Consider the following 144,179-nt stretch of genomic DNA (forward strand, 5'->3'; position numbering starts at 1 on the left):
ACCACTTTTCCAAGGGGCATTAAAACCGTCTTGTTAAGCTACTGAGCCCTCCATCACTTTTCCAAGGTGCATTAAAACCGTCTTGCTAAACTACTGCGACCTCCACCACTTTTCCAAGGGTCATTAAAACCGTATTGTTAAGCTACTGCGACTTCCACGTCTCTTCCGAGGGACATTAAAACCATCTTGTTAAGCTACCGGGACCTCCACCTCTTTTCGGAGGGGCATTAAAACCGTCTTGTTAAGCTACTGCGACCTCCACCAGTTTTCCAAGGGGCATTAAAACCATCTTTCTAAGCTACTGCGACCTCCACGTCTCTTCAGAGGGGCATTAAAACTGTCTTGTTAAGCTACTGTGACCTCCACCACTTTTCCAAGGGGAATTAAAACCGTCTTGTTAAGCTACTGCGACCTCCACCATTTTTCCAAGGGGCATTAAAACAGTCTTGATAAGCTACTGCGACCTCCACCTCTCTACCGAGGGGCATTAAAACCGTCTTGATAAGCTAATGCGACCTCTACGTCTCTTCCGAGGGCCATTAATACCGTCTTGTTAAGCTACTGTGACCTCCACCACTTTTCCAAGGGGCATTAAAACTGTCTTGTTAAGCTACTGTGACCCCCATTACTTTTCCAAGGGGCATTAAAACTGTCTTGTTAAGCTACTGCGACCTCTACCACTTTTCCAAGGGGCATTAAAACCTTCATGTTAAGCTACTGCGACCTCCACGTCTGTTCCGAGGAGCATTAAAACCATCTTTTTAAGCTACTAGGACGTCCTCGTCTCTTCCGAGGGGCATTAAAACCGTCTTCCTAAGCTACTGTGACCTCTACGTCTTTTCCGAGGGCCATTAAAACCGTCTTGTTAAGCTACTGTGACCTCCACCACTTTTCCAAGGGGCATTAAAACCGTCTTGTTAAGCTACTGTGACCTCCACCACTTTTCCAAGGGGTATTAAAACCATCTTGTTAAGCTACTGTGACCTCCACCACTTTTCCAAGGGGCATTAAAATCGTCTTGTTAAGCTACTGAGACCTCCATCACTTTTCCAAGGGGCATTAAAACCGTCTTGTTAAACTACTGCGACCTCCACCACTTTTCCAAGGGGCATTAAAACCGTCTTGTTAAGCTACTGCGACATCCACGTCTCTTCCGAGGGGCATTAAAACCATCTTGTTAAGCTACCGGCACCTCCACGTCTCTTTGGAGGGGCATTAAAACCGTCTTGTTAAGCTACTGTGACCTCCACCAGTTTTCCAAGGGGCATTAAAACCATTTTGTTAAGCTACTGCGACCTCCACATCTCTTCCGAGAGGCATTAAAACCGTCTTGTTAAGCTACTGTGACCTCCACCACTTTTCCAAGGGGAATTAATACCATCTTGTTAAGCTACTGCGACCTCCACCATTTTTCCAAGGGGTATTAAAACAGTCTTGATAAGCTACTGCGACCTCCACGTCTCTTCCGAGGGGCATGAAAACCGTCTTGTTAAGCTACTGTGACCTCCACCTCTTTTCCAAGGGGCATAAAAACTGTCCTGTTAAGCTACTTCGACCTCCACCACTTTTCCAAGGGGCATTAAAACTGTCTTGTTAACCTACTGTGACCTCCACCACTCTTCCAAGGGGCATAAAAACCATCATATTAAGCTTCTGCGACCTCCACGTCTCTTCCAAGGGGCATTAAAACCGTCTTGCTAAGCTACTGTGACCTCCACCACTTTTCCAAGGGGCATTAAAACCGTCTTGTTAAGCTACTGTGACCTCCATCATTTTTCCAAGGGGCATTAAAACCGTCTTGCTAAGCTACTGTTACCTCCACCACTTTTCCAAGGGGCATTAAAACCGTCTTGTTAAGCTACTGTGACCTCCACCACTTTTCCAAAGGGCATTAAAACTGTCTTGTTAAACTACTGCGACCTCCACCACTTTTCCAAGGGGCATTAAAACCTTCTTGTTAAGCTAATGCGACTTCCACGTCTCTTCCGAGGGGCATTAAAACCATCTTGTTAAGCTACCGGCACATCCACGTCTCTTCGGAGGGGTCATTAAAATCGTCTTGTTAAGCTACTGCGACCTTCACCAATTTTCCAAGCGGCATTAAAACCATTTTGTTAAGCTACTGCGACCTCCACGTCTCTTCTGAGAGGCATTAAAACCGTCTTGGTAAGCTACTGTGACCTCCACCACTTTTCCAAGGGGAATTAATACCGTCTTGTTAAGCTACTGCGACCTCCACCATTTTTCCAAGGGGCAATAAAACAGTCTTGATAAGCTACTGCCACCTCCACGTCTCTTCCGAGGGGCATTAAAACCATCTTGTTAAGCTACTGGGACCTCCACGTCTATTCCGAGGGGCATTAAAACCGTCTTGTTAAGCTACTGCGACCTCCACCACTTTACCAAGGGGCATTAAAAATGTCTTGTTAAGCAACTGCCACCTCCACATCTCTTCCGAGAGGCATTAAAACCGTCTTGTTAAGCTACTGTGACCTCCACCTCTTTTCCAAGGGGCATTAAAACCGTCTTGTTAAACTACTGCGACTTGCACGTCTCTTCTGAGGGGCAAAAAAACCAGTCTTGTTAAGCTACTGGGACCTCCACGTCTCTTCCAAGGGGCATTAAAACCATCTTGTTAAGCTACTGCGACCTCCACCACTTTTCCAAAGGGCATTAAAACCGTCTTGTTAAACTATTGCGACCTCCACCACTTTTCCAAGGGGCATTAAAACCTTCTTGTTAAGCTAATGCGACTTCCACGTCTATTCCGAGTGGCATTAAAACCATCTTGTTAAGCTACCGGCACATCCACGTCTCTTCGGAGGGGTCATTAAAATCGTCTTCTTAAGCTACTGTGACCTCCACCACTTTTCCAAGGGGCATTAAAACCATCTTGTTAAGCTACTGCGACCTCCACCTCTCTACCGAGGGGCATTAAAACCGTCTTGATAAGCTACTGCGACCTCTACGTCTCTTCCGAGGGCCATTAATACCGTCTTGTTAAGCTACTGTGACCTCCACCACTTTTCCAAGGGGCATTAAAACCGTCTTGTTAAGCTACTGTGACCCCCATTACTTTTCCAAGGGGCATTAAAACTGTCTTGTTAAGCTACTGCGACCTCTACCACTTTTCCAAGGGGCATTAAAACCTTCATGTTAAGCTACTGCGACCTCCACGTCTCTTCCGAGGAGCATTAAAACCATCTTTTTAAGCTACTAGGACATCCTCATCTCTTCCGAGGGGCATTAAAACCGTCTTCCTAAGCTACTGCGACCTCTACGTCTTTTCCGAGGGCCATTTAAACCGTCTTGTTAAGCTACTGTGACCTCCACCACTTTTCCAAGGGGCATTAAAACTGTCTTGTTAAGCTACTGTGACCTCCACCACTTTTCCAAGGGGCATTAAAACCGTCTTGTTAAGCTACTGAGCCCTCCATCACTTTTCCAAGGGGCATTAAATCCGTCTTGATAAATTACTGCGACCTCCACCACTTTTCCAAGGGGCATTAAAACTGTATTGTTAAGCTACTGCGACTTCCACGTCTCTTCCGAGGGACATTAAAACCATCTTGTTAAGCTACCGGGACCTCCACCTCTTTTCGGAGGGGCATTAAAACCGTCTTGTTAAGCTACTGCGACCTCCACCTGTTTTCCAAGGGGCAATAAAACCATCTTTCTAAGCTACCGCGACCTCCACGTCTCTTCAGAGGGGCATTAAAACCATCTTGTTAAGCTACTGTGACCTCCACCACTTTTCCAAGGGGAATTAAAACCGTCTTGTTAAGCTACTGCGACCTCCACCATTTTTCCAAGGGGCATTAAAACAGTCTTGATAAGCTACTGCGACCTCCACCTCTCTACCGAGGGGCATTAAAACCGTCTTGATATGCTACTGCGACCTCTACGTCTCTTCCGAGGGCCATTAATACCGTCTTGTTAAGCTACTGTGACCTCCACCACTTTTCCAAGGGGCATTAAAACCGTCTTGTTAAGCTACTGTGACCCCCATTACTTTTCCAAGGGGCATTAAAACTTTTTTGTTAAGCTACTGCGACCTCTACCACTTTTCCAAGGGGCATTAAAACCTTTATGTTAAGCTACTGCGACCTCCACGTCTCTCCCGAGGAGCATTAAAACCATCTTTTTAAGCTACTAGGACGTCCTCGTCTCTTCCGAGGGGCATTAAAACCGTATTCCTAAGCTACTGCGACCTCTACGTCTTTTCCGAGGGCCATTAAAACCGTCTTGTTAAGCTACTGTGACCTCCACCACTTTTAAAAGGGGCATTAAAACCGTCTTGTTAAGCTACTGTGACCTCCACCACTTTTCCAAGGGATATTAAAACCATCTTGTTAAGCTACTGTGACCTCCACCACTTTTCCAAGGGGCATTAAATCCGTCTTGTTAAGCTACTGAGACCTCCATCGCTTTTCCAAGGGGCATTAAAACCGTCTTGTTAAACTAATGCGACCTCCACCACTTTTCCACGGGGCATTAAAACCGTCTTGTTAAGCTACTGAGACCTCCACCACTTTTCCAAGGGGCATTAAAACCGTCTTGTTAAGCTACTGAGCCCTCCATCACTTTTCCAAGGGGCATTAAAACCGTCTTGTTAAACTACTGCGACCTACACCACTTTTTCAAGGGGCATTAAAACCGTATTGTTAAGCTACTGCGACTTCCACGTCTCTTCCGAGGGACATTAAAACCATCTTGTTAAGCTACCGGGACCTCCACCTCTTTTCGGAGGGGCATTAAAACCGTCTTGTTAAGCTACTGCGACCTCCACCAGTTTTCCAAGGGGCATTAAAACCATATTTCTAAGCTACTGCGACCTCCACGTCTCTTCAGAGGGGCATTAAAACCGTCTAGTTAAGCTACTGTTGTTAGAACCTTGCTGTTAGTTTTTTTTTCCTTTGCTGGTCACATGACCTTGTTGGCCTATTTAATCCTGCTCCGCCCTTCTGGCTTTGCTGGACTTCATTGTATATCTACTTTCTAGCTAGCCTGTGCTCTGTATCTAACTCTGTTAGTTTGCTTGGTCTACGGACCTCTAGGTTCTATCTATTTTGTTTGTTCGTCTGTCTGCTGCTATTTCTGTTAGGAGGTGTCCCATATTCCTCCCAGTCCTTAGTACTTGTAGGGATTCCCTCCCCAAATCTATAGGTCTCCGTACAGACTAGATTAGGACTTTAGCAGGTCTGATCGCAGGATCAGGTTCCCTGTTACATCGTAGGGATTCAGCTGAGTCTTATAGTAGGGACAGATCTCCTCTCTTTCCTTAGCTTTGGTAGCAGAACATAACAGTAAGTCCAGCCTGTAAATTCTCTAAGGAAAGATTTTTTTTTGTTCCATCATGGTGTCGGTTCAGGATTTGGCTAAACACCTGCAGGGACTCTCTCTGGAAGTGGCCGAGCTCCGTCAGCACGTGAGTAACTGTCCTGGAGCATATTTCTTGGAGCCTAAGGTATGTTTGCCGGATTTATTTTTTGGTGAACATCGAGAATTTTTTTCATTTAAAAATGCTTGCTTATTGTATTTTCGTTTGAGACCCAAGTCCTCTGGGGATGAATCCCAGCGCGTAGGGTTCATAATGTCACTTTTGCGCAAAGAGCCTCAGGAGTGGGCCTTTTCTTTGCAACCTAGTGATACATGCTTCAGATCAGTGGATAGTTTTTTTTTCTGCTTTAGGACTATTATATGATGATCCTGACCGTGTGGCATCAGCTGAGACTGAGTTGAGACGTTTAAAACAAGGATCAGGTAATATGGAAAAATATTGTACACATTTTCGTCGTTGGTCCACTCAAACAGGGTGGAACGATTCTGCTCTGAAAAGTCTATTTCTTGCTGGGCTCAGTGAAAAGGTTAAAGACCTGCTAATAGCTTATCCTACACCTGAGGATTTGCAACAGGCTATGCAATTAGCTATACGGGTGGACAGAAGACTGCGTGCTAGGGTTAATGAGAGCAAATCCTCTGCTATGTCAGTTTCTGGTTATGATAATGTGTGTACTAACAGTGGTGAACCGATGGAGATTGGATCGGTGGCACCTCGCTCTCAAGAAAAACACCGTCGTTTTTCAGAAGGCTTGTGTTTCTATTGTGGAAAATCTGGTCATTTGATTAAAGGCTGTGAGCTTCGTATGAAGAAAGAAAAAAAAATGGTCAGTCACGCCCGTATTGCCTGTTTAAATTCCAAGGGTATATTTTTAGCTGCTTCCACGATTGCTCAGGAAAAATTAATGGAATTTCGGGTGTTTGTTGATTGCGGGTCTACACTGAATGTTATTGATGGGGGATTCGTGGAAAAACTCAATTTAAAACCTGAACCTTTATCATCCCCCATTGCTGTGGTTTCTGTGGATGGCTCCCCTTTGAAGAATATTACTCTCAAGGTCAGTGAATTTCCTCTCACTATTAATGGTGTTCACCATGAGAAATTGGATTTGGTAGTGTTGAATAACTTGCCTTCTCCAGTAATATTGGGTTTGCCCTGGTTAAAATTTCACAATCCTGTACTGGATTGGTCTACCAGTGAAATTAAATCCTGGAGCCATAAATGTTATGACAAGTGTTGTAACGGGCGTATTGCAGCTTTGGATAGGGGAGAATTGCCTGTTCCTATTCAGGATTTTTGGAGAGTTTTTTCTGAGAAAGAATCGCAGGTTTTGCCTCCCCATAGAGACTATGATTGTTCTATTGAATTTGTCCCTGGAGCGACTCTTCCTAAAAGTCGTTTATTTAACCTTACTATTCCTGAGAGGAAGGCTTTGGAGGAATACATACAGACAAGTTTGGCCGCCGGTCACATTAGGCCCTCTAAGTCTCCTGTGGCGGTTGGATTTTTTTTTGTAAAAAAAAAGGACGGCGGTTTACGTCCTTGTCTGGATTTTCGTGAGATTAACAAAATTACGGTACGCAATCCTTACCCACTGCCATTGATTCCTGATCTGTTTAACCAGTTATTGGGGGCCAAGTGGTTCTCTAAAATTGACCTTAAGGGGGCATACAATCTGTTGCGCATGAAGGAGGGTGATGAATGGAAGACTGCTTTTAACACTCCTGTGGGTCATTTTGAGAATCTGGTTATGCCTTTTGGTCTTACTAATGCTCCTGCATTTTTTCAGAATCTGATTAATGACATCCTTAGACCTTTGATCGGTAAAAATGTGGTTGTGTATTTGGATGACATTTTGATTTATTCGCCAGATCTGGAGTCTCATTGGCGGAGCGTGCGTGAGGTATTACAGTTATTAATGGACAATTCGCTTTTTGCTAAGCTGGAGAAATGTGAGTTCGCTGTACAGAGAATTAGTTTTTTGGGCTACATTATCTCCAGCAAAGGTTTTGAGATGGATCCGGTTAAGGTTCAGGCTGTGCAGGAATGGCCTAGGCCTATTGGTTTGAAATCAATACAGAGGTTTTTGGGTTTCGCCAATTACTATAGAAAATTCATAAAAAATTTTTCTAGTATTGTCAAACCTCTGACTGATCTCACCAGGAAAGGTGCTGATGCGGTTCAGTGGTCTTCTGAGGCCATTGAAGCTTTTGTGTATCTCAAGGAGAGGTTCACCTCTGCTCCCATCCTTATGCAGCCTGATGTTACTAGGCCGTTTTTGGTTGAGGTTGATGCTTCCTCTGTGGGGGTTGGCGCAGTATTGTCTCAGGATAACGGGGATGGATTACATCCCTGTGCATTTTTTTCAAAAAAAATTTTCGGAGACTGAATTGAATTACGATATTGGTAATCGGGAATTATTGGCTATTAAACTCGCATTTGAACACTGGCGCCACTTCTTGGAAGGTGCGGAATTTCCCGTTCAGGTTCTTACGGATCATAAAAATCTGATATATCTTGACGCTGCCAAGCGCCTGAATGCCCGTCAGGCTAGGTGGGCACTGTTTTTCTCGCGGTTTAATTTCTCCGTTACTTACATCCCTGGTACTAAGAATGTTAAGGCGGATGCCTTGTCTCGCAGTTTTTCTCCCATAGTCGGTGCTGAGAAAGAGGAAAACATTTTACAAGAAGGTGTTGTGATAGCTGCTTTAGACTCCGTTTTGGAAGATGAGATTCTTAAAGCTCAGGAGAATGCCCCATCTAACACTCCTCATGGGAGGTTGTTTGTGCCTGGGACCTTTAGGAGAGATTTGTTTGTTGAGTGTCACGAATCTCGGTTGGCAGGTCATCCCGGAATCTCTGAGACCAAGAGACTGGTGGGTCGCAGTTTTTGGTGGCCTGGATGGCAGAAGGAAGTCATTAAGTGGGTGCGCCAATGTACTATATGTGCTAGATCTAAGTCCTCACATACTCCTGCTGCGGGGTTGCTTTGTCCTTTGGAGGTCCCCAGTGCTCCTTGGACACATTTGGCTATGGACTTTATAACTGACCTTCCCCCCTCTGAGGGTTTTACTGTCATCTGGGTGGTCGTGGACCGTTTTAGCAAGATGTGTCACTTGGTTCCCTTCGTCAAACTGCCCTGCGCTAAAACTCTCGCTAAGGCCTTTGTCAAGGAAATTGTCAGACTTCATGGCGTTCCTACTGACATTGTTTCTGATAGGGGTCCTCAGTTCGTGGCTCGTTTTTGGCGTGCCTTTTGTGACAGGTTGGGAATTCATTTGTCGTTTTCGTCCGGATATCATCCTGAATCTAATGGCCAGACAGAAAGGAAAAACCAGGATGTTGAGCAGTTCTTGCGTTGTTTTGTGGCAGACAATCAAGAGGGGTGGTCTGAGTTTCTGCCACTTGCCGAATTTGCTCTGAACAATCATACATCTTCTTCTGCTGGTTGTTCGCCTTTTTTTTGTTGTTCTGGGAGACATCCGTCGTTTGGGTCGTTCTCCAAGTTGGGATCTGCCGTGCCTGAGGAGGAGAATTTTTCCGGTGATTTGGAAAGAGTTTGGACGGATGTGCGTGGTAATCTTCAGGAGGCCAACAGAAAATCTAAAGACTACTTTGATAGGAAACGACAGGAGGTTTTGTTCGCTGTTGGTGACATGGTTTGGTTGTCCTCTAGGAATCTGCGGTTGAGGATTCCTTCTAAGAAATTGGGTCCCAAGTTTGTAGGGCCCTTTAAGGTGCTTCAGGTTGTCAACCAATCTGCTGTTAGGTTGGAGGTTCCTACCTCCTGGAGAATTAATCCGGTCTTTCATGTCTCTCTGTTAAAAAAAGCTGTTGTGTCGGATGGTGACGCCTCTGCCTCTGTTCCTCCGGTGGTGGAGGACGGGGAATATGAAATTTCTCGCATCCTTGACTCTAGACGGTATAGAGGTAGTTTGCAGTATCTTGTGGCCTGGAAAGGTTTCGGACCCGAGGATAACTCTTGGGTGAGGTCAGATGATGTTTCCGCGTCCAGACTTATCAGAGCGTTTCACAGGAGATTTCCTGATAAGCCTGGTCCTAGGGGATCCGGAGGATCCTCTTAGAAGGGGGGGTACTGTTAGAACCTTGCTGTTAGTTTTTTTTTCCTTTGCTGGTCACATGACCTTGTTGGCCTATTTAATCCTGCTCCGCCCTTCTGGCTTTGCTGGACTTCATTGTATATCTACTTTCTAGCTAGCCTGTGCTCTGTATCTAACTCTGTTAGTTTGCTTGGTCTACGGACCTCTAGGTTCTATCTATTTTGTTTGTTCGTCTGTCTGCTGCTATTTCTGTTAGGAGGTGTCCCATATTCCTCCCAGTCCTTAGTACTTGTAGGGATTCCCTCCCCAAATCTATAGGTCTCCGTACAGACTAGATTAGGACTTTAGCAGGTCTGATCGCAGGATCAGGTTCCCTGTTACATCGTAGGGATTCAGCTGAGTCTTATAGTAGGGACAGATCTCCTCTCTTTCCTTAGCTTTGGTAGCAGAACATAACAACTGTGACCTCCACCACTTTTCCAAGCGGAATTAAAACCGTCTTGTTAAGCTACTGCGACCTCCACCATTTTTCCAAGGGGCATTAAAACAGTCTTGATAAGCTACTGCGACCTCCACCTCTCTACCGAGGGGCATTAAAACCATCTTGATAAGCTACTGCGACCTCTACGTCTCTTCCGAGGGCCATTAATACCGTCTTGTTAAGCTACTGTGACCTCCACCACTTTTCCAAGAGGCATTAAAACCGTCTTGTTAAGCTACTGTGACCCCCATTACTTTTCCAAGGGGCATTAAAACTGTCTTATTAAGCTACTGCGACCTCTACCACTTTTCCAAGGGGCATTAAAACCTTAATGTTAAGCTACTGCGACCTCCACGTCTCTTCCGAGGAGCATTAAAACCATCTTTTTAAGCTACTAGGACGTCCTCGTCTCTTCCGAGGGGCATTAAAACCGTCTTCATAAGCTACTGCGACCTCAACGTCTTTTCCGAGGGCCATTAAAACCGTCTTGTTAAGCTACTGTGACCTCCACCACTTTTCCAAGGGGCATTAAAACCGTCTTGTTAAGCTACTGTGACCTCCACCACTTTTCCAAGGGGTATTAAAACCATCTTGTTAAACTACTGCGACCTCCACCACTTTACGAAGGGGCATTAAAAATGTCTTGTTAAGCTACTGCCACCTCCACGTCTCTTCCGAGAGGCATTAAAACCGTCTTGTTGGGCTACTGTGACCTCCACCTCTTTTCCAAGGGGCATTAAAACCGTCTTGTTAAGCTACTGAGACCTCCATCACTTTTCCAAGGGGCATTAAAACCGTCTTGTTAAACTACTGCGACCTCCACCACTTTTCCAAGGGGCATTAACACCGTCTTGTTAAGCTACTGCGACATCCACGTCTCTTCCGAGGGGCATTAAAACCATCTTGTTAAGCTACCGGCACCTCCACGTCTCTTCGGAGGGGCATTAAAACCGTCTTGTTAAGCTACTGTGACCTCCACCAGTTTTCCAAGAGGCATTAAAACCATTTTGTTAAGCTACTGCGACCTCCACATCTCTTCCGAGAGGCATTAAAACCGTCTTGTTTAGCTACTGTGACCTCCACCACTTTTCCAAGGGTAATTAATACCGTCTTGTTAAGCTACTGCGACCTCCACCATTTTTCCAAGGGGTATTAAAACAGTCTTGATAAGCTACTGCGACCTCCACGTCTCTTCCGAGGGGCATTAAAACCGTCTTGTTAAGCTACTGTGACCTCCACCACTTTTCCAAGGGGCATAAAAACTGTCCTGTTAAGCTACTGCGACCTCCACCACTTTTCCAAGGGGCATTAAAACCGTCTTGTTAACCTACTGTGACCTCCACCACTCTTCCAAGGGGCATAAAAACCATCTTGTTAAGCTTCTGCGACCTCCACGTCTCTTCCGAGGGGCATTAAAACCGTCTTGTTAAGCTACTGTGACCTCCACCACTTTTCCAAGGGGCATTAAAACCGTCTTGTTAAGCTACTGTGACCTCCATCATTTTTCCAAGGGGCATTAAAACCATCTTGCTAAGCTACTGTTACCTCCACCACTTTCCCAAGGGGCATTAAAACCGTCTTGTTAAGCTACTGTGACCTCCACTACTTTTCCAAAGGGCATTAAAACTGTCTTGTTAAACTACTGCGACCTCCACCACTTTTCCAAGGGGCATTAAAACCTTCTTGTTAAGCTAATGCGACTTCCACGTCTCTTCCGAGGGGCATTAAAACCATCTTGATAAGATACCTGCACATCCACGTCTCTTCGGAGGGGTCATTAAAATCGTCTTGTTAAGCTACTGCGACCTTCACCAGTTTTCCAAGGGGCATTAAAACCATTTTGTTAAGCTACTGCGACCTCCACGTCTCTTCCGAGAGGCATTAAAACCGTCTTCTTAAGCTACTGTGACCTCCACCACCTTTCCAAGGGGAATTAATACCGTCTTGTTAAGTTACTGCGACCTCCACCATTTTTCCAAGGGGCAATAAAACAGTCTTGATAAGCTACTGTGACCTCCACGTCTCTTCCGAGGGGCATTAAAACCATCTTGTTAAGCTACTGGGACCTCCACGTCTCTTCCGAGGGGCATTAAAACTGTCTTGTTAAGCTACTGCGACCTCCACCACTTTACCAAGGGGCATTAAAAATGTCTTGTTAAGCTACTGACACCTCCACGTCTCTTTCGAGGGGCATTAAAACTGTCTTGTTAAACTACTGCGACCTCCACCACTTTTCCAAGGGGCATTAAAACCTTCTTGTTAAACTAATGCGACTTCCACGTCTCTTCCGAGGGGCATTAAAACCATCTTGTTAAGCTACCGGCACATCCACGTCTCTTCGGAAGGGTCGTTAAAATCGTCTTGTTAAGCTACTGCGACCTTCTCCAGTATTCCAAGGGGCATTAAAACCATTTTGTTAAGCTACTGCGACCTCCACGTCTCTTCCGAGAGGCATTAAAACCGTCTTGTTAAGCTACTGTGACCTCCACCACTTTTCCAAGGGGAATTAATACCGTCTTGTTAAGTTACTGCGACCTCCACCATTTTTCCAAGGGGCAATAAAACAGTCTTGATAAGCTACTGCGACCTCCACGTCTCTTCCGAGGGGCATTAAAACCATCTTGTTAAGCTACTGGGACCTCCACGTCTCTTCCGAGGGGCATTAAAACCATCTTGTTAAGCTACTGCGACCTCCACCACTTTACCAATGGGCATTAAAAATGTCTTGTTAAGCTACTGCCACCTCCACGTCTCTTCCGAGAGGCATTAAAACCGTCTTGTTAAGCTACTGTGACCTCCACCTCTTTTCCAAGGGGCATTAAAACCGTCTTGTTAAACGACTGCGACTTGCACGTCTCTTCTGAGGGGCATAAAAAACAGTCTTGTTAAGCTACTGGGACCTCCACGTCTCTTCCAAGGGGCATTAAAACCATCTTGTTAAGCTACTGCAACCTCCACCACTTTTCCAAAGGGCATTAAAACCGTCTTGTTAAACTACTGCGACCTCCACCACTTATCCAAGGGGCATTAAATCCTTCTTGTTAAGCTAATGCGACTTCCACGTCTCTTCCGAGGGGCATTAAAACCATCTTGTTAAGCTACCGGCACATCCACGTCTCTTCGGAGGGGTCATTAAAATCGTCTTGTTCAGTTACTGCGACCTTCACCAGTTTTCCAAGGGGCATTAAAACCATTTTGTTAAGCTACTGCGACATCCACTTCTCTTCCGAGAGGCATTAAAACCATCTTGTTAAGCTACTGTGACCTCCACCACTTTTCCAAGGGGAAATAATACCGTCTTGTTAAGCTACTGCGACCTCCACCATTTTTCCAAGGGGCAATAAAACAGTCTTGATAAGCTACTGCGACCTCCACGTCTCTTCCGAGGGGCATTAAAACCATCTTGTTAAGCTACTGGGACCTCCACGTCTCTTCCGAGGGGCATTAAAACCATCTTGTTAAACTACTGCGACCTCCACCACTTTACGAAGGGGCATTAAAAATGTCTTGTTAAGCTACTGCCACCTCCACGTCTCTTCCGAGAGGCATTAAAACCGTCTGGTTAAGCTACTGTGACCTCCACCTCTTTTCCAAGGGGCATTAAAACCGTCTTGTTAAACTACTGCGACTTGCATGTCTCTTCTGAGGGGCATAAAAAACAGTCTTGTTAAGCTACTGGGCCTCCACGTCTCTTCCAAGCGGCATTAAAACAAATCTCGTTAAGCTACTGTGACCTCCATCACTTTTCCAAGGGGCATTAAAACCGTCGTATTAAACTACTGCGATCTTCACCACTTTTCCAAGGGACATTAAAACCGTTTTGTTAAGATACAGCGTCTTCCATGTCTCTTCCGAGGGACATTAACACCATCTTGCTAAGCTACTGGGACCTCCACGTCTCTTCCGAGGGGCATTAAAACCGTCTTGTTAAGCTACTGCGACCTCCACCACTTTACCAAGGGGCATTAAAAATGTCTTGTTAAGCTACTGCTACCTCCACGTCTCTTCCAAGAGGCATTAAAACCGTCTTGTTAAGCTACTGTGACCTCCACCTCTTTTCCAAGGGGCATTAAAACCGTCTTGTTAAACTACTGCGACTTGCACGTCTCTTCTGAGGGGCATAAAAAACAGTCTTGTTAAGCTACTGGGACCTCCACGTCTCTTCCAAGGGGCATTCAAACCATCTTGTTAAGCTACTGCAACCTCCACCACTTTTCCAAAGGGCATTAAAACCGTCTTGTTAAACTACTGCAATCTCCACCACTTTTCCAAGGGGCATTAAAACCATCTTGTTAAGCTACCGGCACATCCACGTCTCTTCGGATGGGTCATTAAAATCGTCTTGTTAAGCTACTGCGACCTTCACCAGTTTTCCAAGGGGCATTAAAACCATTTTGTTAAGCTACTGCGACCTCCACGTCTCTTCCGAGAGGCATTAAAACCGTCTTGTTAAGCTACTGTGACCTCCACCACTTTTCCAAGGGGAATTAATACCGTCTTGTTAAGCAACTGCGACCTCCACCATTTTTCCAAGTGGCAATAAAACTGTCTTGATAAGCTACTGCGACTTCCACGTCTCTTCCGAGGGGCATTAAAACCATCTTGTTAAGCTACTGGGACCTCCACGTCTCTTCCGAGGGGCATTAAAACCGTCTTGTTAAGCTACTGCGACCTCCACCACTTTACCAAGGGGCATTAAAAATGTCTTGTTAAGCTACTGCCACCTCCACGTCTCTTCCGAGAGGCATTAAAACCGTCTTGTTGGGCTACTGTGACCTCCACCTCTTTTCCAAGGGGCATTAAAACCGTCTTGTTAAGCTACTGAGACCTCCATCACTTTTCCAAGGGGCATTAAAACCGTCTTGTTAAACTACTGCGACCTCCACCACTTTTCCAAGGGGCATTAACACCGTCTTGTTAAGCTACTGCGACATCCACGTCTCTTCCGAGGGGCATTAAAACCATCTTGTTAAGCTACCGGCACCTCCACGTCTCTTCGGAGGGGCATTAAAACCGTCTTGTTAAGCTACTGTGACCTCCACCAGTTTTCCAAGAGGCATTAAAACCATTTTGTTAAGCTACTGCGACCTCCACATCTCTTCCGAGAGGCATTAAAACCGTCTTGTTTAGCTACTGTGACCTCCACCACTTTTCCAAGGGTAATTAATACCGTCTTGTTAAGCTACTGCGACCTCCACCATTTTTCCAAGGGGTATTAAAACAGTCTTGATAAGCTACTGCGACCTCCACGTCTCTTCCGAGGGGCATTAAAACCGTCTTGTTAAGCTACTGTGACCTCCACCACTTTTCCAAGGGGCATAAAAACTGTCCTGTTAAGCTACTGCGACCTCCACCACTTTTCCAAGGGGCATTAAAACCGTCTTGTTAACCTACTGTGACCTCCACCACTCTTCCAAGGGGCATAAAAACCATCTTGTTAAGCTTCTGCGACCTCCACGTCTCTTCCGAGGGGCATTAAAACCGTCTTGTTAAGCTACTGTGACCTCCACCACTTTTCCAAGGGGCATTAAAACCGTCTTGTTAAGCTACTGTGACCTCCATCATTTTTCCAAGGGGCATTAAAACCATCTTGCTAAGCTACTGTTACCTCCACCACTTTCCCAAGGGGCATTAAAACCGTCTTGTTAAGCTACTGTGACCTCCACTACTTTTCCAAAGGGCATTAAAACTGTCTTGTTAAACTACTGCGACCTCCACCACTTTTCCAAGGGGCATTAAAACCGTCTTGTTAAGCTAATGCGACTTCCACGTCTCTTCCGAGGGGCATTAAAACCATCTTGATAAGATACCTGCACATCCACGTCTCTTCGGAGGGGTCATTAAAATCGTCTTGTTAAGCTACTGCGACCTTCACCAGTTTTCCAAGGGGCATTAAAACCATTTTGTTAAGCTACTGCGACCTCCACGTCTCTTCCGAGAGGCATTAAAACCGTCTTCTTAAGCTACTGTGACCTCCACCACCTTTCCAAGGGGAATTAATACCGTCTTGTTAAGTTACTGCGACCTCCACCATTTTTCCAAGGGGCAATAAAACAGTCTTGATAAGCTACTGTGACCTCCACGTCTCTTCCGAGGGGCATTAAAACCATCTTGTTAAGCTACTGGGACCTCCACGTCTCTTCCGAGGGGCATTAAAACTGTCTTGTTAAGCTACTGCGACCTCCACCACTTTACCAAGGGGCATTAAAAATGTCTTGTTAAGCTACTGACACCTCCACGTCTCTTTCGAGGGGCATTAAAACTGTCTTGTTAAACTACTGCGACCTCCACCACTTTTCCAAGGGGCATTAAAACCTTCTTGTTAAACTAATGCGACTTCCACGTCTCTTCCGAGGGGCATTAAAACCATCTTGTTAAGCTACCGGCACATCCACGTCTCTTCGGAAGGGTCGTTAAAATCGTCTTGTTAAGCTACTGCGACCTTCTCCAGTATTCCAAGGGGCATTAAAACCATTTTGTTAAGCTACTGCGACCTCCACATCTCTTCCGAGAGGCATTAAAACCGTCTTGTTAAGCTACTGTGACCTCCACCACTTTTCCAAGGGGAATTAATACCGTCTTGTTAAGTTACTGCGACCTCCACCATTTTTCCAAGGGGCAATAAAACAGTCTTGATAAGCTACTGCGACCTCCACGTCTCTTCCGAGGGGCATTAAAACCATCTTGTTAAGCTACTGGGACCTCCACGTCTCTTCCGAGGGGCATTAAAACCATCTTGTTAAGCTACTGCGACCTCCACCACTTTACCAATGGGCATTAAAAATGTCTTGTTAAGCTACTGCCACCTCCACGTCTCTTCCGAGAGGCATTAAAACCGTCTTGTTAAGCTACTGTGACCTCCACCTCTTTTCCAAGGGGCATTAAAACCGTCTTGTTAAACGACTGCGACTTGCACGTCTCTTCTGAGGGGCATAAAAAACAGTCTTGTTAAGCTACTGGGACCTCCACGTCTCTTCCAAGGGGCATTAAAACCATCTTGTTAAGCTACTGCAACCTCCACCACTTTTCCAAAGGGCATTAAAACCGTCTTGTTAAACTACTGCGACCTCCACCACTTATCCAAGGGGCATTAAATCCTTCTTGTTAAGCTAATGCGACTTCCACGTCTCTTCCGAGGGGCATTAAAACCATCTTGTTAAGCTACCGGCACATCCACGTCTCTTCGGAGGGGTCATTAAAATCGTCTTGTTCAGTTACTGCGACCTTCACCAGTTTTCCAAGGGGCATTAAAACCATTTTGATAAGCTACTGCGACATCCACTTCTCTTCCGAGAGGCATTAAAACCGTCTTGTTAAGCTACTGTGACCTCCACCACTTTTCCAAGGGGAAATAATACCGTCTTGTTAAGCTACTGCGACCTCCACCATTTTTCCAAGGGGCAATAAAACAGTCTTGATAAGCTACTGCGACCTCCACGTCTCTTCCGAGGGGCATTAAAACCATCTTGTTAAGCTACTGGGACCTCCACGTCTCTTCCGAGGGGCATTAAAACCATCTTGTTAAACTACTGCGACCTCCACCACTTTACGAAGGGGCATTAAAAATGTCTTGTTAAGCTACTGCCACCTCCACGTCTCTTCCGAGAGGCATTAAAACCGTCTGGTTAAGCTACTGTGACCTCCACCTCTTTTCCAAGGGGCATTAAAACCGTCTTGTTAAACTACTGCGACTTGCACGTCTCTTCTGAGGGGCATAAAAAACAGTCTTGTTAAGCTACTGGGCCTCCACGTCTCTTCCAAGCGGCATTAAAACAAATCTCGTTAAGCTACTGTGACCTCCATCACTTTTCCAAGGGGCATTAAAACCGTCGTATTAAACTACTGCGATCTTCACCACTTTTCCAAGGGACATTAAAACCGTTTTGTTAAGATACAGCGTCTTCCATGTCTCTTCCGAGGGACATTAACACCATCTTGCTAAGCTACTGGGACCTCCACGTCTCTTCCGAGGGGCATTAAAACCGTCTTGTTAAGCTACTGCGACCTCCACCACTTTACCAAGGGGCATTAAAAATGTCTTGTTAAGCTACTGCCACCTCCACGTCTCTTCCAAGAGGCATTAAAACCGTCTTGTTAAGCTACTGTGACCTCCACCTCTTTTCCAAGGGGCATTAAAACCGTCTTGTTAAACTACTGCGACTTGCACGTCTCTTCTGAGGGGCATAAAAAACAGTCTTGTTAAGCTACTGGGACCTCCACGTCTCTTCCAAGGGGCATTCAAACCATCTTGTTAAGCTACTGCAACCTCCACCACTTTTCCAAAGGGCATTAAAACCGTCTTGTTAAACTACTGCAATCTCCACCACTTTTCCAAGGGGCATTAAAACCATCTTGTTAAGCTACCGGCACATCCACGTCTCTTCGGATGGGTCATTAAAATCGTCTTGTTAAGCTACTGCGACCTTCACCAGTTTTCCAAGGGGCATTAAAACCATTTTGTTAAGCTACTGCGACCTCCACGTCTCTTCCGAGAGGCATTAAAACCGTCTTGTTAAGCTACTGTGACCTCCACCACTTTTCCAAGGGGAATTAATACCGTCTTGTTAAGCAACTGCGACCTCCACCATTTTTCCAAGTGGCAATAAAACTGTCTTGATAAGCTACTGCGACTTCCACGTCTCTTCCGAGGGGCATTAAAACCATCTTGTTAAGCTACTGGGACCTCCACGTCTCTTCCGAGGGGCATTAAAACCGTCTTGTTAAGCTACTGCGACCTCCACCACTTTACCAAGGGGCATTAAAAATGTCTTGTTAAGCTACTGCCACCTCCACGTCTCTTCCGAGAGGCATTAAAACCGTCTTGTTGGGCTACTGTGACCTCCACCTCTTTTCCAAGGGGCATTAAAACAGTCTTGTTAAACTACTGCGACTTGCATGTCTCTTCTGAGGGGCATAAAAAACAGTCTTGTTAAGCTACTGTGACCTCCACCACTTTTCCAAGGGGCATTAAAACCGTCTTGTTAAGCTACTGTGACCTCCACCAATTTTCCAAGGGGCATTAAAACCGTCTTGTTAAGCTACTGTGACCTCCACCACTTTTCCAAGGTGCATTAAAGCTGTCTTGTTAAGCTACTGCGACCTCCACTACTTTTCCAAGGGGCATTAAAACCGTCTTGTTAAGCTACTGCAACCTCCATGTCTCTTCCGAGGGGCATAAAAAACAGTCTTGTTAAACTACTGGGACCTCCACGTCTCTTCCAAGGGGCATTAAAAACATCTTGTTAAGCTACTACGACCTCCATCACTTTTTCAAGGTGCATTAAAAACGTCTTGTTAAACTACTGCGATCTTCACCACTTTTCCAAGAGGCATTAAAACCATTTTGTTAAGCTACTGCGTCTTCCATGTCTCTTCCGAGGGGCATTAACACCATCTTGCTAAGCTACTGGGACTTCCACGTCTCTTCCGAGAGGCATTAAAACCATCTTGTTAAGCTACTGCGACCTCCACCAGTTTTCCAAGGGGCATTAAAACCGTCTTGTTAAGCTACTGCAACCTCCACGTCTCTTCCGAGGGGCATTAAAACCATCTTGTTAAGCTAATGTGACCTCCACCATTTTTCCAAGGGGCATTAAAACCATCTTGTTAAGCTACTGTGACCTCCACCACTTTTCCAAGGGGCATTAAAACCGTCTTGTTAAGCTACTGTGACCTCCACCACTTTTCCAAGGGGCATTAAAACTGTCTTGTTAAGCTACTGCGACCTCCACTACTTTTCCAAGGGGCATTAAAACCGTCTTGTTAAGCTACTGCAACCTCCATGTCTCTTCCGAGGGGCATTAAAAACGTCTTGATAAGCTACTGCGACCTCCACGTCTCTTCCGAGGGGCATTAATACTGTCTTGTTAAGCTACTGTGACCTCCACCACTTTTAAGAGGGGCATTAAAACCATCTTGTTAAGCTACTGTGACCTCCATCACTTTTCCAAGGGGCATTGAAACCGTCTTGTTAAGCTACTGTGACCTCCACCACTTTTCCAAGGGGCAATAAAACCGTTCTGTTTAGCTACTGCGACCTCCTCGTCTCTTCTGAGCGGCATTAATACCGTCTTGTTAAGCTACTGTGACATCCACCACTTTTCCAAGGGGCATTAAAACCGTCTTGTTAAGCTACTGCAACCTCCACGTCTCTTCCGAGGGGCATTAAAACCATCTTGTTAAGCTAATGTGACCTCCACCATTTTTCCAAGGGGCATTAAAACCATCTTGTTAAGCTACTTTGACCTCCACCACTTTTCCAAGGGGCATTAAAACCGTCTTGTTAAGCTACTGTGACCTCCACCACTTTTCCAAGGGGCATTAAAACTGTCTTGTTAAGCTACTGCGACCTCCACTACTTTTCCAAGGGGCATTAAAACCGTCTTGTTAAGCTACTGTGACCTCCACCACTTTTCCAAGGGGCATTAAAACTGTCTTGTTAAGCTACTGCGACCTCCACTACTTTTCCAAGGGGCATTAAAACCGTCTTGTTAAGCTACTGCAACCTCCATGTCTCTTCCGAGGGGCATAAAAAACAGTCTTGTTAAACTACTGGGACCTCCACGTCTCTTCCAAGGGGCATTAAAAACATCTTGTTAAGCTACTACGACCTCCATCACTTTTCCAAGGTGCATTAAAAACGTCTTGTTAAACTACTGCGATCTTCACCACTTTTCCAAGGGGCATTAAAACCATTTTGTTAAGCTACTGCGTCTTCCATGTCTCTTCCGAGGGGCATTAACACCATCTTGCTAAGCTACTGGGACTTCCACGTCTCTTCCGAGAGGCATTAAAACCATCTTGTTAAGCTACTGCGACCTCCACCAGTTTTCCAAGGGGCATTAAAACCGTCTTGTTAAGCTACTGCAACCTCCACGTCTCTTCCGAGGGGCATTAAAACCATCTTGTTAAGCTAATGTGACCTCCACCATTTTTCCAAGGGGCATTAAAACCATCTTGTTAAGCTACTGTGACCTCCACCACTTTTCCAAGGGGCATTAAAACCGTCTTGTTAAGCTACTGTGACCTCCACCACTTTTCCAAGGGGCATTAAAACTGTCTTGTTAAGCTACTGCGACCTCCACTACTTTTCCAAGGGGCATTAAAACCGTCTTGTTAAGCTACTGCAACCTCCATGTCTCTTCCGAGGGGCATTAAAAACGTCTTGATAAGCTACTGCGACCTCCACGTCTCTTCCGAGGGGCATTAATACTGTCTTGTTAAGCTACTGTGACCTCCACCACTTTTAAGAGGGGCATTAAAACCATCTTGTTAAGCTACTGTGACCTCCATCACTTTTCCAAGGGGCATTGAAACCGTCTTGTTAAGCTACTGTGACCTCCACCACTTTTCCAAGGGGCAATAAAACCGTTCTGTTTAGCTACTGCGACCTCCTCGTCTCTTCTGAGCGGCATTAATACCGTCTTGTTAAGCTACTGTGACATCCACCACTTTTCCAAGGGGCATTAAAACCGTCTTGTTAAGCTACTGCAACCTCCACGTCTCTTCCGAGGGGCATTAAAACCATCTTGTTAAGCTAATGTGACCTCCACCATTTTTCCAAGGGGCATTAAAACCATCTTGTTAAGCTACTTTGACCTCCACCACTTTTCCAAGGGGCATTAAAACCGTCTTGTTAAGCTACTGTGACCTCCACCACTTTTCCAAGGGGCATTAAAACTGTCTTGTTAAGCTACTGCGACCTCCACTACTTTTCCAAGGGGCATTAAAACCGTCTTGTTAAGCTACTGCAACCTCCATGTCTCTTCCGAGGGGCATTAAAAACGTCTTGATAAGCTACTGCGACCTCCACGTCTCTTCCGAGGGGCATTAATACCGTCTTGTTAAGCTACTGTGACCTCCACCACTTTTAAGAGGGGCATTAAAACCATCTTGTTAAGGTACTGTGACCTCCATTACTTTTCCAAGGGGCATTGAAACCGTCTTGTTAAGCTACTGTGACCTCCATCACTTTTCCAAGGGGCAATAAAACCGTCCTGTTTAGCTACTGCGACCTCCTCGTCTCTTCTGAGCGGCATTAAAACCGTCATGTTAAGCTATTGTGACATCCACCACTTTTCCAAGGGGCATTAAAACCATCCTGTTAAGCTACTGCGACCTCCACCACTTTTCCAAGGGGTATTAAAACCGGCTTGTTAAGCTACAGTGACCTCCACCACTTTTCCAAGGGGCATTAAAACCGTCTTGTTAAGCTACTGCGACCTCCACGTCTCTTCCGAGGGGCATTAAAACCGTCTTGTTAAGCTACTGGGAACTCCACATCTCTTCCGAGGGGCATTAAAACCGTCTTGTTAAGCTACTGTGACCTCCACCACTTTTCCAAGGGGCATAAAAACCTTCCTGTTAAGCTACTGCGACCTCCACCACTTTTCCAAGGTGCATTAAAACCGTCTTGTTAACCTACTGAGACCTCCACAACTCTTCCAAGGGGCATAAAAACCGTCTTGTTAAGCTTTTGCGACCTCCACGTCTCTCCCAAGGGGCATTAAAACCGTCTTGTTAAGCTACTGTGACCTCCACCACTTTTCCAAGGGGCATTAAAACCATCTTGTTAAGCTACTGCGACCTCCGCCACTTTTCCAAGGGGCATTAAAACCGTTTTGTTAAGGTACTGCGACCTCCACGTCTCTTCCGAGGGGCATTATAACCATCTTGTTAAGCTACTGTGACCTCCACGTCTCTTCCGAGGGGCATTAAAAACGTCTAGTTAAGCTCCTGCAACCTCCACCACTTTTCCAAAGGGCATTAAAACAGTCTTGTTAAACTACTGCGACCTCCACCACTTTACCAAGGGGCATTAAAAATGTCTTGTTAAGCTACTGCCACCTCCACGTCTCTTCCGAGAGGCATTAAAACCGTCTTGTTAAGCTACTGTGACCTCCACCTCTTTTCCAAGGGGCATTAAAACCGTCTTGTTAAACTACTGCGACTTTCACGTCTCTTCCGAAGGGCATAAAAAAACGTCTTGTTAAGCTACTGGGACCTCCACGTCTCTTCCAAGCGGCATTAAAACCATCTTGTTAAGCTACTTCAACCTCCATCACTTTTCCAAGGGGCATTAAAACAGTCTTATTAAACTACTGCGACCTCCACCACTTTTCCAAGGGGTATTAAAACCGTCTTGTTAAGCTACAGTGACCTCCACCACTTTTCCAAGGGGCATTAAAACCGTCTTGTTAAGCCACTGCGACCTCCACGTCTCTTCCGAGGGGCATTAAAACCGTCTTGTTAAGCTACTGGGAACTCCACGTCTCTTCCGAGGGGCATTAAAACCGCGTTGTTAAGCTACTGTGACCTCCACCACTTTTCCAAGGGGCATAAAAACCGTCCTGTTAAGCTACTGCGACCTCCACCACTTTTCCAAGGTGCATTAAAACCGTCTTGTTAACCTACTGAGACCTCCACAACTCTTCCGAGGGGCATTAAAACCGTCTTGATAAGCTTCTGCGACCTCCACGTCTCTTCCGAGGGGCATTAATACCGTCTTGTTAAGCTACTGTGACCTCCACCACTTTTAAGAGGGGCATTAAAACCATCTTGTTAAGCTACTGTGACCTCCATCACTTTTCCAAGGGGCATTAAAATCATCTTGTTAAGCTACTGTGACCTCCACCACTTTTCCAAGGGGCAATAAAACCGTCCTGTTTAGCTACTGCGACCTCCTCATCTCTTCTGAGCGGCATTAAAACCGTCTTGTTAAGCTACTGTGACATCCACCACTTTTCCAAGGGGCATTAAGACCATCCTGTTAAGCTACAGTGACCTCCATCACTTTTCCAAGGGGCATTTAAACCGTCTTGTTAAGCTACTGCGACCTCCACGTCTCTTCCGAGGGGCATTAAAACTGTCTTGTTAAGCTACTGGGACCTCCACGTCTCTTCCGAGGGGCATTAAAACCGTCTTGTTAAGCTACTGTGACCTCCACTTCTTTTCCAAGGGGCATTAAAACTGTCTTGTTAGGCTACTACGATCTCCACGTCTCTTCTGAGGGGCATTAAAACCGTCTTGTTAAGCTACTGGGACCTCAACGTCTCTTCCAGGGGGCATTAAAACCGTCTTGTTAAACTACTACTACCTCCACCACTTTTCCAAGGGGCATTAAAACCGTCTTGTTAAGCTACTGTGACCTCCACCACTTTTCAAAGGGTCATTAAAACCGTCTTGTTAAGCTTCTGCGATCTCCACATCTCTTCTGAGGGGCATTAAAACCGTCTTGTTAAGCTACTGGGACCTCCACGTCTCTTCCGAGGGGCATTAAAAGTGTCTTTTTAAACCACATTGAACTCCACAGCTCTTCCAAGGGGCATTGAAATGTTGTTTTTAATTAATTCTAACCTCCACGACTCTTCGAACGGGCATTGCCTTTCCTCCTAATTTTTGGCAGCTTTTGCTTGGAAGGCAATGGCAAAGACTATGGGAGACCCACTCCCCAATAATGGGAATAATGTTTGTAATATGCTGTACTGCTTGGCTCTTGTAAGGGGCGTTGGAAGTTCCTCCGTCCTAATTTTTGGCAGCTTTTGCTTGGAGGGCATAAGCAAAGACTATGGGAGACCCATTCCCCAATAATGGGAATAATGTTTTTCAGATGCTGGACTGTATGGCTCTTGTAAGGTGCATTAAAACTGTCTTGTTAAGCTACTGCGACCTCCACCACTTTTCCAAGGGGCATTAAAACCGTCTTTTTAAGCTACGGTGACCTCCATCACTTTTCCAAGGGGCATTAAAACCGTCTTCTTAAGCTACTGCGACCTCCACGTCTCTTGCAAAGGGCCTTAAAACCATCTTGTTAAGCTACTGCGACCTCCACGTCTCTTCCAAGGGGCATTAAAATCGTCTTGTTAAGCTACTGCGACCTCCACGACTCTTCCAACGGGCATTACATTTACCCCTAATTTTAGTCACCTTTTGCTTTTCAATGCATTGGCGAATACTAAAGGAGACCCACTCCCCAATAATGGGTACAAGGTTTTAAGTACGCTGTAATCCACGTCTGTTTCAAGGGGCATTGCAGTTCCTCATAATTTTTGGAAAGCCTTCCATTCACTGCTTAGACCAACAGTGCACAGGAGAGCCAGTTGCTATAAATGAAAAAAATGGTTTAGTTAAGGCCCTCTGACCTCCTTGTCACTTCCAACGGGCATTGGGGTGCCTCTAAATTTTTGGTAGGCATTGCACTCACTGTATGCCCTATAACTGTGTAGCCGAACCACTCCTTTTGGTACAGAAACATATCCTACAAGACATGTGTGGTTGACTGGCCTGATATTGATGTGAATGGTCCCTGTTCCTCCTGCTCTTTCTCCTTTGCCACCACCTCATCCATCATTTATCACCTGAAGCTTTGTTTTATCGGGAGTCATAGAACTGGGATAGTAGCAGGAAAACATCCTGCAATCCTTGGAGGAGGTAGGATATGCGCCAAAACGCTGACCACCTCAGGTCTAGCCGCTACTGCATACATGCGCTTGCATTCCAAGAAAACAAAGCAGATGCTAACTTCTATCATCATGATGCTCCTCACCTTTGCACTCTAAAATCCCCTGATGGAGAAGCCAGGGCCCACTGTAAGAGTCTGGTTCTCTGGTGGGCACGTTCAATGCTGCCCTAAAGCAGGCCAGGCTAAGAAAAGTGTGTGGGAAGGTAACAGGAGAAATAGGGGCGGCTGGGGACCGTTTATGGACACCACGCCGCCCCCAGGCGGCTGGGGACCGTGTGTAGACACCCGGCCGCGGGGCGGCTGGGGTCCGAGTATGGACACCCGGCCGCCCCCTGGCGGCTGGGAACCAAGCGTGGACACCCAGCCGCCGGGCGGCTGGGGACTGAGTATGGATACCTCACTGCTGAAGCAGCCATGAGGTAGTGGCCAGCTTCGGCCTCCTCCAAACTAAAAGGCCCCATTTCAAGTGAAAGCTAGCAGTATGGTATTGCAGCCTGCGGATGGGTGGGTGGTTGGATGACTGCATATTTGCGCTTACATTGCAAGGAATGGGGGCGGTACAATTGAACACTGCCCTGGGACAAGGACTTGCATGGGGATAGTTGCAAGTCCGTATCTTCTGATGCGGCAAGGATGACTTCTGATGGGCACACTTTTAGGCAGTGACCTGGGTGTCAGAGATGCTACCAGGGGTCTTCCCTATGCTGTTCCCATGTCTTTTCAGCACTGTATGCATGTGTCACACAGCACATGGCCAGATAAGATTGTAAAATGTTAAAATGACATTTCCCGGTGAATGCATTTGTCACGGTTGAAAGCAATACAAAAGTGCAAAAACGCATAAAAATGCTACTTATGAACATAGCCCAAGGTGTGGAGGAGTACTTTTTTTTTAGCTATTTATTTTACCTTATACTCAAGTCTTTACCCTGGAAAGGAACTTCCTTAACATATTTCACAGGAAATCAGTTTCAGTTTTGTTTTTGAACGTTTTATTGTGAGCCCTTAAAAGTGGCTTAATACCTCTTACCACGTTGTTGACAGCAGTGACCTGGGGGTCAGAAATGCTTCCTGGGGCGATTCTCATGCTGTCCCCATGTCATTTGAGCACTGTCACTATCGTTTTGGGCACTTGTTAGTCTTTTAAAAGTCTGCCGGGGGTGCCGCCACAAAAATGCTCGGGTCTCCCATAGACTAACATTGGGCTCGTTGCTCAGGTCAATCACCAAAGTATCATGGTGAGCTCGGCCCGAGGTTCGAGCACCCGAGCATTTTAGTGCTCACTGAACACTAGTGATGAGCGAATGTGCTCGGATAATGTTTTGTTTGAGCGTGCTCTGTGTTATCTGAGTATTTTCGGAATGCTTGGCTAATATGTTTGCCTCCCTGTGGCTTCTTATTTTCCGGTGGTAGACAGACGCAACACATGCGGGGATTGGCTAACAAACAGTAAATCCCCACATGTGTTACATCTGTCTACTACCAAAAAACATGCAGCGCAGGGAGGCAAAAATATTAGCCAAGCACGCTGAAAATACTTGGATAAGACCGAGCATGCTCCGATAACAAGTTATCCGAGCACATTCACTCAACGCTAATCAGCATCTTTCTTTGCTCTTTAGATGCCTTTGCAGCTCCCTGAACTTCTACGTGGGTCTCCAGTTAATCTAGCAGTGAGATCAGTGATTTGCCTAACTGTGGGGATGAACGACGTTGACATCAATGACATGTGACCCAATGATGTCAATCACTGGCCCCAATGCAGGAGAATCCGGAACAGAGGATGGAGCCGCTGTGGTCTAGGCGTCATAAGTAGTGATGAGCGAGCATGCGCGCCACTGCTCGGTACTCGCCGAGTACTTTCGAGATGCTCGGACGGGAGCTCGGGTCCCCGTCCTGTATGTCTGGCGCTATTTAGAGTACCAATCATGCAGGGATTGTCTGCTACTCACTGTATTGTCACAGCCTTGGTGGTTGTGGCATTACAGTGATTGCCCAAATCGATGGGAACAGTGCTCACAGTGAAACATGAAAAGCCGGCAATTCATCAGCGGCATACACCGGTACCCAACAATTTAGAACAGAAATAATAGAGTATCACACATAGATTAGATAGATAGAAACATATCAGTCACATATATAATAGGTACAGTGACAGTGTTGGTTACTGTACTTGTTATTTAGTGTTAAAATAAAGGATTTATTAAAAAAATCATTGGCGTAGGGCTCCCCGTAATTTTTGTCTCTAGCGGAGGTTAAGCAGACGGCTGGGGCACATGTTTGAAGCCTGGGAAGGGGGTAATACCCACAGAGCTTCCCAGGCTACTAATATCAGCCCCCAGCTGAATACCTAGCATTTACCAGCTATTAAAATGGGGGACCCCCCAAAAAATTATGTGGGGTCCCCCCTATTTTAAGAGCTATCAAAAAACACAAACACCCAGAATAAAGTTATTTAATTGAAATAAAGACACAATTTTTTAATGTTCTAAATTAAACCATACTTACCATCATGCCCATTCCAGCTGAAGCCAATGTCTTCTGCAATAAAAGTAAAATAATAAAGCAACCTCATCCTTACCTTTCCATGGCTCCCAGGACAGCTCCAGCTCTGCTACATTCACATGACAGGCTGGATCGCAGCCGAAAGCTGCCATCCAGCTTGCCATGCCGCAGACACTGAGAAGCGCAGGCATGCTTGCGCTCCTCAGTGTCTGGCTGTGACGACATCCAGATGAGCCGAGTTCATGTCCAATGAACTCAGCTCACCTCATGCACGTCACTGACAGCTTGGGAGAAATCTCCTGCGCTCAGCGCTTGAGCAGGAGAATTATCCAACGCTGGGATGGCATTGAGATGACAGGCTGGATCGCAGCTGAGCGCTGCCATCCTCCTTGTCATCCTTCAGAGACACTGCAGAGCGCAAGCATGCCTGCGCTTCTCAGTGTCTGCGGCATGGCAAGCTGGATGGCAGCTTTCGGCTGCGATCCAGCCTGTCATGCGAGTGTACAGAGCTGGAGCCATCCTGGGAGCCATTGAAAGGTAAGGATGAGGTTGGTTTATTATTTTACTTTTATTGCAGGAGATTGTTGGCTTCAGCTGGAATGGGCATGATGGTAAGTATGGTTTAATTTAGAACATTAAAGAATTGTGTGTTTATTTCAATTAAAGGACTTTATTCTGGGTGTTTGTGTTTTTTTTTTAACTTTGACTATAGGGTTAGTAATGGGGGTGTCTTATAGACTCCTCTCCATTACTAACCTGGGCTTGATGTCAGCTGGCATTATAAGCTGACATCAACCCCAGCCCTATTACCCCACTGCCACCGCTACAGGGCAGTGGGAAGAACAAGGCTAAGTGCCAGAATTGGCGCATCCTATGGATGCGCCATTTTTGGGGCGGCTGACGGCTGGTGTTTCTAGCCTGGAAGGGGGCCAATATTCATGGTACCCTTCCTGGGCTATTAATATCAGCCCCCAGCTGTCTGCCTAGCCTTTGCTAGCTATTAAAATAGGGGGGACCCCACGTCATTTTTATTTGGGTCTCCCATTTTAATAGCTAGTAAAGGCTAGGTATTCAGCTGGGGGCTCATATTAGTAGCCTGGGAAGCTCCGTGGGTCTTACCCCCTTCCCAGGCTTCAAACATCTGCCCCAGCTGTCTGCTTAACCTCCGCTAGAGACTAAAATTACGGGGAACCCCACGCCAATTTTTTTATTTAATAAATTCTTTATTTTAACACTAAATATCAAGTACAGTAATCAACACTGTCACTGTACTTATTATATATGTGACTGACATGTTTCTATCTATCTAATCTATGTGTGATGCTCTATTCTTTGTGTTCTAAATTGTCGGGAACCGGTGTAAGCCGCCGATGTATTGCCGGCTTTTCTAAAGAGACGGGTGCATGAAAATCGGAGGGCACTAGTGTGTTCCAATTGCCCTGCTATGTTTTTCATGCACCCTCCTATATACCCTGCCTGCCTGTCTGCCTATATATTCTGCCTGCCTGACGTTTAATTGAGCACCATTACCATCGATTTGGGCAATTTTTGACCTTCTGCAGACCGCTGGGGGGGACCGCCAGAAAAAAGCTTGAGTTTCCCATAGACTTACATTGGGCTCGTTGCTCGGGTCGAGCAACCGAGTATTCCAAAGTGCTCGACTCGAGCTTCGAGCACCCGAGCATTTTAGTTTTCGCTCATCACTAGTCATAAGGAGTCAAATGAGGGCCTAGGTTAAGGTGAGTATAATGTATTTTATTATTTTAACCCATTTCAAGCTCTCAAAGAATTCAACAAAATGATGACTACATGAATCAAATTATGAAAATTTTGGCATCCCAAGAATCCAAAAATTTTGTAAGAATTTGCTCATCTGGGTCTGGTAATCAGGGCCGGCTCCAGGATTTTGTGGGCCCTGGGTGAAAGAGTCTCAGTGGGCCCCTTTAACACATACCATGATTCATGATGCACAAATACCGCAGAGAAAGATTTTAAAGATTTTTCTGTATTTTCATGACTATGAAAATTGTACATTCACACTGAAGGCATCAAAACTATGAATTAACACATGTGGAATTATATACTTAACAAAAAAGAGTGAAACAACTGAAAATATGTCTTATATTCTAGGTTCTTCAAAGTAGCCACCTATTGCTTTGATGACTGCTTTGCACACTCTTGGCATTCTCTTGATGAGCTTCAAGAGGTAGTCACTGGAAATGGTCTTCACTTCACAGGTGTGCCCTGTCAGGTTTAATAAGTGGGATTTCTTGCCTTATAAATGGGGTTGGGACCATCATTTGTGTTGTGCAGAAGTCTGGTGGATGCACAGCTGATAGTCCTACTGAATAGACTGTTAGAATTTGTATTATGGCAAGAAAAAAGCAGCTAAGTAAAGAAAAATGAGTGGCCATCATTACTTCAAGAAATGAAAGTCAGTCAGTGCGAAAAATTGGGCAAACTTTGAAAGTGTCCCCAAGTGCAATTGCAAAAACCATCAAGCGCTACAAAGAAACTGGCTCACATCAGGACCGCCCCAAGTCAGGAAGACCAAGAGTCACCTCTGCTTCTGAGGATAAGTTTATCCGAGTCACCAGAAAAGGTGAACGGATGGACTCTACATGCCTGGTTCCCACAGTGAAGCATGGAGGAGGAGGTGTGATGGTGTGGGGGTGCTTTGCTTGTGACACTGTTGGGAATGTATTCAAAATCGAAGGCATACTGAACCAGCATGGCTACCATAGCATCTTGCAGCGGCATGCTATTCCATCCGGTTTGCGTTTAGTTGGACCATCATTTATTTTTCAACAGGACAATGACCCCAAACACACCTCCAGGCTGTGTAAGGGCTATTTGACCAAGGTGGAGAGTGATGGGGTGCTATGCCAGATGGCCTCCACAGTCACCAGACCTAAACCCAATCAAGATGGTTTGGGGTGAACTGGACCGCAGAGTGAAGGAAAAGAGCCAACAAGTGCTAAGCATCTCTGGGTACTCCTTCAAGATTGTTGGAAGACCATGAAGCTCATCAAGAGAATGCCAAGAGTGTGTAAAGCAGTCATCAAAGCAAAAGGTGGTTACTTTGAAGAACCTAGAATATAAGACATATTTTCAGTTGTTTCACACTTTTTTGTTAAGTATATAATTCCACATGTGTTAATTCATAGTTTTGATGCCTTCAGTGTGAATGTACAATTTTCATAGTCATGAAAATACAGAAAAATCTTTAAATGAGAAGGTGTGTCCAAACTTTTGGTCTATACTGTATATATATAGTACAATGCCACAGATTTCACTTCTTACTGTACATTACATGAACGATATTTATAGTAAATTCTACAAAAGCTCATAAACCAGTTAATCCTTGCAGCGCACAGTGCAGACCGGACAGTATAGTCCTCCATACAGTATTATGGGCCCCATATAAAGCTCCATGCAGAATACTGGCCCCCATATAATGCTCCATACAGAATACTGGCCCCCATATAATGCTCCATACAGGATACTGGCCCCCATATAGCGCTCCATGCAGGCTGTGCCCCCCTTCACCTAATGCCCCATGCAGGCTGTCCCCCAGACACACACAATGCCCCATGCAGGACGTCACTTTCCTCCCCCACATAATGCCCCATGCAGGATGTCACTCCCCCCTCCTATAATGACCCATGCAGGCTGTCCCCCCCACACACATAATGCCCCATGAAGGCTGTCCCCCCAACATAATGCCCCATGCAGCAGCCACACATAGATAAGCACACGGCACACCATTAAGTATAGCCCTCAAGTCCCCTCCTAGAGCAGCTGCAGAGCAGACAGACTAGGCATGCCTAGGAGGGGACTGGAGGGCTATACTTAATGGAGTGCCCTGTGAGTATCTATGTGTGGCAGCACTGGCCGGTCCCTTCTTCTGGCACGGTCTGACCATGACCCACTGGTGCCATTCCATTTCCACTATGTGGAGACTGTCACTGGGTGAATTACTGCCATTGCTCCTCCTGTCAGCACACTGCAGTATACACAGGAAGCCCTGTCTGTGAGAAATAGCAGAGAAGGAATGGAACGGGTAGGGATGTTGGTGATGGTGGGTCAGAGTCAGACCATAAAGTATAGCCCTCCAGTCCCCTCCTATAGAAGCTGCAGTGCAGCCAGGCACCATCATGCGGCATGCCTACCTCTGCCCTGCCTGCTGCCCCTTCCTTCTCTGCTATTCCACACAGTCAGACAGGATTTCCTAAGATACTGCAGACAGTGCTGTGCTTAGTAGTAGTGTGTGTGCTGCTGTGCTGAGTTGACTTAGATAGATATATAGTATAGCAATTTATGTCTTTCTATTTATAGATTATAGATACATGATGATGCGTGTGACTATCACTGTGATATCATGTATCTATAGATAGAAAGACATTGATAAGAGTAAGACTTGCACAGAAAAAGTTACCGGCGGGCGGTCGCAGTGTGTGCTGGCTGTGGCTGGCTCTTGGTTTCCGAGGAGCACGAGCTCGGAGGAGGGCCCCAGTCAGAAGGCAGTGCAGTCGCGGTAAGAATAGATGGTGCACAGCACTGCCACCATCTGGCTGAATGTCTGCAGCGCTGAGCACTCAATAGCTGGAGGAGAGAGGAAGCTAAGGATGCATCTGCCTGCCGGCGGTAACCCAGGATGCGGCTGGCAGCGCTCACATAGCAACCGAGGTGAGTGCGGGACCCCGCTGTCCAGAAGAGGATCTGCCGGCCGGCGGTAACCAAGCGATAGATTAGCAAGCAACCCAGATGAGTGGGCTCCCCTTTCTGTCCAGGGCCCCGGCACGTTTCCTGGTGCACCGGGTGGTGACGCCGGCCCTGCTGATAATGCACTTCATCACAATCAAAATGAAGGAAGCAGTATCACAATACCAGACATTGACCATAATAGTCTCTGTAAAAAGTAACTTTTTTTACATCTTCGACATCTTTACAGAGGTTGTGACTAGTGTTGAGCCACCCCCGTAGTGTTCGAGTTCGGTTTGGCTCGTCGAACACCCTTGTGTTCGCCGAACTGTTCGTCGAACTGTTCGTCGAACACCTTCAAACACCGTTAAAACCAATGGCAGGCAAACAAAAACACATAGAAACACATAGAAAACACCTTCAAAGGTGTCCAAAAGCTGACAAACTGCTCAGAAGACATAACTAACACATGGAAAAGTGACAAGTACATATAGTCATGCGAAAAGAAAAGAGGTGGAGGAGTAAAAGGAGGGGGAGACACAGATATAAGCATGTCATGCCCTTCTAAAATCCAAAAAGTGAGAAGTATGTAGCTGATTCACAGTACACACGTGTGCGTGCTGATAAGGGCAAATTGAGGACTCTTTCCTACAGGCAATTAAGTCAGATTAAAAGAGCAGCGGCAAAAAAGCCTTGTCATAGCAGCAGACAAGTTTTTGAAGCTGCTGGTGCCTCCAATGTCCCCCGAACAACAAGATGCAGTGTCCTTCAGAGGTTTGCAGCTGTGCGTAAGCCATCCTGTCGACCTCCTCTATCCACTGCACACAAGCAGAAACGGCTCCAGTGGGCCAAACAATACATGAAGACTGACTTCAAAACTGTTTTGTTCACGGATGAGTACCATGCAACACTCGATGGTCCAGATGGATGGAGTGGAGGATGGCTGGTTGATGGACACCCCACGCAAACACGGCTACAGCACCAACAAGGAGGAGGTGGAGTAATGTTTTGGGCTGGAATCAAGGGGAGAGAGATTGTTGGCCCCTTTAGGATCCCTGAAGGGGTAAAGATGAACTCCATAATGTATGTGGAGCTTCTTAAACAGCACTTCCTACCATGGTTCAAGAAGAAGAACCGTGTATTCCACAGCAAGATCATTTTCATGCATGATAATGCACCGTCTCATGCTGCACATAACTCATCTGCATCTCTGGCTGATATGGGCATAAAAGGGGACAAACTTATGGTGTGACCCCATGCTCCCCTGACCTCAACCCCATTCAGAACCTCTGGAGCATCATCAAAAGGAGTGTCTATGATGGCGGGAGGCAGTTCACATCTAAGCAACAGCTCTGGGAGGGTATTCTGTCCTCATGCAAAACAATTGAAGCAGAAACCATCCAAAACCTGACAAATTCAATGGACGAGAGAGTTCAGAAGCTCCTTGCGAACAAGGGGTCCTATGTGCAAATGTAACATCACCTACAATAAAGTTTTGAGTTGAAAACTGTTTGATTTCAGTTACTAATAACCTGCTAATGCTTATCATTTCAAAAATGACCATTTTTTTGTTCTTTATTAAAATGAAAAGGTTGATCGAAGAGTGTGGGGGATCTAAGAGTGTGGTAACCCAGTAGTAAGGATTACTTCGAATTCTGACAATCTGAAGGTCATGTTGCAGGTAGTGCAGCAAGAAGGCACTCATGTGTCTTGCGCATCTAGGAGCCCCAAAATTATTTTCCGGGCTAGATGCAGCTAAAAATTATTATTAATTTTAAATCTGGTGGATCTTAGTATAGATGGCCTAATAGAATCAGTACTGCACACTGCTACAAAGTCCAAATAATTTTCCATCCAAGATACAGATAAACATGATTAGTAATTTTAAATCTGGTGGAGCTTAGTATAGATTGCCTAATAGAATCATTACTGCACACTGCTACAAAGCCCAAATTATTTTCCAGCCAAGATACAGATAAACATGATTAGTAATTTTAAATCTGGTGGAGCTTAGTATAGATGGCCTAATAGAATCATTACTGCACACTGCTACAAAGCCCAAATTATTTTCCAGCCAAGATACAGATAAACATGATTAGTAATTTTAAATCTGGTGGAGCTTAGTACAGATGGCCTAATAGAATCAGTACTGCACAATGCTACAAAAACCAAATAATTTTCCAGCCAAGATACAGATAAGCATGATTAGTAATTTGAAAGCTTAAAACGGTTGGTGAGGTGATTTTAACCAATCATCAAGCTTTTACTCTCCCCAGGATGACACAGGGGTAGAAAAGGCGTTTCGGATCCATGATTTGTTCATCTTTATGAACGTGAGTCTGTCTAAATTATCAGTGGAGAGCCGTGTGCGCTTATCTGTCAGCACACCACCAGCAGCGCTGAACACACGTTCAGACAGAACGCTGGCTGTGGGGCATGACAAGATCTCCAAGGCGTAAGTGGCGAGCTCTGGCCATTTATCCAGATTGGAAGCCCAAAAAGAGCAAGGGTCCAGTGACACAGTCATGGCTTCAATGTTTACTTGGAGATACTCCTGTACCATCGTCTCTAGGCATTGACTATGTGTCAGACTTCTTGTCTCCTGTGGCCATGCAAAGGATGGGCTAAAAAAGTGGTGAAATGATTCCGCAAAATTGATGTTACCAGCAGATACTGTGTTTCTGTTACGGTTTGAGTGCTGAACACTCGACGGTCCCACGGTTGGAAAGTTGGAACTGTGAGATTCACTACGTGCACCACTGGTGTTTTGTGGAAAAGCACATGTAAGATTCTGCAACAGTCTCTGCTGATACTCCTGCATGCGTGCATCCCTTTCTATGGCAGGAATAATTTCTCTAAATTTACTTTTGCACCGGGGATCAAACAGTGTGGCAACCCAGTAGTCAGGATTATTTCTAATTCTCACAATTTGAGGGTCATGTTGCAGGTAGTGCAGCAAGAAGGCACTCATGTGTGTTGCGCATCCAGGAGCACCAAGTCCCTGTTGTGTTGGTGGCGAGGTAACAATCATACTTCCTTCCTCTGTCCTCTCCCCCCAACCTCGCACAACAGAAATGTGATCAAGGTCTCCCTCATCTGATGAGTTTTCCATCAGTTCGTCCTCCACTTCTTCCTGGGCTCCTGCACCTTCCTCACTAGTTTGGCTGCTACCATGCGCCCTGGTAAAACCATCTCCCCCACCCTCACTTGCCTGCCGCCTTGGTGCTGCCGACCGTCTGGACCTTGCAGATGTTAGCCCTTCTGCATACAACTCCTCCTCCTCTACTTCCTCCACCTCCTCTTGTGCCACCACCTGACTCCGAATTCTGTTTAACATGTGCTCCAGCATGTAAATCACCGGAATAGTCATGCTGATAATGGCATCGTCAGCACTAAACATCTTCGTCGCCATTTCAAAACTGTTCAGAAGGGTGCATTGGTCCCTGATCTGAGAACACTCCTCCAGCGTGATTTGCCCCACCTCTGGATCTCGTTTGCCCAGGCTATACGTCAGAATGTATTGCATCAGGGCTTGTCGGTGCTGCCACAGTCGCTGCAACATGTACAGAGTTGAATTCCACCGGGTAGGCACATCGCATTTTAGCCGGTGAAGTGGCAGGCCCAATGACTTCTGTAGAGATGTAAGTCGCTGAGCTGCGGGATGTGAACGGCGGAAGTGAGCACACAGCGACCGTGCCCTCTGCAGAAGGCCATCTAGTCCGGGATAGTGGGCTAAAAATTGCTGGACAACCAGGTTCAACACGTGAGCCATACAAGGCACGTGTGTGACATTTCCCCGGCGAAGGGCCGCACCCAGGTTTGCAGCATTGTCGCACACGGCCTTCCCTGGTTTCAGGTCCAGTGGAGACAACCATTCATGAAATTGGTTCTCCAGAGCTGACCACAACTCCTCAGCTGTGTGACTCACATTTCCCAGACATTTCAAAGTAAAAACCACCTGATGACGTTGAGCCCTACTGCCAGCATAGTAAGGAGGTGTGCAGAATCCCTTCTGCGCAGTTAGAAAGCTTGTGGCATGACCAGACAGGTTTTGGGTGCAGGTGGAGGACCGAGAGGAGGTTGAGGAGGCGGAAGCAGTGGAGGAACTTTGACATAAAGAGGATTGATGCACAACTCGTGGGGACAGCAAGACTTGGACAGCAGCCCCTTGTCCTGCTGTCACCATAGTTAACCAGTGTCCAGTCAGCGACATGTAACGCCCCTGTCCATGCCTACTCGTCCAAGTGTCTGTGGTGAAATGCACACTGTTACACACAGAGTTTCTCAAAGAAGCGGTGATGTTGTGTGCGACATGCTGGTGGAGCGCAGGCACACCTTTCTTTGAGAAGTAGTGCCGACTGGGCATCTGGTACTGGGGCACTGCGACAGACATAAGGTCTCGAAAATCCTCTGTGTCCACCAGGCGGAAAGGCAGCATTTCTGTAGCCAAGAGCTTGCAGATGGTGAAATTCAACCTCTTAGCTTTCTCATGGCTAGGAGGAAATGGTCTTTTACTTGTCCACATCTGAGGGACCGAGGGCTGGCTGTTGTGCTTAGACGTGGTTGATAAGGGTGTCCCTGGCAAACTGCCGGTCTGTGAGGAAGATGCAGGCTGACATGTTAGGTTGCCTTGATCCAAAGGTGGTGCTATCGATGTCGGACAGCACTCAACACCAGCTGGTGTTACCACCTCCAAAGAAAATGATGACCTGACAATCACGCTGGCTGTTGCGGGTAAAGAGGTGGCAGGTCTGCATCCCAAAACAGGTGTGACTGCTGTCCCCCCAGTCACAGAGGACGAAGAGGCCGCGGATGCACAAGATGTGGCAGATAGTGGATGGCCCGGCCGGCTAGGCCGCATTTTAGCACAGTGAGCTTCCCACTGCAACTTATGCTTCATGTCCATGTGCCGGTTCATGCATGAAGTACTCACGCTATGTATTTTTTGGCCTCTACTTAGCTTTTGCTGACAAATGTTACAGATAACACGAGTTGGGTCATCTTTATCGATCTGAAAAAATGCCCAGGCTATGCAAGGCTTAGCACCCATGTGACCTGAAGAGCCACCACGACTTGTGGTCAGAGGCAGAGCTGTGTTTGAGGATGCAGTTGTTGACGTGCTTCCAGTACTACGTCTCTGTCCAGGAAGGCGCAACCTGACCTCGTCGTCAGTAGCATCCTCCTCCACCTCCTCTGCTGACCTCATCTCTTGGCTGACTGTGGGTTGACAGTAAGTGGAATCTCCAACCTCATCATCATCACCCTGTGCGTTATCACACCCGTCGTCCTCAGAGCCTACTTGTTCCTGCCCTGACAAAAAACTAAAGTTGTCGCTCCAATCAGGTATTTGAGTCTCATCATCGTCTTCCTCATTGTCTCCACCAACAGGAGTTACAGTTTGGGAATGAGGGTCTACATTATGGTCAGAACCTTCTGTGTCTGGTCCTGGGTCCGACTCATAAAGATTCTGGGCATCAGTGCAGATCATTTCCTCGTCTGGATTCACAGAAGCTCTGGACCCGACCTCTGATTCCAAGGCTATAGTATGAGTAAACAGCTCTGCAGACTCAACCATCTGTTCTACCCCATACTCAGATGGGCAGCTGGAGATTTGGGAGCTGTGAGGAAGCAAGTGCGATTGGGGTGACACCTCTGAGGACTGGAGTATTTGTGATGTTGAAGTTGAGGTGGAGGAGAGCCCACTTAAAGGAGCACTTGATATCCGTTGAAGCACCTGCTGTTTTTGTGCCTCATCTGGAATTTGTAGCGATTGGCGTGGCCGTAAGAAAGGGATCTTATCGCATTGTCCGCTAAAAGAAGTAGACATTTTAGTTTGGCTGGAAGATGGTCTTTCTTCTGCAGATGTTACTGTTGCTTTAACACCTACCCCACGGACACAACCTTTTTTCCCCTTCCCAACATGCCTATTCCCCTTTCCACCAGCAGCAGGCCTTTTTCCACTCATTTTGGTGGTTAACTAATTCACAACTCTGGAGTTGTTTGCACAAAAAACAATGGATGGGAACCGAGCAGAGCTGAGTGGCCAAACTGTGGTATTAGGCCAAAACTATTGGCTGGGTTAGATGCAGATAAAAATGATATTGAATTTGCAACCTGATGGAGGTCAGTATAGATGGACTAATAGAACAAGTTCCACACACTGCTAGAAGCCCAAATATTTTTTCAGAGCTAAATGCAGAAATAAATTATATTCAGTTTGCAACCTGATGGGGGTCAGTATAGATGAACTAATAAAACAAGTCCAACACACTGCTAGAGGCACAATTTTTTTTTCAGAGCTAGATGCAGAAAAAAATTATATTCAATTTGGAACCTGATGAAGGTCAGTATAGATGGACTAATAGACCAAGTCCCACACACTGCTAGAAGCCCAATTTTTTTTTCAGAGCTAGATGCAGAAAAAAAATATTTTTAATTTGCAACCTGATGGAGGTCAGTATAGATGGACTAATAGAACAAGTCCCACACAATGCTAGAAGCCCAAATATTTTTTCAGAGCTAGATGCAGAAAAATTTAATTTTAAATTGCAACCTGATGGAGGTCAGTATAGATGGACTAATAGACCAAGTCCCACACACTGCTAGAAGCCCAAATTTTTTTTCAGAGCTAGATGCAGAAAAAAATTATTTTTAATTTGCAACCTGATGGAGGTCAGTATAGATGGACTAATAGACCAAGTCCCACACACTGCTAGAAGTCCAAATATTTTTTCAGAGCTAGATGCAGAAAAAAAATATTTTTAATTTGCAACCTGATGGAGGTCAGTATAGATGGACTAATAGAACAAGTCCCACACACTGCTAGAAGCCCAAATTTTTTTTCAGAGCTAGATGCAGAAAAAAATTATATTCAATTTGCAACCTGATGGATGTCAGTATAGATGGAATAATAGACTAAGTCCCACACACTGCTAGATGCCCAAATTTTTTTTCAGAGCTAGATGCAGAAAAAAATTATTTTTAATTTGCAACCTGATGGAGGTCAGTATAGATGGACTAATAGACCAAGTCCCACACACTGCTAGAAGCCCAAATTTTTTTTCAGAGCAAGATGCAGAAAAAAAATATTTTTAAATTGCAACCTGATGGAGGTCAGTATAGAAGGACTAATAGACCAAGTCCCACACACTGCTAGAAGCCCAAATTTTTTTTCAGAGCTAGATGCAGAAAAAAATTATTTTTAATTTGCAACCTGATGGAGGTCAGTATAGATGGACTAATAGACCAAGTTCCACACACTGCTAGAAGCCCAAATTTTTTTCAGAGCTAGATGCAGAAAAAAATTATATTCAATTTTCAACTTGATGGAGGTCAGTATAGATAGACTAATAGAACAAGTCCCACACAATGCTAGAAGCCCAAATTTTTTTTCAGAGCTAGATGCAGAAAAAAAATATTTTTAATTTGCAACCTGATGAAGGTCAGTATAGATGGACTAATAGACCAAGTCCCACCCACTGCTAGAAGCCCAACTTTTTTTTCAGAGCTAGATGCAGAAAAAAATTATATTCAATTTGCAACCTGATGGAGGTCAGTATAGATGGACTAATAGACCAAGTCCCACACACTGCTAGAAGCCCAAAAATTTTTTCAGAGCTAGATGCAGAAAAAAATTATTTTTAATTTTCAACCTGATGAAGGTCAGTATAGATGGACTAATAGACCAAGTCCCACACACTGCTAGAAGCCCAAATTTTTTTTCAGAGCTAGATGCAGAAAAAAAATATTTTTAATTTGCAACCTGATGGAGGTCAGTATAGATGCACTAATAGAACAAGTCCCACACACTGCTAGAAGCCCAAATATTTTTTCAGAGCTAGATGCAGAAAAAATTATATTCAATTTGCAACCTGATGGAGGTCAGTATAGATGGACTAATAGAACAAGTCCCACACACTGCTAGAAGCCCAAATATTTTTTCAGAGCTAGATGCAGAAAAAAAATATTTTTAATTTGCAACCTGATGGAGGTCAGTATAGATGGACTAATAGACCAAGTCCCACACACTGCTAGAAGCCCAAATTTTTTTTCAGAGGTAGATGCAGAAAAAAATTATTTTTAATTTGCAACCTGATGGAGGTCAGTATAGATCGACTAATAGAACAAGTCCCACACACTGCTAGAAGCCCACATTTTTTTTCAGAGCTAGATGCAGAAAAAAATTATATTCAGTTTGCAACCTGATGGAGGTCAGTATAGATGGACTAATAGACCAAGTCCCACACACTGCTAGAAGCCCAAATATTTTTCCACTGCTAAATGCAGAAAAAAATTATTTTTAATTTGCAACCTGATGGAGGTCAGTATAGATGGACTAATAGAACAAGTCCCACAAACTGCTAGAAGCCCAAATATTTTTTCACAGCTAAATGCAGAAAAAAATTATTTTTAATTTGCAACCTGATGGAGGTCAGTATAGATGGACTAATAGAACCAGTCCCACACACTGCTAGAAACCCAAATATTTTTTCAGAGCTAGATGCAGAAAAAAATTATATTGAATTTTCAACCTGATGGAGGTCAGTATAGATGGACTAATAGAATGATGCTATGCCCAAAAGGTTTTACTTCACTAGGTGCAGTAAAAAAATTGGTATTCTATACACAGGTGGTGTAGCTTGCAACACAGATAGGCTACTCCACTGACTAACACACTCTGCAGTAGGCCAAAAAGGATTAGCTTTGCTAGATTTAGCCAAATGCTGTGAAAAAAACTTGCACAGCACTGGCACAGACCTGCCTGGCAAAAACTGATAGGAACTGATGTAACTTAGTCCTGAAAAGGACTGCAATTACAATTAGTCTTTACTCCCAACCTATCTATTTAAGAGCACAGACCTGCCTGATAAAAGTCGTAGGAAATGCTGTAACCTAGTCCTTAAAAGGACTGCAATCACAACTCTTCCCTACTCCCAAGCTATCTGTAGATTTGTGCGAAAATTGGCTTGAAATTAACAAGGTATAGCGCACACAGCAACAGCGGTGCCGTCTAATACGCAGCTGCAGCAGTGAGAAAATGGTGGCGACGGGGAAAATGGCTTGGTCTTATAGGGCAAGGACATGTGACATACACTGCCAATGACACATGCCCTTTCTTGTGTGAAAAAAAGCACTTCGCTCCGTGTGTGCGCTGCTGATAGGCTGACAGATTGCACCTCCCCACTGCAAATGCGGGAAAGAGAAAAAAAAATGGAGATCTTCATTATTCCTGCAGAGATCCATCCCCTGCCCCTCCCCCCACCCCGCTGTACACTCAAACTGCGTATTAACATTAATTTTCAGCATTACTGAGAAAAAATCCAGTTATGATTTTGGTGCACGAACAGTTATCGAACATAACCTCGAACAGCCGAATTTTTTTCAAATTGTTCGTGTTCGCCGAACGGCTCGAACACCACCCAAAACAGCTCGAATTTGAGATTGGCGAACAGTTCGAGTCGAACAACGCTCATCTCTAGTCGTGACATACACAATATTTTTGAAGGCTCAAAATGGGATCAAAGAATAAAAGGAGTAATACTCTCCTCACCCATCTGATGCAGTTTAATCCCCTGACATTGGCTGTAGAGGGTCACCATTTAAGCCAGTGGTATATAAATTATTGAGATGATTAATTTGCTTTTAATTCCAATTTGGCACCTTTTTTTTTAAAAAAAAAAATTGACACTTAGAAACTAAATTTACGCAATTGCAAGTACTTCAGTTGCCCTGTAAAAGCTTCTAGGATTCTGAGGTCTTTTAAGACTTTATACAAATGCACAGGCAACCAGCACTGCAGCGACTCAGTCAGTCCTTGTGCAGAGACTTTAGAAGCTCGACCTCATCAGCTGGAGCAATCAATGTTACCATCAGGTGCAATTCCCTCCAGAAACAAAGTCAGCCACAATTCATACACGAAGAAAGCGAGGTGGCACATCGATGTAATAAAATCTTCTTTTATTCCATTTCCATTAAAAATGCAGGGAAGTGGCACCTTTTGCGGACGACGGCCGTTTCGCGTGTCTATCACGCTTCTACGGGTCCAGGCATATGGTCCTGAGGGTGGGCAGGGGTTAAATACTCCCGACCCCAGCCCCTGGACCATACAGCCATATAAAATGTTACAACAAGAAATACAAAATTAAAAACAATTGTTTTAAGAAAAATATACAAAATATTCATGCAACCATCATAAAAATACTGCCATGTCTAGCTTGTCGTTTAAGCCGAGGGGTCCCTGGGCATTAGTTTGGAGGATCCATTTCGCCTCCCTCTGTAAGAGGATCCTATTGTGGTTTCCTCCCTTGCGTGGCAATTCCACTTTTTCTAATCCTATGAAGTGCATGGCTTCAGGATTACCCCTATGCTCAGTGCGAATATGCTCTATTAACCTTTTAGAGCCCTTCCCTAGAAGGATTGAATTGAAATGCTCTCTGAACCGTGTGAACAGGGGTCTAATTGTTTTGCCTATGTAGAACCTTCTACACGGGCTAAAAATTGCATAAACCGTGAATTTGGTTTTACATGTAATCAGATCCCGGATCACATGGTGTACCCCTCCAAGTTCTATTTGTCGGGCATTCTCATGAAAACTACAAAAATTACACGTACCACATTTGTGATTGCCCGTGATCACTGATTTATTTAACCAATTCCTCGCCGAGTTACCCTCTATGCGATTCTTTACAAGCTTGTCTTTCAAATTTGGTCCCCGGCGGTAACTAATCAATGGGTTTCCCACTCCCACCTGGAAATTTCTGTCTGCAGTGACAAGATGCCAGTTTTTCAGAATTGCTGACCTAATTTTTTTATCCATAGGACCAGACTTGAAATTAAAAATGAATTTCTTTAACTTATCTGTATTGTCCTCATTTTTTTTAGGATTTAATAACGTGGTCTGAGGGAATTGGTGTAGCGTCGGCGTCCCTGCCTCCTGCTAGGCAGGGACGCAGTTCCCCTCACCTCTCCACTCCGTGCCCGGCGTCCTCCTCCCGCTCTGCTGGCAGCGCGCGCTGCTTCCCGGCCACTGTGCTTAGGGCGCGCGCGCGCTCCCTCTCTCTTAAAGGGGCCGCGCGCGCCGTCCTAAGGAGTCCCCGGCCAATGGCCGGAGGACCTCACCATATATAAGGCACCTCCTCCAAAATGGAGGTGCCCGAGCAATGTTGTTGCAAAGCCTTCACTCTGCTTCAGCCCTCAGGTCCCGTTACCAGTTACCTGCCAGTCACCTGCCAGATTCCTGCTTGATACCTGCCTGATATCCGCTTACCTGCTTGCAAGCCTGCGGTCCGACGGTCTGCCTTCCGACACCTGTCAGTCTTTCTATGGACCAGCCTGCCCGCTCACCTGGGAGCGCTCACCTGCTACCTGCCTGCTAGCCTACCTGGAGGCTCTGCCGTCACTTGCCGTGAACACCTGCCAGTCCAGAGACTCTTGCCCGCTCACCTGGGATCGCTCACCTGCTACCTGCCTGCTAGCCTACCTGGAGGCTCTGCCGTCACTTGCTGTGACCACCTGCCCGTCCAGAGACTCTTGCCCGCTCACCTGGGAGCGCTCACCTGCTACCTGCCTGCTAGCCTACCTGGAGGCTCTGCCGTCACTTGCCGTGAACACCTGCCAGTCCAGAGACTCTTGCCCGCTCACCTGGGAGCGCTCACCTGCTACCTGCCTGCTAGCCTACCTGGAGGCTCTGCCGTCACTTGCTGTGACCACCTGCCCGTCCAGAGACTCTTGCCCGCTCACCTGGGAGCGCTCACCTGCTACCTGCCTGCTAGCCTACCTGGAGGCTCTGCCGTCACTTGCCGTGAACACCTGCCAGTCCAGAGACTCTTGCCCGCTCACCTGGGAGCGCTCACCTGCTACCTGCCTGCTAGCCTACCTGGAGGCTCTGCCGTCACTTGCTGTGACCACCTGCCCGTCCAGAGACTCTTGCCCACTCACCTGGGAGCGCTCACCTGCTACCTGCCTGCTAACCTACCTGGAGGCTCTGCCGTCACTTGCCGTGAACACCTGCCAGTCCAGAGACTCTTGCCCGCTCACCTGGGAGCGCTCACCTGCTACCTGCCTGCTAGCCTACCTGGAGGCTCTGCCGTCACTTGCTGTGACCACCTGCCCGTCCAGAGACTCTTGCCCGCTCACCTGGGAGCGCTCACCTGCTACCTGCCTGCTAGCCTACCTGGAGGCTCTGCCGTCACTTGCCGTGAACACCTGCCAGTCCAGAGACTCTTGCCCGCTCACCTGGGAGCGCTCACCTGCTACCTGCCTGCTAGCCTACCTGGAGGCTCTGCCGTCACATGCTGTGACCACCTGCCCGTCCAGAGACTCTTGCCCGCTCACCTGGGAGCGCTCACCTGCTACCTGCCTGCAAGCCTACCTGGAGGCTCTGCCGTCACTTGCCGTGACCACCTGCCTGTCCAGAGACTCTTGCCCGCTCACCTGGGAGCGCTCACCTGCTACCTGCCTGCTAGCCTACCTGGAGGCTCTGCCGTCACTTGCTGTGACCACCTGCCCATCCAGAGACTCTTGCCCGCTCACCTGGGAGCGTCCACCTGCTACCTGTCTGCTAGTCTACCCAGAGACTGTCCCTGTCACTTGCTGTGACTACCTGCCCTTCTACCCAGAGACTGTCACTGTCACTTGCTGTGACTACCTGCCCTTCTACCCAGAGACTGTCCCTGTCACTTGCCGTGACTACCTGCCCTTCTACCCAGAGACTGTCCCTGTCGCTTGCCGTGACTACCTGCCGGTCTTCCCTGGGAGCCACCCGCTTCCTTACAAGGACCCCCTTGTATAGTTGCTCAGAGGTTCCGCCTCCCAGACCCGTTACAGTTTGCTCGGGCCATGGTACCCGGTGGCACCCAAGCTCCCTCGCTCTCGGACCTATGTCATGAACTGTTCCGTCAGAGGTCCCAACAGGAGTCCATCCTGAGTCATCTGCGGAATGTCAACTCTCGCCTGGACACTCTGACTGCTCCACCAGCAACCACCGCTAGTGTTATGACTCGCAGCCCGGCAGCGCCGCTGCCCACCAATACCATGGCATCCTGCCCCGGACCCCGGCTTTCTGCACCTCCACGCCTCGGAGGCGACCCCGCTCAAGCTCGGTGCTTCATAAACCAGTGCACCCTGCACTTTGAACTCCTGTCCCACCAGTTTATCTCCGACCGGGCCAAAGTAGTCTTCATCATGTCCCATCTCACGGGGGAGGCACTGGCTTGGCTAAATCCTCTATGGGAGAGAGGAGACCCCCTGGTGTCCAACCTGCCAGCCTTTCTCACGGCTTTCCGGAAAGTCTTCGACGAACCCGGACGGAAGACCTCATCCGCATCATCTCTGCTACGCCTCCATCAAGGAAATCTGACCGTGGGCCAATATGCCATACGGTTCCGTACCCTTGCTTTGGAGCTGGCCTGGGATAACGACGCCCTGGTGTCTGTCTTTTGGGAGGGTCTGTCCGGCCTTATTAAAGATGAACTCGCCGGTCGGGACATACCTACCACTCTCGACGACTTAGTAACTCTTGCCACCCGGATTGACATCCGGTTCCAGGAACGCGCCAAAGAGGTCACCCATGAGAGGAGGTTTCCACGTCTAGCCTCTACCTTTCAGAAACCTGTCACTTCTCCCGCTACTCCCCAGGCACACTCACCTGAGCCTATGCAGGTCGACCAGACCAAGATCGTCAAGACCCGTCAAGAGTTACACCGAGCCGAGGGGAGCTGCTTCTACTGTGGCAGTAAGGAGCACTGGATCCGTTCCTGCCCGGAGAGGTCGGGAAACGCCTGTGTCTAGGATCGCTCAGAGAGGTCGCCCTAGACAAGAGTAAACCCTCTCCATATCTGTTGCTGTCGGTCTCTATCATCTGCGGGGAGAACCGTTATTTTGAACTAGCCCAACTTGCTCTGGAGCTGCCGGAAAACTAATTTCTCAGTCTCTGGTAGAGAAATACCGCATTCCCACCAAACCTCTAGCTGTACCCTTATCTGTCGCTGCCGTGGATGGGGGCCTCTTACCACATCCCATCCAACTCATCACCGAATCCATAACCCTGCAGGTGGGAATGCTGCACTCTGAGAGCATCTTCTTTCATGTTCTGCCTGGACTCTCTCACGCCCTCTTACTAGGCCTACCTTGGCTTCAGAGACATGCACCCGTGCTTGATTGGCAGACCGGAGAAGTCCTTCGCTGGGGACAGGACTGCCATAAGACTTGTTTAATTCCCGTCCATCCTGTCCGTCCTTCTCCTACTCCAGCCAATCTACCTGGTCTTCCGGCTCCTTATTGGTCGTATGCAGACGTCTTTAATAAAAAGGAGGCAGAGACATTACCCCCTCATAGACCATATGACTGCCCAATCGACCTGATGCCCGGCGCTACTCCTCCCTGTGGGCGCATTTACCCTTTGTCCACTGCTGAGACCCGATCCATGTTAGAATATATTGAGGAGTATCTGGCCCGGGGATTCATCCGGAAATCTACTTCCCCGGCGGGAGCAGGCTTCTTCTTCGTCAAAAAGAAGGATGGCTCACTCCGTCCCGGTATAGACTATAGAGGCCTTAACCAGATCACGGTGAAGAATTAATACCCCCTCCCGCTCATTCCGGAATTATTTGACCGTCTGAGGGGGGCTAGAATCTTCACCAAGCTGGACCTCCGTGGGGCGTATAACCTGGTCCGTATCCGTCAGGGGGATGAATGGAAGACGGCATTCAACACCCGGGACGGCCACTATGAATACCTGGTAATGCCCTTCGGTCTCTGTAACGCTCCCGCCGTCTTTCAAGAGTTGGTCAATGACATCTTCCGGGACCTTCTCTACTCCTGCGTAGTGGTGTACCTGGACGACATCTTGGTCTTCTCTCCGGATCTCCCCACACACCGGAGGGATGTTCGTCAGGTTCTGCTCAGGCTCAGGCAGAACCACCTCTACGCTAAATATGAGAAGCGCCTCTTTGAGCAGACCTCGCTTCCGTTTTTGGGCTACATAATTTCTCAGACCGGCCTACGAATGGATCCTGAGAAACTGTCTGCCATCGAGAAGTGGCCTCGACCAGAGGGGTTGAAGGCTATTCAGCGGTTCCTGGGCTTCGCCAACTACTACCGCCTCTTCATACCGCACTTCTCTTCCCGGACTGCCCCAATCTCTGCGCTCACCCGTAAGGGCACTAATCCCAGAGAATGGCCGCCCGAAGCTGAGGAAGCCTTTCTTTCCTTAAAACAGGCTTTCTCTTCCGCCCCGGTGCTACATCGCCCGGACGGCAACAAGCAATTCTTCCTGGAAGTTGACGCCTCCTCCTCTGGAGCCGGAGCGGTACTTACCCAAAAATCGTCTTCCGGGAGAATGGTAACTTGCGGCTTCTTCTCCAAACTCTTCTCCTCTTCCGAGTGCAACTATTCTATAGGAGACCGAGAGTTATTGGCCATTAAGCTGGCATTGGAGGAGTGGCGTTACCTGCTCGAGGGGACTCTTCACCCGGTAGTAATTTACACGGACCACAAGAACTTGGCTTACCTCCAGAGTGCTCAGAGACTTAACCCGCGCCGAGCCCGGTGGTCCTTGTTTTTTGCTCGCTTTGATTTTGTTCTTCATTTTCGCCCGGCTGACAAAAACATCAAAGCTGACGCCTTGTCCCGATCCTTCCTGGTGTCTGATCTTGAGGAGGAACCTAAACACATCATCGATCCCGCCAGAGTAATGCAGGTGGCCCCCGTGAGTCTAAATCGTCTCCCTCCCGGTAAGACGTTCGTAACGGTACCTGATCGGGAGAAGATCCTACACTGGGGTCACTCGTCTAAGCTTGCTGGCCATGCCGGTCAGAAAAAGACCCTCCAGCTTATAACCCGGCACTACTGGTGGCCTACCCTGCACAAGGACGTAATAGACTTTGTTTCTGCCTGTGTGTCCTGCACCCGCAACAAGGTTCCGAGACACCTGCCAGCCGGTCGCCTCCTTCCTCTTCCAGTACCTGCTGCCCCCTGGCAGCATATAGCTATGGACTTCATAACAGATCTCCCTGTCTCTGCCGGTTGTACGGTCATTTGGGTGGTCGCTGACCGCTTTTCCAAAATGGCTCATTTCATTCCCCTGCCAGGCCTCCCGTCTGCACCCGAGCTGGCTAAAGACTTTATCCGCCACATCTTCTGTCTCTATGGCCTGCCCCTCCACATCGTGTCGGATCATGGGGTTCAGTTCACCTCACGCTTCTGGAGAGCCACATGTAAGCTGCTAGACGTCACCCTGGACTTCTCCTCCGCATACCACCCACAGTCCAATGGTCAAGTGGAGCGGATCAATCAGATCCTGACCAGTTACCTCCGGCACTTCGTTAATGCCCACCATTCAGACTGGGTGGATCTCCTGCCATGGGCCGAATTCTCTTACAATAATCACGAGAGCGAATCTTCCTCCAAATCCCCGTTTTTTGTAGTCTTCGGTCAGCATCCTCAGATCCCATTTCCCGTCTCCACCTCGGTGGACAATCCGGCTGCGGAATCTCTCGTTAGCAAATTTTCCTTCATTTGGGAGAGTACCCGATCCGCACTCCTTCAGTCGTCCGAGCGGATGAAAAAACTCGCTGACAAAAAGCACCTGGATCCTCTACAATTCCGTCCTGGAGATAAAGTCTGGCTCTCGTCAAAGTATGTCTGGCTCAAGATTCCTTCCTACAAGTTAGGGCCTCGGTTCATCGGCCCACTAGAAGTTATCAAACAAATCAACCCAGTGGCCTATAAATTGAAACTCCCGGCCAACTTGCGGATCCCTAACTCCTTCCATGTATCTCTCCTCAAACCCGTGGTACTTAACTCTTTTTCCAAGTCTACAGGTACGCCTCCTGCTCCGGTTTCCGCTGAAAACGAGTTTGAGGTAGAGAACATTCTGGCCACCAAAAGGGTAAGAGGAAAAACCTTTTTTCTGGTAGATTGGAAGGGGTTTGGTCCTGAGGAGAGAACGTGGGAGCCCCGGGAGAACATCCATGCCCCTCTCATCCATGATAAATTTATGTCTGGTCTAAAAAAGGGGGGGCCTAAAGGGGGGGTACTGTAGCGTCGGCATCCCTGCCTCCTGCTAGGCAGGGACGCTGTTCCCCTCACCTCTCCACTCCGTGCCCGGCGTCCTCCTCCCGCTCTGCTGGCAGCGCGCGCTGCTTCCCGGCCACTGTGCTTAGGGCGCGCGCTCCACCCCTCTTAAAGGGGCTGCGCGCGCCGTCCTAAGGAGTCCCCGGCCAATGGCCCGAGGACCTCACCATATATAAGGCACCTCCTCCAAAATGGAGGTGCCCGAGCAATGTTGTTGCAAAGCCTTCACTCTGCTTCAGCCCTCAGGTCCCGTTACCAGTTACCTGCCAGTCACCTGCCAGATTCCTGCTTGATACCTGCCTGATATCCGCTTACCTGCTTGCAAGCCTGCGGTCCAACGGTCTGCCTTCCGACACCTGTCAGTCTGTCTATGGACCAGCCTGCCCGCTCACCTGGGAGCGCTCACCTGCTACCTGCCTGCTTGCCTACCTGGAGGCTCTGCCATCACTTGCCGTGACCACCTGCCAGTCCAGAGACTCTTGCCCACTCACCTGGGAGCGCTCACCTGCTACCTGCCTGCTAGCCTACCTGGAGGCTCTGCCGTCACTTGCCGTGACCACCTGCCAGTCCAGAGACTCTTGCCCGCTCACCTGGGAGCGCTCACCTGCTACCTGCCTGCTAGCCTACCTGGAGGCTCTGCCATCACTTGCCGTGACCACCTGCCTGTCCAGAGACTCTTGCCCGCTCACCTGGGAGCGCTCACCTGCTACCTGCCTGCTAGCCTACCTGGAGGCTCTGCCGTCACTTGCTGTGACCACCTGCCCGTCCAGAGACTCTTGCCCGCTCACCTGGGAGCGTCCACCTGCTACCTGTCTGCTAGTCTACCCAGAGACTGTCCCTGTCACTTGCTGTGACTACCTGCCCTTCTACCCAGAGACTGTCCCTGTCACTTGCTGTGACTACCTGCCCTTCTACTCAGAGACTGTCCCTGTCACTTGCCGTGACTACCTGCACTTCTACCCAGAGACTGTCCCTGTCGCTTGCCATGACTACCTGCCCGTCTTCCCTGGGAGCCACCCGCTTCCTTACAAGGACCGCCCCCTTGTATAGTTGCTCAGAGGTTCCGCCTCCCAGACCCGTTACAATTGGCATACCCTTTGATAAGCATTATCTATGATATCGTCTGGATATCCTCTTTGTTTGAACTTCATTTTCAGATTTCGTGCTTCTTTTACAAAGGAGGCAGTATTGTTATTAATTTTTCTCAAGCGTAAAGTCTTTTAAGACTTTATTCATCCCTTGTCAAACTCATTAACACAAACACATACTTATTAATGTCAAACTTGCCTCTAACCATATGGGTATGGGTAATTTTTTTTTTGCTTTTTTCTCCCTAATGATAAGCTGTGAGCTCTGACGTCCTCTCACTATCCAGATTCACTACAAGTGGCTGCTGCTTTCTCTGCCTCGGCTTTTATAGAGGCTATGATAGTCCCTCCTGATTGGCTGTGCCATACCATGTGATGTGATAGCTTCAAGGCATTATGGGAAATCTGAGGTCATTTGCGCCTTCTCTGGTTGATGCAATCTTCTGCATTGAGTAAAATAGAGGTTAACATTTTTGCAGAATCAAATTGCAAGTTGTTTGTATTTTCTGGGAATTTTCTAACAACTTTACACAATTTCAGTTTGTATCAAATCGATTCAGTAATCTAAAATAAATTATAATCGATTTTTTGAAAAACAAAGAAAAATATTTACTTATTTTTTTACTTTTTCACATTAATCTCTTGTTCAACCAAGTATCGGAACAATAATATCGGCTCATTTCCTTTTTATTTTTTCAGTGACTTCCTTCACTAAGAAGAAAAATAGAGAGAGACTTTACGACACGAAGTTGTGCTAAGCTATTAAGTCCACATGCAGTCAACCCAGGTATTAGATTAAAAGCGAACGTCTGCAGCTCAGATGGGCTCAGGAGTCTGATAAATTTGTGACATGACAGACACATTAAAGTTATTAAGAAGATGAGCAGTTCTATTCTATTCTGCTCCTCGGAAGTGAATTATTTTTCTCAGCGGTAAGCCTTAGAGCCGGCTGGAGGTCACCATTGGTGGAGAAGGATCATGGCTTCTATAAATATTATAGCTAAAGGATAAGAGTGTACACTGGCACGCTGTCAGTCAGAAGGATTAGAGGTTATGCTAATGATCATCTTTTAAGAGACAGATGGGAATGTTTGTCCTCTTTATGATTTAAGGGAGGGCAATGGTGGACCTCAGGGTATTGGATAAGTTTTATCGCGTGCAGAGTTTTTTTATTTTTTATTTTTTTTTACTGCTGTCATTGTAAATTATGACTACAGAAGAAATCCCACAGGAGTCCAAGACTACTTTTCTGCTATTTGTCATACGATTGGCTAAAGAGCAAAACATTGATATAAGGGTAGGACTCATTCTTTCACCATGGTTAGTCCTGAAAAATATTGCATTCCCTAGCGGACAATTAGAAAAAGAAAGAAAGTCCATAGTGTTGCTTTAGTATGGCTTCTCAATTCTTTTTTTCCAAATGGGGCTAGTATAATGTGAAGCCTAAGCCTAATCATTGGTTGTAGTAGTTCATCTATATTTTTTCCTAGTGGAAAAATTGGTGCTTATAGTTTGAGAAGCACTTGTCAAGCATCTGGGATCAAATCCTTGAGCCTGTGTTTTTTGTGGTCAGCTTCCATATCTGTCGAGCCATAGCTGATACACCTTTTCTCCAGATGTTTAGTTTCTGTTATCCTTGCTTCAGTATTTTTAGGGTAACAGGCGTTTTCATTTACTCAGTTGTCTGCCCTATCACCTTTCGGGTACGGCTTTATGTACTCTCCCCCTGCTGGTATTTCCTGCTGGTGATATTCTCATTTGGATGTCCAGCCATACTGCTGTAGTTTAAGCCAGTCAGTGAAAGACCAGCCAGGGTTTATCTCTCTGCTGTTTATGTTTTTAACCCTTCCCTATATTCAGTTTTTTTCTAGGAAGTAGGTGGCATATTCTTTAACAGTTTGTACTTAATCCTTTATTTTGTATTTTGTGGTTTGTTTTACTCACTCTGGTATCTCTTTCTATTTCAGCACATTTTCCCTACAGTAGGTAATTTGCACTCTGCTCTGATTGTTAAGGAGGAACGTGAAGCACCCGATAGTCTTTCAGGCAGCATAGGTATTGTCTAGTCTGTGGTTAGGGCTATCTCAGCTCACGCAGGAACTGCTAGGGACTGCGGGATCTGGATCTCTTGTCTGTACAGGAAGCGGCAGGGTCAGTTGCAGTTTTAGTGTGTTACCTATTTCCCGAGTGAGCTGCTATACTATCATAACAACACTGCTTTAAAGGACAGGCATGGCCATCTATATTTATTTCAATGAGGATAAACAGTGACTATTCAGTGCCTGAGGTACCCGAGCGGCGTATATAGATATTTTAGTTAGTCCCATAGACATTGAATTGAGTAGCATTGTGCATGTGGGACCATCATTGCTTTCCAACTGAAGGTAAAGGAACATCATTCTGGTGATTATTAGGGATTCTAGGGTTCATCTCTTCTCTGAATGGGTGATAACTTGTAATAAATGAAATACCCCTTTAACAATCTCCCTATCTTGTGTCTTAAAGGGCTAGTCCAGTATTCAGACAAGCTCTTCTCAATCACTATATTTCCCCCATGAAAATAATAACAGCTATACTCACCTCCGGTGCGGGTGTCATTGCAGCAATGGCCACATTTTGTTTTCCCAGAGCTCTCATGACATTGTTATGTCACATGAGCCCTGCAGCCAAACAGTGCCTGCTTCACTCTCTCCTTCTTTGGATGATACTGACACCCAGAAGAAGTGAGAGTTGCCACTGTTCTCTGGCTTCCTCCAAATGTCTGTTTTGTCTGAAGGAGGTGAGAGTGAAGCGGCCGCTGATTGGCTGCAGGGTTCATGTGACATAACAATATCACTTGAGCTATGGGAGAGCAGGTGCCAACATTGCTGGTAAGGCATCTGCACCAGAGGTGAGTATCGATTGTTAATTTTTACATGGGGAAAATATAGTGATTGAGAAAGAGTTGTCCGAGTAGTGGACAATCACTTTAAAGGGAATCTGTCAGCAGGATTTCATCCTCCAAACTATGTCTATGTGCATGTAGTTCTTTCAAAGACAAGTCCAGCAATACCTTTACATGGTCAGTCAGTTCCTCCGTTCCTGAGAAATCAGTGTTTGAATTGATGTGTAAATGACTATTGTAGATCTGAAGCCTCTGTCACTCCAGCTCTATTTGCCATCCGGCGCCGCCTCCTCCTGCTTGACTGAAAGCGTTTATGCTGTGTGACTTCAGGCAAAGGAGTCGTCAGTCAAGAAGGAGGAGATGGCGCTGTGCAGAGAATAGAGCTGGAGTGACAGAGGTTTCAGGTCTACAAATAGCTAGTCTTGGCACTCGAAAAAATTCTGCTTAAGAAAATTTATTACAGTCCATATTAATATACAGTAAACATACGTTGACGTTTCGGTCTACACGACCTTCTTCAGTTGACTGAAAAATGGACAAATAAAGAAAACATCAACTAGAGAATACAGAAAATCACTGTTCAAAACAACCGTATATAAACATATGCAAAAACCATACAATGTTACAAAACAACGGAGGACAGGGCAATGGGGTATAGGGGAATAGGGAGACAGATAAAGGGCAACACAAGAGGAGGGAGGAAGAGGGAAAGGCCATGTTAAGTGTAGGACCTACCCGTACGCTCGTGTCAATGGTATAAGGGAAAATAAGCTGAAGGAGTCAACTAGGACAGCCTAGGGGGAGAAATGCCCATGTGGACTCATTTATGTGGGCGAAACTACTCAACGTATACGTGACAGAATTTCCAAACATAAGTCCACAATCCGTTGTAAGAACCTTCTCTTGCCAATACCCCACCACTTCATATCAACAGGCCACAACATCTCCCAACTTAGGTTTCAGGTGCTTGAACAGATTCCACCACCCCGACGGGGTGGCGATCGGATCCGCCTCCTTAAGCAACGTGAGGCGTTTTGGATCCATAGGTTGGATTCCCTTTCCCCAAGGGGCTTAAATAGGGATTATGACTTAATGTCCTTTATCTAAGGTCTCACCCCATAGTACCCTACCATGATCTATATGTTGTGTTTTTTTTCCAATACTTTGTCATCTATACTTATTCTGTTACCCATTCAGGAGATGTTGTTGCATTGTATTTTATCTGTAATTCAACTCATTTTATTGTCTTGCTATCATGCTTATGCCTGTCCACCTTATTGACATATATCGTTTCCTTTTTTACAGATTTGCCTATTTGCCTGGTCCTCCCCCGTCTTCCCCTCCTGCTCCTGTACCCCTCCAGCATCGATCTGAGCGGTTTACACACCGTCACTAGCCTTGCGCCGCTCATCTCCAATGTGGAACGCAAGCTTTAGCCTAATGGAACGCACACGTGACCCTTTTCCCGGCCCTCCCGGTCACGTGTCTCTGTTCACTTCCGGACATGCGCAATCGCAGAACGAAACGCTCCCACAGATGATTGGCTTTCCAATCATCCTCCTTCATATTTAAATGCCCTCTTTCCCGCTCTAAGCCACAGCATCTAGCGGTGGATGCCGCGCTGCCGGTCCTGAGTCCCCTACGAGCTCCCTAGCAGGTACATGCCCGGGTCTTTTCTCCCTAAACTGGCCATTGGATTTATTTATTTATTTTCTTTGTCCACACATGTGTTGGTTGCGCTGCTTCCAACATGGTGTTTACCCTAATATTACACGCTTTTCTCCCCCTAGGCTGTCCTAGTTGACTCCTTCAGCTTATTTTCCCTTATACCATTGACACGAGCGTACGGGTAGGTCCTACACTTAACATGGCCTTTCCCTCTTCCTCCCTCCTCTTGTGTTGCCCTTTATCTGTCTCCCTATTCCCCTATACCCCATTGCCCTGTCCTCCGTTGTTTTGTAACATTGTATGGTTTTTGCATATGTTTATATACGGTTGTTTTGAACAGTGATTTTCTGTATTCTCTAGTTGATGTTTTCTTTATTTGTCCATTTTTCAGTCAACTGAAGAAGGTCGTGTAGACCGAAACGTTAACGTATGTTCACTGTATATTAATATGGACTGTAATAAATTTTCTTAAGCAGAATTTTTTCGAGTGCCAAGGTTATTTTCACATGTGACAGGGCACGGTCCCTTCTTGAGCACCACTCTAGGGTGTGCAGTGATTTTTTTGATTTACTACAAATAGCTAGTCAGCCTGGTTTGCATATCAGTTCAAACGCTGATTTCTCAGTAACAGAGGAATGGACTAGTTATATAAAAACAAAACTCCATAAAAAAATAGCACCTATAATTTCTTGTTTTTTATTTTACTTTAATTACTGTGTATATACTAATTAGCTTCCCCTCAAGCTGCCATAGAATTACACACATGGTCAAAATTGTTGGTACCCCTCGTTTAATGAAAGAAAAACCCACAAAGGTCACAGAAATAACTTGAATCTGACAAAAGTAATAATAAATTAAAAATCTTTGAAAATGAACAAATGAAAGTCAGACATTGCTTTTCTGCTTCCACAGAATTTAAAAAAAAAATTAAACTCATGAAATTGGCCTGGACAGAAATGATGGTTCTTAACTTAATATTTTGTTGAACGACCTTTTGAGGCAATCACTGCAATCAAACGATTCCTGTAACTGTCAATGAGACTTCTGCACCTCTCCACAGGTATTTTGGCCGACTCCTCATGAGAAAACTGCTCCAGTTGTCTCGTGTGTGAAGGTTGCCTTTTCCAGACAGCATGTTTCAGCTCTTTCCAAAGATGCTCAATAGGCTTTAGGTCAGGGCTCATAGAAGCCACTTCAGAAGAGTCCAATGTTTTCCTCTTAGCCATTCTTGGGTGTTTTTAGCTGTATGTTTTGGGTCATTATCCTGTTGCAAGACCCATGACCCGTGACTGAGACCAAGCTTTCTGACACTGGGCAGCACATTTCTCTCTAGAATCCCTTGATAGTCTTGAGATTTCATTGTACCCTGTGTAGCGTCGGCGTCCCTGCCCCCTGCTAGGCAGGGACGCTGTTCCCCTCACCTCTTCACTCCGTGCCCGGCGTCTTCCTCCTGCTCTGCTGGCAGCACGCACTGCTTCCCGGCCACTGTGCTTAGGGCGCGCGCGCTCCCCCTCTCTTAAAGGGGCCGAGCGCGCCGTCCTAAGGAGTCCCCGGCCAATGGCCGGAGGACCTCACCATATTTAAGGCACCTCCTCCAAAATGGAGATGCCTGAGCAATGTTGTTGCATAGCCTATCACTCTGCTTCAGCCCTCAGGTCCCGTTACCAGATACCTGCCAGTTACCTGCCAGTTACCTGCCAGTTTCCTGCTTGATACCTGCCTGATACTTGTCTATCTATTTGCATTCCTGCAGTCCGACAGTCTGCCTACCAGCCCTGCCAGTCTGTCTATGGATCTGATTGCCCGCTCACCTGGGAGCGCTCATCTGCTACCTGCCTGCTAGCCTACCTGGAGGCTCTGCCGTCACGTGCTGTGACCTCCTGCCTGTCCAGAGACTCTTACCCGCTCACCTGGGAGCGCTCATCTGCTACCTGCTTGCTAGCCTACCTGGAGGCTCTGCCGTCACGTGCTGTGACCACCTGCCTGTCCAGAGACTCTTACCCGCTCACCTGGGAGCGCTCATCTGCTACCTGCCTGCTAGCCTACCTGGAGGCTCTGCCGTCACATGCTGTGACCACCTGCCTGTCCAGAGACTCTTACCCACTCACCTGGGAGCGTCCATCTGCTACCTGCCTGCTAGCCTACCTGGAGGCTCTGCCGTCACCTGCTGTGACCACCTGCCTGTCCAGTGACTCTTGCCCGCTCACCTGGGAGCGTCCACCTGCTACCTTCCTGCTAGCCTATCTGGAGGCATAGCCGTCACTTGCCGTGACCCCCCGCCTGTCAAGAGACTGTCCCCGTCACTTGCCGTGACCTCCTGCCCTTCTACCCAGAGATTGTCCCCGTCACTTGCCGTGACCTCCTGCCCTTTCTACCCAGAGACTGTCCCCGTCACTTGCCGTGACTACCTGCCCGCCTACCCTGGGAGCCACCCGCTTCCTTACAAGGACTGCCCCTTTGTATCGTTGCTCAGAGGTTCCACCTCCCAGACCCATTACAGTTTGCTCGGGCCATGGAACCCGGTGGCACCCAAGCTCCCTCGCTCTCGGACTTGGGTCATGAACTTTCCCGTCAGAGGTCCCAACAGGAGTCCATCCTGAGTCACCTGCGTAGTGTTAACTCCCGCCTGGACACATTGTCTACCTCTTCAGGGGCTGCCTCCACACGCACACTTACTACCCCGGCACCGCCGCAGCCCATCAACAACATGGCATCTCTTCCCGGCCCCCGCCTCTCCGCTCCTCCTCGTTTTGGCGGAGATCCCAGCCAGGCACGGGGCTTCATTAACCAGTGCACTCTGCACTTCGAACTGTTGGCACACCAGTTTTCCACCGACCGAGCCAAAGTAGCCTTCATCGTGTCCCATCTCACGGGAGAGGCACTGGCTTGGCTAAATCCTCTATGGGAGAGAGGAGACGCCCTGGTATCCAACCTGCCAGCCTTTCTCACGGCTTTCCGGAAAGTCTTCGACGAACCAGGACGGAAGACCTCATCTGCATCATCTCTGCTACGCCTCCGTCAAGGAAATCTCACCGTGGGCCAATATGCCATACGGTTCCGTACCCATGCTTCGGAGCTGGCCTGGGACAACGACGCCCTGGTGTCTGTCTTTTGGGAGGGTCTGTCCGGCCGTATTAAAGATGAACTCGCCGGTCGGGACATTCCTACGACTCTCGACGACTTAATCACTCTGGCCACCCGGATTGACATCCGGTTCCAGGAGCGCGCCAAAGAGGTCACCCGTGAGAGGAGGTTTCCAAGTCTAGCCCCTACCTTCCAGAAACCCGTCACTTCTCCCGTTACTCCCCAGGCGCACTCACCCGAGCCTATGCAGGTCGACCAGACCAAGATGGTCAAGACCCGTCAAGAGTTACACCGAGCCGATGGGAGCTGCTTCTACTGTGGCAGTAAGGAGCACCGGATCCGTTCCTGCCCGGAAAGGTCGGGAAACGCCTGTGTCTAGGATCGCTCAGAGAGGTCGTCCTAGATAAGAGTAAACCCTCTCCATCTCTGTTGCTGTCGGTCTCTATCATCTGCGGGGAGAACCATTATTTTGAACTAGCCCAACTTGACTTTGCAGCTGCCAGAAATCTCATTTCTCAGTCCCTGGTAGAGAAATACCGCATTCCCACCAAACCCCTACCTGTACCCTTATCTGTCGCTGCCGTAGATGGGGGCCTCTTACCACATCCCATCCAACTCATCACCGAATCCATGACCCTGCAGGTGGGAATGCTGCACTCTGAGAGCATCTTCTTTCATGTTCTGCCTGGACTCTCTCACGCCCTCTTGCTAGGCCTACCTTGGCTTCAGAAACATGCACCCGTGCTTGATTGGCAGACCGGAGAAGTCCTTAGCTGGGGACAGGACTGCCATAAGACTTGTTTAGTTCCCGTCCATCCTGTCCGTACTTCTCCTACCCCAGCCAATCTACCTGGTCTTCCGGTTCCCTATTGGTCTTATGCGGACGTCTTTAATAAAAAGGAGGCAGAGACATTACCCCCTCATAGACCATACAACTGCCCAATCGACCTGATGCCCGGCGCTACTCCTCCCCGTGGGCGTATTTATCCTTTGTCCGCTGCTGAGACTCGGTCCATGTCTGAATATATTGAGGAGAATCTGGCCCGGGGATTTATCCGGAAATCGACCTCCCCGGCGGGAGCAGGCTTCTTCTTCGTCAAAAAGAAGGAATGCTCACTCCGTCCCTGTATAGACTATAGAGGCCTTAACCAGATCACGGTGAAGAATAAATACCCCCTTCCGCTCATTCCGGAATTATTTGACCGTCTGAGGGGGGCTAGAATCTTCACCAAGCTGGACCTCCATGGGGCGTATAACCTGGTCCGTATCCGTCAGGGGGATGAATGGAAGACGGCATTCAACACCCAGGACGGCCACTATGAATACCTGGTAATGCCCTTCGGTCTCTGTAACGCTCACGCCGTCTTTCAAGAGTTGGTCATTGACATCTTCCGTGACCTTCTCTACTCCTGCGTGGTGGTATACCTGGACGACATCTTGGTCTTCTCTCCGGATCTTCTCACTCACCGGGGGGATGTTCGTCAGGTCCTGCTCAGGCTCAGGCAGAACCACCTCTACGCTAAATATGAGAAGTGCCTCTTTGAGCAGACCTCGCTTCCGTTTTTGGGCTACATAATCTCTCAGACCAGCCTACGAACGGATCCTGAGAAACTGTCTGCCATACAGAAGTGGCCCCGACCAGAGGGGTTGAAGGCTATTCAGCGGTTCCTGGGCTTCGCCAACTACTACCGCCTCTTCATACCGCACTTCTCTTCCCGGACTGCCCCAATCTCTGCGCTCACCCGTAAGGGCACTAATCCCAGGGAATGGCCGCCCGAAGCAGAGGAAGCCTTTCTTTCCCTAAAACAGGCTTTCTCTTCCGCCCCGGTGCTGCATCGTCTGGACGGCAACAAACAATTCTTCCTGGAAGTGGACGCCTCCTCCTCTGGAGCCGGAGCAGTTCTTACCCAAAAGTCGTCTTCCGGAAGAAGGGTAACTTGCGGCTTCTTCTCCAAACTCTTCTCCCCTTCTGAGCGCAATTATTCTATAGGAGACCGAGAGTTATTGGCCATTAAGCTGGCACTGGAGGAGTGGCGTTACTTGCTCAAGGGGGCTCTTCACCCGGTAATTATTTACACGGACCACAAGAACTTGGCTTACCTCCAGAGCACCCAGAGACTTAACCCGCGCCAAGCCCGGTGGTCCTTGTTTTTTGCCCGCTTTGATTTCGTTCTTCATTTTCGCCCGGCAGACAAAAACATCAAAGCTGACGCCTTGTCCCGATCCTTCCTGGTGTCTGATCTAGAGGAGGAGCCTAAGCACATCATTGATCCCGCCAGAGTAATGCAGGTGGCCCCCGTGAATCTAAATCGTCTCCCTCCCGGTAAGACGTTCGTAACAGTACCTGATCGGAAGAAGGTCCTACACTGGGGTCACTCGTCTAAGCTAGCTGTCCACGCCGGTCAGAAAAAGACCCTCCAGCTTATTGCCCGGCATTACTGGTGGCCTACCCTGCACAAGGACGTAATAGACTTTGTTTCAGCCTGTGTGTCCTGCGCCCGCAACAAGGTACCGAGACATCTGCCAGCCGGTCGCCTCCTTCCTCTTCCAGTTCTTGCTGCCCCGTGGCAGCATATAGCTATGGACTTTATAATGGATCTCCCTGTCTCTGCCGGTTGTACAGTCATTTGGGTGGTCGCTGACCGCTTTTCCAAGATGGCTCACTTCATTCCCCTGCCGGGCCTCCCGTCTGCACCCGAGCTGGCTAAAGACTTTATCCGCCACATCTTCCGCCTCCATGGCCTGCCCCTCCACATCGTGTCGGATCGTGGGGTTCAGTTCACCTCACGCTTCTGGAGAGCCACATGTAAGCTGCTAGACGTCACCCTGGACTTCTTTTCCGCTTACCACCCACAGTCCAATGGTCAAGTGGAGCTGATCAATTAGATCCTGACCAGTTACCTCCGGCACTTCGTTAATGCCCATCATTCGGACTGAGTGGATCTCCTACCATGGGCCGAGTTCTCTTACAATAATCACGAGAGCGAATCTTCCTCCAAATCCCCATTTTTTGTAGTCTTCGGTCAGCATCCTCGGATCCCATTTCCCGTCTCCACCTCGGTGGACAATCCGGCTGCGGAATCTCTCGTTAGCGAATTCTCCTCCATTTGGGAGAGTACCCGATCCGCACTCCTTCAGTCGCCCGAGCGGATGAAAAAACACGCTGACAAAAAACGCCTGGATCCTCCACAATTCCGTCCTGGAGATAAAGTCTGGCTCTCGTCCAAGTATGTCCGGCTCAAGATTCCTTCCTACAAGTTAGGGCCTCGGTACATCGGCCCACTGGAAGTTATCAAACAAATCAATCCGGTGGCCTATAAATTGAAACTCCCGGCCAACTTGCGGATCCCTAACTCCTTCCATGTATCTCTCCTCAAACCCATGGTACTTAACTCTTTTTCCAAGTCTACAGGTACGCCTCCTGCTCCGGTTTCCGCTGAAGACGAGTTTGAGGTAGAGAACATTCTGGCCACCAAAAGGGTAAGAGGAAAGACCTTTTTTCTAGTAGATTGGAAGGGGTTTGATCCTGAGGAGAGAACGTGGGAGCCCCGGGAGAACATCCATGCCCCTCTCATCCTTGATAAATTTCTGTCTGGCCTAAAAAAGGGGGGGCCTAAAGGGGGGAGTACTGTAGCGTCAGCGTCCCTGCCCCCTGCTAGGCAGGGACGCTGTTCCCCTCACCTCTTCTCTCCGTGCCCGGCGTCTTCCTCCCGCTCTGCTGGCAGCGCGCGCTGCTTCCCGGCCACTCCCCCTCTCTTAAAGGGGCCGCGCGCGCCGTCCTAAGGAGTAGTGTTGAGCCACCCCCGTAGTGTTCGAGTTCGGTTCGGTTCGTCGAACACCCGTGTGTTCGCCGAACTGTTCGTCGAACTGTTCGTCGAACACCTTCGAACACCGTTAAAACCAATGGCAGGCAAACAAAAACACATAGAAACACATAGAAAACACCTTCAAAGGTGTCCAAAAGCTGACAAACTGCTCAGAAGACACAACTAACACATGGAAAAGTGACAAGTACATATAGCCATGCGAAAATAAAAGAGGTGGAGGAGTAAAAGGAGGGGGAGACACAGATATAGGCATGTCATGCCCTTCTAAAATCCAAAAAGTGAGAAGCCGACACGGTCAGTCCGCTCCTGCCCCTGCCACCTCCGTGTCGCCGGGTTTGTGCCAGAGCCGCGATGAACCCTGACGGCCAGCCCCCCTCTCCCAATACTGGTGCCTGTCCGCTGGTGGGTCGAGCGAGCCCCCCTGTGGTGGAGGCAGCTCTAAGCTTTTTAATTTAAATTGTCTCTCTAATTTGAATGAATACACTTTAAATCCATTTACAAGGATCTATTGGAGGGCAAGTCTCATGCCAGCAGCCGCGTAATTCCAGCTCCAGTAGCGTCCACTAAAGCTGCTGCAGTTAAAAAGCTTTTATAAGGATCGAGCTCGGCTGTCCACCGCAAGGCATCCTACTGCCAGTCCCAGCCCCTATGCCTTGGGCTGCCTCCTGATGCTCTTCACTGAGTATTCCGTGGTCTCGAAGCATTTCCTTTGAAAAAATTAAGTGTCCAAACTACAGGTGGTGTAGCTTGCTTAACAGCCGGGATAATCCGCTGACTAGCAGACACTGCTACTAGGCACAAAGTATTTCCTGGGCTAGATGCAGTTAAAAATTTGTAATTAGATACTCTCGCTGGATGCTGAGAAAGCATTCCATAGAGTCTCCTGGCACGCCATATATGATTCTCTTAAAAAGCTTGGGGTAGGGGTCTAGGGGACCCTTTTATAGCCAAAATCACGGCCCTGTATCACAATACGTCACCTAGGCTGAAGATAAATGGAACTGTAGCACCCTGAGGGCTCGGTTGCTACAGAGGTATTGCACCTCACCCAGAGGTGTGATATCTCACTCTCAGGTAAGGATGGAGTGTGGATCAGGACCCGACACCTGCATGCATTACACCACATTGCCGTGGGGCAGGGCGACCAATATGCCTCTGAGATGGGCACGACAGTCCCTGTCCCTGGCTGGAGTGGGGGGAGGGAACACTGAGGAAGGGGAACCCTGTAGTGCAGGAGCAGGGAGGAAGCAGTTCCTGGGTGCATTGAGAAGGGAGTATAAAAGGTGGGCACCATCTTAGTTCAGTGCAGAGAAGTCTGAGCAGAAGTGGCAGGGAGCAGGGGCTCTGCATGAGCTCTGCTCCGGAGGTGGGCCTAGTAACAGAGGCCCAGGCCTGGAAGAGGGAGAAGGAAGGAAGAGGAGCGGAGAAGGCTCCAGGAACGAGGAATGAAGGGATCCCAGGTGTGCGGACGGGCGAGTCGCCACCGCACGCCCGAATCCACCTGCGTGGAGGGGTCAGGCCAAAGGGGGAGACCAGTCCCCGAAACTAGTGGAGGCAGGAAACGACCCTCAGCTAGAAACCGGAGGATGTGACATTTTATGTGGCGCAGCCCCTCGCTACACCCGCTAGGAAGGCACCACATAGGGTCAGGGAAACTGGCGCCAAGTTTACCAAGAGGAGGCCCGAGGCAGCCGGACAGAAGGGTTGGTAAGAAAGGCCAGACAAAGGACACACAAAGGGGGTCCTGTGAAGCGCTCCAAAGTTATCTGGGAGTTGTCTGAGCCCCTCACCTGGTGAGCACAGTACGACGTGGGCAGCCGTTACCTGCAGACGTGGTCTGGATAATAAGAACTGTGAGTAAAGGCCCTGGACTGCATCACTGACTCCGTGTCGTTACTGCTGCTGCCCTGCACCATCACCCCCATCCTCCGCATACACTGCCCTGAGGCTATACTCCTCCCGTGGGGAGTTATGCTACGCTCTGCTGCAGCCACAACACCAGCCTCAGCGGTCTGCCCTGCAGCGGCGGTTCACTCTGACCGCAATCCACGGGTGGCGTAGTCGGACATTTAAACATCAAAACCACATAAATAGTTCCGCCACTGGTTTGACCACCCTGAGCCACGGAACCGGGTCGCCGCCACGAAGACTACAACCACCAGCATCCACCAAAAAGGGTCCGGCTCCGGGTGTCCCAAGGCCCAGGGGGTGCATCAGAACATTTTCATCACCTTTCACAATCACCAATGGGACAAGGCAGGGATGTCCTCTGTCCCCTCTCTTATACATCCTAGTGACGGAGCACCTGCTCTCATCAATTCGCCATAACCCCAATATTAGGTGGATTGAGGTGGGAGGCACCGAGTACAAGTGCTCTCTATTTGCTGATGATGTCCTTGTACATATCACTCAATCACATATATCCATCCATGCTGTTATGGCTGAAATAGATCACTTTGTTACATGGTCAAATTTTAAAATCAATGCAGCGAAGTCTGAGGCCCTCGATGTCTCCCTCCCCAAATCCATACAGGATTCCATCCAGTCCAACTTTCCCTTTGCCTGGCCCTCACAGGGAGATGTTGTGTGCGACATGCTGGTGGAGCGCAGGCACACCTTTCTTTGAGAAGTAGTGCCGACTGGGCATCTGGTACTGGGGCACTGCGACGGACATAAGGTCTCGAAAATCCTCTGTGTCCACCAGGCGGAAAGGCAGCATTTCTGTAGCCAAGAACTTGCAGATGGTGAAATTCAACCTCTTAGCTTTCTCATGGCTAGGAGGAAATGGTCTTTTACTTGTCCACATCTGAGGGACCGAGGGCTGGCTATTGTGCTTAGACGGGGTTGATAAGGGTGTCCCCGGCAAACTGCCGGTCTGTGAGGAAGATGCAGGCGGACATGTTAGGTTGCCTTGATCCAAAGGTGGTGCTATCGATGTCGGACAGCGCTCAACACCAGCTGGTGTTACCACCTCCAAAGAAAATGATGACCTGCCAATCACGCTGGCTGTTGCGGGTAAAGAGGTGGCAGGTCTGCGCCCCAAAACAGGTGTGACTGCTGTCCCCCCAGTCACAGAGGATAAAGAGGCCGCGGATCCACAAGATATGGCAGACGGTGGTTGGACCGGCCGGCTAGGCCGCATTGTAGCACACTGAGCTTCCCACTGCAACTTATGCTTCATGTCCATGTGCCGGTTCATGCATGAAGTACTCAAACTATGTATTTTTTGGCCTCTACTTAGCTTTTGCTGACAAATGTTACAGATAACACGAGTTGGGTCATCTTTATCGATCTGAAAAAATGCCCAGGCTATGCAAGGCTTAGCACCCATGCGACCTGAAGAGCCACACGACTTGTGGTGAGAGGCAGAGTTGTGTTTGAGGATGCAGTTGTTGACGTGCTTCCAGTACTACGTCTCTGTCCAGGAAGGCGCAACCTGACCTCGTCGTCACTAGCATCTTCCTCCACCTCCTCTGCTGACCTCATCTCTTGGCTGACTGTGGGTTGACAGTAAGTGGGATCTCCAACCTCATCATCATCACCCTGTGCGTTATCACTCCCGTCGTCCTCAGAGCCAACCTGTTCCTGCCCTGACAAAAAACTAAAGTTGTCGCTCCAATCAGGTATTTGAGTCTCATCATCGTCTTCCTCATTGTCTCCACCAACAGGAGTTACAGTTTGGGAATGAGGGTCTACATTATGGTCAGAACCTTCTGCGTCTGATCCTGGATCCGACTCATAAAGATTCTGGGCATCAGTGCAGATCATTTCCTCGTCTGGATTCACAGAAGCGCTGGAGTCGACCTCTGATTCCCAGGCTATAGTATGAGTAAACAGCTCTCCAGACTCAACCATCTGTTCTACCTCATACTCAGACGGGCAGCTGGAGATTTGGGAGCTGTGAGGAAGCAAGTGCGATTGGGGTGACACCTTTGAGGACTGGAGTATTTGTGATGTTGAAGTTGATGTGGAGGAGAGCCCACTTAAAGGAGCACTTGATATCCGTTGAAGCACCTGCTGTTTTTGTGCCTCATCTGGAATTTGTAGCGATTGGCGTGGCCGTAAGAAAGGGATCTTATCACATTGTCCGCTAAAAGAAGTAGACATTTTAGTTTGCCTGGAAGATGGTCTTTCTTCTGCAGATGTTACTGTTGCTTTAACACCTACCCCACGGACACAACCTTTTTTCCCCTTCCCAACACGCCTATTCCCCTTTCCACCAGCAGCAGGCCTTTTTCCACTCATTTTGGTGGTTAACTAATTCACAACTCTGGAGTTGTTTGCACAAAAAAACAATGGATGGGAACCGAGCAGAGCTGAGTGGCCAAATTGTGGTATTAGGCCAAAACTATTGGCTGGGTTAGGTGCAGAAAAAAATTATATTCAGTTTGCAACCTGATGGAGGTCAGTATAGATGGACTAATAGAACAAGTCCTACACACAGCTAGAAGGCCAAATATTTTTTCAGAGGTGGATGCAGAAAAAAAAAATATTCAGTTTGCAACCTGATGGAGGTCAGTATAGATGGACTAATAGAACAAGTCCTACACACAGCTAGAAGGACAAATATTTTTTCAGAGGTAGATGCAGAAAAATAAATTATTCAGTTTGCAACCTGATGGAGCTCAGTATAGATGGACTAATAGAGAAAGTCCCACACACTGCTAGAAGGCCAAATATTTTTTCAGAGCTAGATGCCGACAAAAAATTATTTTAATTTGCAACCTGATGGAGGTCAGTATAGATGGACTAATAGAGAAAGTCCCACACACTGCTAGAAGGCCAAATATTTTTTCAGAGCTAGATGCAGATATAAATTATTTTTAATTTGCAACCTGATGGAGGTCAGTATAGATGGACTAATAGAGAAAGTCCCACACACTGCTAGAAGGCCAAATATTTTTTCAGAGCTAGATGCAGAAAAAAATTATATTCAGTTTGCAACCTGATGGAGGTCAGTATAGATGGATTAATAGAACAAGTCCCACACACAGCTAGAAGGCCAAATATTTTTTCAGAGGTAGATGCAGACAAAAAATTATATTCAGTTTGCAACCTGATGGAGGTCAGTATAGATGGACTAATAGAGAAAGTCCCACACACTGCTAGAAGGCCAAATATTTTTTCAGAGCTAGATGCAGACAAAAAATTATTTTGAATTTGCAACCTGATGGAGGTCAGTATAGATGGACTAATAGAGAAAGTCCCACACACTGCTAGAAGGCCAAATATTTTTTCAGAGCTAGATGCAGACAAAAAATTATTTTTAATTTGCAACCTGATGGAGGTCAGTATAGATGGACTAATAGAGAAAGTCCCACACACTGCTAGAAGGCCAAATATTTTTTCAGAGCTAGATGCAGAAAAAAATTATATTCAGTTTGCAACCTGATGGAGGTCAGTATAGATGGATTAATAGAACAAGTCCCACACACAGCTAGAAGGCCAAATATTTTTTCAGAGGTAGATGCAGATAAAAATTATTTTTAATTTGCAGCCTGATGGAGGTCAGTATAGATGGACTAATAGAGAAAGTCCCACACACTGCTAGAAGGCCAAATATTTTTTCAGAGCTAGATGCAGACAAAAAATTATTTTGAATTTGCAACCTGATGGAGGTCAGTATAGATGGACTAATAGAGAAAGTCCCACACACTGCTAGAAGGCCAAATATTTTTTCAGAGCTAGATGCAGACAAAAAATTATTTTTAATTTGCAACCTGATGGAGGTCAGTATAGATGGACTAATAGAGAAAGTCCCACACACTGCTAGAAGGCCAAATATTTTTTCAGAGCTAGATGCAGATAAAAATTATTTTTAATTTGCAACCTGATGGAGGTCAGTATAGATGGACTTATAGAGAAAGTCCCACACATTGCTAGAAGGCCAAATATTTTTTCAGAGCTAGATGCAGAAAAAAATTATATTCAGTTTGCAACCTGATGGAGGTCAGTATAGATGGACTAATAGAACAAGTCCCACACACAGCTAGAAGCCCAAATATTTTTTCAGAGGTAGATGCAGAAAAAAATAATATTCAGTTTGCAACCTGATGGAGGTCAGTATAGATGGATTAATAGAACAAGTCCCACACACAGCTAGAAGCCCAAATATTTTTTCAGAGGTAGATGCAGAAAAAAATTATATTCAGTTTGCAACCTGATGGAGGTCTGTATAGATGGATTAATAGAACAAGTCCCACACACAGCTAGAAGCCCAATATTTTTTCAGAGGTAGATGCAGAAAAAAAATATATTCAGTTTGCAACCTGATGGAGGTCAGTATAGATGGACTAATAGAGAAAGTCCCACACACTGCTAGAAGGCCAAATATTTTTTCAGAGGTAGATGCAGAAAAAAAATATATTCAGTTTGTAACCTGATGGAGCTCAGTATAGATGGACTAATAGAGAAAGTCCCACACACTGCTAGAAGGCCAAATATTTTTTCAGAGCTAGATGCCGACAAAAAATTATTTTAATTTGCAACCTGATGGAGGTCAGTATAGATGGACTAATAGAGAAAGTCCCACACACTGCTAGAAGGCCAAATATTTTTTCAGAGCTAGATGCAGATATAAATTATTTTTAATTTGCAACCTGATGGAGGTCAGTATAGATGGACTAATAGAGAAAGTCCCACACACTGCTAGAAGGCCAAATATTTTTTCAGAGCTAGATGCAGACAAAAAATTATTTTTAGTTTGCAACCTGATGGAGGTCAGTATAGATGGACTAATAGAGAAAGTCCCACACACTGCTAGAAGGCCAAATATTTTTTCAGAGCTAGATGCAGAAAAAAATTATATTCAGTTTGCAACCTGATGGAGGTCAGTATAGATGGATTAATAGAACAAGTCCCACACACAGCTAGAAGGCCAAATATTTTTTCAGAGGTAGATGCAGATAAAAATTATTTTTAATTTGCAGCCTGATGGAGGTCAGTATAGATGGACTAATAGAGAAAGTCCCACACACTGCTAGAAGGCCAAATATTTTTTCAGAGCTAGATGCAGACAAAAAATTATTTTGAATTTGCAACCTGATGGAGGTCAGTATAGATGGACTAATAGAGAAAGTCCCACACACTGCTAGAAGGCCAAATATTTTTTCAGAGCTAGATGCAGACAAAAAATTATTTTGAATTTGCAACCTGATGGAGGTCAGTATAGATGGACTAATAGAGAAAGTCCCACACACTGCTAGAAGGCCAAATATTTTTTCAGAGCTAGATGCAGACAAAAAATTATTTTTAATTTGCAACCTGATGGAGGTCAGTATAGATGGACTAATAGAGAAAGTCCCACACACTGCTAGAAGGCCAAATATTTTTTCAGAGCTAGATGCAGAAAAAAATTATATTCAGTTTGCAACCTGATGGAGGTCAGTATAGATGGATTAATAGAACAAGTCCCACACACAGCTAGAAGGCCAAATATTTTTTCAGAGGTAGATGCAGATAAAAATTATTTTTAATTTGCAGCCTGATGGAGGTCAGTATAGATGGACTAATAGAGAAAGTCCCACACACTGCTAGAAGGCCAAATATTTTTTCAGAGCTAGATGCAGAAAAAAATTATATTCAGTTTGCAACCTGATGGAGGTCAGTATAGATGGATTAATAGAACAAGTCCCACACACAGCTAGAAGGCCAAATATTTTTTCAGAGGTAGATGCAGATAAAAATTATTTTTAATTTGCAGCCTGATGGAGGTCAGTATAGATGGACTAATAGAGAAAGTCCCACACACTGCTAGAAGGCCAAATATTTTTTCAGAGCTAGATGCAGACAAAAAATTATTTTGAATTTGCAACCTGATGGAGGTCAGTATAGATGGACTAATAGAGAAAGTCCCACACACTGCTAGAAGGCCAAATATTTTTTCAGAGCTAGATGCAGACAAAAAATTATTTTTAATTTGCAACCTGATGGAGGTCAGTATAGATGGACTAATAGAGAAAGTCCCACACACTGTTAGAAGGCCAAATATTTTTTCAGAGCTAGATGCAGATAAAAATTATTTTTAATTTGCAACCTGATGGAGGTCAGTATAGATGGACTTATAGAGAAAGTCCCACACATTGCTAGAAGGCCAAATATTTTTTCAGAGCTAGATGCAGAAAAAAATTATATTCAGTTTGCAACCTGATGGAGGTCAGTATAGATGGACTAATAGAACAAGTCCCACACACAGCTAGAAGCCCAAATATTTTTTCAGAGGTAGATGCAGAAAAAAATAATATTCAGTTTGCAACCTGATGGAGGTCAGTATAGATGGATTAATAGAACAAGTCCCACACACAGCTAGAAGCCCAAATATTTTTTCAGAGGTAGATGCAGAAAAAAATTATATTCAGTTTGCAACCTGATGGAGGTCTGTATAGATGGATTAATAGAACAAGTCCCACACACAGCTAGAAGCCCAATATTTTTTCAGAGGTAGATGCAGAAAAAAAATATATTCAGTTTGCAACCTGATGGAGGTCAGTATAGATGGACTAATAGAGAAAGTCCCACACACTGCTAGAAGGCCAAATATTTTTTCAGAGGTAGATGCAGAAAAAAAATATATTCAGTTTGTAACCTGATGGAGCTCAGTATAGATGGACTAATAGAGAAAGTCCCACACACTGCTAGAAGGCCAAATATTTTTTCAGAGCTAGATGCCGACAAAAAATTATTTTAATTTGCAACCTGATGGAGGTCAGTATAGATGGACTAATAGAGAAAGTCCCACACACTGCTAGAAGGCCAAATATTTTTTCAGAGCTAGATGCAGATATAAATTATTTTTAATTTGCAACCTGATGGAGGTCAGTATAGATGGACTAATAGAGAAAGTCCCACACACTGCTAGAAGGCCAAATATTTTTTCAGAGCTAGATGCAGAAAAAAATTATATTCAGTTTGCAACCTGATGGAGGTCAGTATAGATGGATTAATAGAACAAGTCCCACACACAGCTAGAAGGCCAAATATTTTTTCAGAGGTAGATGCAGACAAAAAATTATATTCAGTTTGCAACCTGATGGAGGTCAGTATAGATGGACTAATAGAGAAAGTCCCACACACTGCTAGAAGGCCAAATATTTTTTCAGAGCTAGATGCAGACAAAAAATTATTTTGAATTTGCAACCTGATGGAGGTCAGTATAGATGGACTAATAGAGAAAGTCCCACACACTGCTAGAAGGCCAAATATTTTTTCAGAGCTAGATGCAGACAAAAAATTATTTTTAGTTTGCAACCTGATGGAGGTCAGTATAGATGGACTAATAGAGAAAGTCCCACACACTGCTAGAAGGCCAAATATTTTTTCAGAGCTAGATGCAGAAAAAAATTATATTCAGTTTGCAACCTGATGGAGGTCAGTATAGATGGATTAATAGAACAAGTCCCACACACAGCTAGAAGGCCAAATATTTTTTCAGAGGTAGATGCAGATAAAAATTATTTTTAATTTGCAGCCTGATGGAGGTCAGTATAGATGGACTAATAGAGAAAGTCCCACACACTGCTAGAAGGCCAAATATTTTTTCAGAGCTAGATGCAGACAAAAAATTATTTTGAATTTGCAACCTGATGGAGGTCAGTATAGATGGACTAATAGAGAAAGTCCCACACACTGCTAGAAGGCCAAATATTTTTTCAGAGCTAGATGCAGACAAAAAATTATTTTGAATTTGCAACCTGATGGAGGTCAGTATAGATGGACTAATAGAGAAAGTCCCACACACTGCTAGAAGGCCAAATATTTTTTCAGAGCTAGATGCAGACAAAAAATTATTTTTAATTTGCAACCTGATGGAGGTCAGTATAGATGGACTAATAGAGAAAGTCCCACACACTGCTAGAAGGCCAAATATTTTTTCAGAGCTAGATGCAGAAAAAAATTATATTCAGTTTGCAACCTGATGGAGGTCAGTATAGATGGATTAATAGAACAAGTCCCACACACAGCTAGAAGGCCAAATATTTTTTCAGAGGTAGATGCAGATAAAAATTATTTTTAATTTGCAGCCTGATGGAGGTCAGTATAGATGGACTAATAGAGAAAGTCCCACACACTGCTAGAAGGCCAAATATTTTTTCAGAGCTAGATGCAGACAAAAAATTATTTTGAATTTGCAACCTGATGGAGGTCAGTATAGATGGACTAATAGAGAAAGTCCCACACACTGCTAGAAGGCCAAATATTTTTTCAGAGCTAGATGCAGACAAAAAATTATTTTTAATTTGCAACCTGATGGAGGTCAGTATAGATGGACTAATAGAGAAAGTCCCACACACTGCTAGAAGGCCAAATATTTTTTCAGAGCTAGATGCAGATAAAAATTATTTTTAATTTGCAACCTGATGGAGGTCAGTATAGATGGACTTATAGAGAAAGTCCCACACATTGCTAGAAGGCCAAATATTTTTTCAGAGCTAGATGCAGAAAAAAATTATATTCAGTTTGCAAGCTGATGGAGGTCAGTATAGATGGACTAATAGAACAAGTCCCACACACAGCTAGAAGCCCAAATATTTTTTCAGAGGTAGATGCAGAAAAAAATTATATTCAGTTTGCAACCTGATGGAGGTCAGTATAGATGGATTAATAGAACAAGTCCCACACACAGCTAGAAGCCCAAATATTTTTTCAGAGGTAGATGCAGAAAAAAATTATATTCAGTTTGCAACCTGATGGAGGTCTGTATAGATGGATTAATAGAACAAGTCCCACACACAGCTAGAAGCCCAATATTTTTTCAGAGGTAGATGCAGAAAAAAAATATATTCAGTTTGCAACCTGATGGAGGTCAGTATAGATGGACTAATAGAGAAAGTCCCACACACTGCTAGAAGGCCAAATATTTTTTCAGAGGTAGATGCAGAAAAAAAATATATTCAGTTTGCAACCTGATGGAGGTCAGTATAGATGGACTAATAGAGAAAGTCCCACACACTGCTAGAAGGCCAAATATTTTTTCAGAGCTAGATGCAGACAAAAAATTATTTTTAATTTGCAAACTGATGGAGGTCAGTATAGATGGACTAATAGAGAAAGTCCCACACACTGCTAGAAGGCTAAATATTTTTTTAGAGCTAGATGCAGACAAAAAATTATTTTGAATTTGCAGCGTGATGGAGGTCAGTATAGATGGACTAATAGAACAAGTCCCACACACAGCTAGAAGGCCAAATATTTTTTCAGAGGTAGATGCAGATAAAAATTATTTTTAATTTGCAGCCTGATGGAGGTCAGTATAGATGGACTAATAGAGAAAGTCCCACACACTGCTAGAAGGCCAAATATTTTTTCAGAGCTAGATGCAGACAAAAAATTATTTTGAATTTGCAACCTGATGGAGGTCAGTATAGATGGACTAATAGAGAAAGTCCCACACACTGCTAAAAGGCCAAATATTTTTTCAGAGCTAGATGCAGAAAAAAATTATATTCAGTTTGCAACCTGATGGAGGTCAGTATAGATGGATTAATAGAACAAGTCCCACACACAGCTAGAAGGCCAAATATTTTTTCAGAGGTAGATGCAGATAAAAATTATTTTTAATTTGCAGCCTGATGGAGGTCAGTATAGATGGACTAATAGAGAAAGTCCCACACACTGCTAGAAGGCCAAATATTTTTTCAGAGCTAGATGCAGACAAAAAATTATTTTGAATTTGCAACCTGATGGAGGTCAGTATAGATGGACTAATAGAGAAAGTCCCACACACTGCTAGAAGGCCAAATATTTTTTCAGAGCTAGATGCAGACAAAAAATTATTTTTAATTTGCAACCTGATGGAGGTCAGTATAGATGGACTAATAGAGAAAATCCCACACACTGCTAGAAGGCCAAATATTTTTTCAGAGCTAGATGCAGATAAAAATTATTTTTAATTTGCAACCTGATGGAGGTCAGTATAGATGGACTTATAGAGAAAGTCCCACACATTGCTAGAAGGCCAAATATTTTTTCAGAGCTAGATGCAGAAAAAAATTATATTCAGTTTGCAACCTGATGGAGGTCAGTATAGATGGACTAATAGAACAAGTCCCACACACAGCTAGAAGCCCAAATATTTTTTCAGAGGTAGATGCAGAAAAAATTATATTCAGTTTGCAACCTGATGGAGGTCAGTATAGATGGATTAATAGAACAAGTCCCACACACAGCTAGAAGCCCAAATATTTTTTCAGAGGTAGATGCAGAAAAAAATTATATTCAGTTTGCAACCTGATGGAGGTCTGTATAGATGGATTAATAGAACAAGTCCCACACACAGCTAGAAGCCCAATATTTTTTCAGAGGTAGATGCAGAAAAAAAATATATTCAGTTTGCAACCTGATGGAGGTCAGTATAGATGGACTAATAGAGAAAGTCCCACACACTGCTAGAAGGCCAAATATTTTTTCAGAGGTAGATGCAGAAAAAAAATATATTCAGTTTGCAACCTGATGGAGGTCAGTATAGATGGACTAATAGAGAAAGTCCCACACACTGCTAGAAGGCCAAATATTTTTTCAGAGCTAGATGCAGATAAAAAATTATTTTTAATTTGCAACCTGATGGAGGTCAGTATAGATGGACTAATAGAGAAAGTCCCACACACTGCTAGAAGGCCAAATATTTTTTTAGAGCTAGATGCAGACAAAAAATTATTTTGAATTTGCAGCGTGATGGAGGTCAGTATAGATGGACTAATAGAACAAGTCCCACACACAGCTAGAAGGCCAAATATTTTTTCAGAGGTAGATGCAGATAAAAATTATTTTTAATTTGCAGCCTGATGGAGGTCAGTATAGATGGACTAATAGAGAAAGTCCCACACACTGCTAGAAGGCCAAATATTTTTTCAGAGCTAGATGCAGACAAAAAATTATTTTGAATTTGCAACCTGATGGAGGTCAGTATAGATGGACTAATAGAGAAAGTCCCACACACTGCTAGAAGGCCAAATATTTTTTCAGAGCTAGATGCAGACAAAAAATTATTTTTAATTTGCAACCTGATGGAGGTCAGTATAGATGGACTAATAGAGAAAATCCCACACACTGCTAGAAGGCCAAATATTTTTTCAGAGCTAGATGCAGATAAAAATTATTTTTAATTTGCAACCTGATGGAGGTCAGTATAGATGGACTTATAGAGAAAGTCCCACACATTGCTAGAAGGCCAAATATTTTTTCAGAGCTAGATGCAGAAAAAAATTATATTCAGTTTGCAACCTGATGGAGGTCAGTATAGATGGACTAATAGAACAAGTCCCACACACAGCTAGAAGCCCAAATATTTTTTCAGAGGTAGATGCAGAAAAAAATTGTATTCAGTTTGCAACCTGATGGAGGTCAGTATAGATGGATTAATAGAACAAGTCCCACACACAGCTAGAAGGCCAAATATTTTTTCAGAGGTAGATGCAGATAAAAATTATTTTTAATTTGCAGCCTGATGGAGGTCAGTATAGATGGACTAATAGAGAAAGTCCCACACACTGCTAGAAGGCCAAATATTTTTTCAGAGCTAGATGCAGACAAAAAATTATTTTGAATTTGCAACCTGATGGAGGTCAGTATAGATGGACTAATAGAGAAAGTCCCACACACTGCTAAAAGGCCAAATATTTTTTCAGAGCTAGATGCAGAAAAAATTATATTCAGTTTGCAACCTGATGGAGGTCAGTATAGATGGATTAATAGAACAAGTCCCACACACAGCTAGAAGGCCAAATATTTTTTCAGAGGTAGATGCAGATAAAAATTATTTTTAATTTGCAGCCTGATGGAGGTCAGTATAGATGGACTAATAGAGAAAGTCCCACACACTGCTAGAAGGCCAAATATTTTTTCAGAGCTAGATGCAGACAAAAAATTATTTTGAATTTGCAACCTGATGGAGGTCAGTATAGATGGACTAATAGAGAAAGTCCCACACACTGCTAGAAGGCCAAATATTTTTTCAGAGCTAGATGCAGACAAAAAATTATTTTTAATTTGCAACCTGATGGAGGTCAGTATAGATGGACTAATAGAGAAAATCCCACACACTGCTAGAAGGCCAAATATTTTTTCAGAGCTAGATGCAGATAAAAATTATTTTTAATTTGCAACCTGATGGAGGTCAGTATAGATGGACTTATAGAGAAAGTCCCACACATTGCTAGAAGGCCAAATATTTTTTCAGAGCTAGATGCAGAAAAAAATTATATTCAGTTTGCAACCTGATGGAGGTCAGTATAGATGGACTAATAGAACAAGTCCCACACACAGCTAGAAGCCCAAATATTTTTTCAGAGGTAGATGCAGAAAAAATTATATTCAGTTTGCAACCTGATTCAGGTCAGTATAGATGGATTAATAGAACAAGTCCCACACACAGCTAGAAGCCCAAATATTTTTTCAGAGGTAGATGCAGAAAAAAATTATATTCAGTTTGCAACCTGATGGAGGTCTGTATAGATGGATTAATAGAACAAGTCCCACACACAGCTAGAAGCCCAATATTTTTTCAGAGGTAGATGCAGAAAAAAAATATATTCAGTTTGCAACCTGATGGAGGTCAGTATAGATGGACTAATAGAGAAAGTCCCACACACTGCTAGAAGGCCAAATATTTTTTCAGAGGTAGATGCAGAAAAAAAATATATTCAGTTTGCAACCTGATGGAGGTCAGTATAGATGGACTAATAGAGAAAGTCCCACACACTGCTAGAAGGCCAAATATTTTTTCAGAGCTAGATGCAGATAAAAAATTATTTTTAATTTGCAACCTGATGGAGGTCAGTATAGATGGACTAATAGAGAAAGTCCCACACACTGCTAGAAGGCCAAATATTTTTTTAGAGCTAGATGCAGACAAAAAATTATTTTGAATTTGCAGCGTGATGGAGGTCAGTATAGATGGACTAATAGAACAAGTCCCACACACAGCTAGAAGGCCAAATATTTTTTCAGAGGTAGATGCAGATAAAAATTATTTTTAATTTGCAGCCTGATGGAGGTCAGTATAGATGGACTAATAGAGAAAGTCCCACACACTGCTAGAAGGCCAAATATTTTTTCAGAGCTAGATGCAGACAAAAAATTATTTTGAATTTGCAACCTGATGGAGGTCAGTATAGATGGACTAATAGAGAAAGTCCCACACACTGCTAGAAGGCCAAATATTTTTTCAGAGCTAGATGCAGACAAAAAATTATTTTTAATTTGCAACCTGATGGAGGTCAGTATAGATGGACTAATAGAGAAAATCCCACACACTGCTAGAAGGCCAAATATTTTTTCAGAGCTAGATGCAGATAAAAATTATTTTTAATTTGCAACCTGATGGAGGTCAGTATAGATGGACTTATAGAGAAAGTCCCACACATTGCTAGAAGGCCAAATATTTTTTCAGAGCTAGATGCAGAAAAAAATTATATTCAGTTTGCAACCTGATGGAGGTCAGTATAGATGGACTAATAGAACAAGTCCCACACACAGCTAGAAGCCCAAATATTTTTTCAGAGGTAGATGCAGAAAAAAATTATATTCAGTTTGCAACCTGATGGAGGTCAGTATAGATGGATTAATAGAACAAGTCCCACACACAGCTAGAAGCCCAAATATTTTTTCAGAGGTAGATGCAGAAAAAAATTATATTCAGTTTGCAACCTGATGGAGGTCTGTATAGATGGATTAATAGAACAAGTCCCACACACAGCTAGAAGCCCAATATTTTTTCAGAGGTAGATGCAGAAAAAAAATATATTCAGTTTGCAACCTGATGGAGGTCAGTATAGATGGACTAATAGAGAAAGTCCCACACACTGCTAGAAGGCCAAATATTTTTTCAGAGGTAGATGCAGAAAAAAAATATATTCAGTTTGCAACCTGATGGAGGTCAGTATAGATGGACTAATAGAGAAAGTCCCACACACTGCTAGAAGGCCAAATATTTTTTCAGAGCTAGATGCAGACAAAAAATTATTTTTAATTTGCAACCTGATGGAGGTCAGTATAGATGGACTAATAGAGAAAGTCCCACACACTGCTAGAAGGCCAAATATTTTTTTAGAGCTAGATGCAGACAAAAAATTATTTTGAATTTGCAGCATGATGGAGGTCAGTATAGATGGTCTAATAGAACAAGTCCCACACACTGCTAGAAGGCCAAATATTTTTTCAGAGCTAGATGCAGAAAAAATTATATTCAGTTTGCAACCTGATGGAGGTCAGTATAGATGGACTAATAGAACAAGTCCCACACACTGCTAGAAGCCCAAATATTTTTTCAGAGCTAGATGCAGAAAAAAATTATTTTCAATTTGCAACCTGATGGAGGTCAGTATAGATGGACTAATAGAATGATGCTATGCCCAAAAGATTTTACTTCACTAGGTGCAGTAAAAAAATTGGTATTCTATACACAGGTGGTATATCTTGCAACACAGATAGGCTACTCCACTGACTAACACACTCTGCAATAGGCCAAAAAGGATTAGCTTTGCTAGATTCAGCCAAATGCTGTGAAAAAAACTTGCACAGCACTGGCACAGACCTGCCTGGCAAAAACTGATAGGAACTGATGTAACCTAGTCCTGAAAAGGACTGCAATTACAATTAGTCTTTACTCCCACAATCTATCTATTTTAGGCAAGAAAGTGAAAGAATTGGGAGCGCAGGTGGTCTTCTCATCCATCCTCCCAGTGGATGGCCATGGAACAATGAGGTGGAATAAGATTCTACAGGTGAACAACTGGCTACGTCGATGGTGCCGTCAACAAGGATTTGGATTTCTGGATCACGGAATGAATTACCTATACGATGGACTACTTGCTAGAGATGGGGTGCACCTTACGAAGACTGGAAAACATGTATTTGGAAGTCGCCTTGCTACACTCATCAGAAGAGCTTTAAACTAGAACAATGTGGGAAGGGAAGCAAAAGGCCAGAAAAAGCCATACAGCTGACAAATACTATTGAGATCTCTGCTACTGGAAGTGGAAAGGAAGAACAAAGACAAAACAATTTAAATAATAAAAATATGGGAGGAAGAGAAACCAATCACAAACTAAAATGTTTTTATACAAATGCACAAAGCATGGGCAACAAACAAGGAGAATTGGAACTACTAATGCAGGAAAAGGAATATGATGTCATTGGAATCACTGAAACTTGGTGGGACGATACACATGATTGGAATAAAAGGCTAAAAGGATACAACTTATTTGCAAGAAACAGACTTGATAAACGAGGAGGAGGTGTTGCATTATATGTTAGAAAAGCGTATATCTGCACAGAGATTGAAGCTTCAGAGACTGGGAGTTCTGTGGAAACTGTTTGGGTAAGAATACAAGGAGAGAACAACGGAAAGGACACCATTGTAGGCATTTACTACAGGCCACCTGGGCAAGCTGAAGATATGGATGAACTCTTTATGTATCAAATGACCAAGTTCTCCAAAAAATATGACGTAGTGGTCATGGGAGATTTCAACTATCCAGACATTTGTTGGGAATCTCTCTCAAGTAAAACTAACAGGTCAAGCAAATTCTTATCGTCTCTTGCTGACAACTTTATCTTCCAAAAGGTAGGGGAGAAAACAAGGGGATCTGCTACTTTGGATCTAATCCTTATAAACAGGGAGGAAATGGTTGAGGAGGTAAAGGTGGCTGGGACCCTAGGAGGCAGCGATCATGCTATTATAGAATTTTGGATAACTAGAGGAGGAAGACATGTGAAGACTCAAACTTCAAGGTTAGATTTTAGAAAGGCAGATTTTAAGAGACTCAGAAAGAGAATAGGAGGGATCCAATGGCTGGATGTCCTTAAGGACAAAAATGTCCAGGAAGGATGGGAAATTTTTAAAAATGAGATTCTCAAAGCACAATCGTTAACAATCCCGAAAAGTAGGAAGAATGGGAAGCATTTAAGGAAACCAGGATGGATGAACACAGAACTTAAACACATGCTAAAAAGAAAGAAAGAAATGTTTATTAAATGGAAAGAGGGAGGCATATCTAAAGAAGATTATAATGCAGTCTGCAGATCCTGCAGGGCACGTATCAGGTTAGCTAAAGCTGACAATGAATTAAGGCTTGCAAGAGATGTCAAAAGCAATAAAAAAGGATTTTGGGGGTATGTCAAAAATAAAAGAAAAGTCAAAGATGCTATAGGATTTTTACAGGATGAAAATGGAGAAATGGTAAGAGAGGATGTTGAGAAGGCCGAACTTTTTAATTCCTATTTTGCATCTGTTTTCTCTCAGAAAGAAAATGTAACATCAACTGATCTTCACTGTCCTTTTAAAGGAATAGAGGAATCCAAGTTATCTGTAAACAGAAAGATTGTGAGGGAATATTTAGCTAACAAAAATGAGTTCAAGTCTCCAGGTCCAGATGAATTACACCCCAGAGTACTGAAGGAGATCGTAGAAGAAATTTTAGAACCACTCTCCATAATCTTTGAAAATTCTTGGAGAACAGGAGAAGTCCCAGAAGACTGGAGAAGAGCAAATGTTGTTCCTATCTTCAAAAAGGGGAAGAAAGTGGACCCAGGGAACTATAGGCCGGTGAGTCTGACTTCTATACCAGGAAAGATCTTTGAACAAATTATTAAACAACATGTATGTAAGTATATGGATAAGAATGAAGTGATTAACCAGAGTCAGCATGGGTTTGTAACTAACAAGTCATGTCAGACTAACTTAATTTCCTTCTATGACAGAATCACTGACTGGGTGGATCAGGGAAATGCTGTAGATATAGTATATCTTGACTTCAGCAAAGCATTTGACAAAGTATCTCACACCATCCTTATTGAAAAAATGACCAAGTATGCAATGGACCAGGCAACTGTTAGGTGGATTCATAACTGGCTTAGTGATCGGACTCAAAGGGTTGTTGTAAATGGCTTCACATCCAGCTGGATGAATGTCTCAAGTGGGGTACCACAGGGCTCCGTCCTGGGACCTGTATTGTTCAACATCTTTATCAATGATTTAGATGAAGGAATTGAGGGTAAACTGATTAAATTTGCTGATGACACAAAGCTAGGAGGGATAGCTAATACTAGAGAAGAGAGAGAGAGGATTCAAAAAGACCTAAATAAACTGGAGCAGTGGGCAGCAACCAACAGAATGGTTTTTAACAGGGAAAAATGCAAAGTACTACATCTGGGCAATAAAAATGAAAAAAGCATATACAGAATGGGAGGAATAGAGCTAAGCAACAGTACATGTGAAAAAGACTTAGGTATACTAATAGATCATAGACTGAACATGAGTCAACAGTGTGATGCAGCAGCAAAAAAGGCAAATACAATTCTGGGATGTATTAACAGAAGCATACAGTCTAGATCACGTGAAGTCATTATCGGTCTTTACTCCTCTTTGGTCAGACCTCATCTGGAATACTGTGTACAGTTTTGGGCACCACATTTTAAAAAAGACATAGACAAACTGGAGCAAGTTCAGAGAAGAGCGACCAGAATGGTGACTGGTCTGCAAACCATGTCCTATGAGGAACGGTTTCAGGATTTGGGAATGTTTAGCTTGCAAAAAAGAAGACTGAGAGGAGACTTAATAGCTGTCTACAAATATGTCAAGGGCTGTCACATTGTAGAAGGATCATCTTTATTCTCATTTGCACAAGGAAAGACTAGAAGCAATGGGATGAAACTAAATGGGAGGAGACACAGATTAGATATTAGAAAAAACTTTTTGACAGTTAGGGTGATTAATGAGTGGAACAGGCTGCCACGAGAGGTGGTGAGTTCCCCTTCAATGGACGTCTTCAAACAGAGGCTGGACAGACATCTGTCTGAGATGATCTAGTGAATCCTGCTTTGAGCAGGGGGTTGGACCAGATGACGCAGGAGGTCCCTTCCAACTCTACCATTCTATGATTCTATGATTCTATGATTCTAAGAGCACAGACCTGCCTGATAAAAGTCGTAGGAAATGCTGTAACCTAGTCCTTAAAAGGACTGCAATCACAACTATTCCCTACTCCCAAGCTATCTGTCGATTTGTGCGAAAATTGGCTTGAAATTAACAAGGTATAGCGCACACAGCAACAGCGGTGCCGTCTAACACGCAGCTGCAGCAGTGAGAAAATGGTGGCGACGGGGAAAATGGCTTGGTCTTATAGGGCAAGGACATGTGACATACACTGCCAATGACACATGCCCTTGCTTGTGTGAAAAAAAGCACTTCGCTCCGTGTGTGCGCTGCTGATAGGCTGACAGATTGCACCTCCCCACTGTAAATGCGGGAAAGAGAAAAAAAAATGGAGATCTTCATTATTCCTGCAGAGATCCATCCCCTGCCCCTCCCCCCACCCCGCTGTACACTCAAACTGCGTATTAACATTAATTTTCATCATTACTGAGAAAAAATCCAGTTATGATTTTGGTGCACCCACAGTTATCGAACATAACCTCGAACAGCCGAATTTTTCTCAAATCGTTCGTGTTCGCCGAACGGCTCGAACACCGCCCAAAACAGCTCGAATTTGAGATTGGCGAACAGTTCAAGTCGAACAACGCTCATCTCTACTAAGGAGTCCCCGGCCAATGGCCGGAGGACCTCACCATATTTAAGGCACCTCCACCAAAATGGAGGTGCCCGAGCAATTTTGTTGCATAGCCTATCACTCTGCTTCAGCCCTCAGTTCCCGTTACCAGATACCTGCCAGTTACCTGCCAGTTACCTGCCAGTTTCCTGCTTGATACCTGCCTGATACTTGTCTATCTACTTGCATTCCTGCGGTCCGACAGTCTGCCTACCAGCCCTGCCAGTCTGTCTATGGATCTGATTGCCCGCTCACCTGGGAGCGCTCATCTGCTACCTGCCTGCTAGTGTGGAACCCCAGGGGTCTGGTTACCACAGTAATAGCAATATTACGTCTGTGAGCAGGTGGGAGGTCTCCTGGTCAGGAATCCTAAGCATGCCACACCTCCTGCCCAGTCCTGGGAGGGGAAGAACTTCCCCTATAAAAACTGGGGCTGAGGTGGGGTTAGAAAAGAACACAGACAGAGACAGAGACACAGTCTGGTTTGGTGTCGAGCAGTTGCAGGGAAAGTGACAACAGGAGCTCTGTAGGAGCAGGAGTGAGTGCCAGAGGCTGGAAGCTAGATAGCTCGCCTTGGCTGAAGAGATCTCACCGGACAAGGAGTCCGAGGCTTTGGGGACTGTTCCATACCCAGCAGCAGAAACCGACCGGCAGGGGATTTCAGGTCCTCTGGCCAAGAAACCCGAAGGCACGGTCACACGCAAGGTACCAGCACCGCCGTCGTGGAGCGGAGGCTACCAGAAGGCCCCGAGTCACCGGCCATACGGGTGAGCACCACACGGTACACTCAGGGACGTGGGCTACTTTTACCCGCTTCTAGCAAGGTAGCCAAGAAGAGTACAGTTAGTTGGGGAGGCCTACAACTCCGCCTGGCCAGGGGAGATCCTGTCTGCTCACGGACTGACCAGACCCCGACCGCTAGCCAGTACTCCCGGGAGGGTCTATCTTTGTCACCAGTAAAGACCCTGAACTACACCGCACCGTCTCTGAGTGGTTCCTGGTGCCTGCGTGCAATTCTACCATCCCCATCATCCACGTCCGCTGCCCTGAGGCCATACCCCTCCCGTTGGGGGTTATACTATCCACGCTGCACAACCGTACCACCGGCCTCAGCGGTCTGCCCTGCAGCGGCGGTTTCATAACCGCATTCAACGGGTGGCGTAGTCGAACAATATCACATCTGCCACTAAAAACATCGCCACTTAGTTTGACACCCTGGGCACGGACCGGGTCACCGCCACGAGGACTACCACCCCCAACGGATCCGGCTCCAGGTATTCCCCAAACATGGCCCAGGGGGCGCGTCACTAGCCTACCTGGAGGCTCTGCGTCACGTGCTGTGACCTCCTGCCTGTCCAGAGACTCTTACCCGCTCACCTGGGAGCGCTCATCTGCTACCTGCTTGCTAGCCTACCTGGAGGCTCTGCCGTCACGTGCTGTGACCACCTGCCTGTCCAAAGACTCTTACCCGCTCACCTGGGAGCGCTCATCTGCTACCTGCCTGCTAGCCTACCTGGAGGCTCTGCCGTCACGTGCTGTGACCACCTGCCTGTCCAGAGACTCTTACCCACTCACCTGGGAGCGTCCATCTGCTACCTGCCTGCTAGCCTACCTGGAGGCTCTGCCGTCACGTGCTGTGACCACCTGCCTGTCCAGAGACTCTTACCCGCTCACCTGAGAGCGTCCGCCTGCTACCTGCCTGCTAGCCTACCTGGAGGCTCTGCCGTCACCTGCTGTGACCACCTGCCTGTCCAGAGACTCTTGCCCGCTCACCTGGGAGCGTCCACCTGCTACCTGCCTGCTATCCTATCTGGAGGCTTAGCCGTCACTTGCCGTGACCCCCCGCCTGTCAAGAGACTGTCCCCGTCACTTGCCGTGACCTCCTGCCCTTCTACCCAGAGACTGTCCCCGTCACTTGCCGTGACCTCCTGCCCTTTCTACCCAGAGACTGTCCCCGTCACTTGCCGTGACTACCTGCCCGCCTACCCTGGGAGCCACCCGCTTCCTTACAAGGACTGCCCCTTTGTATCGTTGCTCAGAGGTTCCACCTCCCAGATCCGTTACACCCTGCACAGATTAAAGAGACCCTGTGCCAGATGCAGCAAAGCAGCCCCAGAACAGAACAGAGCCTCCTCCATGTTTCACAGTAGGGACAGTGTTCTTTTCTTGATATGCTTCATTTTTCCGTCTGTGAAGATAGAGCTGATGTGCCTTGCCAAAAACTTCCAACATTCTCCCAGAAGCTTTGTGGCTTGTCAACATGTAGTTTGGCAAATTCCAGTCTGGCTTTTTTATGATTTTTTTCAACAATGGTGTTCTCCTTGGTCGTCTCCCATGAACTCCACTTTGGATCAAACAATGACGATCTGACACTGATGTTCTTTGAGCTTGAAGTTCACCTTTAATCTCTATAGAAGTTTTCCTGGGCTCTTTTTTTTACCATTCGTATTATCCATCTCTTTGATTTGTCATCAATTTTCCTCCTGCGGCCACATCCAGGGAGGTTGGCTACTGGTCCCATGGATCTTAAATTTCTGAATAATATGTGCAACTGTAGTCACAGGAACATCAAGCTGCTTGGAGATGGTCTTATAACTAGAGATGAGCGTTGTTCTACTCGAACTGTTCGCCAATCTCAAATTCGAGCTGTTTTGGGCGGTGTTCGAGCCGTTCGGCGAACACGAACAATTTGAGAAAAATTTGGCTGTTCGAGGTTATGTTCGATAACTGTTCGTGCACCAAAATCATAACTGGATTTTTTCTCAGTAATGATGAAAATTAATGTTAATATGCAGTTTGAGTGTACAGCGGGGTGGGGGGAGGGGCAGGGGATGGATCTCTGCAGGAACAATGAAGATCTCCATTTTTTTTTCTCTTTCCCGCATTTGCAGTGGGGAGGTGCAATCTGTCAGCCTATCAGCAGTGCACACACGGAGCGAAGTGCTTTTTTTCACACAAGCAAGGGCATGTGTCATTGGCAGTGTATGTCACATGTCCTTGCCCTATAAGACCAAGCCATTTTCCCCGTCGCCACCATTTTCTCACTGCTGCAGCTGCGTGTTAGACGGCACCGCTGTTGCTGTGTGCGCTATACCTTGTTAATTTCAAGCCAATTTTCGCACAAATCTACAGATAGCTTGGGAGTAGGGAATAGTTGTGATTGCAGTCCTTTTAAGGACTAGGTTACAGCATTTCCTACGACTTTTCTCAGGCAGGTCTGTGCTCTTAAATAGATAGATTGTGGGAGTAAAGACTAATTGTAATTGGAGTCCTTTTCAGGACTAGGTTACATCAGTTCCTATCAGTTTTTGCCAGGCAGGTCAGTGCCAGTGCTGTGCAAGTTTTTTTCACAGCATTTGGCTGAATCTAGCAAAGCTAATCCTTTTTGGCCTATTGCAGAGTGTGTTAGTCAGTGGAGTAGCCTATCTGTGTTGCAAGATATACCACCTGTGTATAGAATACCAATTTTTTTACTGCACCTAGTGAAGTAAAATCTTTTGGGCATAGCATCATTCTATTAGTCCATCTATACTGACCTCCATCAGGTTGCAAATTGAATATAATTTTTTTCTGCATCTAGCTCTGAAAAAATATTGGGCTTCTAGCTGTGTGTGGGACTTGTTCTATTAATCCATCTATACAGACCTCCATCAGGTTGCAAACTGAATATATTTTTTTCTGCATCTACCTCTGAAAAAATATTGGGCTTCTAGCTGTGTGTGGGACTTGTTCTATTAATCCATCTATACAGACCTCCATCAGGTTGCAAACTGAATATATTTTTTTCTGCATCTACCTCTGAAAAAATATTGGGCTTCTAGCTGTGTGTGGGACTTGTTCTATTAATCCATCTATACAGACCTCCATCAGGTTGCAAACTGAATATATTTTTTTCTGCATCTACCTCTGAAAAAATATTGGGCTTCTAGCTGTGTGTGGGACTTGTTCTATTAATCCATCTATACAGACCTCCATCAGGTTGCAAACTGAATATATTTTTTTCTGCATCTACCTCTGAAAAAATATTGGGCTTCTAGCTGTGTGTGGGACTTGTTCTATTAATCCATCTATACAGACCTCCATCAGGTTGCAAACTGAATATATTTTTTTCTGCATCTACCTCTGAAAAAATATTGGGCTTCTAGCTGTGTGTGGGACTTGTTGTATTAGTCCATCTATACTGACCTCCATCAGGTTGCAAACTGAATATATTTTTTTCTGCATCTACCTCTGAAAAAAATATTGGGCTTCTAGCAGTGTGTGGGACTTGTTGTATTAGTCCATCTATACTGACCTCCATCAGGTTGCAAACTGAATATATTTTTTTCTGCATCTACCTCTGAAAAAATATTGGGCTTCTAGCTGTGTGTGGGACTTGTTCTATTAATCCATCTATACAGACCTCCATCAGGTTGCAAACTGAATATATTTTTTTCTGCAATTACCTCTGAAAAAATATTGGGCTTCTAGCTGTGTGTGGGACTTGTTCTATTAATCCATCTACACAGACCTCCATCAGGTTGCAAACTGAATATATTTTTTTCTGCATCTACCTCTGAAAAAATATTGGGCTTCTAGCTGTGTGTGGGACTTGTTCTATTAATCCATCTATACAGACCTCCATCAGGTTGCAAACTGAATATATTTTTTTCTGCATCTAGCTCTGAAAAAATATTGGGCTTCTAGCTGTGTGTGGGACTTGTTCTATTAATCCATCTATACAGACCTCCATCAGGTTGCAAACTGAATATATTTTTTTCTGCATCTACCTCTGAAAAAATATTGGGCTTCTAGCTGTGTGTGGGACTTGTTCTATTAATCCATCTATACAGACCTCCATCAGGTTGCAAACTGAATATATTTTTTTCTGCATCTACCTCTGAAAAAATATTGGGCTTTTAGCTGTGTGTGGGACTTGTTGTATTAGTCCATCTATACTGACCTCCATCAGGTTGCAAACTGAATATATTTTTTTCTGCATCTACCTCTGAAAAAATATTGGGCTTCTAGCTGTGTGTGGGACTTGTTCTATTAATCCATCTATACAGACCTCCATCAGGTTGCAAATTGAATATAATTTTTTTCTGCATCTAACCCAGCCAATAGTTTTGGCCTAATACCACAGTTTGGCCACTCAGCTCTGCTCGGTTCCCATCCATTGTTTTTTTGTGCAAACAACTCCAGAGTTGTGAATTAGATAACCCCCAAAATGAGTGGAAAAAGGCCTGCTGCTGGTGGAAAGGGGAATAGGCGTGTTGGGAAGGGTAAAAAAGGTTGTGTCCGTGGGGTAGGTGTTAAAGCAACAGTAACATCTGCAGAAGAAAGACCATCTTCCAGCCAAACTAAAATGTCTACTTCTTTTAGCGGACAATGTGATAAAATCCCTTTCTTACGGCCACGCCAATCGCTACAAATTCCAGATGAGGCACAAAAACAGCAGGTGCTTCAACGGATATCAAGTGCTCCTTTAAGTGGGCTCTCCTCCACATCAACTTCAACATCACAAATACTCCAGTCCTCAAAGGTGTCACCCCAATCGCACTTGCTTCCTCACAGCTCCCAAATCTCCAGCTGCCCGTCTGAGTATGAGGTAGAACAGATGGTTGAGTCTGCAGAGCTGTTTACTCATACTATAGCCTGGGAATCAGAGGTCGACTCCAGCGCTTCTGTGAATCCAGACGAGGAAATGATCTGCACTGATGCCCAGAATCTTTATGAGTCGGATCCAGGACCAGACGCAGAAGGTTCTGACCATAATGTAGACCCTCATTCCCAAACTGTAACTCCTGTTGGTGGAGACAATGAGGAAGACGATGATAAGACTCAAATACCTGATTGGAGCGACAACTTTAGTTTTTTGTCAGGGCAGGAACAGGTTGGCTCTGAGGACGACGGGTGTGATAACGCACAGGGTGATGATGATGAGGTTGGAGATCCCACTTACTGTCAACCCACAGTCAGCCAAGAGATGAGGTCAGCAGAGGAGGTGGAGGAAGATGCTAGTGACGACGAGGTCAGGTTGCGCCTTCCTGGACAGAGACGTAGTACTGGAAGCACGTCAACAGCTGCATCCTCAAACACAACTCTGCCTCTCACCACAAGTCGTGGTGGCTCTTCAGGTCGCATGGGTGCTAAGCCTTGCATAGCCTGGGCATTTTTTCAGATCGATAAAGATGACCCAACTCGTGTTATCTGTAACATTTGTCAGCAAAAGCTAAGTAGAGGCCAAAAAATACATAGTTTGAGTACTTCATGCATGAACCGGCACATGGACATGAAGCATAAGTTGCAGTGGGAAGCTCAGTGTGCTACAATGCGGCCTAGCCGGCCGGCCCAACCACCGTCTGCCATATCTTGTGCATCCGCGGCCTCTTCATCCTCTGTGACCGGGGGGACAGCAGTCACACCTGTTTTGGGGCGCAGACCTGCCACCTCTTTACCCGCAACAGCCAGCGTGATTGGCAGGTCATCATTTTCTTATTAGGTGGTAACACCAGCTGGTGTTGAGCGCTGTCCGACATCGATAGCACCACCTTTGGATCAAGGCAACCTAACATGTCCGCCTGCATCTTCCTCACAGACCGGCAGTTTGCCGGGGACACCCTTATCAACCCCGTCTAAGCACAATAGCCAGCCCTCGGTCCCTCAGATGTGGACAAGTAAAAGACCATTTCCTCCTAGCCATGAGAAAGCTAAGAGGTTGAATTTCACCATCTGCAAGCTCTTGGCTACAGAAATGCTGCCTTTCCGCCTGGTGGACACAGAGGATTTTCGAGACCTTATGTCCGTCGCAGTGCCCCAGTACCAGATGCCCAGTCGGCACTACTTCTCAAAGAAAGGTGTGCCTGCGCTCCACCAGCATGTCGCACACAACATCACCGCTTCTTTGAGAAACTCTGTGTGTGACAGGGTGCATTTCACCACAGACACTTGGACGAGTAGGCATGGACAGGGGCGTTACATGTCGCTGACTGGGCACTGGGTAACTATGGTGACAGCAGGACAAGGGGCTGCTGTCCAAGTCTTGCCGTCCCCACGAGTTGTGCGTCAATCCTCTTTATGTCAAAGTTCCTCCACTGCTTCTGCCTCCTCAACCTCCTCTCGGTCTTCCACCTGCACCCAAAGCCTGTCTGGTCATGCCACAAGCTTTCTAACTGCGCAGAAGGGATCCTGCACACCTCCTTACTATGCTGGCAGTAGGGCTCAACGTCATCAGGCGGTTTTTACATTGAAATGTCTGGGAAATGTGAGTCACACAGCTGAGGAGTTGTGGTCAGCTCTGGAGAACCAATTTCATGAATGGTTGTCTCCACTGGACCTGAAACCAGGGAAGGCCGTGTGCGACAATGCTGCAAACCTGGGTGCGGCCCTTCGCCGGGGCAATGTCACACACGTGCCTTGTATGGCTCACGTGTTGAACCTGGTTGTCCAGCAATTTTTAGCCCACTATCCCAGACTAGATGGCCTTCTGCAGAGGGCACCGTCGCTGTGTGCTCACTTCCGCCGTTCGCATCCCGCAGCTCAGCGACTTACATCTCTACAGAAGTCGTTGGGCCTGCCACTTCACCGGCTAAAATGCGATGTGCCTACCCGGTGGAATTCAACTCTGCACATGTTGCAGCGACTGTGGCAGCACCGACAAGCCCTGGTGCAATACGTTCTGACGTATAGCCTGGGCCAACGAGATTCAGAGGTGGGGCAAATCACGCTGGAGGAGTGGTCTCAGATCAGGGACCTATGCACCCTTCTGTACAGTTTTGAAATGGCGACGAAGATGTTTAGTGCTGACGATGCCATTATCAGCATGACTATTCCGGTGATTTACATGCTGGAGCACATGTTAAACAGAATTCGGAGTCAGGTGGTGGCACAAGAGGAGGTGGAGGAAGTAGAGGAGGAGGAGTTGTATGCGGAAGGGCTAACATCTGCAAGGTCCAGACGGTCGGCAGCACCAAGGCGGCAGGCATGTGAGTGTGGGGGAGATGGTTTTACCAGGGCGCATGGTAGCAGCCAAACTAGTGAGGAAGGTGCAGGAGCCCAGGAAGAAGTGGAGGACGAACTGATGGAAGACTCATCAGATGAGGGAGACCTTGATCACATTTCTGTTGTGCGAGGTTGGGGGGAGAGGACAGAGGAAGGAAGCATGATTGTTACCTCGCCACCAACACAACAGGGACTTGGTGCTCCTGGATGCGCAACACACATGAGTGCCTTCTTGCTGCACTACCTGCAACATGACCCTCGAATTGTGAGAATTAGAAATAATCCTGACTACTGGGTTGCCACACTGTTAGATCCCCGGTACAAAAGTAAATTTGCAGAAATTATTCCTGCCATAGAAAGGGATGCACGCATGCAGGAGTATCAGCAGAGACTGTTGCAGAATCTTACATGTGCTTTTCCACAAAATACCAGTGGTGCACGTAGTGAATCTCACAGTTCCAACTTGCCAACCGTGGGACCGTCAAGTGTTCAGCACTCAAACCGTAACAGAACCACAGTATCTGCTGGTAACATCAATTTTGCGGAATCATTTCAACACTTTTTTAGCCCATCCTTTGCATGGCCACAGGAGACAAGAAGTCTGACACATAGTCAACGCCTAGAGACGATGGTACAGGAGTATCTCCAAGTAAACATTGAAGCCATGACTGTGTCACTGGACCCTTGCTCTTTTTGGGCTTCCAATCTGGATAAATGGCCGGAGCTAGCCACTTACGCCTTGGAGATCTTGTCATGCCCCGCAGCCAGCGTTCTGTCTGAACGTGTGTTCAGCGCTGCTGGTGGTGTGCTGACAGATAAGCGCACGCGGCTCTCCACTGATAATGTAGACAGACTCACGTTCATAAAGATGAACAAATCATGGATCCGAAACGACTTTTCTACCCCTGTGTCATCCTGGGGAGAGTAAAAGCTTGATGATTGGTTAAAATCACCCTACCAACCGTTTTAAGCTTTCAAATTACTAATCATGTTTATCTGTATCTTGGCTGGAAAATAATTTGGGCTTTGTAGCAGTGTGCAGCACTGATCCTATTAGGCCATCTATACTAAAGCTTCACCAGATTTAAAATTAAAAATAATTTTTAGCTGCATCTAGCCCGGAAAATAATTTTGGGGCTCCGAGATGCGCAAGACACATAAGTGCCTTCTTGCTGCACTACCTGCAGCATGACCCTCGTATTGTCAGAATTCGAAGTAATCATGACTACCGGGTTGCCACACTCTTAGATCCCCCAAACTTTTTGATCAACCTTTTCATTTTAATAAAGACCAAAAAAATGGTCATTTTTGAAATTATAAGCATTAGCAGGTTGTTAGAAACTGAAATCAAACAGTTTTCAACTCAAAACTTTATTCTAGGTGATGTTACATTTTCACATAGGACCCCTTGTTCGAAAGGAGCTTCTGAACTCTCTCGTCCATTGAATTTGTCAGGTTTTGGATGGTTTCTGCTACAATTGTTTTGCATGAGGACAGAATACCCTCCCAGAGCTGTTGCTTAGATGTGAACTGCCTCCCGCCATCATAGACACTCCTTTTAATGATGCTCCAAAGGTTCTGAATGGGGTAGAGGTCAGGGGAGCATGGGGGTCACACCATAAGTTTGTCCCCTTTTATGCCCATATCAGCCAGAGATGCAGATGTTTTATGTGCAGCATGAGATGGTGCATTATCATGCAGAAAAATGATCTTGCTGTGAAATACACGGTTCTTCTTCTTGAACCATGGCAGGAAGTGCTGTTTGAGAAAATCCACATACATTATGGAGTTCATCTTTAGCGCCTTCAGGGATCCTAAAGGGGCCGACAATCTCTCTCCCCATGATTCCAGCCCAAAACATTACTCCACCTCCTCCTTGTTGGCGCTGTAGCCGTGTTTGCGTGGGGTGTCCATCAACCAGCCATCCTCCACTCCATCCATCTGGACCATCGAGCGCTGCACGGCACTCATCCGTGAACAAAACAGTTTTGAAATCAGTCTTCATGTAATGTTTGGCCCACTGGAGCCGTTTCTGCTTGTGTGAAGTGGATAGAGGAGGTCGACAGGATGGCGTATGCACAGCTGCAAACCTCTGAAGGACCCTGCATCTTGTTGTTCGGGGGACGTTGGAGGCACAAGCAGCTTCAAAAACTTGTCTGCTGTTATGACAAGGCTTTTTTGCCGCTGCTCTTTCAACCTGACGTAATTGCCTGTAGGAAAGAGTCCTCAATTTGCCCTTATCAGCACGCACACGTGTGTACTGTGAATCAGCTACATACTTCTTGATTGCCAAGACACTTCATCCTGATCATCGCACAATGTTGATTGTAGTCATGCCTTGACCTAAACACTCCACAATTTGTTGCTTCTCAGCAGCCGACACATCCTTTTTCTTTCCCATTTTGGCAGAAAATGTAGGCTGCTTAATAATGTGAGACAGCCTTCTTAAGTAGTCTTGCCTTTCATTGGACACACCTGCCAAACTAATTAGCACAGGTGTCTGCAATTGCTTACAGTGATATAAAGAGCCCTGACACACATCACCATCAATGAGTTTAACTGACAAACAAACAAATTCTTCCCTTATCACTCCTAAACACTTTTTGCATAATAATTTGGAACGCAGTGTACATGTGCTTTTCCACAAAACACCAGTGGTTCACGTAGTGAATCTTACAGTTCTAACTTGCCAACAGTGGTCTGTATGGAGTTGTTCAATAAAGGGCCCAAAATTAAGATAACATAGATGGGAGAGGTCTCTATGAATAGGAATTCCTAAGTATTTGATACCCTGTGAGGGCCAGGCAAAGGGAAAGTTGGACTGGATGGAATCCTATATGGATTTGGGGAGGGAGACATCGAGGGCCTCAGACTTCGCTGCATTGATTTTAAAATTTGACCATGTAACAAAGTGATCTATTTCAGCCATAACAGCATGGATAGATATATGTGATTGAGTGATATATACTAGGACATCATCAGCAAATAGAGAGCACTTGTACTCGGTGCCTCCCACCTCAATCCACCTAATATTGGGGTTATGGCGAATTGATGAGAGCAGGTGCTCCGTCACTAGGATGTATAAGAGAGGGGACAGAGGACATCCCTGCCTTGTCCCATTGGTGATTGTGAAAGGTGATGAAAATGTTCTGATGCACCCCCTGGGCCTTGGGACACCCGGAGCCGGACCCTTTTTGGTGGATGCTGGTGGTTGTAGTCTTCGTGGCGGCGACCCGGTTCCGTGGCTCAGGGTGGTCAAACCAGTGGCGGAACTATTTATGTGGTTTTGATGTTTAAATGTCCGACTACGCCACCCGTGGATTGCGGTCAGAGTGAACCGCCGCTGCAGGGCAGACCGCTGAGGCTGGTGTTGTGGGTGCAGCAGAGCGTAGCATAACTCCCCACGTGAGGAGTATAGCCTCAGGGCAGTGTATGCGGAGGATGGGGGTGATGGTGCAGGGCAGCAGCAGTAACGACACGGAGTCAGTGATGCAGTCCAGGGCCTTTACTCACAGTTCTTATTATCCAGACCACGTCTGCAGGTAACGGCTGCCCACGTCGTACTGTGCTCACCAGGTGAGGGGCTCAGACAACTCCCAGATAACTTTGGAGCGCTTCACAGGACCCCCTTTGTGTGTCCTTTGTCTGGCCTTTCTTACCAACCCTTCTGTCCGGCTGCCTCGGGCCTCCTCTTGGTAAACTTGGCGCCAGTTTCCCTGACCCTATGTGGTGCCTTCCTAGCGGGTGTAGCGAGGGGCTGCACCACATAAAATGTCACAGCCTCCGGTTTCTAGCTGAGGGTCGTTTCCTGCCTCCACTAGTTTCGGGGACCGGTCTCCCCCTTTGGCCTGACCCCTCCACGCAGGTGGATTCGGGCGTGCGGTGGCGACTCGCCCGTCCGCACCCCTGGGATCCCTTCATTCCTCGTTCCTGTAGCCTTCTCCGCTCCTCTTCCTTCCTTCTCCCTCTTCCAGGCCTGGGCCTCTGTTACTAGGCCCGCCTCCGGAGCAGAGCTCATGCAGAGCCCCTGCTCCCTGCCACTTCTGCTCAGACTTCTCTGCACTGAACTAAGATGGTGCCCACCTTTTATACTCCCTTCTCAATGCACCCAGGAACTGCTTCCTCCCTGCTCCTGCACTACAGGGTTCCCCTTCCTCAGTGTTCCCTCCCCCCACTCCAGCCAGGGACAGGGACTGTCGTGCCCATCTCAGAGGCATATTGGTCGCCCTGCCCCACGGCAATGTGGTGTAATGCATGCAGGTGTCGGGTCCTGATCCACACTCCATCCTTACCTGAGAGTGAGATATCACACCTCTGGGTGAGGTGCAATACCTCTGTAGCAACCGAGCCCTCAGGGTGCTACAGTTCCATTTATCTTCAGCCTAGGTGACGTATTGTGATACAGGGCCGTGATTTTGGCTATAAAAGGGTCCCCTAGACCCCTACCCCAAGCTTTTTAAGAGAATCATATATGGCGTGCCAGGAGACTCTATGGAATGCTTTCTAGTGCATCCAACGAGAGTATCTAATTACAAATTTTTAAGTGCATCTAGCCCAGGAAATAATTTGTGCCTAGTAGCAGTGTCTGCTAGTCAGCGGATTATCCCGGCTGTTAAGCAAGCTACACCACCTGTAGTTTAGACACTTAATTTTTTCAAAGGAAATGCTTCGGGACCATGGGATACTCAGTGAAGAGCATCAGGAGGCACCCCAAGGCATAGGGGCTGGGACTGGCAGTAGGATGCCTTGCGGTGGACAGCCGAGCTCGATCCTTATAAAAGCTTTTTAACTGCAGCAGCTTTAGTGGATGCTACTGGAGCTGGAATTACGCGGCTGCTGGCATGAGACTTGCCCTCCAATAGATCCTTGTAAATGAATTTAAAGTGTATTCATTCAAATTAGAGAGACAATTTAAATTAAAAAGCTTAGAGCTGCCTCCACCACAGGGGGGCTCGCTCGACCCACCAGCGGACAGGCACCAGTATTGGGAGAGGGGGGCTGGCCATCAGGGTTCACCGCGGCTCTGGCACAAACCCGGCGACACGGAGGTGGCACGGGCAGGAGCGGACTGGCCGTGTCGGCTTCTCACTTTTTGGATTTTAGAAGGGCATGACATGCCTATATCTGTGTCTCCCCCTCCTTTTACTCCTCCACCTCTTTTATTTTCGCATGACTATATGTACTTGTCACTTTTCCATGTGTTAGTTATGTCTTCTGAACAGTTTGTCATCTTTTGGACACCTTTGAAGGTGTTTTCTATGTGTTTCTATGTGTTTTTGTTTGCCTGCCATTGGTTTTAACGGTGTTCGAAGGTGTTCGACGAACAGTTCGACGAACAGTTCGGCGAACACACGGGTGTTCGACGAACCGAACCGAACTCGAACACTACGGGGGTGGCTCAACACTACTTATAACCTTTACCTTTAACATGCTTGTCTATAATTTTCTTTCTAATCTCCTGAGACAACTCTTTCCTTTGCTTCCTCTGGTCCATGTTGAGTGTGTTACACACCATGTCACCAAACAGCACAGTGAGTATCTGTAGCCCTATATACAGACCCACTGGCTGATTACAAGATTGTAGACACATGTGATGCTAATTAGTGGACACAACTTGATTTAACATGTCCCTTTTGTCACATTATTTTCAGGGGTACCATCATTTCTGTCCAGGCCTATTTCATGAGTTGAATTTTTTTTTTTATTCTGTGTAAGCAGGGTTGGAAAGCAATGTCTGACTTTCATTTGTTCATTTTCATAGATTTTTCATTTATTATTACTTTTGACAGATTCACGTTATTTCTGTGACCATTGTGGGTTTTTCTTTCATTAAACAAGGGGTACCAACAATTTTGACCACGTGTGTAAATAATATATAAAACTAGAGCTGCCCACATCCACCACTATCAGGGATAGATTTTTAAAAAGCTCCTCCTACTTTATATTTCACTAGATTTATGTTAAAACAGCACAAGGAAAGCTACACAAGTAGCAAAGAAACTCCAGAAAGCCCAAAAGAAAATCATAGCGCACCATAGTCATCAATTTTCATTACCTTTGCTGAATAAGTTGGATAATAAACCTCAAATGTAATATCAATAGAAACCACAATACTATAAAAAAGACTTTACAACTGCTTGAAATAAATCTGTCTTGATCTCTTCGTACAATGTTCTCCACTGATGGAATCTTCCTTCGTGTGTAACTTTTTTCTTTTTTTTATTTATTTTATTACTTTTTATCTCAACGTCTTTTTTTTGTACAAAAGACTTTCAAAAAATTTTAATCATAACTTTAAAGATAAAATATGTAAAAGATTGGAAACACTGGGTGTCTAATAGCTTAGCGGAAAAACCTCACCTTGTTTGTTGGAGGATTAGAATTGATTGATGTTTACTGTGTATCTGTTCCCGTAAAGTTTTTTGTTGATATAGTGACACCTAGCTCATAAAAATCTCAGAACCTTTTATACCTTTTGATAGAATTCAGCATTAACGACGACAAAGAAGGCAAAATGTTATCTTCCAATAGCTAAATCGTCCTTACCTTAGCTAATGGCGTATGAATTTATTATCAATGCTATATTTAAAGTGACCGTCCATTGATAAATAACCTTACAAATATGCCTAGAACAGGGGATTTGAGACATTTACAATATCATGGCTTACAAAATCTAGCAAACACATTCTTTTTATAAAGGGTTGTCTACTACTTTAACATTGATGGCCTTTCCTTAGGATAGGTCATCAATGTCTGATTGGTGGGGGCACGACACTCGGCACCCCCGCCGATCAGCTGCTCCCAGTGTGGGCGGAAGCCAGTTACGGAGCTGTACAGCACAGATCCGTCAACGGAATAGTGGCCGCGGCCGGCTATTGCACATCCAACCCCTATACAGTTGACGGAGCTGCGCTATGCAGCTCTGTTATTGAGTAGTTCTGGCCACCATCGAACCTGATTGGTGGGAGTGTCACACCCCCACCGATCAGACATTAATGACCAATCCTAAGGATGGGCCATCAATGTTAAAGTCGTGGACAACCCCTTTAAGTCTGAAAAGTTGTGGGTAGATGTAATTTACCCATGATTCCTACATTGTTGTACATTGTTCAGTAATTTCTCTTTCTTTTTGGTACCTGATATCTGTTACTTACTCAGGGATCCGTAAATTTCTCTTTCTTCTTCTTACCTGATATCTGTTACTTCCTCAGGGATCCATTGGCCAACTTATTAACATCTGACTTTACATCAATGGTTAAGGCAAATAATTAAAGAGAACCTGTCGGCAACATCTTCGTTAAGCAACCAGTTGAGGTGAACAAGTTTTGATTCGCTGTGGATCGAAAGCACTCCAAGGACTCAAATTGCCCTGAAAAGATGTGTATGGCACTATTCTTTTACCTCGCACACTAATCTTCTTCATTACTGTGCTGTTACACACTATCTGTATTGTTCATTCGGTGTTTTTTTGTCACTGTTTTTCTATGGCATCCTATTACTATCCAGATTCACCCCAAAATGGCTGCTGCATTTCCTGCTTTTGCTTTTATACAGGTTATTATGGTCCCTTTTGATAGGCTGTGCAATACCATATAATGTGAAAGCTGCATGGCATATTTGGTAAGCCCACCTGGCCACGGCCAAGGAGCCTTTGATGTCCTTCGAGAAGGTTTATGTTGGGGTAAACTGTTCGATGAATCGGACCGAAAGTAATTTAAAAAGCTTTCTGTATCTAAAAACAGAACACCCCCCTTTAAAGTTATTCACAATAATATTTAATGAATTGATATTCAGTTACACCTGGAAATGCCGCCGCGAGGAATGCCAATGTGCAAGAATTGAATTCCGCACTTGGAATAAGTCTATGAACAAGCTAAACGCAGCGTTCTCATTCTCCAGATTACAATACTCCACGATGTTTTCAGATAAAAGCCCGAGATGTATTTTGTCAGTTTTCTCACTACCGCAATTACGAATCCATCGTTGCAGATATCCAGCTGGAATTGCTTGCATCGTTCCTGCGGGGGAATAAAAGGCAAAGGGGATTACACTTATCGACACAAAGCGTTTCGGTTTACAGAGATAAAAATGAAGAAAAAATAAATCCTCGAAATAAGTGGCCCGTTCTTCAAGATCCGGCATAAAAAGTGCATTAAAAAACATTGAATCACTATAAGCGGATGATAAACAATGCCCCCGAGTCATTCGAGGACCGCAATGATGATTGTCCACCTGTTGCTGCGGAAGAACAATTGATTTTCATTTTTTTTACATTTTTCCTTTTCATTTTGTATTCGGTTTGATTTACACGGGCGATATAAAATGATTAATCATAAAGAAGATATTAACAGCGGCAGAAACAAATATTTTACAGCGTTGTTAAATGAGGACGAGTCACCTTGTAATCTCCATTGTCTGATAGAAACAAATGTAATATAAACCCTTGGAGCAGACACTGTTGTCAAAAATGGCATGACCTCCAATGCCCGAGTTGGGACTCGGGGTTACATCTGATATTTTTTATGTGGCCCTTGGTTTGAAAAGAGCATCAGCAAAAAAAACCTGAGCATAATAACGTTATAGCTAAGCTGATCTGTCGTTAAAGGGTTTTGTACTCTGTATGTTGCCTTAGTTCATGAAAATTTAAGCACATTGTCATTTTATGACAAGTTGCGCAAAAAGTTTCTTTATTGGAGGAGAATGCTAGGAAGAGCGGAAATAGGGTTTTAAGCACTTAAAAATAAGATAAAAGAAATGAATGCATGCTCACCTGGTGCTGTCTGGATAAATTGTGGTTATCCTGTGCTGCTGGTATACTCATTAGGAGAAGCTTGTAGGCGATGAATTCATAAAAGGATTGTTTATTAGTAGGTTACAAAGTCAACGCGTTTCAAAGTTATGAATACTTCTTACTTAGGGCATAACTTTTTTGGTAAAGTAGGTTGGACTGACAGTTATATATGCTGACTTTTCAAAGCAAGGAGCACTTGTCATGTCAAAGTTCAGCTCTGATGCGTTAGAGTGATGTCACATCGAAAACTACAAATATATATCGCAAAAAACTTTCAAAACAGGATAAAAATGATCACATAATATCATACATTAATTTACATCTTCTGTTTTCTAACTTTTTATTATTGTTTTTTCTATCTTTTATCTTCTTTATTCTATCTTTTCTCATCAATCTTGTTTTCCATCTTCTTTCTTCTTTTTTCTGTCTTCTGTGTTCTTCTGACCTTTGTCTTCCATCTTGTATTTTCTGTCTTCTATTTTCTTTCTTCTGTCTTCTATCTTCCATCTTCTATTATCTTTCTTCCATCTTTTTCCATCTTCTTGAATCTTCTTCTATAATCCATCTTTCATCTTCTATCTTCCATCTTCTTCCATGTTTTCCATCTTCCATCTTTCATTTTTTATCTTCCATCTTCTTCTGTCTTCTTCCGACTTCCATCTCCTATCTTCTGCTTTCCTTCTGTTCGGATTTTCCATTCACTATTCCGATGCACGTAACAACGTGGAGCCAAATGAACATAAGACCAGATCAGGAGGGACAAAGAAGTAACAAGAAAGAAGACAGAAGATAGGAGCGTTGATTGGAGGATTGGCGGCAGCGGGTCTGGTACAGAGAGGGTGTAGGAGAGATGAGTGTAAGATTTGTTTAACCATTTCCCGGCAGTCTATCCAGCAAGTGCCAGACATTTTGCTGAATTTGCAAATTGCAACTTGCAATTGCAAATTGCAACATATATTTCCTTTCTGGTGAATCAAATATATATATTTTTTAAAGTTCAATGCAAATTTAATTTGCTTCAAATCAATTTGCTCATCTCTGGCATCTATCTGTTTGGGGATGCTTATTTAAATACAATGAATATGTAATTACAGTCTGATAATTCATTTGCATGCAGGCCAGAAGAATTTGTCACTACTTTCGAGATTGTCATCAATATACCTGACCCCAAAGATAGACCCGTGTCAATAAAAGTCTTCTGCAGTATTCTGGGAATTTCCCGTTTTCTTTGCTCTATAGATTAGAGTTTATTTTCTTTTTCCTCCCAAAAGTCATTTAAAAAACTGAAAAGGACTGTGAAAAAGATGAAAGCCGCATCGAATAATTTCTGCTTTTTCCCCCGCAGCTATTCAAAAGGACAAATATACTTAATGAAAACATGTACATACATAGTTTGCTTGGTATTACTTTTCTAGCAAGACATCAATACTCCAAGTAATTACTAAATAACATCCCAGAAAGCCAGGAGCCACAGTTTGCGGAATTGTAATAAATTACTTACAGTCCATTACAGATACAAGGGAACACCTGCAATGACTATTGAATCAATCATCAGTCGTTTGCTAAATGCAATGCTGCCAGCAAATTATGACAATTGATCTCTTAGTATGCCGCTCTCCGATACTGTATATTGTGTTTACCAGGGAAAGAGAGGAAAAAAACAACACAGATAATAAAAGAATAGCTGAATTATTTCTATGTGAAAGAGCACAATAGCCAAACCGAAGTTCTCTGCAGCTGAGGACAAGAACAATCAATTTTTCTACAAGAAAGGTCACAGAAGAGGGCTTGTTACAAATTTTTTTTTTTCAATAAAAAATATTCCTCTTGTTTGTCACTTATGACCAACTGGCCTTTGCCGGTAAAAATGGACAGTCCCAGGAGGCGTTGAGCGCGTGAAATAAATCTACGCCCAAAGAAGGATTCTATTTATTATTTTCTATTCTTTTGTTTATTTTATCCATTGTATTGTTTTTTTTTTACTTATTTATTTTTTACATTTGTTATTTTTTAATTTTTGCGTTTATTCTTTTACTTTGTGGGTTTTGATGAGTTTCAGGATGGTTCAAGGAATCTCTCATAATAAAGCAGGGGTGGGGAACCTCAGGCCCGTGATGACCTTTTATCCGGCCCAAGGGCAGATTCCCAGTGCTCGAGTTGGCAGCGGTATTTTGACGTCCACCGGCCCATTAACTTCTTCTTGCTCTGTGAGCATGTACACACAGTGTTCAGTACTGAACGTTGAGGAGCGTGCAATGAAAGATTACGTCTTGACACCAGTGCCAACGTCAGGACGTACTTTGTGAGCGGAGTTACTTCACAATTTGAACGGCCCCCGAAGAATGGTATAAATATCCAAATGGCCCCTGGCAAATAAAAGATTCCCCAATTTTCATCAGTGCTTTGTCAGTGCGTCTGCTTTTACCATCGGTAATTTTTTCGTATGTCCCACCAAAAGAATTGCAAAGCTTCTCCTGCCCATTAGGGTTCATACAGGTGTCCGTGCAAATAGGTCCGAGATTGGAGCGCAATGAAAGGACTGGCCATGGCTCTCCCAGCCTGAGAGTGACTGAGTGGCCAGTTTGTACATCGCGGTCCGATCTCAACAGACAGACAGGAAAAGGACCCATAGACCTGTTTGGGCCTTTTCAATCCAAATCATGTCTTTGTGATTTTTTTGAGGACCCATGTTTTGCAAAAAACACGTGTGACTAGCCACATAAACTATGCCAGGCACATCCATGGATAGAATGCATACGTGAAAAACAGATGTCTGAATGAGGTCTAAGAATGAGCAAATTCGAGAGAATCACTTGAATTCTGCCTGGATATTCCATTTTCATCAAAAGTATTAAGTGGGAAAATAATGTGCAATAATATTTCCTGCGGCTTCTCCAGATCCTGGAGCATAATAAGCATAATTGAAACAGAATATAACAATTATACTCACTGAGCCCTCACCTGTCCTGCTGTGAAGCCCAACTCTGGTCAGGTGGTTTTCTTTGGTCCAATATGGCCTCTTCTTCTACCCAATGTGATGTCTTCCTCCAGCTTCTGGCATCTTTGGTTCCAACTATGCCCCATATCATCACAATGTCATGATGCATGTCATATCGTCACATGAGACAGTGGATCGCAATGTCATGATGATGTAGAACCTAGTCACTGCCAAAGATGCCAGAAGCCAGAAGAAGACATCTCACCATACAGAAGAAGAAGTTGAACTGGATTGAGGAGGACCACCAGACCGGAGTGAGACTGCTTGGGGGGGGAGCAGATGAGTGTAATTTATTTTATTTTTTAAAACCTTCCCAGCAATAATCCAGCAAAATGGCAAAAAGGACATCACCGAAAATTTGGATTCGAGCGAAATTAAATTTTTTGTTAAATTCATGGAGAATTTTATTCACCTTGAACATCATGTGTAAATCTGAACCCATTTTTGTTTATTTTATATTTCTATGTTTATTTCAATTGTTGTTATTTTTATCTATTTTTTTACATTTATTTTATTATATTTTTTTTACATTTATTTTTGTTTTTGAATTTATTCATTTAGTTGATTTATTTTATTATCTGCGAGTTTTGATAAATTTGCCTTTGTGCCATCCCATTTGCATTGGCCCATAGGCATAAATCTGAACCCATGTAAACATTTTATTTATTTTATGCTGATTTAATTTATATTTGTTTTATATTTTTTATGCATTTTTTTAAATTCATTTATGAATTTATATATTTAATTTATTTTATAATCTTGTTGATAAAATGAGCAACCATGTAGGATTTTTAGTTTACGTAGCTATTTTATCTTATTCATTTATTTAGTTATTTATTTCTTTCATTTACTTTACTTAGTTGTTTGGTTTTATATTTGTACATTAATTATTCATTTAGGTGAATTTATGATTTTTTTTTTATTGTATTTGTCACCTATGATTAACTGGTCTTTTGTAGCAACAATGGACGGTCCCAGGAGACGTTGTGCACATGTTATAAATCTAAACCGGTGGAAGACGAAGTTATTTATTTATTTTATTTATCTATTTATTTGCGTAATTTATGGCATTTATTCACTTTATACGAATCCATTTACACATGAGATTAATCTAAATGTAAACATGAGATAAATCTAAACCCCCCGGAAGTTTCATCTATTAATTTTTTTTTTGTTTGATTTTTTTATCTATTTTTATTGACGTAGCTATTTGATTATAAATCAGTTATTTATTTAATTACTTATGTCATTTATTTTTTCTTATCTAAAGCTTGTAACTAACTGGACCTTTTCATTACCAGGAATATATTAAAAAAGATCTATTACAATTATCCCATTGAAAGTGCATTTATGTATTTTTACTAGTGTTGACCGAACATGCTCGACTCTGCTCGGTACTCGCCCGAGCATCACGCTACTCGGGATGTTCGGTCGAGCACCGAGCATTTCCGGGTTACTCGGGCGGGAGCTAGGGTCTCCGCCCTGCATGTTTGGCGCTCTTTACAGAGCCAATGAACATGCAGGGATTGCCAGCCAGTCACTGTAATGCTGCAGCCATGTTGGTTTGTGGGCATTACAGTGATTGGCTGGCCGCACAGCGTCACCTCGAGTATTTAAAACTGGGCGCCGCCATCTTGGACACAGTCGCTCCGGATTAGACAGTGTAGGGACAGCGCTACTGATTTAGGGAGAGACATAAATTGCGAAATAGTTAGTGTAGGGTCTGTAAAGGCTGCCAGAACAAACAAACAGTCATTTTCAGGACTAATATCCATCCCAGATACCAGACAGGCAGGCTGTATAGGAGACACAGTGGTTATACCAGCAAATGCTACATTACAGTCCTGTGTGCTCCTGTTGCAGAAATTGCTGGACTTAGCACCAGGTGTCGAGGGCCAGGAAAAATCCTTTTTTTTTCATCTAAATCCTCCTTTTTTTTCCTCCTTCACACTGTACAAATACCCGTCTTATTAACCTTTTGGTGTGTCCCCCCCCCCCCCCCCCAAAAAAAGCGTGTCTCTGATTTTTCAGACACAAATATAACTGTTGAAAATAGACTGGTGTAGGCTAGAGAAACAGAAGTGTTGTTTTGCACTTCCACGGTTCAAACCTCTGTATTATCCATTTTGGGCCATTTGTATCTAAAAAAAAAAACTGTTTGAGTGTGTCGCTCACTGTTCAGCCGCAAATCTATATATTTAAAAAAGTCTGGTATACCCCAGTAAACAATAACTGTGGTTTTGCCATCCCGCGGTAAAAAATCTCTATTATTCAGGTTTTGGTATATTTTACGTCAAGAAAAACAGTAGTGTCTCCTGACTGTTGTGACACAAAAATATATCTGTTGAAAATAGTCTTGTGTAGGCCCGACATCCCAGTGTGGTTTCGCAGTTCCACGGGTCAAATCGCTGTACTATCCAGTTTTGGGCCTTTGGTATCTAAAAAAAAAGCAGTTTGAGTGTGTCGCTCACTGTTCAGCCGCAAATATCTCTATTTAAAAAAGTGTGGTATACCCCAGTAAACAATAACTGTGGTTTTGCCATCCCAAGGTAAAAAATCTCTATTATTCAGCTTTTGGTAGTTTTTTCCGTAAAGAAAAACAGTAGTGTCTCCTGACTGTTGTGACACAAAAATATATCTGTTGAAAATCGTCTTGTGTAGGCCCGACATCCCAGTGTGGTTTCGCAGTTCCATGGGTCAAATCGCTGTACTATCCAGTTTTGGGCCTTTGGTATCTAAAAAAAAAGCAGTTTAAGTGTGTCGCTCACTGTTCAGCCGCAAATATCTCTATTTAAAAAAGTGTGGTATACCCCAGTAAACAATAACTGTGGTTTTGCCATCCCACGGTAAAAAATCTCTATTATTCAGGTTTTGGTATATTTTACGTAAAGAAAAACAGTAGTGTCTCCTGATTGTTGTGACACAAAAATATATCTGTTGAAAATAGTCTTGTGTAGGCCCGACATCCCAGTGTGGTTTCGCAGTTCCACGGGTCAAATCGCTGTACTATCCAGTTTTGGGCCTTTGGTATCTAAAAAAAAAGCAGTTTGAGTGTGTCGCTCACTGTTCAGCCGCAAATATCTCTATTTAAAAAAGTGTGGTATACCCCAGTAAACAATAACTGTGGTTTTGCCATCCCAAGGTAAAAAATCTCTATTATTCAGCTTTTGGTAGTTTTTTCCGCAAAGAAAAACAGTAGTGTTTCCTGACTGTTGTGACACAAAAATATATCTGTTGAAAATAGTCTTGTGTAGGCCCGACATCCCAGTGTGGTTTCGCAGTTCCATGGGTCAAATCGCTGTACTATCCAGTTTTGGGCCTTTGGTATCTAAAAAAAAAGCAGTTTGAGTGTGTCGCTCACTGTTCAGCCGCAAATATCTCTATTTAAAAAAGTGTGGTATACCCCAGTAAACAATAACTGTGGTTTTGCCATCCCACGGTAAAAAATCTCTATTATTCAGCTTTTGGTAGTTTTTTTCCGTAAAGAAAAACAGTAGTGTCTCCTGACTGTTGTGACACAAAAATATATCTGTTGAAAATAGTCTTGTGTAGGCCCCATATCCCAGTGTGGTTTCGCAGTTCCATGGGTCAAATCGCTGTACTATTCAGTTTTGGGCCTATGGTATCTAAAAAAAAAGCAGTTTGAGTGTGTCGCTCACTGTTCAGCCACAAATATCTCTATTTAAAAAAGTGTGGTATACCCCAGTAAACAATAACTGTGGTTTTCCTCTTCCACGGTTCTAATCTACTCTTTATTACCCTTTTTCCATTGATAGTGCAAATGTAAGCTATTTTACTTCATTTACAATGGGCAAGGCGCGTGGCAAGGGACGTGGAAGTGGAGGTTCTGGTGATGGTTCGTGCAGAGGACGGGGCCGTGGCCAAGGTGAAAATGTGCCACAACCAACAGCCACATCTTCTCGCTCCCAGTTCTTGACCGAATTACTAGGGAAGCACAGAACAACACCAGTATTGAGAACTGATCAGTGTGAACAGGTTATTAATTGGATAGCAGATAATACTTCCAGTTACCTGGGCACCACCACCTCCGGTCTGTCTTCCACACGGTCAACTCTTAGTAGCCGTGAGTCTCGACCGCATAATCCTCCTCACCCTGATGCTCCTTCCTCCCACCATGCCGAGTGTCGTCAGACAGCAAGTGATCCCACACTTGGACACTTTGCAGAGCTGTTCACTGGTCCATTTCCATATTTGGGCCCCTCACCTGATACGCTTGTGTGTCACCCTGACCTGGATGCCACAAGTGTAATTAAATCTGTGTCTGAGAGCAAGGGGGAGGTTCTCTAGTCAGGGGAACATTAGCATGCAATGGCTCCTGTCTCAGGCCAGTAGGGGGAGCAGGCTGCCCCTATAAAAGCTGGTACTGAGGGCAGGGTTAGAGAGAACTGGATTGCCTGTCTCAGCACTGAGACATGTCCCAGAGTGGAGCAGGGACAGAAAGTTGCATTGTAACCTAAGAGGAAGTGTGGCAGTAGGAGAGCCACAAGCCAGAGACAAGAGGCGAAGAAAACCTGTCTTGGCAGAGAAAAGACTTAATCTTACATACCCCAGCAGTGAACCAGTCCGCAAGGGACTGTACATTCCTTGGCCTAAGAAGCCTGGAGGCCCTGCCACAACCGAAGGGACCAGTAAAGCCGTACAAGGCTGGGAGCAGAAAGGAACCCACGTCGCAGGCCATACAGGCGAGAATACACGGAAAGCTCGGAAACGTGGGCTGTTACCCTATAACGAGGAGATAGCCAGAAGGAGCGTAGAAAGCATGGTAAGCCTACACCCTCACCCTGACCAGGGCCAATTTCCCCGTTGCTCTCAGACATCCAGGTCCCCTCCTAGCCGGGACTGTTTATGGGTCAGTTTACCTGTTTAGTAAAGACCCTGGACTGCAACCTGTTGTCTGTGTGCTCCTTACTCCTCCAGCACTATCAGCACTGGGACTCTCACTACCATCACTCCCACCATCCACTATACTGCTCTGGGGCCGCACTCTTCCCGTGGGGAGTCACACTACCATAGCTGCACACCTCATCAGCCCCAGCGGTCTGCATGCAGCGGCGGTTCCTAATAACCGCAATCCACGGGTGGCGTAGTCGGACATAATCAATAGCACATAACGGACTACCACTGGCCTGACCACCCTAAGCCACGGAACCGGGTTGCCACTACTACTCCCATCGTTCCCCCTATTGCCCGGATCCGAGTGCCCCACGGCCCAGGGGGCGAGTCACTTGAAGTGGTGGAAGAGGAGATCCCATGTTGCGATGCCCAAATATTTGAACAGCCACGGCCACAGGAAGTCGACGTTGGCAATCTGTCACAAGAGGTGGACGATGATGAGACACAATTGCCAGGAAGTGAGGAGGAGGATCGTGGTGCGCAAGTGGAAGAGGAGGAGGTGGTGGATGATCTAGTAACTGACCCAACGTGGAAGGAGGACATGCACAGTGAGGCCAGCATTACACAGGGGGAGGGAGGCAGAGTACCCCAACAGGCAGGAAGAAGCAGTGTGGTGGCCGCAGACAGAAGGCAGGCAACCGTTCCCCGTATCAACAACACGAGGGACGTTGCCAGTACAAGCGGTAGGTCTTCCAGAGTCTGGAATTTTTTTAAAGACTCTGCTGATAACCCCAAAAAGACCATATGTTCCACCTGCCATGCCAGTATCAGCAGGGGTGACAAAACTACCAGCCTGACCACCACCAGCATGATCAGGCACATGTCAGCAAAGCACCCGACTTTGTGGGGCGAAACCCAGGGTCCACGACCAGTGTCAGCGGGTGTCACCACTGCTTCTTCCACTGTTGTGCATGCAATAGAACCCCCTGTTGTGTGTGCAAGGCAATCCCCTGTCCATACTGCATGTAAAGATGCCCCCTCCTCTCAGTCTTCACTTGTTATGGCAGTTTCTCAAGAAACAGCATCAACGTCCACGTCCACGTCCCACCGCGGCGTTCAATTGTCCATATCCCAGACCCAGAAAGCGGAAATTCGCAGCTAACGCCCCACAGGCCACAGTCCTAAATTCGCACATTTCACGACTGCTTGCATTGGAAATGCTGCCTTTTAGACTGGTGTAGACAGAATCCTTCCGCAATCTTATGGCGGTGGCCGTCCCTCGGGACTCGGTCCCCAGCCGACACTATTTTGCCAGGTGTGCCATCCCCGCAAAACACAAGCACGTGTCCCAAAGCATCTGCCGTGTCCTCAACAACGCAGTTACTGGGAGAGTCCACCTGACAACGGACACGTGGACAAGTGCTTGTGTCAAGGGACGGTACATCTCTCTGACGGCACACTGGGTAAACATAGTGGAAGCCGGGACCCTGTCGGACCTTGGGACGGAACACATCCTCCCCACACCGAGGATTGCGGGCCCTATGTCAGTCAGAGTTGCCCCCACATTGTACAGCTCCTGCGCATCCTCTTCCTCCTCCTCCTCCTCATGTTCAGCCTCCATCTCAGAAATCACCACATCAGTTACAAGCTGGTAGCATTGCAGTACTGCCTCCGCCAAGCGGCAACAGGCTGTGCTGAAACTCATAAGCTTAGGTGATAAACCTCACACGGCTTGTGAGTTGTGGACAGCTGTGAAAGAGCAGGCAGATCTGTGGCTGAGACCGCTGAACCTACATCCCGGCATGGTCGTGTGTGACAATGGCCGTAACCTGGTGGCGGCTCTGAGGTGAGGTGAGATCACACATGTACCATGCCTGGCTCATGTGCTTAACCTCGTGGTTCAGCGGTTTCTTAAATCATACCCCGAGTTGCCAGATCTGCTCGTGAAAGTACGCCGCCTGTCAGCTCATTTTCGCAAGTCGGCTACAGCTTCCGCCGCCCTTGCTGTGTTGCAGCAGCGTTTGCAGCTTCCGGCACACCGACTGGTGTGTGATGTCCCCACACGTTGGAACTCTACCCTCCACATGTTGCAAAGGATTTGTGAGCAGAAGAGAGCAGTTGTGGAGTACCTGCTGCAACAAGGCCATCGATATTCAGGTCAGACTCCACACATAAGACCTCAGGAGTGGACCTGGATGTCTGACATATGTACCATCCTGACAAACTTTGAGGAGGCCACCAAGATGGTGAGTGGCGATGACGCCATCATTAGTGTCAGCATCCCACTTGTCTGTCTTTTGCAATGCTCTCTGCAGAGAATTAAAGAGGAGGCATTGCAGCCAGAGTATGATGAGATGGATCAAGAAGCCGTAGCGGGCGATTACACACAGCCCAGTCTCATCTCATCCCAACGTGCATTGGGGGACAATTAGGGAGAGGAGGAGGAGCAAGAACAGGAGCTGCTATCATGCGTTGTAGACGGTAGTACCTGTACAAGTGTCATACCGTCGGTTCAGCGTTGGTGGCCTGAGGACAGGCGGGAGGAGGAAGAGGAGGAAGAGGAGGAGGAGAGCTTGGTCAGTCGTCATCTTGGTGAGGACACAGAAATCTTGCCCGTTACCAGTCTGGCATGCATGGAAGACTTTATGTTACGGTGCCTTAACCGTGACCCTCGCATTGTCAAAATGTTGGGTGACAGTCATTACTGGTTGATGACACTTGTAGACCCCCGCTACAAGGAGAACTTTCACTCTCTTATTCCTGAGGTGGAGAGGTCTACAAAAATGGGGCAGTACCAGAAGGCCCTTGCTGCAGAACTCTTAAAAAAATTCCCATCTGAACACGCTAGCGGCAGAGGTCACAGTTTGTTGCCCAACCAAGGCGTACAGGCGAGAGAGATGCAACTCCAATCCAGCAGAGGCAGGGGAACACTGTCAACGTTCTAGGACAGTTTTCTGACACCCGCCCAGCTTACAGGCCCTGAGGCGCGGGGTACTCTCACAAGGAGTGGAAAGTTTCAAAAGATGGTGAGGGAGTACCTTGCTGACCGTACCAGCGTCCTCCGTGATTCCTCTGTGCCTTTTAATTATTGGGTATCCAAGCTGGACACTTGGAATGAACTTGCTCTGTACGCCTTGGAGGTCCTGGCCTGCCCTGCCGCTAGCGTGTTATCGGAGCGTGTTTTTAGTGCCTCTGGGGGAATTATAACTGATAAGCGCACTCGCCTGTCAACTGACAATGCTGACAAGCTGACCCTTATCAAAATGAACAAGGGCAGGATTGGGCCAGACTTCTCCTCACCACCAAATGACAGCAGAGTAACATAAAGTCAAATCCACTGTGTTATTTCGGGAGGTGTATTCACATGCACCGCTTCACACCCACACATGGGTATACTCTTCCTCGTTTCGGCTGTTTTATCTTCTTCTCCTTATCCTCAGCCTCCACCACCACTATACCACCAGGGTGCCAGCATTGCAAGTTCCTCCGTCCTTATTTTTGGCAGCTTTTGCTTGCAAGGCATAAGCAAATACTATGGGACACCCACTCCCCAATAATGGGACTTATGTTTGTAATATGCTGTACTGCATGGCTCTTGTAAGGGGCATTGCAAGTTGCTCCGTCCTAATATTTGGCAGCTTTTGCTTGCAAGGCATAAGCAAATACTATGGGAGACCCACTCCCCAATAATGAGACTTATGTTTGTAATATGCTGTACTGCATGGCTCTTGTAAGGGGCATTGCAAGTTGCTCCGTCCTAATTTTTGGCAGCTTTTGCTTGCAAGGCATAAGCAAATACTATGGGAGACCCACTCCCCAATAATGGGACTTATGTTTGTTATATGCTGTACTGCATGGCTCTTGTAAGGGGCATTGCAAGTTGCTCCATCCTAATTTTTGGCAGATTTTGCTTGCAAGGCATAAGCAAATACTATGGGAGACCCACTCCCCAATAATGGGACTTATGTTTGTAATATGCTGTACTGCATGTGACGAGCCCCCTGGGCTGTGTGTACTCGTGTGTGGGATACCCGGTGCCGGGTCTCTGGGGTCTGTAGTCTCCGTGGCGGTGACCCGGTCCTGTGGCTCTGGCTGGTCAAACCAGTGGCAGTCTTTCTTCGGTTTTGAGGTTAATTGTCCGACTGCGCCACCCGTGGATTGCGGTCAGGGAGTACCACCGCTGCGAGGCAGACCGCTGAGGCTGGTGTTGTGTGCGCAGCAGAGAATGGGATAACTCCCCACGGGAGGAGTATATGGTGCACGAGCGCAGCAGGAACGACTCAGAGTCTTTGCAGTGCAGTTCAGGGTCTTTACTGATGATTATAAGGTAGACCCTCCCGGAAGTACTGGCTAGCATAAGAGGCCTGGTCAGTCTGTGAGCAAGCAGGAGTTCCCCTGGCCAGGTGGAGTTGTTGGCCTCCCCGTCTGTCTGCACTCTTCCTGGCTACCTTGCTGTAAGCGGGTAGAAGTAGCCCACGTCCCTGAGTGTACCGTGTAGTGCTCACCCGTATGGCTGGTGACTTGGGGCCTTCTGTTAGCCTCAGCTCCACGACGGCGGTGCTGGTCCCTTGCTTGTGACTGAGCCTCCGGGCTTCTATGGCCAGAGGACCTGAAATCCCCTGCCGGCTGTTTTCTGCTGCTGGATATATAAGTCCTCACAGCCTTGGACTCCTGTGTCCGGTTCCTACTGTCTTCTGCCAGGGCGAGCTCTGCTCAGCTTCCAGCCCCTGGTCTTTAGCTCCTAGCTCCTACAGAGCTCCTTGCTGTTACTTTCCCTTGCTCTCACTCTGACTCTGACTGTTCTCTGTTCTCTGACTCACTCAACCCCGCCCCAGATCCAGTTTATAAGGGCAGAATTCTCCCCTCCCAGGACTGGGGCAGGAGGATGTTGCATGTTTAAGGGATCCTGACCAGGAAACCTCCCACTTGCTCTCCGACGTAATATCTCTATTACTGTGGTGACCAGACCCCTGGGGTGCCACACATGGCTCTTGTAAGGGGCATTGCAGTTCCTCATAATTTTTGGAAAGCCTTCAATTCACTGCTTAGGCCAACAGTGCACAGGAGACCCAGTTGCTATAAATGGAAAAAAAGGTTTAGTTAACGCCCTCTGACCTCCATGTCATTTCCAAGGGGCATTGGAGTGCCTCGAAATTTTTGGTAGGCATTGCACTCACTGTATGCCCTATAACTGTGTAGCCGAACCGCTCCTTTTGTTACCGAAACATATCCTACAAGACATATCTGGTTGACTGGCCTGATATTCATGTGAATGGTCCCTGTTCCTCCTGCTCTTTCTCCTTTGCCACTACCTCATCCATCATTTATCACCTGAAGCTTTGTTTTAACGGGAGTCATAGAACTTGGATAGTAGCAGGAAAACATCCAGCAATCCTCGGAGGAGGTAGGATATGCGCCAAAACGCTGACCACCTCAGGCCTAGCCGCTACTACATACATGCGTTTGCATTTCAACAAAACAAAGCAGATGCTAACTTCTATCATCCTCATCATGCTCCTCACCTTGGCACTCTCAACTCCCCTGATGGAGAAGCCAGGGCCCACCGGAGGAGTCTGATAGACCGGTGGGCTCGGACAATGCTGCACTAAAGCAGGTCAGGCTAAGAAAAGTGTGGGAAAGGTTACCGGGACAAATAGGGGTGGCTGGAGACCGAGTATGGACACCGGGCCACCCTCTGGAGGCTGGGGAGCAAGCGGGGACACCCGGCCACCAGGCGGCTGGGGACTGAGTATGGATACCAGGCCGCCGACACAGCCATGGCGTGGTGGCCAGATTCTGCCTCCACATGCCTAAAAGGCCCAATTTAAAGTGCAAGCAAGCAAGCAGTATGGTATTGCAGCCTGGGGGTGGGTGGGTGGCAGGCTGCATACTTGCGCTTGCATTGCAAGGAATGGGAGAGGTACAATTGAACACTGCCCTGGGACAAGGACTTGAATGGGGATAGTTGCAAGTCTGCAACGACAGGTGCAAGGTGGGAGGCATCTTCGCATGTACCATGAACAGGGGTATGGCATGCACACACTACAGCGGAATAGGCTCTCCTTCCCACTAAATGCACTGGGGAGGGCACAGGTAATGTTTTGGTATACGCGCTTAATCTTATGTATAAGGCACACCAGGACAAATAGGGGCGGCTGGGGACTGAGTATGGATACCTCGCTGCCGAAGCAGCCATGAGGTAGTGGCCAGCTTCGGCCTCCTCTAAACTAAAAGTCCCCATTTCAAGTGCAAGCTAGCAGTATGGAATTGCAGTCTGGGGGTGGATGGGTGGCAGGCTGCACACTTACACTTGCATTAAAAGAAAACATAGCAGATGCTAACTTCTGTCATCATCATCATGCTCCTCACCTTGGCACTCTCAACTCCACCGATGGAGAAGTCAGGGCCCACCGGAGGAGTCTTTTTCTCTGGTGGGCTCGTCCAATGCTGAATAAAGAAGGCCGGGCTAAGAAAAGTGTGTGGGGGGATGTTCCAAGGAGAAATAGGGGCGGCTGGGGACCGTTTATGGACACCCGGCTGCCCCCAGGCGGCTGGGGACCGTGTGCAGACACCCGGCCGTGGGGCGGCTGGGGACCGAGTATGGACACCCGGCTGCCGGGCGGCTGGGGACTGAGTATGGATTCCAGGCCGCCAACACAGCCATGACGTGGTGGCCAGATTCCGCCTCCACATGCCTAAAAGGCCCAATTTCAAGTTCAAGCAAGCAAGCAGTATGGTATTGCAGCCTGGGGGTGGGTAGGTGGCAGGCTGCATATTTGCGCTTGTATTGCAAGGAATGGGGGAAGTACAATTGAACACTGCCCTGGGACTAGAACTTGCATGGGGATAGTTGCAAGTCTGCATCTTCTGATGCGGCAAAGATCACTTATGATGGGCACACTTTTAGACAGTGACCTGGGAGTCAGAGATGCTTCCAGGGGTCTTCCCCATGCTGTTCCCATGTCTTTTCAGCACTTTATGCATGTGTCACACAGCACATGGCCAGATAAGGTTGTAAAATGTTAAAATGACAATTCCCAGTGAATGCATTTGTCATAGTTGAAAGCAATACAAAAGTGCAAAAACGCATAAAAAATGCTACTTGTGAAAATAGCCGAAGGTGTGGAGGAGTATTTTTGTTTTTGGTCATTTATTTTAACTTATACACAAGTCTTTTCCCTGGAAAGGATGTTCCTTAACATATTTCACAGGAAAAAAGTTTCACTTTAGTTTTTGAACGTTTTATTGTGAGCCTGTAAAAGTGGCTTAATACCTCGGACCACGTTGTTGACAGCAGTGACCTGGGGGTCAGAAATGCTTCCTGGGGTGATCCCCATGCTGTCCCCATGTCATTTGAGCACTGTCAATATCGTTTTGGGCACTTGTTAGGCTTTTAAAAGACTGCCGGGGGTGCCACCGCAAAAATGCTCGAGTCTCCCATAGACTAACATTGGGCTCGTTGCTCGGGTCGAGCACCCGAGTATCACGGCGAACTCGGCCCGAGCTTTGAGCACCCGAGCATTTTAGTGCTCTCTCAACACTAATTTTTACATTTTATATTTTTCCTTTTCTTATACGTTTTTTTTTTCAACAGATGGTTTTATCAGTGAAGGTGAGTGAATGTCCCGGAATTTTTTGGGGGGCAGATTTGCCTAAATCAGCCGTCAGATTAGTTTAAAAGTGTCCCGATTTCTAAGGACATAAAATATTTTATGTTCTATGGTCTCTCCAGACCCCAAAGTACAAAGAAGAAGGGAGAGGTGGGGATAAAAATGAATAAATAAAAACATTATAATCACCTTTCTAAGGTCCTCCCCTGACTCCTTATGCCGCCTCTACCGCTGTTCAGCTTTCTGGCCTCCAAGCAGGTCTTTGGTTCTTCTGATCCTGATGCCAATGAAGTCACATGGGACCAATGTACATTAATGATGTCATTGATGTATGGCGCCTATATGACTTCATTGACCTTAGATATGGAAAACCCAAAGACCGTCCCAAGGGCCTAAGTTCTGAAAGGCAGCAGATGTGCTGTCACTAGGGATGAGCTGACCTGTGGATATACGGTTCATCGGGTTCGACCGAACTTTAGTCCAAAGTTCGGTTCGAGCACCAGAACTCTTCCCGAACTTGAACCTGAACTCCATAGAAGTCAATGGGGGCCGCACACTTAACATGATTAATGCATTCTGCTGAAACGCGTTGGTCGATGTTTCATGGATTTCTAGTGGTGTTTTGATGTTTTTTGTCGTCCCCTGATGAAATAATAAAGATTGGAGTTTTAATTAATTTTTTCTCTGGAGGATCCCTCTTCTTTTTCCTGTGATTGCTGCCTACGTCCCAGAATAGGACGTCTCCGGGCAAATACTACTGAGGATTTATAGCCATTGAGCTACAACATAACATAGTGAGCTGACCTTTCCATTCCTCTTTCTCCTTCAAGTTATATATAATTCCAGCAATGTGTCACTTTCATGGCTGCTTGCTGTAGTTTTGCTGCCATATTCATGAAATCTGTATAACCCCCACCCCCACCCCTGATTGGCAGCTTTCTGCCTAAACACAGAGTACACAGAAAGCGGCCAATCAGTGGTGTAGGTTGAGCTATGCAGAGCTCAGCATTCAGAGAACTGGTAGGTCTGCAGTTGAGAAAACAGTGATTGTATCAAAATAACAGCAAGCAGCCGAGTAAGTGACACATCACTGGAACAAGGTTCACATACATCATGGTGCTGTCAGATGGAGTAGCAAAAACCTGGTGACAGATTCCCTTTAAGGCTATGTGCCCACGATGCAGAAATGCTGCATATTTTTTACGCTTCTCCCTGGCAGGAAAAACGTATGCGGTTTTTTACATGCGTTTTTCCTGCCAGGTAGAAGCGTTTGTCAAGCGTTTTTGCATGCATCTCTGCATGCGGGTTATCAAGCACTTTTCAAGCAATTTTAGCATCACTTGGAAAGTGCTTGACAACTTGGTCACATAATATATGAATCCATGCAACCGGCATGGATTTATATAGTGTGACAAAGTAATAGTTTAAAAAAAAGAATAAGAATGGTAAAAAATTAAAAATAAAGATTATACTTACCTTCCGATGGTCCGCGGTCTCCTTCTCCGCTCCGTCCGGTCTCCCCGGTGTCTCGCGGTGGTGTGAAGGACCTGCGATGAAGTCATTGAGTCATGTGACAGGTCACGTGACCGCCGACGTCAGCGGTCGCGTGACCTGTCACATGACTCAATGACGTCATGTCAGGTCCTCACACCACCGTGAGCCGCCTAACACACTACACGCATCGCTGAGGAGACCGGGGGACATCGGAAGGTAAGTATAATCTTTATTTTTTATTTTAAATTCTTTTTTTGCAGTTTCTATGGTACCCAGGTCTGGATGAGAGTCTCCTCTTCTCCAGACCTGGGTACCATAAGCACATTGAACTGTATGATATCCGCATCTGCAGATGCAGTGATGCGGATGTCACGCGGTCCAATGCAAGTCAATGGCGGCAATTACGCTGCGTGTCCGCAAAATTAATGGACATGCTGCGTATTCTTCCGCAATGATAATTCGCAGCGGAAATTTCCGCAGCATGTGCACAGCACATGCGGATTATCATTGGGGACCATGGGGCACGTATTACCAAGCGTTTTTTAAGCATTTTCGCTGCGGAAATTCAGCGGCAGAAACGCTTGAAAAACGCATAGTGGGCACGCAGACTAACGGATGGTAATTATTACCTGTAGGTACTGACTTCCATATCATTTTTATATACTGTCGCTTTACAGAAAGGACTAGAATACTCTAAAAAAAAGCATAATCGTCCCAATCAAGGTTGATGGACTTGATGGACATGTTATCTTTAGTGATGAGCGAGTATGTTCGGTTAACCCTTTCGGCGAGTATGCTCGGGCGAATACAGAGTATCTTCATCGCACTCGGTGATATGTTTGAATCACTCCCATGTGCATGATTTGCGACTGTTTGACAGCTTTAATACATGTGAGGAATGCAAAAGAAACAAGCATTCCTGACATGTATTAAAGCTGTCAAACAGTCGCAAATCATGCACATGGGAGTGATTCAAACATATCACTGAGTACGATGAAGATACTCGGTACATGCCCGAGCATACTCGCTGAAAGGGTTAACCGAACATACTCGCTCATCACTAGAGATGAGCGTTGTTCTACTCGAACTGTTCGCCAATCTCAAATTCGAGCTGTTTTGGGCGGTGTTCGAGCCGTTCGGCGAACACGAACAATTTGAGAAAAATTCGGCTGTTCGAGGTTATGTTCGATAACTGTTCGTGCACCAAAATCATAACTGGATTTTTTCTCAGTAATGATGAAAATTAATGTTAATACGCAGTTTGAGTGTACAGCGGGGTGTGGGGAGGGGCAGGGGATGGATCTCTGCAGGAATAATGAAGAACTCCATTTTTTTTTCTCTTTCCCGCATTTACAGTGGGGAGGTGCAATCTGTCAGCCTATCAGCAGCGCACACACGGAGCGAAGTGCTTTTTTTCACACAAGCAAGGGCATGTGTCATTGGCAGTGTATGTCACATGTCCTTGCCCTATAAGACCAAGCCATTTTCCCCGTCGCCACCATTTTCTCACTGCTGCAGCTGCGTGTTAGACGGCACCGCTGTTGCTGTGTGCGCTAAACCTTGTTAATTTCAAGCCAATTTTCGCACAAATCTACAGATAGCTTGGGAGTAGGGAATAGTTGTGATTGCAGTCCTTTTAAGGACTAGGTTACAGCATTTTCTACGACTTTTATCAGGCAGGTCTGTGCTCTTAAATAGATAGATTGTGGGAGTAAAGACTAATTGTAATTGCAGTCCTTTTCAGGACTAGGTTACATCAGTTCCTATCAGTTTTTGCCAGGCAGGTCTGTGCCAGTGCTGTGCAAGTTTTTTTCACAGCATTTGGCTGAATCTAGCAAAGCTAATCCTTTTTGGCCTATTGCAGAGTGTGTTAGTCAGTGGAGTAGCCTATCTGTGTTGCAAGATATACCACCTGTGTATAGAATACCAATTTTTTTACTGCACCTAGTGAAGTAAAATCTTTTGGGCATAGCATCATTCTATTAGTCCATCTATACAGACCTCCATCAGGTTGCAAACTGAACATATTTTTTTCTGCATCTACCTCTGAAAAAATATTGGGCTTCTAGTTGTGTGTGGGACTTGTTCTATTAATCCATCTATACAGACCTCCATCAGGTTGCAAACTGAATAAATTTTTTTCTGCATCTACCTCTGTAAAAATATTGGGCTTCTAGCTGTGTGTGGGACTTGTTCTATTAATCCATCTATACAGACCTCCATCAGGTTGCAAACTGAATATATTTTTTTCTGCATCTACCTCTGTAAAAATATTGGGCTTCTAGCTGTGTGTGGGACTTGTTCTATTAATCCATCTATACAGACCTCCATCAGGTTGCAAACTGAATATATTTTTTTCTGCATCTACCTCTGAAAAAATATTGGGCTTCTAGCTGTGTGTGGGACTTGTTCTATTAATCCATCTATACAGACCTCCATCAGGTTGCAAACTGAATAAATTTTTTTCTGCATCTACCTCTGTAAAAATATTGGGCTTCTAGCTGTGTGTGGGACTTGTTGTTATGCACACGCCCGGGCTAAGCGGCGTGTGCGTGGGATTGGTAGTGATTCCACTGGACCGTGCCGGAGAGTGAATGCCTGGAGGGGCGTGACTAAGTATTCACCCGATCCGACCAGGGTCGCACGACGGCACACGACGCCAGTGCACCAAGGAGGAACCGAGCAGAGGGACCAGGTGCTACTCCAGGACAGACCCCGGACACGGCTGTTGACCCACACAGGGGAATACAGGAACAGGCTGGTAGGCTGGCACACAGACTGGTGGGTATAGGCAAGCACGACTGGTATGCAGGCAGGCGGGTATGCAGGCAAGGGGGTAAAGGCAAGCACAGCTAGAGTGCAGACAGGGAGGCACTAGCAGGTAGGAACACAGGCGGGATAGGACCCAGTACACGCCGGGACTCAGGAACAATACAGGCAGAGGGTTACAGGCAAGCACAGCTAGAGTGCAGACAAGGCTGAGCAGGGAGGACAGGGCTCTGTTCACACGGAACAGACAGGAAGGGAAAGACAGAGCCAGATACTCACACAGTACTTGCAGAGACAACAAGCAGGAGTTAGGTACGAGTTCAGACTCTGCAGAAAAAGGAAGGGAACGGACATAGAGGTAAAACAGGTAAAGGACAGGAGAGAGTTCAGACTGGAACTGAGTGTACGGAGGAGACCGACACTGCAGAGGGATACAGGAGCGGGTCTGGGAATACGGCCCCAGAGAGGCGGAACGAACAGGCAAGGAGCGTGTTCAGACAGGACAGACCAGACGCAGGAGCGGGTCTAGGAAATCGGCCACTAGAAGGTGAGAGGAACAGGCTAGGAGCGAGTTCAGACAGGACAGACAAGAGAACACAGAAAGGACTCAGTTCAGACACGGGAGCTGATACCGCAAAGCAGGAGACATACAGGACTCAGTTCAGACACGAGAACTGATACAAAAAGCAGGAGACAAGAGACGGGACCTGGCACCTTCAGAGTGCAAGCACACACTGAAGGAAACACTATGCTCAGGCAGGGATAGAAGGGAGCTGCTGAGCTATATACCAAGTGACAGACAGCAATAGGCTGAGGACGCACAAGGGGTGTGACCCACAGCAGGTACAAAAGGCAGGAAGTGATCGGGCGCCGCCCTTAAGCAGCAGAAACAGACACAAACAGACAGCATGGAGGGAAGCCAGAGAGACATTCTGGACAGGAGATCAAGTGCGCCCTCTTGCACAGTGGGAGATGGACCACCATGCAAGGACGCCGCCAGGTATGTTACAGTACCTCCCCCCTTACGCCCCCTCTTCTTCAGGCCTGCCAGAATCTTCCGCAGGGAATTCGAGGGCCAGTCGTTCACTGGGTTGGAGGGGGACAGAGACTTAAGGGTAATCTCTGCTTCGAGGTACATCTTGTCAAGCTCACAGGAAGAAATAGACGGGTTATCACGTACATAATGAGGAAAAGTCACTGTCTCTTTGTTATCTGGTGGTATCCCGGAGGATTCAGGAAACAACTGGAGGTCCTCCGCCGGGTCAGAAGAGTGCAGAGGCTCAGAGAAAACAACTGCTTCAGAGTACACTAGGTCGGACTCACTGGAGGAAGCAGGCGAGGTATCGGGTACCGAGTATAGGAAAGTCTCTGTCCATTCACCACCAGGTGGCACCCCGAAGGGTTCTGGAGACAGCTGGCGGTCCTCCGCCTGGTCAGAGGGGTGTAGAGACTCACGGGTAACCTCTGCTTCAGAGTACACTAGGTCGGACTCACTGGAGGAAGCAGGCGAGGTATCAGATCCAGGATATAGGAAAGTCTCTGTCCATTCACCACCAGGTGGCACCCCGAAGGATTCTAAACACAACTGGAGGTCCTCCGCCTGGTCGGAGGGGTGTAGAGACTCAGGAGTAACCTCTGCTTCGGAGTACACTAAGTTGGACTCACTGGACGAAGCGAGTGAGGTATCAGGTACAGAGTATAGGAGAGTCTCTGTCCTTTCGCTACCAGGTAGCACCCCGAAGGGTTCAGGAGACAACTGGAGATCCTCCGCCTGGTCGGAGGGGTGTAGAGACTCGGAGGTAACTACCACTTTGGGGTACCCATTGTCAGGCTCACAGGACGAAGCGGACAAAGTATTGAGTACCGGGTGTAGAGAAGTCTCTCTCCATTTGTCATCGAGTGGTATCCCGGAGGGTTCAGGAGGCAACAGGGGATCCTCCGCCAGGTAGTAGAGGTGCACAGACTCTGAGGTAACCACAGCTTTGGAGCATCCTTGGACATGCACACCGGTTAAAGAGAAAGAAGCATCTGATGCCGGGTGCAGGAAGTTCTCCTGTGTGGAGTCTGGATGGGCAGAAGTCTCTTCGGCCAGGAGAACTGGTGCACTACCCACGCACATTACCCATTGGGGTTTCTCCGGGATACAGGGAGATGAAGCTTCAGTAGGGACTTCAAGGTTGGGGTCAGGAGGTCTCAGGGAGGACAGACCCTGGCGTGACGGCTTGCCTCTAAGTCTAGCACGTCTGGACTGCCTCTTGAGGTTGAGAGAAGTATTCCGGAAAGCGTAGTCACCCTGTGAGGATTCTGGGTGGGCAGTAGTCTCATTGGGCTGGAGGACTATTGCGCTACCCACACACATTACCCGTCGGGGCTGCTCCGGGATATTGGGAAGTGAAGCTTCAGCAGGGGCTTCAGAGTTAGGGTCCTCGAAGACCATACGAAAGGCCACCAGGAAGGCCTGCAGGTCAAGGATGACAGGATCCCATGCTTCCCATAGGGGGGTGACCCATTTCAAGGCATCACCCGCTAGGTAGTCAATCATAAAGGCCACTTTAGCCCAATCGGAAGGAAAATAGAGAGGGTAGGCCTTAAAGTGTAGCATGCATTGCTCCACAAATGCACGACACTGTCTTGGATCCCCATAGTAACGTGGCGGATCCGCAGGAACGAGGGCTGATAGATCCATCTGGACGGGTGCGTAACTCGCCTGGAACTCAGCTAAAGGGGGGAAAAAATTTATTTATTTTATTTTAATGCATGTACTCGCTGGAAAAACTTCTCAAAGAGCGAAGGCCATGGGGCTCAACGGGAACCATGGCCTGAGCATGCTGTTATGCACACGCCCGGGCTAAGCGGCGTGTGCGTGGGATTGGTAGTGATTCCACTGGACCGTGCCGGAGAGTGAATGCCTGGAGGGGCGTGACTAAGTATTCACCCGATCCGACCAGGGTCGCACGACGGCATACGACGCCAGTGCACCAAGGAGGAACCGAGCAGAGGGACCAGGTGCTACTCCAGGACAGACCCCGGACACGGCTGTTGACCCACACAGGGGAATACAGGAACAGGCTGGTAGGCTGGCACACAGACTGGTGGGTATAGGCAAGCACGACTGGTATGCAGGCAGGCGGGTATGCAGGCAGGGGGGTAAAGGCAAGCACAGCTAGAGTGCAGACAGGGAGGCACTAGCAGGTAGGAACACAGGCGGGATAGGACCCAGTACACACCGGGACTCAGGAACAATACAGGCAGAGGGTTACAGGCAAGCACAGCTAGAGTGCAGACAAGGCTGAGCATGGAGGACAGGGCTCTGTTCACACGGAACAGACAGGAAGGGAAAGACAGAGCCAGATACTCACACAGTACTTGCAGAGACAACAAGCAGGAGTTAGGTACGAGTTCAGACTCTGCAGAAAAAGGAAGGGAACGGACATAGAGGTAAAACAGGTAAAGGACAGGAGAGAGTTCAGACTGGAACTGAGTGTACGGAGGAGACCGACACTGCAGAGGGATACAGGAGCGGGTCTGGGAATACGGCCCCAGAGAGGCGGAACGAACAGGCAAGGAGCGTGTTCAGACAGGACAGACCAGACGCAGGAGCGGGTCTAGGAAATCGGCCACTAGAAGGCGAGAGGAACAGGCTAGGAGCGAGTTCAGACAGGACAGACAAGAGAACACAGAAAGGACTCAGTTCAGACACGGGAGCTGATACCGCAAAGCAGGAGACATACAGGACTCAGTTCAGACACGAGAACTGATACAAAAAGCAGGAGACAAGAGACGGGACCTGGCACCTTCAGAGTGCAAGCACACACTGAAGGAAACACTATGCTCAGGCAGGGATAGAAGGGAGCTGCTGAGCTATATACCAAGTGACAGACAGCAATAGGCTGAGGACGCACAAGGGGTGTGACCCACAGCAGGTACAAAAGGCAGGAAGTGATCGGGCGCCGCCCTTAAGCAGCAGAAACAGACACAAACAGACAGCATGGAGGGAAGCCAGAGAGACATTCTGGACAGGAGATCAAGTGCGCCCTCTTGCACAGTGGGAGATGGACCACCATGCAAGGACGCCGCCAGGTATGTTACACTTGTTCTATTAATCCATCTATACAGACCTCCATCAGGTTGCAAACTGAATATATTTTTTTCTGCATCTACCTCTGAAAAAATATTGGGCTTCTAGCTGTGTGTGGGACTTGTTCTATTAATCCATCTATACAGACCTCCATCAGGTTGCAAACTGAATATATTTTTTTCTGCATCTACCTCTGAAAAAATATTGGGCTTCTAGCTGTGTGTGGGACTTGTTCTATCAATCCATCTATACAGACCTCCATCAGGTTGCAAACTGAATATATTTTTTTCTGCATCTACCTCTGAAAAAATATTGGGCTTCTAGCTGTGTGTGGGACTTGTTGTATTAGTCCATCTATACTGACCTCCATCAGGTTGCAAACTGAATATATTTTTTTTCTGCATCTACCTATGAAAAAATATTGGGCTTCTAGCTGTGTGTGGGACTTGTTGTATTAGTCCATCTATATTGACCTCCATCAGGTTGCAAACTGAATATATTTTTTTCTGCATCTACCTCTGAAAAAATATTGGGCTTCTAGCTGTGTGTGGGACTTGTTCTATTAATCCATCTATACAGACCTCCATCAGGTTGCAAACTGAATATATTTTTTTCTGCATCTACCTCTGAAAAAATATTGGGCTTCTAGCTGTGTGTGGGACTTGTTCTATTAATCCATCTATACAGACCTCCATCAGGTTGCAAACTGAATATATTTTTTTCTGCATCTACCTCTGAAAAAATATTGGGCTTCTAGCTGTGTGTGGGACTTGTTCTATTAATCCATCTATACAGACCTCCATCAGGTTGCAAACTGAATCTATTTTTTTCTGCATCTACCTCTGAAAAAATATTGGGCTTCTAGCTGTGTGTGGGACTTGTTGTATTAGTCCATCTATACTGACCTCCATCAGGTTGCAAACTGAATATATTTTTTTCTGCATCTACCTCTGAAAAAATATTGGGCTTCTAGCTGTGTGTGGGACTTGTTGTATTAGTCCATCTATACTGACCTCCATCAGGTTGCAAACTGAATATATTTTTTTCTGCATCTACCTCTGAAAAAATATTGGGCTTCTAGATGTGTGTGGGACTTGTTCTATTAATCCATCGATACAGACCTCCATCAGGTTGCAAACTGAATATATTTTTTTCTGCATCTAGCTCTGAAAAAATATTGGGCTTCTAGCTGTGTGTGGGACTTGTTCTATTAATCCATCTATTCAGACCTCCATCAGGTTGCAAACTGAATATATTTTTTTCTGCATCTACCTCTGAAAAAATATTGGGCTACTAGCTGTGTGTGGGACTTGTTCTATTAATCCATCTATACAGACCTCGATCAGGTTGCAAGCTGAATATATTTTTTTCTGCATCTACCTCTGAAAAAATATTGGGCTTCTAGCTGTGTGTGGGACTTGTTCTATTAATCCATCTATACAGACCTCCATCAGGTTGCAAACTGAATATATTTTTTTCTGCATCTACCTCTGAAAAAATATTGGGCTTCTAGCTGTGTGTGGGACTTGTTGTATAAGTCCATCTATACTGACCTCCATCAGGTTGCAAACTGAATATATTTTTTTCTGCATCTACCTCTGAAAAAATATTGGGCTTCTAGCTGTGTTTGGGACTTGTTCTATTAATCCATCTATACAGACCTCCATCAGGTTGCAAATTGAATATAATTTTTTTCTGCATCTAACCCAGCCAATAGTTTTGGCCTAATACCACAGTTTGGCCACTCAGCTCTGCTCGGTTCCCATCCATTGTTTTTTTGTGCAAACAACTCCAGAGTTGTGAATTAGTTAACCACCAAAATGAGTGGAAAAAGGCCTGCTGCTGGTGGAAAGGGGAATAGGCGTGTTGGGAAGGGGAAAAAAGGTTGTGTCCGTGGGGTAGGTGTTAAAGCAACAGTAACATCTGCAGAAGAAAGACCATCTTCCAGCCAAACTAAAATGTCTACTTCTTTTAGCGGACAATGTGATAAGATCCCTTTCTTACGGCCACGCCAATCGCTACAAATTCCAGATGAGGCACAAAAACAGCAGGTGCTTCAACGGATATCAAGTGCTCCTTTAAGTGGGCTCTCCTCCACATCAACTTCAACATCACAAATACTCCAGTCCTCAAAGGTGTCACCCCAATCGCACTTGCTTCCTCACAGCTCCCAAATCTCCAGCTGCCCGTCTGAGTATGAGGTAGAACAGATGGTTGAGTCTGCAGAGCTGTTTACTCATACTATAGCCTGGGAATCAGAGGTCGACTCCAGCGCTTCTGTGAATCCAGACGAGGAAATGATCTGCACTGATGCCCAGAATCTTTATGAGTCGGATCCAGGACCAGACGCAGAAGGTTCTGACCATAATGTAGACCCTCATTCCCAAACTGTAACTCCTGTTGGTGGAGACAATGAGGAAGACGATGATAAGACACAAATACCTGATTGGAGCGACAACTTTAGTTTTTTGTCAGGGCAGGAACAGGTTGGCTCTGAGGACGACGGGTGTGATAACGCACAGGGTGATGATGATGAGGTTGGAGATCCCACTTACTGTCAACCCACAGTCAGCCAAGAGATGAGGTCAGCAGAGGAGGTGGAGGAAGATGCTAGTGACGACGAGGTCAGGTTGCGCCTTCCTGGACAGACACGTAGTACTGGAAGCACGTCAACAACTGCATCCTCAAACACAACTCTGCCTCTCACCACAAGTTGTGGTGGCTCTTCAGGTCGCATGGGTGCTAAGCCTTGCATAGCCTGGGCATTTTTTCAGATCGATAAAGATGACCCAACTCGTGTTATCTGTAACATTTGTCAGCAAAAGCTAAGTAGAGGCCAAAAAATACATAGTTTGAGTACTTCATGCATGAACCGGCACATGGACATGAAGCATAAGTTGCAGTGGGAAGCTCAGTGTGCTGCAATGCGGCCTAGCCGGCCGGGCCAACCACCGTCTGCCATATCTTGTGCATCCGCGGCCTCTTCATCCTCTGTGACTGGGGGGACAGCAGTCACACCTGTTTTGGGGCGCAGACCTGCCACCTCTTTACCCGCAACAGCCAGCGTGATTGGCAGGTCATCATTTTCTTTGGAGGTGGTAACACCAGCTGGTGTTGAGCTCTGTCCGACATCGATAGCACCACCTTTGGATCAAGGCAACCTAACATGTCCGCCTGCATCTTCCTCACAGACCGGCAGTTTGCCGGGGACACCCTTATCAACCCCGTCTAAGCACAATAGCCAGCCCTCGGTCCCTCAGATGTGGACAAGTAAAAGACCATTTCCTCCTAGCCATGAGAAAGCTATGAGGTTGAATTTCACCATCTGCAAGCTCTTGGCTACAGAAATGCTGCCTTTCCGCCTGGTGGACACAGAGGATTTTCGAGACCTTATGTCCGTCGCAGTGCCCCAGTACCAGATGCCCAGTCGGCACTACTTCTCAAAGAAAGGTGTGCCTGCGCTACACCAGCATGTCGCACACAACATCACCGCTTCTTTGAGAAACTCTGTGTGTGACAGGGTGCATTTCACCACAGACACTTGGACGAGTAGGCATGGACAGGGGCGTTACATGTCGCTGACTGGGCACTGGGTAACTATGGTGAAAGCAGGACAAGGGGCTGCTGTCCAAGTCTTGCCGTCCCCACGAGTTGTGCGTCAATCCTCTTTATGTCAAAGTTCCTCCACTGCTTCTGCCTCCTCAACCTCCTCTCGGTCTTCCACCTGCACCCAAAGCCTGTCTGGTCATGCCACAAGCTTTCTAACTGCGCAGAAGGGATCCTGCACACCTCCTTACTATGCTGGCAGTAGGGCTCAACGTCATCAGGTGGTTTTTACATTGAAATGTCTGGGAAATGTGAGTCACACAGCTGAGGAGTTGGGGTCAGCTCTGGAGAACCAATTTCATGAATGGTTGTCTCCACTGGACCTGAAACCAGGGAAGGCCGTGTGCGACAATGCTGCAAACCTGGGTGCGGCCCTTCGCCGGGGCAATGTCACACACGTGCCTTCTATGGCTCACGTGTTGAACCTGGTTGTCCAGCAATTTTAAGCCCACTATCCCAGACTAGATGGCCTTCTGCAGAGGGCACGGTCGCTGTGTGCTCACTTCCGCTGTTCGCATCCCGCAGCTCAGCGACTTACATCTCTACAGAAGTCGTTGGGCCTGCCACTTCACCGGCTAAAATGCGATGTGCCTACCCGGTGGAATTCAACTCTGCACATGTTGCAGCGACTGTGGCAGCACCGACAAGCCCTGGTGCAATACGTTCTGACGTATAGCCTGGGCCAACGAGATTCAGAGGTGGGGCAAATCACGCTGGAGGAGTGGTCTCAGATCAGGGACCTATGCACCCTTCTGCACAGTTTTGAAATGGCGACGAAGATGTTTAGTGCTGACTAGAGATGAGCGTTGTTCTACTCGAACTGTTCGCCAATCTCAAATTCGAGCTGTTTTGGGCAGTGTTCGAGCCGTTCGGCGAACACGAACAATTTGAGAAAAATTCGGCTGTTCGAGGTTATGTTCGATAACTGTTCGTGCACCAAAATCATAACTGGATTTTTTCTCAGTAATGATGAAAATTAATGTTAATACGCAGTTTGAGTGTACAGCGGGGTGGGGGGAGGGGCAGGGGATGGATCTCTGCAGGAACAATGAAGATCTCCATTTTTTTTTCTCTTTCCCGCATTTGCAGTGGGGAGGTGCAATCTGTCAGCCTATCAGCAGCGCACACACGGAGCGAAGTGCTTTTTTTCACACAAGCAAGGGCATGTGTCATTGGCAGTGTATGTCACATGTCCTTGCCCTATAAGACCAAGCCATTTTCCCCGTCGCCACCATTTTCTCACTGCTGCAGCTGCGTGTTAGACGGCACCGCTGTTGCTGTGTGCGCTATACCTTGTTAATTTCAAGCCAATTTTCGCACAAATCTACAGATAGCTTGGGAGTAGGGAATAGTTGTGATTGCAGTCCTTTTAAGGACTAGGTTACAGCATTTCCTACGACTTTTATCAGGCAGGTCTGTGCTCTTAAATAGATAGATTGTGGGAGTAAAGACTAATTGTAATTGGAGTCCTTTTCAGGACTAGGTTACATCAGTTCCTATCAGTTTTTGCCAGGCAGGTCTGTGCCAGTGCTGTGCAAGTTTTTTTCACAGCATTTGGCTGAATCTAGCAAAGCTAATCCTTTTTGGCCTATTGCAGAGTGTGTTAGTCAATGGAGTAGCCTATCTGTGTTGCAAGATATACCACCTGTGTATAGAATACCATTTTTTTTACTGCACCTAGTGAAGTAAAATCTTTTGGGCATAGCATCATTCTATTAGTCCATCTATACTGACCTCCATCAGGTTGCAAATTGAATATAATTTTTTTCTGCATCTAGCTCTGAAAAAATATTGGGCTTCTAGCTGTGTGTGGGACTTGTTCTTTTAATCCATCTATACAGACCTCCATCAGGTTGCAAACTGAATATATTTTTTTCTGCATCTACCTCTGAAAAAATATTGGGCTTCTAGCTGTGTGTGGGACTTGTTCTATTAATCCATCTATACAGACCTCCATTAGGTTGCAAACTGAATATATTTTTTTCTGCATCTACCTCTGAAAAAATATTGGGCTTCTAGCTGTGTGTGGGACTTGTTCTATTAATCCATCTATACAGACCTCCATCAGGTTGCAAACTGAATATATTTTTTTCTGCATCTACCTCTGAAAAAATATTGGGCTTCTAGCTGTGTGTGGGACTTGTTGTATTAGTCTATTTATACTGACCTCCATCAGGTTGCAAACTGAATATATTTTTTTCTGCATCTACCTCTGAAAAAATATTGGGCTTCTAGCTGTGTGTGGGACTTGTTCTATTAATCCATCTATACAGACCTCCATCAGGTTGCAAACTGAATATATTTTTTTCTGCATCTACCTCTGAAAAAATATTGGGCTTCTAGCTGTGTGTGGGACTTGTTCTATTAATCCATCTATACAGACCTCCATCAGGTTGCAAACTGAATATATTTTTTTCTGCATCTACATCTGAAAAAATATTGGGCTTCTAGCTGTGTGTGGGACTTGTTGTATTAGTCCATCTATACTGACCTCCATCAGGTTGCAAACTGAATATATTTTTTTCTGCATCTATCTCTGAAAAAATATTGGGCTTCTAGCTGTGTGTGGGACTTGTTCTATTAATCCATCTATACAGACCTCCATCAGGTTGCAAACTGAATATATTTTTTTCTGCATCTACCTCTGAAAAAATATTGGGCTTCTAGCTGTGTGTGGAACTTGTTCTATTAATCCATCTATACAGACCTCCATCAGGTTGCAAACTGAATATATTTTTTTCTGCATCTACCTCTGAAAAAATATTGGGCTTCTAGCTGTGTGTGGGACTTGTTGTATTAGTCCATCTATACTGACCTCCATCAGGTTGCAAACTGAATACATTTTTTTCTGCATCTACCTCTGATAAAATATTGGGCTTCTAGCTGTGTGTGGGACTTGTTCTATTAATCCATCTATACAGACCTCCATCAGGTTGCAAACTGAATATATTTTTGTCTGCATCTAGCTCTAAAAAAATATTTGGCCTTCTATCTGTATGTGGGACTTGTTCTATTAGTCCATCTCTACTGACCTCCATCAGGTTGCAAACTGAATATATTTTTTTCTGCATCTACCTCTGAAAAAATATTGGGCTTCTAGCTGTGTGTGGGACTTGTTCTATTAATCCATCTATACAGACCTCCATCAGGTTGCAAACTGAATATATTTTTTTCTGCATCTACCTTTGAAAAAATATTGAGCTTCTAGCTGTGTGTGGGACTTGTTCTATTAATCCATCTATACAGACCTCCATCAGGTTGCAAACTAAATATATTTTTTTCTGCATCTACCTCTGAAAAAATATTGGGCTTCTAGCTGTGTGTGGGACTTGTTGTATTAGCCCATCTATACTGACCTCCATCAGGTTGCAAACTGAATATATTTTTTTCTGCATCTACCTCTGAAAAAATATTGGGCTTCTAGCTGTGTGTGGGACTTGTTCTATTAATCCATCTATACAGACCTCCATCAGGTTGCAAACTGAATATATTTTTTTCTGCATCTACCTCTGAAAAAATATTGGGCTTCTAGCTGTGTGTGGAACTTGTTCTATTAATCCATCTATACAGACCTCCATCAGGTTGCAAACTGAATATATTTTTTTCTGCATCTACCTCTGAAAAAATATTGGGCTTCTAGCTGTGTGTGGGACTTGTTGTATTAGTCCATCTATACTGACCTCCATCAGGTTGCAAACTGAATATATTTTTTTCTGCATCTACCTCTCATAAAATATTGGGCTTCTAGCTGTGTGTGGGACTTGTTCTATTAATCCATCTATACAGACCTCCATCAGGTTGCAAACTGAATATATTTTTGTCTGCATCTAGCTCTAAAAAAATATTTGGCCTTCTATCTGTGTGTGGGACTTGTTCTATTAGTCCATCTCTACTGACCTCCATCAGGTTGCAAACTGAATATAATTTTTTTCTGCATCTACCTCTGAAAAAATATTTGGGCTTCTAGCTGTGTGTGGGACTTGTTCTATTAGTCCATCTATACTGACATCTATAAGGTTGCAAACTGAATATAATTTTTTTCTGCATCTACCTCTGAAAAAATATTTGGCCTTCTAGCTGTGTGTTGGACTTGTTCTATTAGTCCATCTATACTGACCTCCATCAGGTTGCAAATTCAAAATAATTTTTTGTCTGCATCTACCTCTGAAAAAATATTTGGCCTTCTAGCAGTGTGTGGGACTTGTTCTATAAGTCCATCTATACTGACCTCCATCAGGTTGCAAACTGAATATAATTTTTTTCTGCATCTACCTCTGAAAAAATATTTGGGCTTCTAGCTGTGTGTGCGACTTGTTCTATTAGTCCATCTATACTGACCTCCATAAGGTTGCAAACTGAATATAATTTTTTTCTGCATCTACCTCTGAAAAAATATTTGGCCTTCTAGCTGTGTGTGGGACTTGTTCTATTTGTCCATCTATACTGACCTCCATAAGGTTGCAAACTGAATATAATTTTTTTCTGCATCTAGCACTGAAAAAATATTTGGCCTTCTAGCAGTGTGTGGGACTTGTTCTATTAGTCATCTATACTGACCTCCATCAGGTTGCAAATTCAAAATAATTTTTTGTCTGCATCTACCTCTGAAAAAATATTTGGCCTTCTAGCAGTGTGTGGGACTTGTTCTATTAGTCCATCTATACTGACCTCCATCAGGTTGCAAACTGAATATAATTTTTTTCTGCATCTAACTCTGAAAAAATATTTGGCCTTCTAGCAGTGTGTGGGTCTCATTGTATTAGGCCATCTATACCAAGCTCCACCAGCTTTTCAATTAATAATAATTTTTCGCTGCATCTAGCCCTGAAAATAATTTTTCTTCCCAATAGTGGTAGCAATAGAAATATGGGGCGCGCTCCTGGCTTACAAAAATATACGCTTCATAACAAAAAACACCAGCTTAGCGCACTGCATTAATAAGATGGCATCATCGTCTCTCCCAGTGCTAGGCCTACTACCCAGGCTAGCATTCCTGTGCCTAAAACATAATGTATGGGTCCGCGCTAGCCACTATGCTGAGGGGTCTAAAGCTGCTGCTAACGCTTTATAACAATTCAATTGGCAGATTTTCACAGAGCTCTTCCACAATGCCCACCCATCGGGACAACAGTTGCCCACCTTCCCTATGGGATCTAGTGGCGAATAGTTGATGCCATTAATCAGAGCGTCAGTTGCCCCGTCGACGTGGCAAGCATACGGTAAGGCATGGGAAGAGTGGACACGACTAGTAGCAGGCAGACGGGTTGACCAATGTGAACAAGCCAGATCACAAGTCACCATAGAATTTCTCCACCAGCTAATGATGAGGGGCATATCAGGGGCGTCAGCGCAGCGGTGTCTGACCGGAGTAGCATTTCACTTCCAACTACTGAATTGGGGAGATGTGACAAAGTTTCATCATCAGACAATCCATAAAAGGGTGGAAAAGGGGTCAGCCAAGTCAGGAGTGTAGACGTCCCGTCCCGTGTCACTAAAACTGATTTCTCACATCATATCCCTAACACCATTAACATGACACTCACAATTTGAAGCAACACTACTGTCTACTGCATTTGTGATCGCCTTCTTCGGGGCGCTATGCATAAGCGAATTAGTCCCTCAATCCAAAATTAGCACCAGTGGAGGCTTATTACACCAGGACGTAGTCATAGGCAATAATGCAATACGTCTACGCATACACAAATCGAAAATGGTTCCAGCGGGCAGGGGCACTTGGGTACTTCTACAACCCACAAACGGTACACTGAGTCGGGTAACAATAGTAAAACCATATCTAACCATCAGATCACAAAGTAATTTGTTCCTATCACACATTGATGGGACGCCATTATCAAGATACCAGTTCCAAGCTATATTTAATAAATGCATAACATCGGCAGGGAACCACCCCAAAGATTACGGGACACACTCATTCCGCATAGGCGCGGCCACAGAAGCAGCAAGAGCAGGACTGTCAGAAACGGAAGTTCAGAGGATAGAGAGATGGTGATCCACGTGTTTGGCAAGATACATAAGACCGGACTTGTTATCCTAACGTGGTTTGTTTCTTTTACAGGTGACGCTAAGCCAACAGTGTGGGTGATAGGCCACTCGTATATATATTGGGCAGATTAAAGGGCGAAAGTCCGCCCAGGCGGGAGGAAATTAGAGTTTCATAACACATATTTCAACTGGAGAGGTATTAGAGGCCTGCTATGGCCACAGGTACTAATGGAGGTAATCAAGGTAGGGAGAGAGGCAAGATGTCTGGTCATCTTAGTTATACAGGCCGGGTGAAACAACCTAGGTCATCACAAGAGCGCATAACTAATGGCAATAATGAAACTAGACACTGAGCGCTTCAGAGAATTTTTCACAAAACTAGCTATAGTATGGTCAGAGATTGTGCCGATAGCGGGATGGCAAGGTGCGCGAGACATCACGGCCATCGAACGGACAAGGCGGGTAATAAATATTCGGATGGCAAAATTTAGAAGAGACAGAGGAGGTGTAGTGGTACGACACCGACAACTGGAAGGAGATAAAGCAGGCCTCATACGGCCCGACGGTGTTCACTTAATGGATATTGGACTGGACATATTCCTGTCAGGACTCCAGGACGGAGTGGAACAAGCGTTAAGAGTGATGGGTGGGGGTCAGAGTCCTGCATACGAGTATGAAGGATCCTCTGTGGCCTGGAAATAGAAAGGACATGTTGGAGAGTTACACTTGTTGGCCAAGTTGCTGGAGTGGAGACCCAGGGCATGCTGCAACAAGCTGAATTATTTTAGAAATAAAATGTCTTTCTAATGGAATGAGTATAAAGAGTTAATAAAGCTGTGACCGATCCTCACCCATCCAGTTGTAAGAGTTACATTATTGTATTGTCAAGGAAAGGGGGGCGGTAGGGGGGCTGAGCGTCTGGGTTTGGTTGGGGGTCCCCACAGTCTGCCTAGGCTAGATGCATTTAAAAATTCTTATTAGATACACAGGCGGTGCAGCTTGCTTCGCAGCTGGGCTACTACGCCCAAAGTATTGCCTAGGCTAGATGCAGTTAAAAATTCTACGCTGACTGAAGATTTGGAGCAGACCTCTGAGTAAACAGCTCTTCAGACTCAATCATCTGTGTTACCCCAAGCCATAGTGTATGTAGTTTCTTACAGTTAAAAGGGGGGGGGGCGACCCAACCCACCTGAAATTGACGATGCCAACGTCACGTAAGACACAGCAAGGGAACTCCAAAAAGAGTTTCCATTTTTTCCCAAAATTGTGGCACAGACACCACTTAACCCTAGAACGCATACCTGGGGCCTCGCAGTCCCGCCCTGTTAATTGTTTTCTATTTTCTGCAAGATTACTTTAGTTGGAATTTTGAGACTCTAGGTATTCTTCATGTATATAGTTGTTTGTCATTTGAGTTTGAGTTATTCAATGTTATTTGCACACGGGCCTAAAAGGCCCCAGGTATATGAAAGTGTAGATTTTTATGGTCATGCGTTCTAGGGTTAAGTGGCATCAATTGCCCCACAGTTGCTTAAAACGGTTGGTGAGGTGATATTACCAAATCCTCAAGCTTTTAGCCTCCCAAGGATAACACAGGATTAGAAAAGTCCTTGCGAATCCATGATTTGTTCATCTTTATGAACGTGAGTCTGTCTACATTCTCAGTGGACAGCCGCGTGCGCTTATCTGTCAGCACACCATCAGCAGCGCTGAACACACGTTCAGAGAGAACACTGGCTGCAGGGCATGACAAGATCTCCAAGGCGTGAGTGGCGAGCTCCGGCCATTTTTCCAGATTGGAATACCAAAATGAGCAAGGGTCCAGTGACACAGTCATGGCTTCGATGTTCACTTGGAGATACTCCTGCACCATCCTCTCTAGGCATTGACTATGTGTCAGACTTCTTGTCTCCTGTGGCCTTGCAAAGGATGGTCTAAAAAAGTGGTGAAACGATTTCACAAAATTGCTGTTACCAGCAGATACTGTGTTACTGTTACGGTTTGAGTGATGAAGACTCGACAGTCCCGCGGTTGGCAAGTTAGAACTGTGAGATTCACTTCGTGCACCACTGGTGTTTTGTGGAAAAGCACATGTAAGATTCTGCAACAGCGTCTGCAGATACTCCTGCATGCGTCAATCCCTTTTTATGGCAGGAATTATTTCGGCAAATTTACTTTTGTACCGGGGATCTAAGAGTGTGGCAACCCAGTAGTCGAGATTACTTCGAATTCTGCAATCTGAGGGTCATGTTGCAGGTAGTGCAGCAAGAAGGCACTCATGTGTCTTGCGCATCCAGGAGGACCAAGTCCTTGTTGTGTTGGTAGCGAGGTAAGAATCATGCTTCTTTCCTCTGCCCTCTCCCCCCAACCTCGCACAACAGAAATGTGATCAAGGTCTCCCTCATCTGATGAGTCTTCCATGCCCATCGCCAGTTCATCCTCCACTTCTTCCTCGGCTCCTGCACCTTCCTCAACAGTTTGGCTGCTACCATGCGCCCTGTTTAATCCCTCTCCCCCACCCTCCCATGCCTGCCTCCTTGGTGCTGCCAACCGTCTGGACCTTGGAGATGTTATCCCTTCCGCATACGACTCCTCCTCTACTTCCTCCACCTCCTCTTGTCCGACCACCTGACTCTGAATTCTGTTTAATGTGTGCTCCAGCATGTAAATCACCGGAATAGTTATGCTGATAATGGCATCGTCGTCAGCACTAAACATCTTCGTCGCCATTTCAAAACTGTGCAGAAAGGTGTGTGGCGCCCCTGAGGGTGCAGTCACCACAGAGTTACTGCATCTCACCCAGAGGTGTGGTATCTCACCCTCAGGTAAGGAAGGCGTATGGCTCGGGACCCTAACACCTGCATCCAACACATACCCGCAGTGGGGTTAGGGCGAGATTGCTCCTAAGGGAGAGCACAGTCCCACTTCCCTAGCTGGTGGGAGGATCCTATGTAGTGGGTGCTTAGGGGAGCAGCTTAGGGGAGCACATGACAGGGAGAGTATAAATAGGAAGCCATCTTAGAAAGAGCAAGCCAGTCAGAGGAGGAAAAGTGACAGGAGCAGAGGCTCGGCATGAGCTCTGCTCCGGAGGCGGGCCTAGCCTGGGAGGCCCAGGACTGAAGGAGAGAAGAGAGGAGTGGGAGCAGGAAGGCTCCAGGAACCGAAGGGACCCTAGGGCTACGGGCCGTGCAGAAGGCCACCTGTACTCCCGCTGCTACCAGGAGGTAGAGGGGTCAGGCCAGATAAGGGGAACCGGTCCCTCAACTAGAGGAGAAACAGCAAGGCTCAACTAGAAACCGGAGGCTGCAGCATTTCATGTACTGCAGGCAAAAGTCCACACCAGTCTCACTAAGAAGGTAGCCACATAGGACCCAGGGGACGGAACACAAGTCGCCCGCCAAGGCCCGAGGATACCGGATAGAAGTGTCACTGGGTGTGAGGTGCAGGGAGAAGGCCAGAGAAAGGACACACAGAAGGGGGTCCTGCTAAGTACTCCGGAGCTATCTGGGGGTGGACTGAGCCCCTCACTGAGTACGCACAGCACGACGGGTGAGATAGCTCTGGTACCTGTTATCTGGACTGCAACAACTGTGAGCAAAGATCTTGGGACTGCATCACACGGACTCTGTGTTCATTACTGACTCCCTGCACTACAACCACCATCATCCACCCACACTGCCCTGAAGCTACACTCTTCCTGTGGTGAGTAATAATACCATTGCAGCAAAACCACCAGCTTCAGAGGACTGTTCCGCAGCGGCGGCCCCTTTGGCCGCACTCCACAGGTGGCGTAGTCGGACATTATAAAATCCATATATACAAATTACCGTTGGATTGACCGCCCTGGGTCACGGACCGGGTCACCGCCACAGTGACTACAACCCCCAGCGTCTACCGGCCCGGCTCCGGGTACCCCACGGCCCAGGGGTTGCGTCAACTTCATAGGTCCCTGATCTGAGACCACTCCTGCTGTGTGATTTGCCCCACCTCTGGATCTCGTTGGCCCAGGCTATACGTCAGAAACTATTGCACCAGGGCTTGTCGGTGCTGCCACAGTCGCTGCAACATGTGCAGAGTTGAATTCCACCGTGTCGGCACATCGCATTTCAGCCAGTGAACTGGCAGGCCCAACGACTTCTGTAGAGATGTAAGTCGTTGAGCTGCGGGATGCGAACGGCGGAAGTGAGCACACAGCGACCGTGCCCTCTGCAGAAGGCCATCTAGTCCGGGATAGTGGGCTAAAAATTTATGGACAACCAGGTTCAACACGTGAGCCATACAAGGCACGTGTGTAACATTGCCCCGGCGAAGGGCCGCACCCAGGTTTGCAGCATTGTCGCACACGGCCTTCCCTGGTTGCAGGTCCAGTGGAGACAACCATTCATGAAACTGGGTCTCCAGAGCTGACCACAAGTCCTCAGCTGTGTGACTCACATTTCCCAGACATTTCAAAGTAAACACTGATGCCGTTGAGCCCTGCTGCCAGCATAGTAAGGAGGTGCGCAGTTAGAAAGCAGGTGGCATTACCAGACAGGCTTTGGGTGCAGGTGGAGGACCGAGAGGAGGTTGAGGAGGCAGAAGCAGTGGAGGAACTTCTAGATAAAGAGGATTGACGTACAACTCGCGGGGACGGCAAGACTTGGACAGCAGCCCCTTGTCCTGCTGTCACCATAGTTACCCAGTGCCCTGTCAGCGACATGTAACGCCCCTGTCCATGCCTACTCGTCCAAGTGTCTGTGGTGAAATGCACCCTGTCACACACAGAGTTTCTCAAAGAAGCGGTGATGTTGTGTGCGACATGCTGGTGGAACGCAGGCACACCTTTCTTTGAGAAGTAGTGCCGACTGGGCATCTGGTACTGGGGCACTGCGACGGACATAAGGTCTCAAAAATCCACTGTGTCCTCCAGGCGGAAAGGCAGCATTTCTGTAGCCAACAGCTTGCAGATGGTGAAATTCAACCTCTTAGCTTTCTCATGGCTAGGAGGAAATGGTCTTTTACTTGTCCACATCTGAGGGACCGAGGGCTGGCTGTTGTGCTTTGACGGGGTTGAGTAGGGTGTCCCTGGCAAACTGCCGGTCTGTGAGGAAGATGCAGGCGGACATGTTAGGTTGCCTTGAACCAAAGGTGGTGCTCTCAATGTCAGAGAGCTCTCAACACCAGCAGGTGTTTCCACTTCCCAATGAACTGACGACCTGCCAATCACACTGGCTGTTGCAGGTAAAGAGGTGGCAGGTCTGCGTCCAAAAACATGTGTGACTGCTGTCCCCCCAGTCACAGAGGATGAAGAGGCCGCAGATGCACAAGATGGGGCAGACGGTGGTTGGCCCAGCCTGCTAGGCCGCATTGTAGCACAGTGAGCTTCCCACTGCAACTTATGCTTCATATCCATGTGACGGTACATGCATGAAGTACTCAAACTATGGATTTTTTGGCCTCTACTTAGCTTTTGGTGACAAATATTACAGATAACACGAGTTGGGTCATCCTTATCGATCTGAATAAATGCCCAGGCTATGCAAGGCTTAGAGCCCATGCGACCTGAAGAGCCACTACGACTTGTGGTCAGAGGCGGAGTTGTGGTTGAGGATGCAGTTGTTGACGTGCTTCCAGTACTCCGTCTCTGTCCAGGAAGGCGCAACCTAACCTCGTCGTCAATAGCATCTGTGACGCCCCGCTGCGCTTGGTATCACAGATCCTAGAAGAGTGTATTGATGGAATCCTCCACAAGAGGCCCCCATAAACATTCACACATCTCCACCTTCCACCTCAGACCAGCAGAGGGAGCCCGTTAGGTATATAAATAGGGAAGGTGGAGCTAGGCAGTTCAGTTCCTCTGAAGAGTTCCTGCAGTAGAGAAGCCTAAGAGAGGTCAGTCTGCAGTGGAGCTCAGTCTAGTCTAGAGAGCTCAGTTAATAGTTCAGCAGTGGAGCACGAGGCTCCTGCTAGCTAGATTCAGGGAGCCCAGATAGAGCTTAAGGTGTGCCGGCGTCATAAGATCGGTGAATCGCGGCAAGCTGCCGTTAGTGTGTATAGCCTATTGAGGGCCCGAGTAGGCCGAAGGCGAGTGGCGAGTTAGTACATAAGGGGCAGAGGAGCTTAACCAGCTCACCCCGAAGCATTTACCGGACACCGGATCCGAGCTTACCGGGATCTCTATGACCCAGTAAGGCATAACCGGAATCCCTGGAGAACTACAAGTCCCAGGATCGCTAAGGTGCTGATACGTAACAGAGCCAGGAGACGCTTAGGCCCCGCATACTGGGAGCGTGAACTTCAAGAGAAGGCCCTACCACAAGGTCAGCCAGCGCAGGACAGAGACAAAGTTAGGCCTAGCTCCAGGCAGGTCAGAAACTTACTGCGCAGAGGCAAGAAACAGGAGGCCCTACACCCGCTCATTGGGGAGGATCCTGATATGCACCCTTCACCCTACAGTGCTCCAGGATGTGCCTGAATTTCCTTCAGTAAAAGGTACTGAAGTGACTACCGTGTCCGTTTCCGTTCTTGCTCTGACCCAGCTGGGTCTCGCCTGTCCTGCATTCCCCCTGCATACGCTGCCCTGAGACCTAGCTCCACCTGTGGGGAGCTATACCATCGAGCTGCCTTATCACGGGCCTCAGTGAACTGCTGCAGCGCTGGTGCTTCTCACCAGATACCACAGGTGGTGTCACAAACTCTTATAAAATTAACAATTATCCACCCTTTTAAAGAGTGACCCCAGGGTACGGGCCAGGGAGCCGACCACCGCAACATCCCAAAGGCCAGGCAAAGGCCCGGGTGACCTCATCGACTGGCTGACTGTGGGTTGACAGTAAGTGGGATCTCCAACCTTGTCATCATCACCCTGTGTGTTATCACACCCATCGTCCTCAAAGCCAACCTCTTCCTGCCCTGACCGAAAAGTCAAGTTGTCGCTCCAATCAGGTATTTGAGTCTCATCATCGTCTTCATCATTGTCTCCACCAACAGGAGTTACAGTTTGGGAACGAGGGTCTACATTATGCTCAGAACCTTCTTCATCTGGTCCTGGATCCGACTTATAAAGATTCTGGGCATCAGTGCAGATCATTTCCTCGTCTGGATTAACAGAAACTCTGGAGCAGACCTCCGTTTCCCAGGCTATAGAATGAGTAAACAGCTGTGCAGACTCAACCATCTGTGTTACCCCATACTCAGACGGGCAGCTGGAGACTTGGGAGCTGTGAGGAAGCAAGTGCGATTGGGGTGACACCTCTGAGGACTGGAGTATTTGTGATGTTGAAGTTGAGGTGGAGGAGAGCCCACTTGAAGGAGCACTTAATATCCGCTGAAGCACCTGCTGTTTTTGTGCCTCATCTGGAATTTGTAGCGACGGGCGTGTCCGTAACAAAGGGATCGTATCACATTGTCCACGAAAAGAAGTCGACATGTTAGTTTGGCTGGAAGATGGTCTTTCTTCTGCAGATGTTACCCCCCCCCACCGCGGGGGGCTCGACCCACCAGCGGACAGGCACCAGTATTAGGAGAGGGGGGCTGGCCGTCAGGGTCCAACGCGGCTCTGGCACAAACCCGGCGACACGGAGGTGGCACGGGCAGGAACGGACTGGCCGTGTCGCCTTCTCACTTTTTGGATTTTAGAAGGGCATGACATGCCTATATCTGTGTCTCCCCCTCCTTTTACTCCTCCAGCTCTTTTATTTTCGCATGACTATATGTACTTGTCACTTTTCCATGTGTTAGTTATGTCTTCTGAGCAGTTTGTCAGCTTTTGGACACCTTTGAAGGTGTTTTCTATGTGTTTCTATGTGTTTTTGTTTGCCTGCCATTGGTTTTAACGGTGTTCGAAGGTGTTTGACGAACAGTTCGACGAACAGTTCGGCGAACACACGGGTGTTCGACGAACCGAACCGAACTCGAACACTACGGGGGTGGCTCAACACTAGTGCTGACGATGCCATTATCAGCATGACTATTCCGGTGATTTACATGCTGGAGCACATGTTAAACAGAATTCGGAGTCAGGTGGTGGCACAAGAGGAGGTGGAGGAAGTAGAGGAGGAGGAGTTGTATGCGGAAGGGCTAGCATCTGCAAGGTCCAGACGGTCGGCAGCACCAAGGCGGCAGGCATGTGAGGGTGGGGGAGATGGTTTTACCAGGGCGCATGGTAGCAGCCAAACTAGTGAGGAAGGTGCAGGAGCCCAGGAAGAAGTGGAGGACGAACTGATGGAAGACTCATCAGATGACAGAGACCTTGATCACATTTCTGTTGTGCGAGGTTGGGGGGAAAGGACAGAGGAAGGAAGCATGATTGTTACCTCGCCACCAACACAACAGGGACTTGGTGCTCCTGGATGCGCCACACACATGAGTGCCTTCTTGCTGCACTACCTGCAACATGACCCTCGAATTGTGAGAATTAGAAATAATCCTGACTACTGGGTTGCCACACTGTTAGATCCCCGGTACAAAAGTAAATTTGCAGAAATTATTCCTGCCATAGAAAGGGATGCACGCATGCAGGAGTATCAGCAGAGACTGTTGCAGAATCTTACATGTGCTTTTCCACAAAATACCAGTGGTGCACGTAGTGAATTTCACAGTTCCAACTTGCCAACCGTGGGACCGTCAAGTGTTCAGCACTCAAACCGTAACAGAACCACAGTATCTGCTGGTAACATCAATTTTGCGGAATCATTTCACCACTTTTTTAGCCCATCCTTTGCAAGGCCACAGGAGACAAGAAGTCTGACACATAGTCAACGCCTAGAGACGATGGTACAGAAGTATCTCCAAGTAAACATTGAAGCCACGACTGTGTCACTGGACCCTTGCTCTTTTTGGGCTTCCAATCTGGATAAATGGCTGGAGCTAGCCACTTACGCCTTGGAGATCTTGTCATGCCCCGCAGCCAGCGTTCTGTCTGAACGTGTGTTCAGCGCTGCTGGTGGTGTGCTGACAGATAAGCGCACGCGGCTCTCCACTGATAATGTAGACAGACTCACGTTCATAAAGATGAACAAATCATGTATCCGAAACGACTTTTCTACCCCTGTGTCATCCTGGGGAGAGTAAAAGCTTGATGATTGGTTAAAATCACCCTACCAACCGTTTTAAGCTTTCAAATTACTAATCATGTTTATCTGTATCTTGGCTGGAAAATAATTTGGGCTTTGTAGCAGTGTGCAGCACTGATCCTATTAGGCCATCTATACTAAAGCTTCACCAGATTTAAAATTAATAATAATTTTTAGCTGCATCTAGCCCGGAAAATAATTTTGGGGCTCCGAGATGCGCAAGACACATAAGTGCCTTCTTGCTGCACTACCTGCAGCATGACCCTCATATTGTCAGAATTCGAAGTAATCATGACTACTGGGTTGCCACACTCTTAGATCCCCCAAACTTTTCGATCAACCTTTTCATTTTAATAAAGACCAAAAAGATGGTCATTTTTGAAATTATAAGCATTAGCAGTTTGTTAGAAACTGAAATCAAACAGTTTTCAACTCAAAACTTTATTCTAGGAGATGTTACATTTTCACATAGGACCCCTTGTTCGAAAGGAGCTTCTGAACTCTCTCGTCCATTGAATTTGTCAGGTTTTGGATGGTTTCTGCTTCAATTGTTTTGCATGAGGACAGAATACCCTCCCAGAGCTGTTGCTTAGATGTGAACTGCCTCCCGCCATCATAGACACTCCTTTTAATGATGCTCCAAAGGTTCTGAATGGGGTAGAGGTCAGGGGAGCATGGGGGTCACACCATAAGTTTGTCCCCTTTTATGCCCATATCAGCCAGAGATGCAGATGTTTTATGTGCAGCATGAGATGGTGCATTATCATGCAGAAAAATGATCTTGCTGTGAAATACACGGTTCTTCTTCTTGAACCATGGCAGGAAGTGCTGTTTGAGAAAATCCACATACATTATGGAGTTCATCTTTAGCGCCTTCAGGGATCCTAAAGGGGCCGACAATCTCTCTCCCCATGATTCCAGCCCAAAACATTACTCCACCTCCTCCTTGTTGACGCTGTAGCCGTGTTTGCGTGGGGTGTCCATCAACCAGCCATCCTCCACTCCATCCATCTGGACCATCGAGCGCTGCACGGCACTCATCCGTGAACAAAACAGTTTTGAAATCAGTCTTCATGTAATGTTTGGCCCACTGGAGCCGTTTCTGCTTGTGTGAAGTGGATAGAGGAGGTCGACAGGATGGCGTATGCACAGCTGCAAACCTCTGAAGGACCCTGCATCTTGTTGTTCGGGGGACGTTGGAGGCACAAGCAGCTTCAAACACTTGTCTGCTGCTATGACAAGGCTTTTTTGCCGCTGATCTTTCAACCTGACGTAATTGCCTGTAGGAAAGAGTCCTCAATTTGCCCTTATCAGCACGCACACGTGTGTACTGTGAATCAGCTACATACTTCTTGATTGCCAAGACACTTCATCCTGATTATCGCACAATGTTGATTGTAGTCATGCCTTGACCTAAACACTCCACAATTTGTTGCTTCTCAGCAGCCGACACATCCTTTTTCTTTCCCATTTTGGCAGAAAATGTAGGCTGCTTAATAATGTGAGACAGCCTTCTTAAGTAGTCTTGCCTTTCATTGGACACACCTGCCAAACTAATTAGCACAGGTGTCTGCAATTGCTTACAGTGATATAAAGAGCCCTGACACACATCACCATCAATGAGTTTAACTGACAAACAAACAAATTCTTCCCTTATCACTCCTAAACACTTTTTGCATAATAATTTGGAACGCAGTGTACATGTGCTTTTCCACAAAACACTAGTGGTTCACGTAGTGAATCTTACAGTTCTAACTTGCCAACCGTGGTCTGTATGGAGTTGTTCAATAAAGGGCCCAAAATTAAGATAACATAGATGGGAGAGGTCTCTATGAATAGGAATTCCTAAGTATTTGATACCCTGTGAGGGCCAGGCAAAGGGAAAGTTGGACTGGATGGAATCCTATATGGATTTGGGGAGGGAGACATCGAGGGCCTCAGACTTCACTGCATTGATTTTAAAATTTGACCATGTAACAAAGTGATCTATTTCAGCCATAACAGCATGGATGGATATATGTGATTGAGTGATATATACTAGGACATCATCAGCAAATAGAGAGCACTTGTACTCGGTGCCTCCCACCTCAATCCACCTAATATTGGGGTTATGGCGAATTGATGAGAGCAGGTGCTCCATCACTAGGATGTATAAGAGAGGGGACAGAGGACATCCCTGCCTTGTCCCATTGGTGATTGTGAAAGGTGATGAAAATGTTCT

This window comes from Phyllobates terribilis, unplaced genomic scaffold (genome assembly GCF_046119375.1).
Source record: "Phyllobates terribilis strain yellow unplaced genomic scaffold, ASM4611937v1 Scaffold_13__5_contigs__length_258822181, whole genome shotgun sequence".
In the NCBI taxonomy this organism is placed as follows: Eukaryota; Metazoa; Chordata; class Amphibia; order Anura; family Dendrobatidae; genus Phyllobates; species Phyllobates terribilis.